The sequence below is a fragment of the Bos mutus genome, chromosome 15 (assembly GCF_027580195.1).
Source record: "Bos mutus isolate GX-2022 chromosome 15, NWIPB_WYAK_1.1, whole genome shotgun sequence".
Taxonomy (NCBI): domain Eukaryota; kingdom Metazoa; phylum Chordata; class Mammalia; order Artiodactyla; family Bovidae; genus Bos; species Bos mutus.
In genome coordinates, this window is record NC_091631.1 from 54,839,452 (window position 1) to 54,983,630 (window position 144,179).

Sequence of the window (144,179 nt, forward strand, 5' to 3'; positions counted from 1 at the left end):
TGCGGTTACCAAAAGGGAGAAGGAAGGTGGGGAGGGACAAATTGAGAGTATAGGACTAACAGATACAAACTACTATATATAAAGCTGATACGCAATAGGGAATTATACGCAGTGTCTTATCTTGTAACAACCTATAGTGGAATATAATATGCAAAAATACTGAATCAATACACTGTACACTTAAAACTAACACAATATTGTAAATCATCTATACCTCAATTAAGACTAAAGCTACAGATCAATCCCACATTAAAAAATATAAAATAAAATTATAGCAAGAATACAAAAAAAAATTAAAAATACAATCAATAAGAAACCTTCTATAAGCCCAGAAGAGGAAGAAACAAGATAAAACAAAGATCCATGATCATCTGTGAAGAAGAGTGAGTGTGTGTATGTGTGTGTGCTCAGTCATGTCCAGCTTTTTGCAACCCCATGGGCTGTAGCTTGGCTCCCCTGTCCAGGGAATTTTGCAGGCAAGAATACTAGAGTGGGTTGCCATTTCCTATTCCACGGGATCTTCCCAACACAGGGATCAAAGCTGCCTGTGTTGCCTCTCTTGCATTGGCAGGCAGATTCTTTACCACTAGCACCCCCTGGGAAGCCTGAAGAAGGGGGTGAGGGTCAAAATTCTGTGTTCACAATGAGAATAATTGTTGACACTTCTTTACACCTGTTTTCTGGGTGAGGGAGGAGGGACATGGAGCTGACATTATAATGTAGAATGTATAAACAAGAAACAATCGAAGGAGGAGGAAGCCTGGGTCTCCAAAACATTACATGCGGCCACTAGCCACCTTGTTTTTGCTTTCCTTCGTTTTTGTTTATGCTCATGACACATACTGAGAACCTCAAAGATCCCCACGGAGAAGATATTAAAGTGATTATAAAGAAGAAGAAGGCTCTGTTCTGAGAGTCATTCATGAAACAACACTTGTTCACTCAACAACTATTATATGGTGACCTCAGGATGGGAACACAATGTTAAACGAGAGAGAATACCAATCAGTATCAAACTACTGCAACACTCTGTGATACCTGCCACAAAAGGATGCCAACCCCCCAGCATTGAGTCCAAAGAAAACTTCTGAAGGAAGTGATATCTGAAACAAGACAGAGAAAAATGAGTAGGATTCAAGGGCACAGCAGAGGATGTACAAAGGGAGCAACCTAGAGGTAAAGCCTTCTGGAAGGCACAGCGTGTACAAAAGGGCTCATTTTCCGCATGAGGAAATGGCACCCCACTCCAGTACTCTTGCCTGGAAAATCCCATGGATGGAGAAGCCTGGTAGGGTACAGTCCATGGGGTCAAGAAAAGTCGGACATGACTGAACAACTTCATTTCACTTCACTTTAGCAAGCAGACCCTCCCTAGTCTGCTCTCTCGTTTTCAAATAAGATGATTCATAAAATACTGCTAGCACCTATGCTAGGGCTAAATGCATGGATTGTTTTTATAACTGCAAGTGTTCCACAATTATTTTTAAATTTCAGTTCTCCACTTATTCAATAAAACCTCTCTCAGAATTCAATCTATCCCAGATCAGACTAAGAACATAGCATTAAATTACCTGGTGATGTATTGAGGGTGGGAAAGTATTCGCCAGTATTCTCACCTGGAAAATCCCATGGGCAATGGAGCCAGATGGGCTACAGTCTATGGGGTCTCAAAGAGTCAGACACACACACACATACTCTGCCTAGTACAAGACAGATACTAAAGTGTGTGTTGAACAAATGGATAAATTGCTCAATATATTTTAAAGAAATATTATAGTTTCTGAAGTGCTCAAAAGGTTTGCTTTTTCTTTTAATTAAGTCTCTTCTCCTTGGGAACCACCTCAGTCTTGGAGGATGAGGGTAACCATGGAAAGGAAAATTCCCCTTCCATTCCATAATGCATTCCATTCCATTCTCTTATAGATTCGAAATAGACTCCAGAGCTCCCCGAGTTGCCCCATAAGACAGGTTCTGAGTCCTGCTCAGCCTCTGTACCATCCCCAAGGGTTGTAGTCACATAAACTAACAACCCAGCCCCAATACACACACACATACACACATAAACCCTCCCCACCCAGACACCTGGAAGTGGGGCTACAGAATGGTCAGATAACAAGCTTGAGAGTCAGACTGGCTGGACTTGAATCTTGACTCTGGCAGTTACTCATTCTATGGCGATAGGAAAATTATTTAATATTGATTAAGTAAAATTAGTAATATTGATATTACTTTATACACTTCATTTCTTAATCTATGGAATAAATAAAAATAGGACCTACCTCATAAAGTTGATTGGTTCCCCGTATTCACAAAATAATTATGCATCTGGTTAAGTCTTCATCTTCCCCAAATCCTTCCATTGCCCAGAAACAACTTAGATCTCACATTCAAACCAATTCAAACTTCAAGCCTTCTGGCAATTTTTTCTAAGTACCAGGAAATTTCATGTCTAATATATTTTGACAACCCACTTTAAAAGTCACACCTCGAACCCTGTTACCACCCAACTGACATCTCACACTTTTTAACCACAGCCACACTTCTTCCACAGTCCACAAATCTTCCACATTTCTTTCCCTGGCACATCTTGTTTTATTGAACTTGGCTTTATCGCATTTTTTTTTAAGATACTGCAAATATTGCATTTTCTAACAAATTGAAGGTTTGCGGCAACCCTGAGTTGAACAAATCTATTGGTGCCATTTCTCCAAAAGCATTTGCTCACTTTGTATCTCTGTGTCATATCCTGGTAATTCTTGCAATATTTCAAACATTTATGTATTATTTTACTGGTTATGGTGATCTGTGACCAGTGATCTTTATATTACTCTTATAATTGTCTGGGGGCACCACAAGCTGCATTCATGTAAGACAATGAACTTAACTAATAAGTGTTGTGTGTGTTCTGACTGCTCCACCGACCGGCTGTTTCCCTCTCTTCCTCTCCTCAGACCTCTCTGTTCTGAGACACAACAATATTGAAATTAGGACAATTAATAAGTCCACCTTGGGGATTCCCTGGTGGCTCAGTGGCAGTCCACCTGCCAATGCAGGAGACACAGTTTCAATCCCCGATCCAGGAGGATCCCATATGCCTCAGAGCAATCAAGCCTGTGTGCCACAACTATTGAGCCTGTCTGTAGAGCCCAGAAGCCACAACCACCGAAGCCCGCGGGCCCTAGAGCCTGTGCTCTGCAACGAGAAGCCACCGCAATCAGAAGCCCTCACACCAAAACTAGAGGGTAGCTCCCGCTCTCTGCAACTAGAGAAAAGTCCATGCTGCAGTGAAGACCCAGTACAGCCAAAAATAAAAAATATATATAAAACAAAATAAGCCCACCTTCATTAGTCCAGAGAGATCAACATCAAGGCAACACTCCACCAGCGAAAAGGTAACTCTCTGAAGGCTCAGATGATGGTTAGCATTTTCCAGCAATAAAGTATTTTTTAATTGAGGTACGGACTTTGGTTTTTTTAAGACATAATGCTACTGCACACTTAATAGACTACACTATAATGTAAAGATAACTTTATATGCACTGGAAAAACAAAAAAAAATTCATGTGACTCACTTTAACTTGATATTTGCTTATTGTGGGGATCTGGAATCAAACCCACAGTATCTCCAAAGTATGCAGTATGCTTGTACCCAGGGCTTCCCTGGTGGCTCAGACGGTAAAGAGTCTGCCTGCAACACAGGAGACGCTGGTTTGATCCCTGGTTTGGGAAGATCATCCGCAGAAGGACCTAGTAATCCGCTCCAATATTCTTGCCTAGGAAATCCCAAGGAGAGAGGAGCCTGGCAGGCTATAGTCCACGGGTCACAAAGCCAGACACGACTTAGCAACTAAACAACAACAATGTTTGTTCCACCTCCCAAAATCCTTGAAATCACACAAATGCGGCAAACAGAAATGTTTTGAATGCCTTTTATGTCCCAGGCACTGCTTCCTTGATTTTTTCATTTTCTTTCAACTCACAAGACCCTATCTGGCCCCAATTTCCTTTTCTCCCCAACACAGGTTCTGTAGCTAATTACTTGAACTGTTTTCTTCCCTAAATCCTCAAAATTATTGAACACATGTTTTGCTGTTTGAAGTCTGAGTTTCCTAGAAGGAAAGCATATTTTAATTTTTCATTTGTCCCTTGGACAGTTTCATCTTTCTGAAGGTTACAGAAGTAATAAGCAAAATGGTTCACTAGATATCATCCTGGAGGTTACAAGTTAATTTGTATTCTCACCTTATACCACATATCAAATGAATCTCAAGTTATTTATAGATTCAAACTTTTTTTTAATCCAACTATTACAACAAACACAGGGGATTTAGTCTCTCTAAACCCTTCTTTTTAAAATGTTGAAGACCAGCTTAAAAAAGAGACACATGATAAAATCACTTACAAAAAGAATGACAATTACTGAATCCACTAAACTATATAGTACCTGCCAAAAAAAGGAAAAAAAACTATAGAAATTATGGTTGGGAAACCATAAATGTTATGTGTGTTCTGACACACAAATATCATAAATAAATTGCAATAACACAGAAATGTTATAAATAGCAAAAGATAGAGGAGGAGAGATTTCCTTATCATTTTTTAGCCTGGTATTTAAAGATACTTTTTAAAGCTAGTGAGTACATACACACATACATACACATATATTATAAATATGTTTTAATAAACAAGTTATACATAATACACTGATATTTATTTATTACATACTATTTATATATATTATACTACATATTACATATGACAATACATGGTATATACTACATTATACTATAGTATAGACTTGGATTACCGTGATATTGAATGGTTTTCCTTGGAAACAAACAGAGATCATTCTGTTGTTTTTAAGATTGCACCCAAGTACTGAATTTAGGACTCTCTTGTTGACTATGATAGCTATTCCATATCTTCTAAAGGATTCTTGCCCACAGTACTAGGTATAATGGTCATCTGAGTTAAATTCACCCATTCCAGTCCATTTTAGTTCACTGATTCCGAAAATGTCGACGTTCACTCTTGCCATCTCCTGTTTGACCACTTAAAATGTGCCTTGATTCATGGACCTAACATTCCAGGATCCTATGCAATATTGCTCTTTACAGCATCAGCTTTACTTCCATCACCAGTCACATCCACGACAGGGTGTTGCTGTGCTTTGGCGCCGTCTCTTCATTCTTTCTGGAGTTATTTCTCCACTGATCTCCAGTAGTATATTGGGCATGTACTGACCTGGGGAGTTCATCTTTCAGTGTCACACCTTTTCGCCTTTTCATACTGTTCATGGAGTTCTCAAGGCAAGAATACTGAAGTGGTTTGCCATTCCCTTCTCCAGTGGACCACGTTTTGTCAGAACTCTCCACCATGACCCGCCCATCTTTGGTGGCCCCACATGGCATGGCTCATAGTTTCATTGAGCTAAGGCTGTGGTCCATGTGATCAGTTTGGTTACTTTTCTGTGATTGTGGTTTTCATTCTGTCTGCCCTCTGATGGATAAGGATAAGATGTCCTCTTCATTATAGGGGACTGGAATGCAAAAGTAGAAAGTCAAGAGATACCTGGAGTAACAGGCAAATTTGCCCTTGGAGTAAGTTACAAAATGAAGGAGGGCAAAGGCTAACAGAGTTTTGCCAAGAGAATGCACTGGTCATAGCAAACACCCTCCTCCAACAACAGAAAAGAAGACTCTACACATGGACATCACCAGATGGTCAATACCAATCAGACTGATTATATTCTTTCCAGTCAAAGATGGAGAAGCTCTATACAGTCAGCAAAAACAAAACCAGGAGCTGACTGTGGCTTAGATCATAACTCCTTATTGCCAAGTTCAGACTTATATTGAAGAAAGTAGTGAAAACCACTAGACCATTCAAGTATGACCTAAATCAAATCTCTTACAATTATACGTTGGAAGTGACAAATAGATTCAAGGGATTAGATATGATATACAGAGTGCCTGAAGAACTATGGACAGAGGTTTGTGACATTGTACTGGAGGCAGGGATAAAGAGCATCCCCATGGAAAAGAAATGCAAAAAGGCAAAATGGTTGTCTAACAAGGCCTTACAAATAGCTGAGAAAAGAAGAGAAGCTAAAGGCAAAGGAGAAAAGGAAAGATATACCCATTTGAATGCAGAGTTCCAAAGAATAACAAGGAGAGATAAGAAAGCCTTCCTCAGTGATCAATGCAAAGAAATAGAGGAAAACAATAGAATGGGAAAGACTAGAGATTTTTTCAAGAAAATTAGAGATACCAAGGGAACATTTCATGCAAAGATAGGCTCAATAAAGGACAGAAATGGCATGGACCTATCAGAAGCAGAAGATATTAAGAAGAGATGGCAAGAATACACAGAAGAACTATACAAAAAACATCTTCATGACCCAGATACCCACGATGGTGTGATTACTCACCCAGAGCCAGACATCCTGGAATGTGAAGTCAAGTAGGCCTTAGGAAGCATCACCATGAACAAAGCTGTGAAGCTGATGGAATTCCAGTTGAGCCATTTCAAATCCTAAAAGGTGATTTTGTTAAAGTGCTGCACTCAGTATCCCAGCAAATTTTTAAAACTCAGCAGTGGCCACGGGACTGGAAAAGGTCAGTTTTCATTACGATCCCAAGGAAAGGCAATGCCAAAGAATGTACAAACTACCCACAATTGCACTCATCTCACAAGCTAGCAAAGTAATGCTCAAAATTCTCCAAGCCAGGCTTCAACAGTATGTGAACCGTGAACATCAGATGTTCAAGTTGGATTTAGGAAAGGCAGAGGAAACAGAGATCAAATTGCCAATATCCATTGGATCATCGATAAAGCAAGACAGTTCCAGAAAAACATCTACTTCTGTTTTATTGACTATGCCAAAGCCTTGACTGTGTGGATCACAACAAACTGGAAAATTCTTCAAGAGGTGGGAATACCAGACCATCTGACCTGCCTCCTGAGAAATCTGCATGCAGGTCAAGAAGCAACAGTTAGAACTAGACATGGAACAACAGACTGGTTCCAAATTGGGAAAGGAGTACATCAAGGTTGTATATTGTCACCCTGCTTATTTGACTTGTATGCAAAGTACATCATGTGAAATGCTGGGCTGGATGAAGCACGAGCTGAAATCAAGATTGGTGGGAGAAATATCAATAACCTCAGATAAGCAGATGACACCACCCTTATGACAGAAAGCAAAGAAAAACTAAAGAGCCTCTTGATGAAAGTGAAAGAGGAGAGTGAAAAAGTTGGCATAAAACTCAACATTCAGAAAACTAAGATCATAGCATCCGGTCCCATCACATCATGGCAAATAGATGGGGAAACAATGGAAACAGTGACAGACTTTATTTTGGGAGGCATCCAAAATCACTGCAGATGGTGACTGCAATCATGAAATTAAAAAATGCTTGCTCCTTGGAAGAAAAGCTCTGACCAACCTAGACAGCATATTAAAAAACAGAGACATTATTTTACTGACAAAGGTCTGTCTAGTCAAAGCTATGGTTTTTCCAGTAGTCATGTATGGATGTGAGAGTTGGACTATAAGGAAAGCTGAGTGCTGAAGAATTGATGCTCCTGAACTATGGTTTTGAGAAGACCCTTGAGAGTTATTTGGACTGCAAGGAGATCCAACCTGTCAATCCTAAAGGAAATCAGTCCTGAATATTCGTTGGAAGGACTGATGCTGAAGCTGAAACTCCAATACTTTGGCCACCTGATGCAAAGAATTGACTCATTGGAAAAAACCCTGCTGCTGGGAAAGACTGAAGGAGGGAGGAGAAGGGGACGACAGAGGATGAGATGGTTAGATGGCATCACTGACACGATGGACATGAGTTTGAGTAAGCTCCAGGAGTTGATGATGTACAAGGAAGCCTGGCGTGCTACAGTCCATGGGGTCTCAAAGAGTCAGACACGACTGAGCGACTGAACTGAATTAAACTATAGTATAATATGCTACACATTATAGATAATATATAGGCTTCCCAGGTGGCACAGTGGTAAAGAATCCACCTGCCAGTGCAGGACATACAAGAGACTCAAATTCAATCCCTGGATTAGGCAGATACCCTGGAGTAGGAAATGGCAACTCACTCCAGTATTCTTGCCTAGAAAATTCCATGGGCAGAGGAGCCTGGGAGGCTACAATCCATGAAGTCACAAATCAAGAGATAATGTTGAAGAAGATTAAATGTCTTACATAAACCTCCTGCACATATTTGTTAAAGATAATACTAGAACAAAAGCATAAATGTTTCCATTTTTTAGTACATATAAAAATGCCCTTAAATTTCAACCCAGTAACTCCATTTCCAGAATATATGTACAAGATTATTAATTTCAACACTGTATCAGCAGAATTTGAGGAAATCTATATGTCCACCAACAAGCAAATGGTTAAAGATTGATACAGCCATTCAATGAAATATTTTGTGTCCATCATCCATTCAATGAAAGATACTGTGTCCACCTTAATGAATGAATGAAAATATTTTGTGTCCATCTTAATGAACATAGCTCAATATGTTCTGAGATGAAGAAAGATTCAGAATACATCCTGACATTAAAGCAAGGCACAGAACAATGCATATAATGCCAGCATTTATTTTAACAGAGAATATATGTAGTGTGCTTGCATGCACACCTGTGAATATATACATAGGCTCTGGAAAGATATTTATAAGAGTGACTAATGCTGGGTGTAAAACTGTGTGACAGGAGACAGGAATGGAAGAGGAAGGCTTCTTTCATACCTCTTTCCACTTTGTATCTTTTTAATTTTGTACCATCTTTGGTGATGGGTTGGTCACTAAGTTGTGTCCAACTCTTGCAACCCCATGGACTGTAGCCTGCCAGGTTCCTTGATCCATAGGATTTTCCAGGCAAGAATACTGGAGTGGGTTGCCATTTCCTTCTTCAGGGGCTCTTCCTGACCCAGGGATTGAACCCAGGTCTCCTGCATTGCAGGCAATTCTTTACCAACTGAACTACATGTTTGCTGCTGCTGCTAAGTCACTTCAGTTGTGTCCGACACTGTGTGACCCCATAGATGGCAGCCCACCAGGCTCCCCCGTCCCTGGGATTCTCCAGGCAAGAACACTGGAGTGGGTTGCCATTTCCTTCTCCAGGGGATCTTCCTGACCCAGGGACTGAACCCAGGTCTCCTGCATTGCAGGCAATTCTTTACCAACTGAACTACATGTTTACATGGTACCTATTTAAAAATTAGTAAATTTTTACAAAAAAACTTGATATTTCACTGTTAAAAATACTTATTGTTTATTATGATTTTTCCTTTCATTTTATTAGGACTTGGACATGGTGAAATATTTCTTAATATTTACTTCTTTCAATGTACAGTTGTAACCACTTAATCAAAATGTCTTAGTCATGTATTTTTTAGGATCATTATTTTTTTAATTTATTTTTAATTGAAGGATAACTAGTTTGCAATACTGTGTTGGTTTCTGCCATACATCAAGATGAATCAGCCAGAGGTATACCTATGTCCCCTCCCTCTTGAACCTACCCCCTATCTCCCACCCCATCCCAGCCCTCTAGGTTGTTACAGAGTCCTGGTTTGAGTTCCCTGAGTCAACAGCAAACTCCCAATTGGCTATCTATTTTATATATGGTATCGTATATGTTTGGAGAAGGCAATGGCACCCCACTCCAGTACTCTTGCCTGGAAAATCCCATGGATGGAGGAGCCTGGTAGGCTGCCGTCCATGGAGTCGCTAAGAGTCGGACACGACTGAAGTGACTTAGCAGCAGCGTATATGTTTCCATGTTACTTTCTCCATTCGTCCCACCCTCTCCTTGCCCCTTGCCCTGCCCCATGTCCGTAAGTCTGTTCTCTATGTCTGCATCTCCACTGCTGTGCTGCAAATAGGTTCATCAGTGCTGTCTTTCTAGATTCAACATATATGTGTTAGTATACGATATTTGTTTTTCTCTTTCTGACTTACTTCACTCTGTATAATAGGCTCTAGGTTCATCCACCTCTTTAGAACTGACTCGAATATGTTCCTTTTTATGGTTGAGTAATATTCCATTGTGTATATGTACCTGCTGCTGCTAAGTCGCTTCAGTCGTGTCCGACTCTGTGCAACCCCATGATGGCAGCCCATCAGGCTCCCCGTCCCTGGGATTCTCCAGGCCAGAACACTGGAGTGGGTTGCCATTTCCTTCTCCAATGCATGAAAGTGAAAAATGAAAGTGAAGTCGCTCTGTCGTGTCTGACTCTTAGTGACCCCATGGACTGCAGCCTACCAGGCTCCTCCGTCCATGGGATTTTCCAAGCAAGAGTACCGGAGTGGGGTGCCACGGATCATTAATTTCTAATGGACATTAATATCCTATGGATAGAAGTGATAGAAGTAAAAAATGGAATAATCGACATATATGTTTTACCAAAAGCTTTCTGCACTTTGATTATGGAAGTTCCTGGATTTGACTCTTTGGTGACAATGTATTAATAAAGATATAAATACATCCTTAAGGTTAACAGAGACAAGTTCAGTTGTGTACTGCCTTTGTCATTTCAATTTTGGTATGAATAAGAGCTGCCTACCTTTGTACATCACAGAAATACCTTCAAAATGGTCTGACACCATGCAGTACCACTCGATCCAGCAGTTTCACCAACAGAGACTAAGCTGAGAATAAAAGGATCATGGAGAAACTAGACCAGCTGGTCCCACCCAGACCCTTCACCGCCGTGAGCTCCACCACCAGCGCCACACACAGCAGAGCCACCGTCCTCAGCCCTCGGGACACGTACTGCAGGGGGGACCGGCTGGACGTCCTGCTGGAGATGAGGGACCACCTGGGACGCAGGAAGGAATATGGCGGGGATTTCCTCAGGGCCAGGATGTCCTCCCCAGCCCTGAAGGCCGGTGCTTCTGGAAAGGTGACAGACTTCAACAATGGCACCTACCTTGTGAGCTTCACCCTGTTCTGGGAGGGCCAGGTGTCCCTGTCTGTCCTGCTCATCCACCCCAGTGAAGGGGTGTCGGCTCTCTGGAGGGCCAGGAACCAAGGCTACGACAGGGTGACCTTCATAGGCCAGCTTGCCAATGGCATCTCCCAAGTCAATACTGATTATGCATGCATGCTCAGTTGCTTCAGTCGTGTCTGACTCTTTGTGACCCTATGGACTGTAGCCCGCCAGGCTCCTCTGTCCATGGGATTCTCCAGGCAAAAATACTGTAGTAGGTTGCCATTTCCTCCTCCAAGGGATCTTCCTGACCCAGGGATCAAACCTGCATCTCCTGCACTGCACGCGAATTCTTTACCCACTAAACCACCTGTGTCTTGCTTTTAAATTCAAAATTGAATTGTGTGAGTACCTGCATACCCGAGACCAAGAAGCCTTCTACTAAAGTCTACAAATAAGAAATGTTGGCGAGACTGTGGAGTAAAGGGAGCCCTCTTATACTATTGGTGGGAACGTAAGCTGGTGTGGCCACTATGGAAAACAACCAAGGAGTTTGCTCAAAACACTAAAAATAGAGTTGCCATATGATTCAGCAACCCCACTCCTGGGCACATACCCAGATAAAGTCATAATTTTAAAAGATACGTGTACCTCAATGTTCATGGCAGCACTATTTACAATAGCCAAGACACATGTGTAAATCTATACACACACCCACACATACATACACACCACAATGGGATATTACTCAGTCATAAAAAAGAACAAAATAATGCCATTTGCAGCAATATGGATGGACCTAGAAATTTTCATACTGAGTGAAGTAAGTCAGAAAGAGAAAGACAAATGCCATATGATATCACTTATATGAGAAATATAAAATATGACACAAATGAATATATCTACAAAGTAGAAACAGACTCCCAGACATAGAAAACAGACTAGTGGTTGCTTGGGAGGGGGACGGGGGGCATAGAAGAAAGGATTGGGAGTTGGAATCAGCAGATGCAAACTATTAAATATAGGATGGAAAAACAACAAAGTCCTACTGTATAGCACAGGGAGCTACACAATACTCCCTGTATGAATATACAGGGTATATATTCAATACCCTGTGATAAACCATAATGAAAAAGAGTATATAACTGAATCACCTTGCTGTACAGCAGAAATTAATACAACATTGTAAATCAACTATACTTCAATAACATTAAAAAAAAAAAGTCTTTTACTATGTGAGGCCTCAACACATGCTCTGCGAGGCCCTGACCACAAGACCAACAGTGACTCTGAAGAGAAGCAGACTTCTGCATAAGGCAAGCAAGCCTTCAGGCTAATGTGCAAAGAGGCATTGCCGTATACTAACCACTCCAGTCATCTTCATGAATAGCGAGCCCTGCACTCTCAGTGTCCACAAACCTACCGGTTATCAGTTTTGACCTCCTAAAAGCCACCATTCTATCAGTAACTGTCTCCACACAGGTCCTGTGGGGCCAGAAATGGATGGCTCCCTGCAGCATGCCTGGTTGGCTCCCTTACATCTCGCCCTTTACTGAACTCTCGTGGGTCACCAAGCTTGCACCTGCCATGTTTTTCCTGGGCTCCTGATGGAACCAGAGGAAATTCCATGAGCAAACATACCAAAAGGGTGTTCACAAAACTGAAAGAAGATAATGTGGCTAGGGGTTAGTCAAGGAGGGAGAGGATGAAAGCGAAAGAGAGAAGGTGGCCAGTGCCAGCCATATCACAAAGAATCTGCTAAAATGAGTTTTTATGTGTTTATTATTTTTGGCTGGACAGCGTATTCATTGCTGCATGCAGGCTTGCTCTAGTTGCAGCGAGCAGGGGCTACTCTTCATTGCAGTGTGAGGCTTCTCACTGCGGTGGCTTCTCTTTTTGTGGGGTACAGGCTTGAGGCACACAGGCTTCAGTAATTGTGGCTTGTGGGTTCTACAACACAGGCTCAGTGGTTGTGGTGCTTGGGCTTAGTTGCTCCATGGTATGTGGAATCTCCCTGGACCAGGGATCAAACCCATGTCCCCTTCATTGACAGGCAGATTCTTAACCACTGGACCACAGGGAAGCCCTAAGATGGATTTTATCTTAAGTAAAATGGGAAGCTATCAAAGTGTTCCATACAAGAAGATATCTGTCTTTTTTATTAATCTGTATTTTATTATTGACTATGCTAAAGCCTTTGAGTGTGTGGATCACAACCAATTGTGGAAAAGTTTTAAAGAGATAGGAATACCAGACCACCTTACCTGCCTCCTGAGAAACCTGTATGCAGGTCAACAAGCAACAGTTAGAACCAGATGAGGAACAATGGACTGGTTCAAAATTGGGAAAGGAGTTCATCAAGGTTGTATGTTGTTACCTTGTTTAACTTATGTGCAAAGTACATCATATGAAATGCTGGACTGGATGAAGCACAAGTTGGAATCAAGATTGCCAGAAGAAATATCAATAACCTTAGATATGCAGATGATACCACCCAAATGGCAGAAAGCGAAGAGGAACTAAAGCCTTTTGATGAAGGTGAAAGAAGAGAGTAAAAATGCTAGCTTAAAACTCAACATTCAGAAAACTAAGATCATAGCACCCAGTCCCATCACTTCATGGCAAATAGATGGGGAAATAGTGGCAGACTTTATTTTCTTGGGCTCCAAAATCACTGTGGACAGTGACTGCAGCCATGAAATTAAAAGACACTTGTTCCTTGGAAGAAAGCTATGACCAACCTAGACAGCATATTAAAAAGCAGAGACATCGCTTTGCCAACAAAGGTTCATATAGTCAAAGCTATGGTTTTTCCAGAAGTCATGTACGCATGTGAGAGCTGGACCATAAGGAAGGCTGAGGGCCAGAGAATTGATGCTTTTAAACTGTGGTGCTGGTAAATACCCTTGCGAGTCCCTTGGACAGAAAGGAGATCAAACCAGTCAATCCTAAAGGAAATCAACCCCGAATATTCATTGAAAGGACTGAGGCTGAAGCTGAAGCTCCAATATTTTGGCCACCTGATGCAAACAGCCAACTCATTGGAAAAGACTCTGATGCTGAAAAAGACTGAGGGCAGGCGGAGAAGGGGATGACAGAAGATGAGATAGCTGGATGGCATCACCAACTCAATGCACATGAGTCTGAGCAAACTCTGGGAGATAATGAAGGACAGGGAAGCCTGGAGTGCTGCAGTCCATGGGTTCACAAAGAGTTGGACACAACTGAGCAACTGAACAATGAAAAATTTTATTAAACTATGTATATGCATTGTCCAAAATATCAGATTGAGCTCACTACAGTATCAAGCATACCAAAATCCAAAAATTTCTATGACACTCTCCCCACCACCCCCAGAAACAACCACTCCAAATTTTTTAACTGTTTTAAACTCTATTTACCACCGTATTTTTAAAATACTATGCTTATGCAACTCGATCAACTCAATTTTCTGAACAAGTAAGGAATCTTATTTTTCTCAGGTAGAAGAAGCCCAGAGGCAAAGCCAGGCTATCACATGACCCAGTATGCCAGCAAAGACCCATCTGAGATCTTTCTGCTCTGCCTCCTCTTATTAGCATGTGACTATCTCTCTCATCCTTGTCACCTCAGTGTCTCAAGACAGATGCATCTCCAGCAACTCAACTGTATTCCAGACAAGAAAAAAGGGGCAAAGAACACATTTCGGCTGCACCTGCCACCCTATGACTTCTGATCATGGATCACTGGCCAGAATGGTATAAAATGGCCACTCTTACTGACAAGAAAGGTCAGGTAATAAAATCTTTTTGCCAAGCATGTTGCTATCCTATGCTTTGTTAGGAAGGAAAGAAGAAAGGGCCCAGCCAGGTCTCTAGCAGTGTTTGTAGCACTGATATGCCTCGCTTTTTCCTTTTTGACATTTTATATTAATTCCTTGAGTTGGCTGTAAAAGATTTTGTTCTCTTACATCACAGCTCATTCTTTACTACCTAGTCTAAATACACACAAGGGCATTTTAAGTTAACTTAGTAGCGTTTAGTATGGCTAATTAAATATCTGCTCAGCCAAGTAGTACACCTTCCTTTCCTCCTCAAAAAAAAAAAAAAAATTCTTTTTGGTTTAGCTGAAATTTCATCTGTTTAGTTTCCTAGGTATTTATCTGTAATTTGGCCACATCCTCCATAATAACTGTCAAAATTCTTCCATTCTTATTTTCCAAAACACTGACAGAATCAAATAAGCTTTCAAGTCTATCTTTAGCCCTGCAGAATTCTTGCACAGAGCCCTTTGTGCATCTATTCTGGTCAGAAATGACTTTTCCACCTGCTGTACAGGGAAGAAAATGACCTAGGAAGCCCGTCACCATTTCCTGCATAGCATCTACTGTCTCCTGAATTTACTGCTCATTTGGCTTTAGCATATCTTTCAAAAACTTTCTTAGAAAAGAAGAAGAAAATTTAAGTTTTACTTCCTGCATATCTAAAATAGCTTTCTTCTACCTTGACGTTAGTTGGATAGTTTGGCTGGATTTAGAATTCTGAGCTAACAATGATTCTCCTTTAGAATTTTAAAGTCCATTATTTTTCAGTTTTCTCTAACTACAGAGTTTGGTGCCATTATGATTCATAATATTTGCTGTGTCATCTGTTTCTCTCTTCTCATCCCTTTTCTTCAAATAATCTCTATACTCCAGTGTTATGATTATTCGATTTTAGGTGGGTAGGAGTAGGGAATTTTTTTTCATTTATTGTGCTGGACACACCCTGGATCTTTTCAAACTGGAGACAAGTGCTCTTTAATTTCAGAAATATTGTATTTCCCTGCAATTTTCTTTATATTCCTTCTAAAATTCTAGTAGTCTAATATTACATCTCAAAGATTTATCTTCCAAACTTCTTAAATTTTCTATTTTATACCACTATATCTGTTGCTATATTTTTGCAAGATTTTCTTGACTTTATCTTTTGGCACACCTATTGTTGATTTTTCTTTCAGTCATATTTTCTTTTTCCTTTTAGAGTTCCTAATTGTTCTCTCTGGATATGCTTTTTCACAGCATCCCATTATTTCCTGGGTGCCATGTTTTCTCTTACATAATGGAAATATTCAGATGATGTGATAATTTTTTTTAAGTTTTAGTTCATTCTTTAAATTGTCTCTGTTTCTTCTGTGTTTTTTTTTTTTTTCTTATCTGTGCAATTATTCAGTCTCTCTTTCAAGTAGGAGGTATTCATCAAATGCCTGAAATTCTTAGATGTCTGATCACATCTTTTCTTCGTGCACTTTAAAAACCGACAGGGATGCTCTAGATGCATGGACGGGGCTGGTCAACAAGGCAATCTCACTGTGCAGCGATAAGGTAGCAAACAGGCCTATTCAATGAAACACACACAGAGACAAATACCAGTATCTGAAAGCTTTTCTCTTGGCCTGTTCAGTTTCTCAAGAGAAAAACATCCTCTAATCTCTGAAGGATCCAGCTCCTGTCCAAAATCCTATGTGTGATCTTTCAGGCCCAACCATAGGTAATTACAAAGGCTTTATCTAACATGTCTCATGGGGAGAGCTGCCCTCCTTCCCACACCAGACTTGATGCACAGCCCGTGTTTTGCAGTTTCTGGAAGTTGTTACAGTCAAGGACTCAGACTTCCAGCCATGCTCTTTGGCATGTCTTCACTTAGAAGGATGCCTGACAAATAGTGGGCACCCAATAATATCAGCTGAATAAATGAAATGTCTGCAAAATGCTAGGCAATGCAGATACAGTAGTGAGCCAGCACCTGGCCTCATGGAGCCTATATTCTAAAGGAGGAATCCAAGGCAGAGGGACCCCAAGCTCATTGGGGTATCTGGGGCCAGGGAGGAAGGGGGAGGATTCATGGAAGCCTTCCTTGAGAAAGCATTATTTGAGCTGAGATAGAAAAGTTTGGTAGATGATAGAGATGGGACTGGGGCAGAGAAAAGCAAAGTGTGTAAAAACTCATGAAAATGGAAGAACATGGTTGTGGTTACAACATAGCGTCATATTACAGGTGTGACATGAAATGAAGATACAGAGATCTTGGGGGAGGGGTGTGGAATCAAAGCCACATCAAAGACTTTGGTAAAGTGTCTGCCTACAATGCGGGAGACCTGGATTTGATCCCTGGGTCAGCAAGATCCCCTGGAGAAGGAAATGGCAACCCACTCCAGTATTCTTGTCTGGAAAATCCTATGGACTGAGAAGCCTGGTAGGCTACAGTCCATGGGGTCACAAAGAGTCGGACACAACTGAGCGACTTCACTTTCACTTTCACTTTTCAAGGAGATAGTAGACCACTGAAGGTGGGGAAGGGAACATAATCAGATAAGCTTTCTTTAAAAAAAGATCAATCGAGCTACAAATTGGATAACAGGTTAGAGGGGGTCAAGAGTATTCGTGATTTGCGGTAGAAGAAAAATGTTCTACAGTTAGATTGTAGTGATGGTTGCATATATTAAAAACCATTCAATTGTACATTTTTTTTTTTTTTTTTTTTGGCCACACCTCTTGGTTCCTCAACCAGGGACTGAACTGAACCTGGGCCCTGCCGGTAAAAGCCCAGAATCTTCACTACTAGGCCCCCAGGGAATTCCTGAACTGTACACCTTAAATGGGTAAGTTTATGATATGTGATTTATATCGCAATATAGCTGCTTGCTTTTTTTTTTTTTAAGTACATGTGAGGATTTAGGCTATTCCTACAACCTGAATGACAATATAAGCCAGGGTGGACAGTGACAGAAATAAAAAGAAGCAGACAGATTCATAAGATAGCAGGCAAAATAGAGCAAATGTAGTTAATGGAGAGTCAATGAGATGGAGGATCAAGAATATACTTCTAACCCTCACATATATAGTCAAATAATTTTTGACATGGGTGCCAAGACAATTTAATGGATAAAGGGCAGTCTTTTCAACAAAAAGTGTTGAAAAAACTGGATATTCATATGCAGAAACAATGAAGTTATCTTACACCATGGAAAAAATTAACTCAAAATCAATCTAAGGCCTAAATATAAGATCTAAAATTATAAAACTCTTAGGAGAAAACAAGGAAAGTTTTATGCCATTGGATTTGGCAATGACGTCTTGGATATAACACCCAAAGCTCAGGCAACAAAAGCAATAACAGGTGAATTTGACTATATCAAAATTTAAAACTTCTATGCATCAAAAGATACAATCAACAGAGATAATGGGTAAGAACTTCCTAGAATAAGTGAAAGGTATGACTCCTCAGATTAAGATGCCCAGTGAATCCCATGCAGCATAAATAAAACTAGGTCTTCCTTGGTGGCTCAGTGGTGAAGAATCTGCCTGCCAATGCAGAAGATGTGAGTTGGATCCCTGATCCAGAAGGATCCACATGTCAAGGAGCAACTAGGTCCACGTGCCTCAACTGTTGAGCCTATGCCCTGGAAACCATGCTCTGCATCAAGGGAGGTCACCTCTATGAGAAGCCTGCATCCTACAGCTAGAGAGTGGTCCCCAGCCCTCACAACAAAGATCCATCAGAGCCAAAGTTAAATAAATAAATAAATAAAACTTTAAAACATATATATAAATAATGCAAATCTTGACTTAAATAAATAAAACTAAATCCACATCTCCATAGCTATGACAGAGCACAAAAGAAACATAAAGTATTAGACCTAGGTTTTTGCTTTGCACAATAGAATGAATTCTGGTAACATTTCCTAAGATAAAAAACACTGAAAGAAGCCCAAAATTTGGTGGAAAAAGACATGACCTGGATTTTGGACATGTTGGTTTGAGAAATCTCTGGACCATCAACATTAGCTGCCAAGTAGTCACTTGTAGGAAAATCTTCTCTCTGTTGTCTAAGACAGGGTTTCTCAATTATAGCACTACTGACATTTTGGACTGGATAATTCTTTGCTGTGGAATGCTGCCCTGTGCATATAGAGTGTTTAGAAGCATCCCTGGGGGACTTCCCTGGTGGTCCTGTAGTTAAGAGTCCTCCTGCCAATGCAGGGGACACAGGTTCAATCCCAGGTCTGGGAAGTAAGATCCTACACGCCATGGAGCAACTAAGCCCATGAACCACAACTTCTGACGCCTACTTGTCCTGGAGCCTGCACGTCACAGCAAGAGAGTTGCCCCATGCTCTACAACCAGAGAAAGCCCACACACAGCACTGAAGAGCCCAGGCACCACAGTGCAAACTGCCAGAAATAAAATCAGTAAATAAACAAACAAATAAAAGAAGCATCCCTGGCCTTTACTCATTAGATGCCAATAGCACCCCCTCCAGTTGTGACAACAAAAAATGTCTCTAGATACTACCAGAAGTCCCCTAGAACAAAAAAACCATGCCCAGTTGAGAAGCACCTATCTAAAGTAAGACTGTGATTTTTAAAATATAGCATCTACTGAGAAACTTTTTTTTTTTTTCATATTCTCACCAATATATTGAGATTGTAAGTCTCTCCAAAAGTGCTCCCTCTGGTCCTGAATGTAGTGCACTTGATCTGACAGTTCTCTCAGCTTTCTTGATCCACTGGCTCTTGAGTAAATAAGGCACTTGTCTCCATGCACCAAAGATTCCTCCCTAAAACTTTAAGTTCCCATACTTGAACAGCAAAACAGTCATCTAGAATCCAATAGTTTTTTAACAGGAAAAATATTTTAAGTATATGACAATGATAATAGATATTATATACTTCCAAATTTTTAAAAAAAAAAAGGTCACTGAAAGATGATCTGAAGTTCATGTTCATTTCAACGCCCGAAGAAATGACAGGCTAACTTTCTATTTCCCTTTTTTTGGAAGGTCGAGTCTATACACTGAAATAATGGAACACATTGAACCCTCTGAGGTCTCAGTGTGTTACCATAAATCTGCTCTTTGCTGAAAGAGGCAAAGCTTAGGGCAACGGTTCTCAAATTGACTGGATGTCTTACCTGGAGGGCTTTTTAAAGACAGAAATTTCCCCAGTTTTTACACTGAAAATTAGGCCTGAGATGGAGTCCCAAAAACTGTTCTTGTTTGTGAACTCCCTGTGTAATGCTGCTAAAATTGAGAGCCACGGTGTTATAAGATAAACAAACATTCTTAGGATTATAACCATTGAGCCTCAGTCCTGACCTGGCCCCAGTGAAATGGTCTTCCAGGTCACAGAGTTGTTGTTAAAGATGGCAGCATATTCCTAAGCAACTCATGGGTCAAAGAGGATATCAAAATTGCAATTACAGAAAGACTAGAAAGACTAGAAGTAGACCTACAAAATGCATTCAACTGATTTTCAGCAAAGGCACCAAAATAATTCAGTAGGAAGTGGAGAGTTTTTCTACAAATGGTGTGGAAACAATCGAATATTGAATAGCTAATGAGAAAAAAATAATGAATCCTAACCTCTATACTTCATCCCAAATGATAACTTGGAATGAATGATAAAGTCATAAAAAGTTAAAACTGTAAAGCTTGTAGATGAAAATATAGCATATATTTGCAATATTTCAGGTATGTAAACAATAAAAAAGCAATAACCATAAAAGAAGAAATTACAAAAATGGTTTTCATTAAAACGAAAACCTCCTACTCTTCAGAAGACACTGCAAAAAAGAAAAAAAAGATAAACCGCAGACTAGAAGAAAATATTTATAATACATAAATCTGGCAAAGACCTTATATCCAGAATATATAAAGAATTCCTATAACTCAGTAACAAAAAGACAACTCAGTTTAAACACAGACAAAAGGCTTGAACAAAGCTTAACAGAAAAAGTTATATAAATGGCCAAGAAGAAGCAAACCTAATAGTCATTGGCCATCAGAGAAATACAGATTAAAATCACATGAGATTCTATTTTATAATCCCCCAAAAATGACAAAAATTAAAGACTGACAATAGGTGGGCTGTAGCCCATGGGGCTGCAAGGAGTTGGGGGACGTGACGGAGAGACTGAGCAGACACGAACACTAGCCCTTGACCCTCCGACTCTATTAAGTACTTACCCAGAGGAAACAAAAACAGCTTTATTCATCATAGCTCAACACTGGAAACATCCCAAAAACCCCTCCAGAGGAGATAGGATAACCAAATTGTGGTACAGTCATATGATACAAGTTCTAAAATTCAGCAATTTTAAAACTCAGCAGTTTAAAAAGAAAAGTGGCCGTTGATACCAGCAACAATATGAATTAATCTAAAAATCATCATGCTGAAGGAAAGAAGTCAGACACAGAGAGCACTACTGTATGATTTCATTCATATGAAATTCAAGAATCAACAAAATGACTCTGGTGACAGGACTCCGAACAGTGGTTGCCTCAGGGAGGACTGACTGGAAGGGGACAGAAGGAACATTCAGGGGACAGGAAAGTTCTGCATCTTACTTGGTGTACTGGTTACACAGACTTATGCAAATTCATCAGTTAAGAAATGCATTCACTGTATGCAAAATTTGGGCTTCCCTAGTAGCTCAACTGGAAAAGAATCCACCTGAAATGCAGGAGACCCTAGTTCAATTCCAGCATTGGGAAGATCCCCTGGAGAAGGCATAGGCTACCCACTCCAGTATTCATGAGCTTGTCTGGTGGCTCAGACAGTAAAGGATCTGCCAGCAATGCGGGAGACCCAGATTCGATCCTTGGGTTGGGAATATCCCCTGGAGGAGGGCAAGGCTACCCACTGCAGTATTCTGGCCTGGAGAATCCCCACGGACAGAGGAGCCTGGAGGGCTACAGTCCATGGGATCACAAAGAGTTGGACATGACTGAATGACTAGGCACAGCACAGCACATGAAAAATTCAATAAAAAAGTTACCAAATTGTACTCTTCAAATACGTGCATTTCTCTCTTTTTCTTTTTGGCCTCCCCATGCCCTGTGCAGTATTTCTCCAACCAGGGATAGATCCTGTGCCACCTGCATTGGAAGCATGGAGTCTTAACCACTGGGCCACCAGGGAAGTCTCAAATATGTGCATTTTAATGTTTGTAAATTATACTCAAACTTTACAAAAACTTAAAAAAAATGAAAAAAACAAAAAAACAGTGTATCTATAGAACATTAAACATAAAAGTAACAAAATCTGCAAATCAAAATTGATATGATGGGGAGAATGGATACATGGTATATGGATGGCTAAGTCCCTTTGCTGTTCATGTGAAACTATCACAACATTGTCAATCAGCTATACTGCAATACAAAATAAAAAGATTTTTTAAACTGATACAATGAGGACAACTTCAGAAGAAATCTCACAGCCTTAAATATTTATTTTTAAAATCAGAAAATGAAAATAAACTTGAAAAAATGTCAAAAAAAAAAAAAAGAAGAGAAACCTAAGAGGTAAGTAGAAATGAACTGATAATAATACAAAAGTAAAAATTATTAGAAAACAAAAACAGATTTGATAAATAATTCCCAGAAATAATTTCTTTAAAAATATCAACAAAATAGGCAAAGCTCTTACAGATTTAGACAACAGAAAATACATTCCAATCGTTAAAACTGAGAATCAGGCTTTATTTACAGATATTACAAGTACTTTGTTATACCATGAGAAATTTAAATGCACCGCTCTAAGCTAAACATCCTGAAAATAAGCATGAAACACATGATTTTCTAAAAAACACATTAACTTCCAGAGATGATTTGAGAAAGTAGTTCATCTGGGTACTAATAACCATGGAAGAAATGGAAATATTGGCCTAGAAATAACTCCAAATGCTGTACCAGGTCTGGACAATTTTACTACTGAGTTCTAGCAGAGCTTCAAGGAAAAATAATTCACATATAATTTAAATGGTTCCAGAGCACAGAAAAAGATGGCATACTTCCCAATTCATTTTCTCAAGCCAGCAGAACTCTAATCCCCAAGTCCAACAAATGGAGCACAAAAAAGGAAATTACAAACTAATCTCCCTATTAATATAAATAACATTCTAACCCAGTAGCATGTTAAATATACCAATCAACTAGTCACTTCAATACCTCAGAAGATTAAAAATAATTCTTTTAATAAATGCAAAGACTAAAAATAATTAAAATAAATGAAATATTAAAATAAATACAAAAGCTTCCTTATAATAGAAGAAAACCTTAATCTATTATAGTTATTGCATAAGGATAGCCAGTATTAGCAATAATGATGAAATACTAGAGCCCACTCCCATTAAATTTACCAAGAAGAACAATGTGTTGCTTATTATTTAGCACTTTTCTGGAAGTTCTAGTCAATGCAATAAAGAACAGAAGAATTTTTTTAGTTGGTAAATTTTGGAAACATGGGTCCAAATTAATCTGCTTCCAAATCATCATGCTTCTCTAAATGGAAAGCCAAAGAAAATCAAAGGAAAACTGATTAGTAGAACTCAGTAAGATAATTAATTTTAAAATAATTATTGTGGGCAAAATAATTTAAAATAATTATTGTGGACTTATTGTAGACAAAAAGTCCACAATATTTTTTTTAATATACCACCAGTAATCAGTTAAGAAATTTAACAGGAAAAAAGTCCCATTTTCAACAACAGTCAGAAACATAAAAGGCCTAGGAAACGTCTTAAGAAATGTGAAACACCTTATATGGTGAAAACTACCAAATTTAATTTACCAAGGTCCAGAAAATAAAACCTGTTTATATGAATGGCTAATATCATAAACATAAAGGGTATCTTAATGAAAATACATGTCCAATGCAATGGACATGAACTTGGGCAAACTTCAGGAGATGATGAGGGTCAGACAGACCTGGCTTGCTGCAGTCCGTGGGGTCGCAAAGAGTCAGACACGACTGGGTCTGACACAACAACAACAACAAATGAAAATACTAAAAGGTGCTTAAGAAGTTAGCATAATAATTCCAATGTTCATTTTAAAAGAAGGAACAAGTTTTAATAGCAAAAATTATTTTAAAAGATAATAGGACAATAGTAAAAGATGTATAATACTTGTTTCAGCAAGTATTAAAATATACTATAAAGATACAGAAATTAGAATAACAGAGCATTACAACAGTAAAATACAGAAAGAATCAGAACCAATTAAATATAGTCATTTTCCTCTATGGTAAAAATGCCATCTTGAATCAAAACAATCCTCCATGGAAGGAAAATAAGGAATTAACCCCATTTAGCAGAGGAGGAAACTGAGGATCAGAAAGTAAAGTTATTTGCTCTAAGTCATCCATTAAGTTTATGGCAGAAAGTGAAGAAGAACTAAAGAGCCTCTTGATGAAAGTGAAAGAGGAGAGTGAAAATTTGGCTTAATGCTCAACATTCAGAAAACGAAGATCATGGCATCCAGTCCTATCACTTCATGGCAAATAGACGGGAAAACAATGGAAACAGTGTCAGACTTTATTTTTCTGGGCTCCAAAATCACTGCAGATGGTGACTGCAGCCATGAAATTAAATGACGCTAACTCCTAGGAAGGAAAGTTATGACCAACCTACACAGCATATTAAAAAGCAGAGACATTACTTTGCCAACAAAGGTCAGTACAGTCAAAGCTATGGTTTTTCCAGTAGTCATGTATGGATGTAAGAGCTGAACTATAAAGAAAGCTGAGCATCGAAGAATTGATGGTTTTGAACTGTGGTGTTGGAGAAGACTCTTGAGAGTCCCTTGGACTGCAAAGAGATCCAACCAGTCCATCCTAAAGGAGATCAGTCCCAGGTGTTCATTGGAAGGACCAATGTTGAAGCTGAAACTCCAATACTTTGGCCACATGATGCGAAGAGCTGATTCATTGTAAAAGATCCTAATGCCGGGAAAGATTGAGGGCAGGAGGAGAAGGGGATGACAGAGGATGAGATGGTTGGATGGCATCACCAACTCGATGGACACGGGTTTGGGTGGACTCCAGGAGTTGGTGATGGACAGGGAGGCCTGATGTGCTGCGGTTCATGGGGTTGCAAAGAGTTGGACACAACTGAGTGACTGAACTGAACTGAACCCATTAAGTACCCAGCTAAAAACATTACTGTTATTGTTTTCTGGAGATGAGATTACAAATGATTATTTTTTTCCTACTTTGTGATGATCCCTTTCTATAATACAATAATAAGGATGATATGTTTGAAATGTTAAACTGATGTAAATTTCACTTCCCATTTGTTGTGTTATCCTGGCTCATCAACAGCATTCATCATTCTGAGGAGGAAAAGAAGTATTGCTCAGTTTTGATCTTCAAACCAGAATTCTAACATACTAACAAGAAGACCTGAAAGCCAGGTTTGGTTCGTTGTTTTTTGAGTGGACCCGCAAAAGGGTATTTAATATCTTTCATATTTCAAGAGACTCAAGTCTAGCCAACTTGATCGAAGTCTTACAAAATCCATAGAATGGGCAAGAAAGAAGATACAGCATTCCTATCACCTAGAGAGGAAAAGTAGAAAGCCCTTTGGCCACTGGGAAAAGCAGCTGGGAGAGAAGAGAGAGAGAAGTTATCAAGGAGAGAAATCAGTTCTGCCCCATACCTCCCACAGTCTAACCCTGGATAAGGTTTGCAATAAAAATACTCCAGATAGTTTGAGGTCACACCAAAAGCAAAGGGAGGACTCGAAATTTCCTTTCCATGTGGAACTCTGATAAAAGGATAGCTTGCAGGTGCACTGTGCCAACATATAGTAGAATGAAAATGATGACATAGGCAAACACCACCAAGAGATGGGGGAGGGAGAGGGGACCAGTGTTGTGGGGTCACATAAGGGCATCAACATCAATAGGAGTCAAGTAGGGGCTCAGGTATCAGTGAGACAAGGTGCAGAACTTTCCCAAGAGCAACCATCTTGCATTTCCCTTGATAGAAAACAAGCTACACTGGCCACAAAGCCATCAACAGCAGCTGCAGAAAGGACAGAAGCAGACACTCAGAGATGACATGGCCTCTAGTTGTTTAACTCAGTTTGTTAAACCATAATTTTGACAAGGCCAGTGTTGTGAGTGTCCAGGTCTGTGAACTACCTTGTTTCAGAGCCAAAGTTTGCTTTCCTAACCTCAGAGTCAGTGGTGAAGAGTTTGGACAGTATTGTCTTTCACATTTGGAGTTACCCTAGGCTGTGGTCTACTTAAAGGCAGGAGATACTTTTTGCAGAGCGATGGGGCAGTCACTTGACAAATGGGTGAGGAAAAAGCAGGCTTGCAACCACCACTTGCCAATAAGCACAAATGGACATGTTATTTAATGTGTCTTTCAGCTGAAATCTATGCATAAATATTCTTAAAACAGTAGCTGTGCTACATTCCTCTACATGCCAAGGTAGGAAAAACACATCATTGATCTTTCTGATACTTGCAATTGTACAGGAAGGTCTGTAACAAAAACAGCAGTACTGAATATTGTTTATGATGGGTGTTTGTTTTACCAAAGAGTGAAAAGATGGAAGCAAGGAGATTGAAGTAAGTTACTGGCTCCCAGTGGTGGCTCTGTGGAAGGGAGGACAGACTTCAGAAATCTGCAAACAGATTGAATTAAATGCCATCAACAACCCTCCGAAAGAAAAATCAATTTATACCTCTTATGAGATTCTACCCCAGGGGGTTGACTACTTCCCAAGAATTTTTGAAAGTACATTTCTTCTATCTTAACTTTAAAATTCAAAGATGTTTTTAAAAATTTCTTTAAATATGATCTTTCGATGCTATTTGTCTTATTTGGGCTCATCCACCTTTTCAACTTGTGAATTATTTTTATCACTTCTCCTGTCACAAGAAACATTAAATATATTCTTCCTCTTCAAGTGTTCTAATAAACATATCTGTCATTGTAGTTTTAATTCTTCAGAGCTAGGGTTCTGCCCTTTTTAGGCAACATGCTCAAAATTTGATTATCTTATCACGTATTTTAAAACCTTACCAAAATCTGAGATGAGTTCCTTTTCAGTGCTGGGCTTACTTTGAAATTTGTTAAGCAATGAGGTGGAAATTTCAGGACACCAATCAAAGGGCAATGTTCATTCATTTCCAAGGCAGGACTAGGCAATAGTAAATATTACTTCACAGTTTTCAGCTGTCTGCCACAGTGACACATTTCCCCCACTCCCACAGTAAGCTGGGAACTCACTTGGTACCAGGGGTCAGATACCCAAGTTCTGTGCACACTATAAGGTAAAGGTTCTGACTTTTTGCTCATCCCCTGGGACAGAAATAAATGGTCTTTGGCTAATCCAATCATAACTCTAGAATTTCATGTGAGGCAAGTTCAGTGGGCAGAGTTCCCTGTCTGATCTCTACTTAAACATTAAAACAGCAAGCAAACATCATTTCTAGAGAGAGATTTCTCAAAATAATTAGCAAATATTGTATATTCTCTTATTGTAATAAATATCATTTATTTTCCTGAAAAGGAGCATACTGTTCTTAAGTGACTTAAAATTAAGTTATAATTTGATAATCCCTTTTTTGTTGTTGTTAAGCATAGGGGAATACAGTAGTGGGCTTCAGGCCCATAAAGGATGTTTAATAAATACCTCTGAAAACATTATAGAGTGAATACTCATCTACCAGGTCACTGAATTAATTAGGACTCTAAGTTGTTAATGACAACAGTCTACCTCCTATCAGTTTAAGGAAGGGTATTATCATGTTAAGTGGGATGCAGAAATTAAAAGTGAGAGCTGGACTCAAGGCTCACACTGTTTTCGAAGTTCCTCTCTCTCCAACTCTCAATTTTGCTTCTGATTGTGGGCCAGTGTCCTTCAGAGAAGCCCCTCACCATGTATGTAGCAGCAAAGGCAGTTACCCACAGACCCAGATGTATCCTTCTAGCTTAGCAACCACAACAGGAGCAAAAGATGTTCTTCCCCTAACATCCACATACCTGTTCTAGGAAGGAATCTGTATGGGCCATGTGTCCATCCCTAAACCAATACTTGGCCTAGCGGACCCTATCCACGTGTCCACAAGCCATGTGGTGGGGAGGCTGAGCACCAGGCCTGATGGACTGACAGTGCGACAGCTCACCTGGTGAAATAACGAGGGACTGGTTCCTTGAGCAAGTCAGACTTGGCAGATATAAGGCTACTACAGTCAAACATTTTAAAGTGATAAATGCTATCCTAAAAAAAAAAAATCTATTGTTTATCTATGATCAGCAACAGTTACTCATATGCGTGTGCTTCTACTGTCATGGAAGTGGATTACTTAAGAAACGTGTACTTCTGATAAGAAGCTGATATCCAAAATACATTTAAAAACTCAGGGGGAAAAAATAGCAAAAAAAAAGAAAAGAAAACAACCTGGTTAAAAAATGGGCAGAGAATCCGAATAGACATTTTCCCAAAGACAACTTACAGATGGCCAACAGGTGCTGAACAGCACTAATCATCAAGAAAATGCAAATCAAAACCACAGTAAGGCATCACTTCACATCTGTTAGAATAGCTATTACCAAGAAGACAAGCAATAACAAGCACTGGCAATAACAAGGATGTGAAGAAAAGGGAACCCTTGTGCACTGTTGGTGGGAATATAAATTGTTGGTTCTTCGAAAACTAAAAACTGAGAATTTCCTGGCAGTGCGGTGGTTAGGATTCTGTTCTTTCATTGCCAATGGCTTGGATTCAATCCCTGGTAGGGGAACTAAGTCCCTGAAAGCCACATGGTATGATCAAATTTAAAAAAAAAAAAAAAAGAACTACCATATCACCCAGCAATATCACTTCTGGGTATTATTTGAGGGGATACATGCATTCCGATGTTCACTGCAGCATTGCTTACAATAGCCAAGAAATGGAAACAACCTAAATGTCCACCAACAGGTGAATGGATTAAAAAAAAACCTGTGGTATATAAACACAATGGAATCTTTTTCAGCCATTAAAATGAATGAAATCTTGCCATTTGGGACAACGTGGATGGACCTTGACTACATTATGCTAAGTGAAGTAAGTGAGACAGAGAAGGACAAATACTATATGATCTCATGTACGTGTATAATCCAAAAACAAAGCAAGCCAGAAACAAACCAACCAACCCTGAGCTCATTTTATAGATACAGAAAACAGGCTGGTAGTTGCCAGAAGTAGGTGGAGGTGGAGGAAGCTGGGAAAAATGGGTGAAGGGGATCAAAAGGTACAAATTTCCAGTTGTAAAATAAGTAAGTCATGGGGATATAACGTGTACTACAGTGACTATAGTTAACAGTGTTACTATTTTGCTAATAGAGTAGATCTTAAAAGTTCTCATAGTAAGAAAAAAAAATTTTTTAACTATGTATGGGTACCAATATTAGCCAGACTTACTGCAGTGATCATTTTGCCATATATATCAAATCATTCCATTGCACACCTGAAACTAATTTAATGTTATATGTCAAATATGCCTCAATTCTAAAATTAATTTAAAAAGAAAGGAAGAAATGCCATTTCTCTGGTCCCACTCCAGATACTGGAGGTGTGGCCCACCAACCTGTATTGGACCAAACCTTCCAGGTGGTTCTGACCTAGACTAAAGTTTGAGAACCACAGACCTAGCTGTCTTTCTTATTTGAGTGAAAAGATTTGTTTTTCAGTCTTATGTAGTTAAGATCAGGGATTAGAAAATGTTTCCATAAAAGGCTAAGTAGTTAACATTTTAGGTTTTGTGGGCCAAGAGGCAAAATCATGGTTAGGTAGGTATTTATGTAATCTCTTAAAACACAGCCATTTAAAAGTGTAAAAACCATTCCTGGCTGGTGGGCCATTCCCACCAGAGCAAGTGGTGGGCCTGGTCAAGAGCTTGGGGTCAGGCAGACTATAAAAATATAAAAAATATTTTTAAAGAAAGAAGAAAAGAAATATGTGCTTCTAGATGCAGGGGGGGAAAAATCCACATGCAGGAGGAAAGATAAGAACTTATCATCCTGAAGAATGTCTCAGGAAAGGATAAACATCACCCAGAAACAGACCCAAGAGCAGCAAATAATGCAGTCATCATCATCCCCCTTGGCCAGCACTTCAGATCCTTTCCTACCAATGTTTTCATCTACAGGGTCAAAAAGCCATTGAATGTCTGCTCTGGAGAAGTCCAGACACCAAAATGAGATGGAAAATATCAATGATGTGCATATGGCTTGAGACTTGGACTGCTGGTGGCTGTGTTAACTCACTTATCCTGAAGGACATGTTTTAAGATCTCAATGTGAATGTGACTAATGCCTGGTGTCGACTTAAAAAATAATCACAACCTAAAAGTTGAGAGTTACGTTTTATCGAGTGAGAATTCTTAGGACTTCAAGCCTGGGAGACAGCATCTCAAGTAACCCTGAAAGAACAACTCCAAGGAGGCCGGGGAGGAGCAGGGTTATATAGAAGTTTTACAACAAAGGGCAGGTAGTCTGCACATCAAAATGTTATGATCAATTAAAAGAAGCCAGATATTTCAAACTAAGGAATGTAGTGCTTCTCTACGTATGGGAAGATGGAAGAGTCTGGGCTCCCTGAAATCATTCCTTTCATATGCACTCCCACCTATCTGGGGACGGAACCCTGTGTTTTTCACATCCTGAGCTCCCTTGGGGCTTACCTTAGAGAGTGGCTGCAATCTGATGGCTGGTAGATTACAGGTATTGTTCTTCTTTCTGAGTGCCCTTAGGGCTCACCATCTCACATCAGAGGGCTGTAATCACTGATGACTATGACATCCTTGTTTACTGATATGGCATGCAATAGTTAATTTCTCACTGGGATAAAACCATTGTATGTGGAACTAAGAATATCCACCCTCTGGATTGTGTGATTGGAAATAAGACTGAAATTTCTTTAACTTGCTTTTGCCAAATTACAAATATAAGAAATCACTAAGGGCTACTAGCCACAGATGTCCACATGGGTACGACAGGCTCCCAGTTCACCTACCATCACCCTGGCCATTCCTTGCAATATCAACTGCTGTATATTGAAACACCCTGACATTGCTCACGCTTTGTTCCAGACCTTCTTCCCTTCTCATCTATAGCCTTTCTTTGGGTGATTTCATCCTTTCCATTCAATTACCATCTATCACCTTGTTGTTGCTGCTGTTCAGTCATCCAGTTGTGTCTGACTGCTTGTGACCCCATGGACTGCATTACGCCAGGCGTAATGCTGTCGTTCACCACCTGGAGTTTGCCCAAGTTCATGTTCACTGCATCAGTGATGCCATCCAACCATCTCATCCTCTGATGTCCTCTTCTCCTTCTACCCTCAATCTTTCCATCAGGCACTTTTCCAATGAGCCATCTGTTAGCATCAGATGACCAAAATACTGGAGCTAAGGGCTTTAGCATCAGTCCTTCCAGTGAACATTTAAGGTTTATCTCTCTTAAGAGTGACTGGATTGATCTCCTTGCTGTCCAAGGGACTTTTAGGAGGCTTCTCCAGCACCACAGTTCAAAGGCATCTGCCTTCTTTACAGTCCAGCTCTCACAACCATAATGACTGCTGGGAAGACCATACCCTTGACCTGACCACACTCAAACCCCCAAAGAATTGCCAAGAGATCCTGAGTTCCAGACTACTGTGTCCAACTGCCTTCTAAACATCTCCCTGCGCCTGTCTCTGGGTCCAAATATAAACTTCTCAACACTACCCCTCAACTCCAATATGCTCTTCCTCCAATGTTCATTACCTCAAGTAATGATATGACCTTCCAGCCCATTGCGGGATATGAAATCTGGGAGTCATCCTTGATACCTCCTTCTTCTCCAGCATCTCCTTTCACATTCAAACATTACAAAATCCTATTCCATCTTGTAAATTTCTCAAAACCATCCACTTCTCTACCCAAGCCACCATCATTCTTTCCTTAACTACCGCAGTAGCCACCTAAATACCCTACAACCTTTCTTGTCCCCTCCCTCCGGTTATATCAAATCCAGTTATATCAATCTCTGCCTTTAAAATTTTTCAAAGGTGATGAAGTCCAGAGAGTCTCAAAGGCATGTGTTGGGATTCACGGCCCCAGACCGCGCAGAGGAAGGGGGCTGGGGGGTGGGGAGGGAGGCCAAGGGACAAACTCACCTCGTGTCAGGCCAAAGGAGTCTCCTCCTTTTTGTAACCCAGGAAACTCCGCTCATGCACGTGAGGATCACGGACGTGCGTCGAAGCAGCCACCGTCCCTTGACATCTTCCCCTTCGTGGGAGGAGGTTTTCATTCCTGCCTGCCTTCAGAGAGACAGAAAAGGAGGGAGGGGCAGAGCGTTCCTCTGGCGCTGGCCGGCTCTTAAGTCACTTGAATCCAAAACACTCCACAGGGCATGGAGGTTCACTGCGGTGGGGTGAGGTGGGGTGGGGTGGGGACGGCGGCCTACTTCGGACCCCAGCAGTTTTCCCTCCTCTGGCACTTGCCTGGAACCCATGAAAAGCTGAGCTGGTGACTGTGCGTGTGAGTGCATGCATGTACGCGTGTACGTGAGAGACGGCGCGTGTGCATGTGCGTGTGCATGGGCGTGAGAGAAAAAGGAAAGAAAGGGATTCACGGCCCCAGAGTCTTATAGAAGAGCTTGTTAAAACACTGGTACTTGAGTTGCATCAAACCCCCCAAAAATCAAAATTTCGAGGGGGGCTTTCCTGGTGGCTCAGTGTTAAAGAATCCGCCTGCCAATGAAGGAGATATGGGCTCGATTCCTGGTCCAGGAAGATCCCACATGCCATGGAGCAACTAAGCCCACATGCATAACTACTGAGCCCATGCTCCTGAGAGCCTGTGCTCTGCAATAAGAGAAGCCATCACGATGAGAAGCCTGCACACCACAACTAGAGTTTTCTCACTGCAACTAGAGAAAAGCCTACAGAGCAACAAAGACCCAGCACAGCCAAAAATAAACAAATAAAATTTTCAAAATCTCTAGGGATAGGTCCAAGACACTGAATTCTTAATCCCAAATCCTCACTAAAGTTTACAGGCCCTCTGTAATCAGACCCCTTGAGGTCTCAGGCTAAGATACATACTTTATTCACCGACTACCCCAATACTTCTAGACCTGTACTCAAGGGCATTGATTCCTACGTGTTAAACTGAGGCCCTGCCAGAGAGTAAGTTCCAGGAGGGAAAATACTGTGGTTGCTGTGTTTACCATTTATCCCTAGTGCCCAGGACAGTGGGGGCACAGCATCTGCCGTTTAATATTCATTGCCACTCAGAATCAAAGAGAATTTAGTGTAAAGGACTTTCTCCTTAAGCATGGTTAGTTAAACATGCCTGAAAACATCTTCATTTGTTGATCTAGTGCACAGACCAAGAAAAGAAAGGGCTCAGATAACAATGACTGGAGTAATTAATTAGTGGCCTAAAGGAGAAAGTTTAATCTTCGAAATCAAAGTAATTATTTGGAGGTTGATAACAAGCTCTCCTCCTGTCTCCAATGAGATCAAATGAAAAGAAAGAAGCTTTGGACTATGTTCAAAGACTTTCTGATCCTAAGTACTGTAACGGCACATAGGGGAAGACACATCCCCCCCTCCAGTTCCCTTTCAGAAAACTTGTAATCATAAATTCTTTCTCTGTCCTTTTGAGATATATGTAAATCCTTTTAAAAGCTAAATAAGCTTCTTGCCGGTTTTACAACTCTGGAATGTCTTTCTCAAGGACCTAGGAGCCACCTTTTTAAAGTGTAAACATCAAGGGAAAGAGGGGCCCCCATCTCCCAGTCTCCATGAGAGTTCAATTTAGCCCTCTGGCTCCAAATTCTACCTACCTACCTGTCAGAGAGAGAAGAGAAACTTCATTATTCTTCCAGATGAAGATAATTAACAAACGCAGGTGGTCACCCCAATTAACAAGTGAATCTAGGAAGAACGGTTGGTGATCAATGGTGCTGGCATGTCCTCTAACCTGAGGACTGCTTACCATTTATCTTGAGAACACGGATGTGGAGGGTTGTATCTGCCTGGCTAGATGAGAGGGGGAGACTTCCTTCTGCCTATACTTTCTCTTTAGCTGACTGCCTGTGATGTGCATTCGATTCTGCTTAAACCCTCATTCGATAATAAACTGGGGGTAGGAATAGAGGGAGAAGGCAATGGCACCCCACTCCAGTACTTTTGCCTGGAAAATCCCATGGACAGAGGAGCCTGGTAGGCTGCAGTCCATGGGGTCGCTAAGAGTCGGACACGACTGAGTGACTTCACTTTCACTTTTCGCTTTCATGCATTGGAGAAGGAAATGGCAACCCATTCCAGTGTTCTTGCCTGGAGAATCCCAGGGACGGGGGAGCCTCATGGGCTGCCGTCTGTGGGGTGGGTCACACAGAGTCAGACACGACTGAAGCGACTTAGCAGCAGCAGCAGCAGAAGGGTGGGATGGGGGTGCAGAGTGGAAGGGAGGCTCACGAGGGAGTGGATATATGTTTATTGATCACTGACTAACATCAGCTACCCTAGTGGCTCAGACGATAAAGAATCTGCCTGCAATGTAGGAGACCTTAGTTCGAGCCCTGGGTAAGGAAGATTCCCTAGGGAAGGAAATGACCACCCACTTCTGTATTCTTGCCTGGAAAATTCCAAGGACAGAGTAGCCTGGTAGGCTACGGTCTATGAGGTTCACAAAGAGCTGAACACAACTGATCCACTAACACTTCCATGGCTGACTCACATTGTCACACAGCAGAAACTAACACGACATTGTAAAGCAATTAGACTTCAATTAAAAAATTAATTAAAAAATAAAATAATAAAACTTTTTCATCTTCAGCCTTTGTGGAACAGTTTTGTGGAACTTTTTCCTGGTGTGGCACGAGATTTTGTTTTCAACTCTTATTTTCCCAACAGTACCAACCACCAGCAAGACTGACCAAATGAAAGATGGGGAATTTGTGTCTGAAAAACTGTATACCAGCAGAGAAAGCAAACTGAAGCTGCTTATGAGTTTCTTCAGATCTTGTGCACCCAGAGGGCCCTACAGAGCTGAGTTCAGGTGAGATAGCCTGCCCTTAGGAACCAGTCTTTTCCACTTGCAGGTTACTTGCTCACTATACTCCTGTTCCACTGACTTCTCCCTCCTGGTCTCAGAAAAAAAAAAATTTTTTTTTAAACTTTGGCATATAATAACAGGCAGGGCGCACTCAGACCCAGATCCACAGAGGAGCAGATAAGCAGCCTGAGGGACTTAGTGAAGGAAGTGGTTATGATGAAAAGGATAAGATGTCCCAGAGGGACTGATAACCACAAAAACTTCACATTAAATGAACCCTCAGAACTATTTCACAACAGAGAAAGAGGAAAGGCTGGAAGGTTGGAAGCTGATTCACAAATGTAGAGAAGAAGGCAAGCACTGTTCAAACTAATCTTGGTACGTTATAGAGAAACTAGCAAACACTTTCATCTTTAATGTTTCTAATTACAGTGTACTATAAATATTAGCTTCACTCATTTATTTCATTTCCCAATACATTAATAACTAAAAGAGCTAGTTAAAATGTTGAATGTTTTGACAAAAACTTTAAAGGTCACAGAACATCATAATCTTTCCCATTGATTTTCAAGATTGCTTTACATGGTTTTAGCGGGTGTGGTATTATATTATCATGCAAACCAAAGACCTGCTATATTTGTTGTTTCTCATTAAACAAGTTGGGCTTCTCCGGTGGTTCATATGGTAAAGAGTCTGCCTACAATGCAGGAAACCCAGGTTCAATCCCTGGGTCAGGAAGATCCCCTGGGGAAGGAAATGGCAACCCACTCCAGTATTCTTGTCTGGAAAAATCCCACAGACCCGTGGGGTTGCAAAGAGTCGACACAACTGAGTGACTTGACTAACACTTTCACTTCCACTTTTCAAACAAGTTAGTACAAGTGCCTAAAATACCGTCTGTCACACAGAAGTACTCAATAAATGCAACCTATTATTTCAAAGACATTACATTCTGTTTATCACTTTTAATATAAAACATTTTAATGTCTGTATTTGTTGATCCTATTTCTCTCCTTATCTCTTGAACCATTCCAACCAAGCTTTTGTCCACACCCCTCCACTAAAATCACTGTCCTCAAAGTCACCAATCACGGCTGAATGGCTAAACCCAACAGCAGTTGTAAATCTTAATATACTAAATGTTAATATACTAAATCTTAATATACTAAACAGCAGCATTTAATTCAATTAATCACAAACTAATTTCTAAAGGCCATACTCTACTGGTTTCCTCCTACCATGCAGACTGATTTCCTTTGCTAGCGTTCTCTCTCTCTCTCACACACACACATACACACACACACACTCACACACTCACACTCCTTCTCAAAGCCATCAGCATATTCTGTCAACCTAGTACCTTCCAACCATTAGAATGAATTATCCTTGTTTTACAGATGAAGAAACTGAGCCACAGAAAAGTTATGTACTTCTCCAAAGCCATGCAATTAATTAGTTGTAGAAATGGGATTATACCCAGGTAGGCTTCCCTAGTGACTCAGTTGGTAAAGAATCAGTCTGCAATGCAGGAGACCCAGGTTCGATCCCTGGGTTGGGAAGATCCCCTGAAGAAGGGAATGGCTACCCGCTTCAGTGTTCTTGCCTGGAAAATCCCATGGACAGAGGAGCCTGGCAGGTGACAGTCCATGGGGTCCCAACAACACTGACACAACCGAGTGACTAAATCACCACCAGCAGGCTAGCTTTAAGAGTTTTAAAATGGGAAGTTTCCTCACCTCTAGACATCAAGATTTCCAAAAAAAAAAAAAAAAACCTGGTGTCTAATTTCAAGAGTGTTTTGATAAAGACAAAAATCATCATTTTCTAGCAGTTTCTTCCAACTAGGCAATTCAGAAAACAAATGTACACCCAACATAAGACATAGTTTTGTAAACCCAAACATAGCTTTATAGGCCAAAAGACAGCTTTAACAGTCTGTAATGGAATTTCCCTTTCGCTTTTATAAACTTTGTGTTGGTATATATAATTTTTAAAAATTAGAATATCTTTTCTCTTTTTTGAATTTGCTTTCTTAATTCAAATGTATTGAAATGTTTTACCCATCATAATAAAGTGCCCTCAGTAAAATCAAACTTCAATTTTTTAGGAAATCCTAAGGACTGGGATTAAGAAAATTTGCCATTTTAAAACTGTGAGAACTTTTTCCATTTCTCCAGAAATAGTGGATTACTTCACTTTTAACACACTGGTTGTTTTGACAAAAACATTCTGGTTTTGCAAAGGTGGGGCAAAGAGCCTATTCTGAAAAAGGAAATGTTGAGAAAATGAAAAGCTAAAATTGCTCAGTAAGGAAGCAAGAAAATGAGATACACCTGATTTAATCTGATTTAGTCACTGACCCATTATTTCTGGGTTTCTTTGGATGAGATTAGCATTTGAATCAGTAGCCTGAGTAAAGCACGTTGCCCTCTTCAATGTGAGTAGGCATCATCCAATCTATTGAGGACCTGAATAAAATGAAAAGGCAGAGGAAGATACAATTGGCTCTCTGCCTGACTAGCTGAACTGGGGCATTGGTCTTCTCTGCACTCAGAACTTACTGGACTTACATCATCACTTGCCCTGGTTCTTGGCCTCCAGACTTCAACTGGGAAATATACCACTGACTCCCTAGTTCTCAAGACTTTGGGCCTGTACTGGAACTACACCACTGACTTTCCTGGGTCTCTAGCTTTCAGATCATAGGATTTTTCAGTCTCCAAAACTGCTTGAACCAGTTCCCTATATCAATCTCAATCTCTCTGAGAATAAGGGGTCATAAGAGTCGGACACAACTGTCTAAATAACAACAAAAATACACCTATATATTTGAAAATAAGTAAAAGATTTGAACAGGCATTGTATGAAACAAGATATATCAATGATAAATTAGCATAGGAAAAGATATTCAACATCACCAGTTACTTACATTAGAGAATACAAGATACCACTCCTGGTATGGTCTGAATGTTTGTGTTCTCTCAGTATTCAGATGTTGAAATCCTAACCCTTAGGTAAAGATTTTAGATAGTAGGGACTTTTTGGGTACTCAGGTCATGAGGGTAGAGTCCTCACGAATGGCAATAGGGCTCTGAGGCCCCAGAGAACTCCCTCACCCCTTTCAGCATGTGAAGTTACAGTGAAAATACAGTCGTCTATGAACCAGGAATCACGTCCTCACCAGAGCCCAGGATGTGATCTTAGACTTGCCAGCCTCCAGAACTGTGACAAGCAAAATTTCTTCTGTTTATAAGCTACCCAGTCTATGGTATTTTGTTACAGCAGCCCAAACACACTGATAACTACACACCTATTAGAATGTCTGAAATTTTTATAAAGATGCACCATAAACAAATACTGGAGAGGGAGTGGAGCAACTGGAACTCTCTAACAAAGCTGGTGGGAATGTAAAATGGAACAATAACTTTGAAAAACTGTTTGGCAGTTTTTTAAAATATTAAACATATTCTTACCATATGATCCAGCCATTTCATTCCTAGATATTTACCCGAAGACAAAAGCAACTGTTCATACAAAGACTTGTTCATGAATGTTTATAGCATCTTTATTTGTAATAGCCCCAAACTGGAAATAACCAAATGTCCAGCAAAAGGTGAATGGGATAAACAAATTGTGTATCTACATAATGGAATACCATCTATCAATAAAAAGAAATAAACAGCTGATATATGCAATGACAAGGATGATTCATGAAATAAACAATGATAGAAAACATATCCCTCCAAAAAAGTAATTACTGTATGAGTTCACTTACAAAAAAAACTCCAGAATATGCAATCTAATCTATAATAATAGAAAGTAGATCAAAAGTTGACAAAGATTGGTAAAAGGACCAGCAAGTGAGCGAAAGGAAAAACTACACATTATAAAGCAAGGAGAAATCTTGGAGTGATAAATGCGTTCATTATCTTGATTGTGGTAAAGATTTCAGAGGTATAGACATATATCAAAACTTATGAAATTATATTTTTTAATTTGTGCAGTCTATTATATGTCAGTCAGTTCAGTTCAGTTTAGTCACTCAGTCGTGTCCGACTCTTTGCGACCCCATGAATCGCAGCACGCCAGGCCTCCCTGTCCATCACCAACTTCCGGAGTTCACCCAGACTCACGTCCATCGAGTCAGTGATGCCATCCAGCCATCTCATCCTCTGTCGTCCCCTTCTCCTCCTGCCCCCAATCCCTCCCAGCATCAGAGTCTTTTCCAGTGAGTCAACTCTTCGCATGAGGTGGCCAAAGTACTGGAGTTTCAGCTTTAGCATTATTCCTTCCAAAGAAATCCCAGGGCTGATCTTCAGAATGGACTGGTTGGATCTCCTTGCAGTTATACTTTAATAAGGCTGTTTACAAAAAAAACTACCACTATATTTCAATTACTTCCTACATGTCCAACAGTTTTACTGTTGCTCTATATGTTTCAGGGTTCTATTATTTGACATCCAAAGTTTCATAACTAAAATATTTTCACTGGGGATTATACTTTTCCTTAAGAAAAAAAAATATATACATCCTCCTTATAAGTCATCTTATCTTAAATTTTATTTAGGTTCGTATTACTATAATAGCTCCTCTCTTTAATGCTTGCATTTATCTCCCTTTGGCCTAGCCTGTCAGGTAGATAACATTGGACAAGTTACTTTTCTGCCTGAAATGTTGCCATAAGGGTTAAATGAGTTCATATTTGTTACATTATTTAAAACAGGGTTTCTCAATCTTGGCACTATCGACATTTGGGGACTGATAATTCTCTACTGTAAGGGCTGTCTGTGTATTTCAGCACATTTGGCAGAATCCTTAGTCTCTACCACTAGATGCTGATAGGAGACTCTTCCTAGTTGTGGTAACCAAAAACATTTCAGACCTCCAAATGTCCCCTCGGGGGACAAAATCACCCCCAGCTGAGAACCACCAGTTTAAAACAATGCCTCGAAATAAAAAGGCTATATAATCTTCCCTGGTGACTCAGCTGGTAAAGAACCCATCTGCCAACGCAGAAGCAAGAGACAGGCATTTGATCCCTGGGTTGGGAAGATCCCCTGGAGAAGCAAATGGCAACCAAATCCAGTATGCTTGCCTGGAAAATTCCATGAACAGAGGAGCCTGTTGGGCTACAATCCATGGGGTCACAAAAAGCCAGACACAACTGAGCACGCACATATGCACTCACACACACACACACACACACACACACACACACACACAAGTACTTCTTCAATAACTGTTCTGAGGCTTTAGCAGTGGCCCCCCTCTTTTCTAAAGACACAGGCCACTACACTATGGAAAAGCTCAGCTGTATCATTGCCCACATACTACTTGACGTGTCATGTTTATCCTGGGGCCCCTTGGTTCAACTGCTTTAGATGCTGCTGATTCATAACACAGCGTTTACTAGTTGTCCCACAGCCCTCACCTCTAGCTCTCACCCCTCTACGTAAGGGCTATCAGTGAGGTCCTTCCACAATCTCCCTTCTTCATTTCATGTGATAGTGATGACTTTTTAAAAAGCAATATTGAAGGGACTTCCCTGGTGGTCCAGTGGCTTAGACCCCTCACTCCAGTGCAGGGGGCCCAGGTTCGATTCCTGATCAGGGAACTAGATCCCACGTGCCACAACTAACTGTTCACGTGCTGCAACTTAAGATCCTGTACGCCACATCTAAGACCAGGTGCAGTCAAATAATTTTTTTTTTTTTAAAGCAATCTCGCTGGCCAGTTCTAATGTTTTCTTTCAACAAAGTGCCTCCTGTACTACAGTAGATGTTCTCTAGTATTGGGGCACATGGATGTCTATCTTCCCTACTTTAAGGGTTCTCTTGGATTTGTCCTATTTTGGGGTTATCTTAAGTCAATTTTGGGGTCATCTTAAGTCAATTTTGGGGATGTGGGAAAACCTGTGCTGAGGCTTATGTATTTCCTAGACCTCTAATCCCACATATATCTCCTTAAACACACACACTCACACACACTCTCTCTTTTTTGTTTTCCGAAGAGAAAAGATTTACCTTATCAAAAATGTGGAACATATTGGATTTTAGTTTAAAAAAAAATGCTTAGAAACTCTTGGTAGGAATTAAACATGTTTTTAAAAAATCCTGCAATATTCTTTACCACCACAATATAAACATACTAGCAGTTCACAGATGTATTAATAAGTTAAATTTATGAAGCTCTGACCTTTGCCAAATGTCAGCATTATCCTTTCACTGTAGACAGAAGAGATGTTTTCCCTGGAGCTGTTTGATAAAGTCAGCACGGTGTATTTATGAAGTCACTTATGATAAAATTTTGTCAAGGAGTGAGGTCATATTTTCTAGACATGCTTAAATCTGAACTCACTATTGTATCATAAGGAAGATTATATTTCAGCTTTCTATCACATAGAAGCTGTCTGAATAGGTATGATATTCGTTGACTTACGGAATTGGAGAGGATCAGTGGTCACATTATTTAACCTTCAATTCAGTTCTGCAATCTGGGCTACATTATCTCTGCCAAATGATCATCTTCTCCCTGTAGTAAAAGAAGACTAAACTGCTCTACATTAAATAAGATGAAAACTCTGGGGAAATTTTTTTCCTAATGAAGAGGAAGAAAGGAAAAAAGAACAAATGGGTACTAAAAAGCAAATACCAAATGGGGTGGGGAGGATTCCAACAAGAGATAATATCATCCTAAATACGTAAACAGGTTTTAAAATTTTTTAAATTGCTTCTACAAAATTACACAAGCAACTCACACAAAAGGACAACTGGACAATGTGTGGATATTCAAAAAAGTTGAAGATTAATTATAAAGACTAAAATATAAGTGAAAGATACAGAATAAAATATGTGAATGTTATATTCAGAATAAAATATGTGAAAGATATATGTTTCAAATTGCCAAAAATTATTTTTGAATGATATAATCCAGTACTACTGACCAAGGGACAAAGAAATGGTCCCTCCCATACATTGCTGCTGCTGCTGCTGCTGCTAAGTCATTTCAGTTGTGTCGACTCTATGCGAGCCCATAGACGGCAGCCCGCCAGCCTCCCCCATCCCTGGGTCTAAATTGACACTAAACAATACATTAAAACACAAAAAATCATAGTCTATTGTGTACATGGCCACAGTACTAAGAAACCTCAGTGTAACAAAACTAGAGATTAAAATCAAGGCTATAATGGGAAAAGGCTGGAATGGAGCAGAGAGTTTAAAAACTGCAATACTAAAATTATTTTCACTGCGTGAAATTTCAAAAGGTATTTTTATTCACCTAAGTACAATTTGTTATTTCAAGCTACAAATAAATGTATTCAACAAATGTCAAAAAGATTACCTTCATAGACTGTTTTCTATAATGTAGCACTATTATAAAACAGAGAGAGAGACTGAACAATCCCATGTGCCCAGAAACTATGGTCTACTAAATAACTTTCATTTTAAAGAGAATATCATTAGGGAATTTTAAAAAGACTTTAAGCTAGATAAAAGCACTACGTGAAAAATTTGTGAGATGTAGCTACAGCTATATTTAGAAGGAAACATTTTGATATTAATAATAAAATAATAATGTTGAAAATTTTTATGTGCCATGCATTTGTTAAAGTTTTTCTATTTAACTTTCTAATTATATTTTTATTATACTATAAAATATATACCAGTGAAAATAAAACATATATTTTTCAGAGAATATTCATTTTTAGGAAGCAAACACCTGGGCATAAAACACACCTTGTGAAAGAATATTTTCCCAAAACCTTAGAAGCTTCCTGTGTGCCCCTCTTCCAATCACATCCCCTCCCCACAAGCCCATGAAAGGGGCCCGCTGTCTTGATTCTGACTTCATAGTTGTTCCACATATGTATACATTACACTGCTTACTTTTGGCTGCTCCTTTAACTTTACCTAAACAGAATCAAATTGCATGTATTCTTTTGTGGCCTGATTATTTTGCTCATCACTCTCTTCCAGTTCATCCATATTGCGGCATGTAGCTATATATGTTTTCACTGCAATATCATTTAAACACACAATTATACATTCTACTGATGAGAAATGCTTGGATCATTTTCATGAACACACTTATACTTGTCTTCTGGGGCACATGTGCAAAATTTTCTCCAGGTTAAATATCCAGAACCAGTGGATTCTAGAATTTGCACATATTTGAGTTTACTAAGTAATGCCGAATTACTCTGCAAAGTAGATGAGCCAATTTACATTCTCACCAGTAGTGCTTGAGAAGTTCCTATCACACCATATTCCCTTTTGCCCCGTTTTATTTATTTAAAATGAATTCTGGGGACCTCCTTGGTGGTCCAGTGGTTAAGATTCCACGCCTCCTTTGCACTGGGCATGGGTTTGATCCCTGATCTGGAAAGTTTCACATGCCCTGCATTGTGGCCAAAAAAAAATACAATGAATTGTTTTTAAAAATACATTTTTATTGGGGTAACATTGGTTTATAACATGTTTCATGTACATATTATATTTCTATTTCTGTATATCCTATAGCTGCATCACTTTTTTTTTTTTTTGGTGGTGCTGGATCTTCAACTGCTGTGCATGGGCTTTCTCTAGTTACAAGGAGCGGGCGCTACTCTTCATTGCGGTGCACAGGCTCTAGGCTCTTGGGCTTCAGGAGCTGGTGGCTCGCGGGCTCTACAGCACTGGCTCAGTAGTTGCAGTGCACAGGCTTCGTTGCTCCGAGGCACGTGGGGTCTTCCAGGATCAGGGACGGAACCCATGTTTCCTGCATTGGCAGGTAGATTCTCAACCCTAGACCACCAGGAAAGCAAGCCCTGCACCACATTCTTAATTCCAGGTATAATCAGACTTTATAATACTGCCAATCTCATAGGAATGTTTTTATTGTGCTTTAAATTTGCTAAATAATAATGAAGTTGAACATATTATCATGTTTACTGACATTCAGATTTCCTCTTTCACCAAGTACCTCTTCTCATGTTTTTCTCCATTTTCTGCTAGGTTCTTTCACTTTTGGTTATTTGGCAGGCATTCTCTCTATATACACTGGATATCAGTTTTTGTCAATTATATGTTTTGCGATTGTCTTTAACCAGTTTATGACTTGTGCCTTTAAGTTTTTATGGTAGCTTTCGAGAAAAGAAACTCATTTTAAGAATCTTTTCTTTTACCCTATCTGTATGCATATTTCTGCATACAAACACATGACTATGCTTTATTTTGCTTTTAGCATGTATGTTTGACGGTGGTCTATTTTAGGAAATTCTTCCCATTGTGGATAATACAAAGATATTTTCTCTGGAATTTATCTGTGTATGGTGTAAAGTAGGAGTCCTAGTCCATTTGTTAAAATATGGGCACCTAATTATCTGGGCTTCCTAATTATCTGGGTGGCGCTAGTGCAGGAGACATAAGAGAAACGGGTTCAATCCCTGGGTCTGGAAAATCCACTGGAGGAGGGCATGGCAACCCACTCCAGTATTCTTGCCTGGAGAATCCCATGGACAGAGGAGCCTGGTGGGCTACAGCCCCTGGGGCCACAAAGAGTCAGACACAACTGAAGTGACTTAGCACTCACGTAGCATGCATCCAATTAATATTTATTGAAGGAAAAAACTATCCTTTCTCCACTGATTTGAAAACCAACTTGTTATATATGGAGAGTCATGTGGTTTTGTTTCTGGATTCTCTATTTTGCTCTGTTGGTCTATTTGTCTATCCCTGCAACAATACCATCACCTAAATTCAACAGCTTTACCAGTCATTATATCTATGAAGACTATTTCCCCAAACTTATCATTCTTCAAGAGTGGACCAAGGACTTCCCTGGTGTCTCAGTCATAAAGAATCCGCCTGCCATTGCAGGAGATACAGGTTTATCACTGATCCAGAAGATCCCACAAGCCGAGGAGCAACTAAGCCTGTGTGCCACAACTATTGAGCCTGTGCTCTAGAGCCAGGGAGTCACGACTCCTGAGCCCATGCAACCTTCAGCCCATGCTCCGCAACAAGAGAAGCCACTGCAATGAGGTGTCCTCACACTGCAACTAGACAGCAGTCCCCACTCAGCGCAACTAGAGAAAAACCTGAACAGCAATGAAGACCCAGCACAGCCAAAAGACACACACAAAGAGTGGACCATAGTTAGGCCTTTGCTCAATCGCTCAGTCATGTCCAGCTCTTTGCAGCCCCATGGACAGTAGCCCACCAGCCTCCTCCATCCATGGAATTCTCCAGGCAAGAACACTGGTGGGGGTTGCCATTTCCTACTTAGGGCCTCTGAATCTCAATATATATTTAAGAATCATTTTATCAAAGGCCTACGAAATAAAAAGGTTGGGATTTTATTTTTATTAGAATTATACCAACTCGATAAATAAAATTGGGGGAAACTGACATTCACATAATCCTTAGTCTCTCTTGTGTATCTCTCTTCACTTAAGGATCCTTTAATTTCTTTCAACATAGTTTTATCATTTTCTCCATTAGGGGCTTACAAAGCTTTTGTTAAATATATTCCTATGTGTTTTGTATTTTTCTATGCTGTTGTAAATGGCATGTTCTTAAATTTTCATTTTCTAACTGATGTTTGCTGGTATATAAAAATGCAACACGGGTTTTATAAATGGTTTTTTATATCTAGCCGACTTGCTAAATTCTTATTTCTAAAAATGATTTGTACTTTCTTTTGAGTCATCCATATAGACAGTCAAGTTATCTATGGATAATCAGTTTTATTACTTGCCTCCGAACCCTAACATGTTTTTATTTTTTTACTGACTTACGATGTTGGCAAGCTCAAGTATGATGATCAATAGAATTGGTGGTAGACATTCTTGACAAGATCCCATTCTCAATGGGAATTTTTGAACTATCAGCTAATATTAAGAATGATATTTTGAAAGCAATCAAGATGTCCTGTAGTATATGAATGGATAAATAAAAATTAGAAAAACTGTGAGAGATGTTCAGTTCATTTTTCAGGGGAGTACAACCTTAAAAAAAAAAGAAAAACTTGAGAAAACCATAATTTAAAAAGACACATGTACAGCAGTGTTCACTGCTGCACTATATTTAATAGCCAGGACATGGAAGCAACCTAGATGGCCATTGACAGACAAATGGATAAAGAAGTTGTGATGCATATATACAATGGAATATTGCTGTTGTTTAGCTGTTAAGTCATGTCTGATTCTTTGTGACCCATGGACTGTAGCCCTCCAGATTCCTCTGTCCATGGAATTTCCCTGGCAATAATACTGGAGTGGACTGCCATTTCCCTCTCCAGGAGCTCTTTCAAACGTGAGGCTCCTCACTGGTAGGCAGATTTTTTACCAAGCCACCAGGGAAGCCCACGATGGAATACTATTCAGCCATAAAAAGGAATAAAATTGGGTCATTTGTAGTGATGTAGATGAACCTAGAGTCTGCCAAACAGAGTGAAGTAAGTCAGAAAGAGAAGAACAAGCATGGTACATTAATGCATATATACAGAACTAGAAAAATGGTACTGAAGGAACCTATTTGCAGGGCAGAAATAGAGACAGAGATATAGAGAACAAACTTGTGGACACAGTTGGGAAAGAAGAAGATGGGATGAACTGAGAGAGCAGCATTGATATATATACATATATACACTACAATGTGTAAAACAGATAGCTAGTGGGAAACTGTGATAACACAGGGAGCTCAGCTGGGTGCTCTGTGATGACCTAGATGCATAGGATGTAGGGGTGGGAGGGAGGTTCAACAGGGAGGGGATATTGTATACTTACAGCTGATTTGGACTTCCCTGGTGGCTCAGACGGTAAAGCGTCTGTCTACAATGCGAGAGACCCGGGTTTGATCCCTGGGTCAGGAAGGTCCCCTGGAAAAGGAAATGGCAATCCATTCCAGTACTATTGCCTGGAAAATCCCATGGACAGAGGAGCCTGGTAGGCCACAGTCCATGGGGTCGCAAAGAGTCAGACACGACTGAGCGACTTCACTTCACTTCACTACAGCTGATTCATGCTCTTGTACAGTAGAAACTTACACACTGTTAAGGCAATCATCCTTCAATTCAAATTTTAAAAACTGACAAGGACAATATTTAAAAGAAAATTACAGGTCAATTTCATGAATGGACAGAGACACCAACTCCCTAAATATCAGCGAATAGACACCAACTGAGAGTTTGAAAAAAATAACCCTAATACTTTTATTAAGTACTTTATCAAGAGATTATTCTAGAAATGCAAAGATAATTTAATACCAGAAGATCTATAAATTTATTTCACCACAGCAATGGAGTAAAGAAGAACCATAAAGAAGGCTCAGCACTGAAGAATTGATGCTTTTGAATTGTGGTGCTGGAGAAGACTCTTGAGAGTCCCTTGAACTGCAAGGAGATCAAACCAGTCAATCCAAAAGGAAATCAACCTTCAATATTCTCTGGAGGGACTGATGCTGAAGCTGAAGCTCCAATACCTTGGCCACCTGATGCGAACTGCCAATTCATTGGAAAAGACCTTGATGCTAGGAAAGATTGAAGGCAAAAGGAGAAGAGGGCAGCAGAGGATGAGATGGCTAGATAGTGTTACCAACTCAGTAGATGTGAATTTGAACAAACTCCAGGAGACAGTGAAGGACAGGGAAGCCTGGCATGCTGCAGTCCATGGGGTTGCAAAAAGTTGGACACAACTTAGTGACTGACAACAAGAAAATACATCTCAAAACACATGGGAAAGACATTTGATAAAGTTCAACATTCAATTATAATTTCTTTGTAAAAACAAAAAATAAAGCGAGGATAAAACAGAACTTACATAACTTTTTGAAGGCTATGGATTAATGCCCTATAGCAAACATCGTAATTAATGAAAAAAATTTGATGCTTCCTTTTCAGGCCAATAACAAGTTAAAAATGTATCACCACAGATACTGTTCAACATAGTATAGGATATTCTAGCCAATGTAATTAGACAGGAAAAAGAAAGAATAAGCAAAACCACAATTTATTTTTAAAAAAGCCAATGATATAGGATAGACAAAGACCAGTGTAATAAAGTTAAAAGCCCAGAAACAAACTCATCTGTTTATGAAACTTGGTGTGTGACAGAGGTGGTATCTTGCATAAGTCAGTGGAAAAGGATAAATTATTTAGCGTACAGTGACGGAAAATTTGTACACTCTATGGAAAAAATAAAGTTGGATCCTTACCTCACATAATCTCCAGATGTGGACTCCAGATGTAATAATACTAAAAACCAAAATGTAAAAAGAAAAACTAAAATACAAAGCTAATAAAAGGTTATATAGGAGAACGTCTTCATCTTCTTGATGTAGAGAACAATTTCTTACACAATATTCTCAAAGAACAAACCAGGAAAAGTGACAGATGTTACAATAATAAAATCAAAGGTCTCCATTTAAAGAAAGTCACCACAAAGTCAGCAGGTGGGTAACAGATTGGGAGTAAATAACTGAAATGAAAATCATTGGGATAAAAAAAAAATCCCACTGGAAAGTAGACAACAGATATAAATAGGCAATTTACAAAAGAAGAAGCCAGACAGCAATACATACACATGAAGACATACTCAAACCCACTCATATTCAAAAGAACACAAATTAAATAAGGAAATACTATTTTATACACATAAAAATGGCAAAATTATAAATCCATGCAATTCAAATTATTGACAAAGGCCTAGGGAAATGGTCACTCTGTATTTCTGGTTACAATTAAAACTGCTGCAGTCATTATGGAGAAAATACCACCAGTGCTTAGAGAAATTAAGTACCAGGATATCCAATAACCCTGAACTCCTACTCCTGGCTCTATACCGCAGAGAAACCCCTGCCCAGACACACATACCAAGATATTCATGGCAGTATTGGTTGTGGTACCAATAAGGAAAATGAAAAATGAGCATATAAAGAAATACTTTAAAAAGTGAGATTATTATAGTCTCATAAAGAGCTTCCCAAATGGCACTAGTGGTAAAGAACCTTCCTGCCAATGCAGGAGATGTAAGCGACAGGGGTTTGATCCCTGGTTTGGGAAGATCTCCTGGAGGAGGGCAACCCACTCCAGTACTCTTGCCTGGAGAATCCCCATGGACAGAGGAGCCTGGCAGGCTACAGTCCACAGGGTCACACAGAGTCAGACACAGGGACTTAGCGCATGCACACACGCACACACACACACACACACACACACACACACACACACACACAGCCTCATAAACAGAGTATGGCTTTAAAAAAAAAAATGAGCGCTGTATCATAATGCCACGAATTAAACACATTCATACAATATCATGTGCATTAAGGGAAAAAAGGTAGAATGGAGAAACACAGAGCCAACAAAATATAGATGAGAGAATATAAATGGAAGTAGAAATAGGGAAATTAATATATAAAACAAGAGGGCTTTTGCATAGACCAATAATAATGTGCGGTGCGAATTAACTGAAAGGTAGAATTCAGTGACTGGAATGGATGGAATTTAATTCAATTCAGTAAATGTGGGACCCAAAAAAGAAAGTAAAAAAATTTTTTATAAATCTGAGGGGAAAAAAACAGATCTGATAAGCCTTTAAATGTATATACTTATAACCTTTTAAAAATTCATTACTATTGGTCTCGAACTAGCAATTTTGGTAACTCTGCCACTTGGTAAGAGTAAACACTGTCACTAGAATAAACAAAAGGATAAAAAGAGGACCGCGGCGCCCGGTGGGAGTCAGTATGGCGGCCGAGCGCAAAACTAAGTTGTCCAAGAACTTGCTGCGCGTGAAGTTCATGCAAAGGGGACTGGACTCGGAAACCAAGAAACAACTAGAAGAGGAAGAAAAGAAAATCATTAGTGAAGAGCACTAGTACTTGGATTTTTCTGAGCTGAAAGAGAAAGAGAGTTTCATTATAGAAGAGCAGAGTTTCTTGTTGTGTGAAGATCTTCTCTATGGAAGAATGTCATTCAGAGGATTTAATCCTGAGGTTGAGAAATTAATGCTTCAGATGAACACCAAGAACAAAGCAGAAGAAGTTGAAGAGCAAACAGTGGAGCTCGATGTGTCAGATGAAGAAATGGCTAGAAGATATGAGACCTTGGTGGGGACAATTGGGAAAAAGTTTGCTAAGAAAAGAGACCTTGCCATTTACAAAGAAGATGAAAATGGAGACATAAAACCAATTAAAGCAAAGAAGATGTTCTTAAAGCCCCAAGATTAAAGTGGAGGCCTTAAGATATGGCTCAGGGATGAGAGCATATTTTGGAACTCAACTCTGTAGGTTCCTCTATAGTTATTAGTGGCGTGATGTTTATTTGTAAAGAAATGTATACTTTTGGAAACATGCTGTTTTTGGAACAGACATGTGATGGATGTTATACATCCTTTGTTTAACGGTGTTCATCAAGAGTGGACTTTAAACCCTTGGTCTTCAAAATATACATAGGTATGTGGTAGCTTCCTAAAGAATATTTCATCTCAGATTTTTTTTTTTAATATAACTCTCCAGTCACTGACCTTAAATTGAATTCGTGAAAACTAATACCAGTGTTTAAATTGCCCTTATGTTTATAAACATGTCAAGTCAGTTCATACATATATTTTGGAATCATGTCATGAGAATTTATTATATGTTAATTCATCAAGAACAAACTTGCCTCTTCGGGCTAAGTATTTTCATGCTACAAAGTCAATGTCAATGTGTGGAATTATGTTTTTTGTTGTTGTTTAAGCCTTAATTTTTAGACATGGTTCTATAATAAATACCTGTTTTCATATAAAAAAAAGGATAAAAAGAACTAAATTTAATTTAAAAAACCTAAGTGGCCAGTCATTCAAATAAAGAGTAATGTGTTCCTATGAATTACTACAGCTATTTTCCTGTTAGGCTCCATGTTATATCCAAAACACCACCACTTTACAACAAATAGAGGTTCATGTAGTAAGACTCTCACACTGTACTCCCCAATCAATTCCTCATGTTATATCCATCTTGCTTTATGAAAACATGGATGTATCACGAGTAACCCCAGAACTCCAGCCTTCTGGGGTCACATTTTCTTTAAGATTTAAAGAAAGGAGGGACTTCCCTGGCCATCCAGTGGTTAAGACTCTGTGCTCCCAATGCAGGGAACATGGGTTTGATCCCTGGTTTGGGAAACTAAGATCCCGCAGGCTGGCCAGCATGGCCAAAAAAAAAAAAAAAACTAAAGAAAGGAATTCGAGCGTCTTCTTCTATGACAGGAAATTGAAGTCCTCCTGAATGTTTGAGGGTTCCCATGAGAGGCTTCTATGCCCTGGCTGCTGTGACTTGTCACATTTCACTGGTGACTACCGCTCTGTAGCTGCTCTTTGAGAACCAATGGCCAGCTTACTGCTACAGCTTAACCTTCTCACTTCTCTCAGCTAACTAATGCTGATGCTACACAGGTAGGGATTTAACAGATTTCACTGCAAGTATAAATTATAACACACAAAAAGAAAACCTAAAGTTATAAACTCGTCATCACAGCTCCTACAGTTCATCAGCCCAGGGAGCTCCCTTTGGCCATATTTTTTTTCCTTCATAGTCTCCTGGAATATCTGTTCAGTTCTGAATCCTTTCTACCATCTTCAACTTCAGGCCCAAGGAGACTACCAGGGTAAAACAAAAAAATGACTTGACTCATAACTCTCTGAATTCCTCCCCCTTTCCCCAGAAGGCAGAGGTTAATCTTCTTCCTCCTGGAATGTGGGCTGCACTTAGCAACTAGCTTCAAAGAATTTTGAACATGGAAAGAAAAAGAGTAAAAAAAAAATCAAACCTAAGTCTCTATACGATACTAAGAAATCACCTAAGTTAAAATTTTAGGTATAGCAATATCATGATTACTGTTTTGATTTTTTAAGAGTCCTTATTGAGCTATGTATCGAAATATTTACAGAAGAAATGACATGCTGTTTGGGGACTGCTACAGAATAATCTGTGAGGGAAGAGACCAGACGGGGTGCAGATGACATAACAGCAGAGTGACCTGTTCAAGCTGCATCAAAGTCTATGGGGGTTCACTATACTGGTCTTTTAACTTGGACATATGTCTTAAATTTTCTATAAACAATTAAAATTCCTGCTGAGATGTACCCTCCCTCAATGAGAACCATTTACATTATTAAATGTTAATCACTTTGTATCTCTAGTTGACTTACTTGCATTCTGACTGCTTTACTCACATTATTAAAAAATACAAGAATATTATAACTATACAACCAAAGAGGCATTTTGATGATCTTACTAAAGCAGAAAGAAAGAGAGTGCTAAATCGTGTCCGACCCTTTCAAGCCCATGAACTGTAGCCCGCCAGGCTCCTCTCCATGGAATTCTCCAGGCAGGAATACTGGGGCGGGTTGCCATTTCCTTCTCCAGGGGAACTTCCTGACCCAGAAATTGAACCCAGGTCTCCTGCATTGCAGGCAGACACTTTACCAACTAAGCTACACAGGAAGCTTCCTAAAGCAGAAGTCTGTTCCAAGAGGATTTGCTATCACCTCTGACACAATCTGCTACCAACTTTAAATATTTATGGCAGGAGACAGACATTTTAAAGTTTGCCTCACTGAGTGGCCTGCTACATATATTAATAAATACAAAGGAAAAGGACAGGCCTCACTATACTAACAGTGGTCTTCTCTTTACAGTGTGGCTACTTTCTACAGTATTCACTTGTTATTGTATAATCAGAAAAAAAAAAACTGTCATATAAAACAAAAAAAAATATAGACGAAACAAAAAAGAAAGACTGTGCAAAAGATGATGAGAAAGGAAGCCTAGAAAAAGCAACCAGTGACTCCCAAATTAAACATAAATTCAGTCTTATTCTAAAAAGTGTTCTTCATTGTGAAGCAAAGATACTGCTTTATCAAGCCTCAGCTGAACCCATGCAGAACATGCCTTGAGACTTTCTTGAGCCTATTCTAAATTTACTCAGTAGGCTTTTGCTTACATACTTATTTTTCCAGTGCCTCGATGCTGGAAAAAGGGCTGCCCGATACAGCACACATTAACATGGTATTTTAGCCACTAGAAAAGGAAACCGCATGTAAATGGATCAGCATCCATCCCGTGTGTGTTTGCTGGGAGTAAGTTCCTCCTTAAGGCCCTGGTTTACTGCTGACTACTGATGACATCAAGTCTCTGGGCCAAGAACATGGACCCTAAAACTTGGGCGCCCAACTGAGATCCTGCTCCAGACCCTGTGAGTTGATCAGCTGACCATCATTTCCAGTGACACCCACCTCTCACTCATGATCACCCTCTTTTAATCTACAGTAAGGATGTGCTGTAAAAATCTTATACTCAAAAAAAAAAAAAAAAATCTTATACTCATTCATTCACTCAGCACTTGCAGAGCCCTGTTAAGAAGAGCCTAGAATGCCCCTTCTCCCTTAGCCCTCTAAGCTCCATTGATCCACCAAGTTCTCTGCTACCTCAAGGCCATAGTCTTGTGTGCCTCCTACAGCCTCCTGCCTCTCTTTCTGGACTAGACGAAAATGCTACCAGAAAAAGGCAAACTGCACTAGCCATTCTACTTAAAGTAGTCCTTTCTCTTCCCCAACCCCACCGCCATTTGTCTTCACCTCAGCACCTTCTCATTTAATAGCACAATAATCTTTTTCTCATGTATTATCTGTCTTGCTCTCTAGAACATAAACTCTATGAGGGCAGGGTTATGTCCAAGTCCTGACTAGACCCTCAATTTTTAAAACAATACACAGCACAAATCAGAACCTCCAATAAGTATGTACTGAAATAATAAGTAAAAAATAAAACCTTATTCATAAAATTGTTATTTTCTCAAGATTAACTAAACAGTACCTAATTTCTCCAGATATCTGGACATATGCCATCCCATTTAAGTACTTTGTTTTCAGAGAAGAAATTCCCAAGGCAATGACCATCCCCCCCATATAATTTTAGAACTGTTTTATCAAGGGGCTGTAATACTCCATTCCCACGGGCCTTTCAGGAACTCAGTGTTTAAAAGTATTTGTCATGTTTTTCTCAAAAACCAGTGTTCACCTACAGAAACGCTTACCTATTATATATTCTTCAAACCTAAACTAGCTTTAGGACTTAATTCAAATGAAGTCACTTGAAAATTTTCCAGAGTTTCTGTATCTGAAACTCATATAACTTTCAAACTCATACCTGATGCCTTCCCACTGCCCACCCATCCTCAGGAAACCGGTGTTCAAACATCAAAGACTTTACAGCTAAGGGTCACACAAAAACAATTTCAAAACGTCAAAACTGGAAAAACAAAAGTTTCAAATAACCAAGGAATTCGCAGCATTCCTAGAATTACTTGGAAAGGCTATCCAAGGCCAACAGCAGTGTAAAACACAGAACGAAGCATCTCCCTTTGATGCTCTGATCATGAACACACCACAGTTTTATCCCAAGTAAACCACCGTGAGCTGCTTGGGTAGCTTCCAAGTCTTTTCATTGAATAACTTGCAAAAAAGAACAATTTGGGTTATACAGAATGTAACTTCTCTCTCTTCTGCTCCTCCAGGTGAGTGAGCTGGCTCAAAAGTCCCAGGCCTACATACACCAGTGATTCCCAAACTCTAGCCTGAACACTGACACAGGCCCAGGATGAAGTATGTTTTCATAGCTTCATTTTTTACACATAGTAAAAACTTTCAGTTATTTGAATATTCTATAGAGACTGTCAGCTTTTATTTTGCCAAATAAGGACATTAAAAATACCATCTCTTTGCACCATCATTTCATAAAAGACATTTAAAAACATATAAAAAACTCAATTTCAGAATAAAGGACAGGCATTTAAATATATTTAGCTTTGTGAAAAATCCAATCATGTACTTACTATTTGTGTGTGTGTGTGTGCTTTCGATTGATTAAGGCTTCCCTGGTGGCTCAGAGGTTAAAGCGTCTGTCTGCAATGCGGGAGACCTGGGTTCGATCCCTGGGTCTGGGAGATCCCCTGGAGAAGGAAATGGCAACCCATTCCAGTCGTGTCCAACTCTTTGCAACCCCGTAGACTGTAGCCCACCAGGCTCCTCTGTCCATGGGATTCTCCAGGCAAGAATACTGGAGTGGGTTGCCATTTCCTTCTCCAGGGGATCTCCCAGACCCAGGGATCGAACCCAGGTCTCCCACATTGCAGGCAGACGCTTTAACCTCTGAGCCACCAGGGAAGCCTTAATCAATCGAAAGCACAATAAAAAAAAATAATAAGTATATGATTGGATTTTTCACAAAACTAAATATATTCAAGTGCCTGTCCTTTATTCTGAAATTGTTTTTTATATGTTTTTAAATGTCTTTTATGAAATGATGGTGCAAAGAGATGGTATTTTTAATGTCCTTATTTGGCAAAATAAAAGCTGACAATCTCTATAGAATATTCAAATAACTGAAAGTTTTCACTATGTGTAAAAACTGAAGCTGTGAAAACAAATACTGGTCATCTGAGGACAAGGTTTGTCCCTGGACATGTAAAGTCAACCCCCACATTTCTGGAAGCTTGTATTTATCGTAACTCATTCCAACAGGAGCAATGTTTACTCCTATCCCACTCGAGGGAGGGCTAGGAATTTTCCTCAGTGCTCCTTACATCTGTCCTATTTTTCAGTTCTAAAATTGCTTTCTGAAAAAAATAATAATAAAATTCCTTTCTGCTAGTTGTCAACTGTGAACAAAAAAATGACTGGGCTCTCATGCCAACCTATCTCACAGAAGACTGTAAGAGAGTAAGAAGGCAGAGGGATGTAACAGGGCACTTTCGAGCCCCTAGGATGGTAAAAGGAGAGTGTGTGTAAGAAAAATGATTTGGACAGAACACAACCACGACAAGTAAAACTATAAAATGAGACACAGTCTCTAGCGATGAATTCCATTGCTCAGTTTGAATTGTGAGCTGGTGAGATGGAATGCAAAGTAGACAAAGTTTTTCCACAAAAACAAAATGGGATTGGGTTCCAGGACATCCTAGATTGGCCATTAACCTAGATTAACCAACAAGTACACTTCACTTGGAATTCAGAAACCTCTCCCCCACCCAACTCATGTGGCTAAATTTGGGGAGAAAGAGGAAGCGGCTAGACGCTCCTCCAGGATATTAATTTGTTAAATTTACTTTGTCTGTAAACAAAGCCAGCAATTCCTCCTACCACTCCAATGCTGACCTAACAGAAAACACCACCCTGAACTGCCCACTTCCTGCTCTTCCAAATCAAGGAAACAAAGGGAAGTTACTCCTCCCAAGGGCACAAGCGAGGGTCCCAGATTCAGTGCCTCCAAGTTGGCTCCCTTTCTGAAAATGAGTCATGGTCAGTTTTGCATCTTTTGGGGGACAAAATATACATTAAATATACATAAAATGTACCATTTTTTGCCATTTTTAAGTGCACAGTTCCATGGCATTAAGTACATTCATGTTGTGTAACCCAAATCTACAATGTATATGGGCTCCCCGCCACCAAGGATTCTGCAAACTGTGTGTTTTCATCTGCACAAGAATATTTTTTTGCTTCACACTCCCCAACCTTCCCATTTTCTAGTGCTTGTCCGTAACGTGAGACTCTTTTTGTACCATCGACTACCAGTGAATACCTTTGTAACTCGGGTGCAAAATTAAACGTATTAAATTATCCTGAAGACCAAGTTAAGTTTCAGGTCCTAAGCATTCAACTTGGCAAGTCAGTTATAAAAGCAACTCTTGCATCTGCCTGTATTCTAGTGGAATGAAAACTTTTAATCCCTTCTTTTCTGCAGACTTTTTAACATATATATTAACAACTTGGATATTGCTGACACATAGAAATGATATTTAAGGTGTATAACTTAATGATTTCATATATATATATACACATATGTATGTGTGTAAATATAGTGTGTGTATAACACACATGTATGTGTAAATATAGTGAAAAAAATCACCACCAGGCTAACGTATCAATCAACTCTATATAGTTGGCCCTGTGTGTATGTATGCTGATTTAAGGTCTCTTCTCCTAGTGTATTCCAAGTATGTCTTTACCCAATAGAAAATACTCAACTAGGGAGGAACTCTTCATTTACATCACCATGGTCACTATGGTTTTATCAGGAACCACATAAGGGAGGGTCAAAAGGTAAAAAGAACCACATAAAATTAAAAAGACTTTGTTAGAACAAAACTCAATTAATTTTCACAGTAGATACACAGCACCTGTCAACAGATACAAAGCATAATAGCTTTTGCTTCATCAATAGATACAAACGATAATAGCTTTTACATCAGTCTGCTCCATAGAGCTTCTCCTTGCAACAAGCAATTTTCCACTCTCCTTGCTACTTATTAATTTTTCAAGACAGGCATTTGAGTGTACCTAGCACTTTCATACACTATCACAAGGCGATCAATACGTCCAAATGTACTTAATGGCAAAATTGCACTTGACCACTGTAAACTGCTACTCATTTTTTTTAAGGCTTACACATGTAAGAACACCAGTTGTGTCACAGGAAACTATCAATTTCCCCCATGAACTTGTCAGCTGGTTTATTAATAAAGGGATACATTGTTTTTTAAATAAGAAAACACAGGGGTCTCAAGTTCCATTCTTGTCTCCTATAGCTAAGCTGTACCAGAAAAGGGGGTCTCTCTTGCCCACACATTCAGTACAACGGCCAGATGACCATGAGCACTCAAGGAATACTGACTGGAGACTATCTTCATCATACTGATTCATTCACCTCCCAAGTTTAATGCAGGGGAAGCATACCTGGATGATCCTAAGAATACAGCTTGTAGGATAATTATAGCACACACAGAAGAAACCCCAAATGAAGAGCCCCAGGAGCTCTGGGGTGGCGAGCTCTGCTAAACACACACACTGGTCATTTTTAAGGCTGGTTATATTTAAGATAATTTGCACTGCAGTTCATTTCACAGAAATTACTTCCTAGCTTCAGGAATCCCTTGTGAAATCAGTTACCAGCACTACAAATTTAAATTTCTTATATTTAAGCAGACTAATAAATAATGAACTAATCACTGAACCATCATGTCTTCATACAGACCTGCATCGAACCAGATTTGCTTATCTCACAGGCTGCCAATTATTTTACTAAAAATTAACACATGCTCCATTAGGAAATAACAGAGAATTCTGTTACAGAATTAAGATACAGAACAGAGGATTAAATTAGGAAGCTGGCCATTCATGTGACAGAAGATTTAAAATGAACAGTAGGAGTTATAGAGTCTCAAGAAAACTAAACGGTAGGGCTATTAACCTGATGAATAAACAGGCCAGCTTGGTGGGAGAAGCCCACGGCATTAAGAGTAGTATCTGCTTCCCCTGAATCTTCTCAAGCCTAGAGTTTTCGTATCTATTCTTGCATTAGAATATATAACATTCCTCACAGCCAAGTAAAGACACAGACCACCTTGTCCAATTTTGGTTAGAAGTGTTAGGCCAGGTCAAGGTCATCCTGTTAGTGAGGTCTATGCACACTCTTCAGTGTCACAGTCCTGGGCATTAAGTGAACACCGACTTAAGATAAAGTCCCAGCCACCATAGCTACGGATCAGAGCAGCCTTCCCAGAGATCCTGGCCTGAGTCAATCCATCACCATCACAATCAGCCATCAGGGCAAGGTGCCGGCTGTGGACCAAGCACTGAGCTCAAAACCATGGGTAGTGTGTAGTTTAATCTCGACAATTCTTTGAGTTAGGTACTGTCGTCCTCACTTTAATGAGGCTTAGAAACGAAAACTCACTCAGGATGTTACAGAGCTTAGATATGAACCCAGAATTTGACTCAAGTGCCCAGTTCGTAACTACCACACAATCGTGTCTTCCCATCCACTGAAGATGATACCTGTGCCACTCTGAGAAATGGAAAAAGCACTGGTCAGGAAAGTCAACAGATTTTAACGTTCCCATCAACTCACACTTGCAATGCTTGTCAACCCGAGCCTTCATTTCCTCATTTAGCAAAAGTTCCACTAAAGCCTCTCTCCACTCATAGGTTGTTGTATAAGGTAAAATAACTTAGTGAAATTATGAGATAATCAATTCCAATCTATAGTCCTGTAACTCTCTATAACTCTCACATGAGGATCATACCTCTATGTTCATATAATGGTCATGTAATCGAGTTAGGATGAAATCTAAGATCACCACAAAAGGCTTCTAGTCCAATGTCCTCTAGGAGAGGGAGGGTAGCTGTGGGCCTTCCCAATTCTGACTCCTTCTTTCATGGGGCATCAGTCTGAAGGAGATTTGATGTACAGACAGATGACTCTAACGTGCCCTCTGACTGAGGACTCACCTTACTACTGAACTCTAAAACACACAAACTTAGGAGTTAAGATATTCAAACTGAAATCCCTCCTCAAATATTTTCTGACCATTATACCTAGGGCAGCCAGTTATTAACATTCTACCAACTTCGCACTGTGGCTTCCTTGCACATATTATCTATTCAGTAACCCTTGAACATAGTAAAGAGTAGCTATTCTAGAGCTCTGTTAGTTCGGTAACTATCACTAATCATGGGCCCAATTTGCTTCTCTGAATCTATCTCCAATTATTCTATTATTAACTTGTAAAGCAAGACAGAGTAAGTTCACTTCCTACTGAAGAGAACTGAAACTTAGTTCACTCCAAATGGCACTATGAGAATGTAAGCATTAGGCACACCACCTGAAAAAGGAAAAAAAAACAAAACACATCATTTTCTAATCCAACTACTAAAGAATTGATAGTACAAAAAGGATTGCATTTCAATAGAACTAGCTTTATTATTTTTTTTTTTTTTTAAACAAAAGAAATGTCTAAAAGCAAATACAGGTATGTACCAAGGGGTGGACGTGACCTGGTACTTAGAAAGGAGTTGCTGTGTCATAAATGAAAACAGCATGTTAGGAGAAAAATAATTTTCAGGTGCTGTCTGCTTGAAAAATCTGGAGATGCAAGTTAACTGAAGGAAGGTGATCGGCCAAGCAAACAGCGTGAGCCCAGGGGAAAAGAAAAAACCACCAGAAGCTGCTTCCAGAGAGCCGCGTGGTGGCGGCACGAGAACCGGCATCAACTCACAGTCTTCTCATTTTCCCCATTTTCTATAATTTTCCTCTTCTTCTCATCTGTTTTTTTCTTGAAGATGTTATTTCGGTAAAACTGAAGTTCTTTGATGCTTTCACTAATGTCATCAAGTGCCCTACAAGCAAACACACCACGCTGAGTTGAAATGTCCGAAAATCAGAGGAGATGATCACCATTCTTCAAAGGTATAACTTTTTATAAATAACTTAAGAACAGTGGGTACTACTGTAAATGCAACTATCTGATATCAACAAGGAGAGGAACGCTTCAGTAAAACAAATTTAAGTGCTTGTTTTTTTAAAAAACTGTTTGACTTCCAAAAAAAGGCATCTACAATTTAACAGATAAAGGTTTCCCAAACTGCTCCATAAAGCAGTGAAGTGTTCTGCCGGGGGCGGGGGGTAGTTCCAGGGTCAAATAATTTAGGGAAAACTAGATTAAACATTCCCTCTTTTGAAGTTTTTTTAAAGTATTTAATGTACTGGTGTGAATTTTTAATTCCCCAGAGGAGGTTGTATGGTAGATACGATATTTCTAAAACTTAAATCGACCACACTTGTGGGATTCCCAGCACATGGCATATAGTTTGGGAGACAGTGAGCGATACTTAATGATGTCCTGCACAAAATACTTTCATGTACTCAAACGTAACTGGTGACTCAGCCATCATAATAAACATCCACAATCAGACAGCATCTAACCACAGAGGACCTCCCTCCTCTGTCGAGGCGATCTATACTATCATTAGGGGCTGCCTGCTTCATCTAACAGCCTTCTTTCTTCTCTAGCATGCTGTTTCTCCTGTGTTGCAGTCTGAGAAATCAGGTACTCAACATTATTACAACAGCGGGCAGGTAAATCAATTTGCTTTGAAGATGGGCTGAGGGCCGCTTCTTGAGATCAAACTGCACGGACTTTAGTGCAAGAGTTTTATGAGTTATTTTCCTGATTAGGGCAACAGTTTTGCTTTCTTTCCAGGTCTTAGGCATATGGAGGAGAGCTGAAGCTGTCAAAAATACAGCCTCTGGTTAAATCAAGGGACACTACATCTTAGCCACCATAATGAAATTTAAAAAGAGCTGAAAACCCCAAGTCCTTCTACAGCCCACTTTGTGGCAAATCCTGACCCACTTGATGTGAGGCTATTTACAGTCACTGGTTATGCCACGTGGTGTGAATATCTGTACATTTTACTGTAGCAACAGCCACGTGTTTGAAGATGAATGCTTCCCCAGACCTCCTTAGGGCTCTTACTCCCTTTCTAAAGCCTGAAAAATTCTGAAATCCAAAACACCTTGAGCCCCAACTGTTCCAGACCTGTATTATTGTGCTGTGGTCCATGAAAGCCCAATAAAAAAACACCATCAGAATGCCAGGCTCTTTAAAGCAAGGACTTGGTCTTCCTGTTTGGCTAGAACCGTGCCTGGCACACAGTAGGGACTCAGTACACGGAGGAAACAAACGCTGCCCTTAGAAGCCAGCTGCTACATCTCCCATCACGTCTTATGTCCTTCCTGAAAGGCCACAACACCAACAAGTAAAAGAGGACTCTAGATACACAAGATCTTTAAATTCCCTATGTACTTGGGCCTAAGGTTGCAGACACAATAAGAAAACAATCTGAAAAACTAAGAAGTGTCAAAATCAGGCTAACTGCCTTGTACAACTGTACACAAAGTGCTCAAATTTTAAATAGTTACAAGCCCATATGCTTGCTGGGAAGAAAATACTGCTCACTACTAGAAAAATTACACCATTTCACATACGTTCTAGACCAAGTTATCCACAAGTTTCAAAACAGAAATAGAGATGGTAAGACCATACATTATCTCACAAGTGAATGTTAGAAACTGACCAGAATTCCTGATAATCTTAGCAAAAGAAAGTTATCTTTATGTAGTTGTCCTTTACTTTTCCCCCAAGGGATAAGTGACATTATTTCAAACAGTCAGGAATTTGGGGGTTATGTACATGTCAGATGACCAAGCACTTAAAAGGACCCAAACTTACCTGTGAGAAGCAGCCTTCTTTGGTGCAAATTCGTATTCTTCAGGATACCAGCGTCTATACACAGCAAAAATGGAACTCTCAAAGGAAACTGTCTCAAATGCACTGAATAATTACGTCCCTCAAGTAACGTAATAACACTGAAAAAGGCTTTTGGGTTCTGACTGTGGAGTTGCCACCTTGTCTGGGACTCCATCTCCCTCCTTCACCTCTCTTCATTCTATAGATTCTTTTCGGGCAAGATCATCACTATGTAAGATTCCCAAATCTGTGAACTCCAGCCTTGTCCTCTCCCTCGCTTCTGTCACGGGTATCCAGGACAACTCCACCTAAAATCCACCAGACATTTCCAACCCCACACACACAGGGTCACTCACCATCCTCAACACCTCCCTTCCCCCAACAGCCAAATCTCCTCCTCCTCTTATGACCCCCTTTGTCTTTGAACAGTTCCATCACCCACCAAGCTGCCCAAACTAGAAACACTTTATACCTCCTCCCTGTCTTCACACCCCCATTCAAGCACTCAAGGCCCTGCTACTGATCTTCTCCAACACGCTACATCCACACAGCTTCTGCCACCCACTGCCATTTCCCTAGCTCCCTCCCTCCAAGATGGTACAAGTCTTTCTCCCTCTTTTCTTGCCACGTTCTAATCAGAATTATCTCATCCTATCACTGCCATTTCCCTAGCTCCTTCTCTCTCCAAGATGGTGAGAGTCTTTCTCCCTCTTTTCTTACCACGTTTTAATCAGAATTATCTCATCATATCACCCTTACCTTCCTGTACCCTGTATCTCCGAACCTCTGCCCATTCTCTGGAATGCTCTCTCCTCACCTTAAATACCTGGAAAACGCCCACTCTTCTTTAAATCTCAACTTGAAAGCCATTTTCTATGTGAAGTTCCCACTAAATCCCCACCTTCCTCACTCTTGCAGTTGGGTGCTCCTTCTCTCATGCCCGCAAAATTCTACACACACTTTTCCCTGACTGATGTCATCACACAGTACACGTCCCAGGGGTTTTTTTTTTTTAACGTTATCTGTCAGTTCACTAGACTCTAAGCATTTAAGGGCTTTATGTCCCTAGCACATTGGCCAACATGCAACACAGGGATGGGTGTTCAATAAATTTTATGGATTAATGAAATTTATATGGAAGATTTTTGATGTTCTTTCCCCAGGACTCACCAGTTCAAGCAAGAATAGGATGAGGAAGTTATACACCCAACTGGCCCCGTTAGTTCTACAGCTCTATTCAATTACTCTGCACAAACTCTAAAGTAAAACATGCTAAATGAGGCAACTGAATGGATCCTAAATATAGCCCTTACCTGCACAGCTCTTTAACAGTGCTCACATCAATTATTCTATAATGAAGATGTTTCATGAACTGGGGCATGTATTTGTCAAGAAACTTCTTATCTGCATGAACTGAATTTCCTAGAAAGACACGAAGCATATGTTATCTGTGTATTTCTAGTGGTACACAAGAGGACATAAAAATTCATAAACTGTATTTAATTGGAGATGATTTTTTTATATAAATTCAAACAACGTGTAAAAGCATCTCAAAACTTCTAAATTAGGTTTGAGTGTATCTGATTAGATTACAAGTGCAGATTTCAGCATATTTAGTCTCAGTTTAGCTCGTAATCAATTTGTAAATGGCACTCTACAGACAAAAGGATGAATCTACCATTCTACATACTTAAAATAATGCTCAAATCTGTTACTTTTAAAGCTAATACCAGATGTGCAAATTTTCTCCCAGTATCATAAAATCCACACCACTAACACTAAAAATTTAACTGAATCATATAAGTAGATAAGCCTTTATTCACATTTCAGTTTTAATCATATCCACATTCATGTTTCCACACAGTAATTTATATTTTAAAAAAACACTAAATTTTTAATAAGAACTTTAAAATAGACTGCATTGGCTAGGGGGAAATTTTATAGAATACATGCTCTAGTTCTTAAGGTCAAAACTTTTTATGAATATTTCAGAAAAGTGTTAGTAACTATACCAGTTTACATTTACAAATACAAATACACCACCACAGGACATTAACCTCCCTTTGACAATGACAGTTGTTTCAAAATACTAGCAGAACTGGCCTATTCCTTTAAAAAGTCAGTGTCACAAGGGGAAAAGACAGGTATACATTTTTGATTAAGAGACTAAAGAGGCAGAATAACCAAACGAAATGCATGAGTCTTGACTAAATCCTGGTTGAAAAACAGACATTTTAGCTATGGACTCAATATCACACTATGTTACTGAATTATTTTTAATCACCTTAAATGTGACAAGGATCTTGTGGTTACTTAAATATAACAACGATCTCTTGGTCCTTATTCTTAGGAAATGCTGGGTGAATTATTTAGGAATTAAGTGTCATGATGCTTGAAATTTACTTTCACATGTCCACAAAAATAAGACAGATAAATATGGCACAAGGTTAACAACTATATCCAACTTTCCTGTATATTTAAAATTTTCCCATAATAAAAATATGTGGGAAAATGTTATTGAGCTAATTTGGGTATCCCAGAGCTCATGTCAGGTTTCAGGGCATTTTCCCTGATATTCATGTATAAATTATACAAGGCAATTTGAGCACAAAAAAGAGGCATAATCCAAATCAGGGTAAGTAGAAGACATGACGATCTGGGTGGATCTTTCTGGAACCACAGTCTCTTGAACCGCTATGATGGAAGACTATCTACAAGGCAGACATAGGACTGGATTTTACCTGCAAGTGGACAGAGCCCTGGAGGAGTCTGCTGTCGTACAAAGGAGAGAAATTCATACTCTGCCTGCTGCAGTGTCATCGTACTCTCCTTCACTGCTTTGGTTAGACCAGACTGCAAGAGAGAATCCCCAGCCCCACCAAGACACACGAAGTCAGTTTTCAAAGGCATCCAGATATGAAACTCCACTTCTAAAGAGGGCATATATAATCAGAGACAGACCATTTACAGAGCTCAAGTTCAAACTGAAACTGCCATCTTTGCAGTGATTTTTTTTTTTTTAAAGAATCCAAGTCAAATAAGTTATGTTCCTGATAGTTAACAGCATTTCCCCATGGTCAGAAAACATGGTGCTCAAGGTCCAAGGATACAACCTCTGGGAAGAAACAACCAGTAACAGGAGAGCAGCGTTCTCCTTTCTCTGAAAGTTGATATCTAACCTTATCCCAAAGACTGACTTGAGCAACACTTGATAATCCGCAATGCACTCAAGACAGACTGAGTGCAGGAGAGGCAAAAAAGAGGACATTCAGGAGAAGATGGTCTCGGGAGATCCCAAAGATGAAGTGAACAAGCAAGCAGTTTCCCAGGCTTGCCAAGCAATCTTTGTCTATCCCTTCTAAAAATACCATCCAACAAGGGTCTAGGACTCAGATGTGGGGGCAACAAGCTTGTTACTGATCCCCAAAGCGGCAATGCTACCATGTGGTAATGTTACCTTCCCATGATGCTCCTTGCACCAGTCTGACATGCTGTCCAGTAACTCATCTGGCTGTTTTATAATCAGGTTAGGACCCTGTGGATAGGAAAAGCTGTTAATCATCCAGAACCACTAGGGATACACTTGGTTTCTGAGTTCAAGCTGCTTTAAGAAGTAAACATATATACCAGAGAAAGGAAGAAAGATGAGGGCACTTTGCTAACTCTAAAAGTGGTCCTCATTCATTCCAGCATTGTTTACGACAGTAAAAAAATGACGAACGCACATGTACACAACTGAAAACCGAAATGCCGATTAATGCCTGTTATGGAGAGTAAAGTAAATCAGAAAGAGAAAACGCAAATATTGTATATTAACACACACATATGGGATCTAGAAAAATGGTAGTGATGAATCTATTTGCAGGGCAGGAATAGAGACACAGACATAGAGAACAGACTTCTGGACACAACAGGAGAAGGAGAGGGTGGGAAGAATTGAGAGTAGCAGCAGTGAAAAATACCTGTTACCATATGTAAAGCAGATAGCTAGTGGGCACTTGCTGCTTGACACAGGGAGCTCAATCTGGTGCTCTGTGACAGCCTACAGGGGTGGGATGGGGCAGGGCGTGGGAAGGAGGTTCAAGAGGGAGGGGACACATCTATACTTAGGGCTGATTAACACTGTCCTATGGCAGAAACCAACACAACATTGTAAAGCAATTATCCTCCAATTAAAAAAATTTTTTTTTTAATAAAGGACATAGATACCTATCAAGGGTTGGCAAACTATAGCCTCAGCTTCTGGCACTTTTAATTGCCAGCAAGCTAACAACAATTTTTACATTTTTAAAGGGGGTTGTAAAACACAAACACGTGACAGAGAGGTATGTGGTATCTAAGCCTAAAATATTTAGTATTTGGTCTTTTTTAGAGAAGGCTTTGCCAACCACTGACTATAAACAGTTCCTATCTTGCCAAGTAAAAAACAAAAAGCAAATTGCAGAACAGTATATATATGCTTAGGAGTTCACTTACACTTGTTTAAAAGAAATGCACACATTTGTATATGCATACAAAATACTAAAATACTACAAAAGTACAAAAACGTTGGGGAGTAAGATCAGGCAAGAGAAGAATAGCTGTTGAAAAAACCAACAGCTCACAATACATATGTTTTGCATAAAGCTACACTGTTTAATTTTAACAGTATTTTCACATTTGACAGTTGAAAAAGTAATTGGTGGCATCTGAAAGATTATAAAAAAGAAAACCTGACCCTGAAATTCTCAGCTCCAGTTAACTGAACAATCACCTGAGAGTCAAGAGTTCCAGAAGACACAGAAGCTCAACTTGTGGCATTAAAGCAAGTCACCTCCTAGTCTCTCCTTCTGGGAGATGGAGATAACAGACCACCCCTCCCCTTTCCCTGACAGGGATGTTACCAGGATAAAAGAAATTACAGATATGAATATTTGAACTGAGGGGGAAAAAAAAGGCTCTAAATCCAACGTATTATCACTACAGAGGTGGTCAAAGTAGTTTGCAGTTACTGAGAGGAATGGCAAGACTTTGACTAAAATAGGCCTGACAGCTACAAGGAGTTTTAGCCAAACAAGAAAACGGGCAATGGCAATCTCCATGAAGAAGCAAAAATATGTGCTCTGATAACTTTTTTTTTTTTGAAGTGTAGTGGATTCCCAGTGTTGGCGTTAATTTCTGCTGTGTAGAAGAGTGATTCAGTTATACATATGTCCTTTTTCCATTCTGGTTTATCTCAGGACATTGAATATAGTTCCCTGTGCTATTCAGTAGGACCTTTTTTATTGGTTGTCTTCTTATTTTTTAATTTTTTTTTGGCTGTGCTACACAACATGTGGGATCTTAGTTCCCTGACCAGGGATCGAACCCACAGCCCCACCACCCCAGCCTGCACTGGAAGCAGGAAGTCCTAACCACTGGACCACCAGTGAAGTCCCCAGGACCTTGTTTTGGCAACACTTTTTTTTTTTTTTAACAAAACCAAAAACCTCATATCACAAAACACAATTCTAAAAAAACTATGATGGAAAAAGCCAATGTCTATCAACTTAAGACTATACAACTTAACTCTAGATCACAGTATGGCACACTAAGCTACCTACAGAAAAATTTCTGGGGTGGGATGTCTGTTCTTCTAACATAAAACATCTTCCCCAGACTTGTATACAAAAATAAAACATTTTCCAAAGAACTGACACTTCAGTGCCAACAGGCCCGTAGCAATTTTTTTTTTCTTTCTTTCTTTTTTTTTTTTTTTAACATCCTTATCCTCATCCGACTGGGTCTATTTACAAATGCCACACTCATCTGCAGCTGTGAGACTACAGACCCAAATTTCCTCCAGGGTACATATCAAGTAACTGGTCCATTAAACTGTCAGTATTTCACATTATATCAACAGTCTGAGGGGAAAACTCTTCTCCAGCCAAGGGTAAGTAAGGTTGGTGAATAAAGACACTTCTCTTCACTATTCACCTCTAGAAAATTCCAAGTGACAGGAAAAAACAACCAAACCGAAAACTCAAGATTTATATAAAGTTGCCATGTTGGGAGGGGTAGGGGTGGCTGTCTATTTAAGAAAAAAAAAAAGAGGTAGTTGCTGCTACGAGAAATACAAAGTAGCATGATTCTCCCTCAGCTGATACACCAGGAGGAACTTCACAATGTCTGCCTGGCAATCCACAGAAGTAACAATTTATCTAAAATGGCTCCTCCTCCCTTACCCCACCAAGAAAATAAGTGGAAGTCTTAAGGTTCGATCTGTGAAATGTATCCAGTGCCAGTAACACATCAATCAGACGCTGCAGAAACTAACAAACCTGTGTTAGTTAAACCTGTGCTCCTACTCTGGAGTTCCTCACTGCCTCTAATACAGCTGATAGTATGACAGGATTATTTAGGGCCTTCACCCTCTACCAATCAGATGCTGTCATATACTTATTAAATGCTTTGTGAGTGGCTGAAAGGCAACCTGCAACAGGTGTGTTTTATTTGTTTTGCTTAATGTTTCAGTTAAAAGCAGCATGTTAAAACCTCAATCATGCCCCTTGTGTCAACAGGAGAGTTCATGGCTCTGTATCAACAGAAATTCTAAAATCTTAATAATGATCTAGATGAATCACATGCCCTGGCTGAAACGGTAGATACTGGATATATGAAGTCTAGCTAAAGCTAAGGTTATGATACAAAGAAGTCAACTTTGGCATGAGTCACCAATCCTGGCGTGACTGTAGTCGGCTGTCTTATTGGTTGGGAGCCCTTTACTCAGACTGCCTGGTTAAACTCTTGGCTTGTCCAATAACTAGCCAGATGGCCTTGGGCAAATTACCCAACAACTCTGTACCAACACTTCTCTCTCCATAAAATGAGTATAACAGTACTTACCTTATAGTTGCTGTAACAATTAAGAGTGAATACATGTAAAGCATTTTTGTGCCTGGCACATACTAAGCTCTTAATAAATGATCGAATTTATAGTTCCGAATTTTTGCCATAACTCTTGAAAAATACTAGGCTCTGAGATGGATTACTTTGGTTCTAGTACCAAGCCCACCATGACCCACAACATTATTTTGGACCTTAATCTATATCAGTTTTATTTTTTAAATAAAGAGATGAGGGGGGTGGGGAGAGACAATTTTTAGATTTCCAAAACACTGTAGACAGTATGGCCATATTACAAGGCATCACCTACTTCAGCCAAAATGTTGAGATCAGAGTCAGTTATCAGACAGGCCATCTCAATAATCTGGTCCTTCTCAATGTCCAATCCTGTCATCTGCAAAAAAAAAAAAAAAAATATATATATATATATACACACACACACACATATAGCAAAATATATATATACACACACAAAACCATCTTTACAGCCTACTGCACCCAAGTTTATTTAATAGGACACCCCTCAAGCATATTTAACTTAAATTCCACAGCCAAGATAGAAGAGACAATACTGCTCCTTAGGCAAGTCCTCAAGGCACTCAATACGGGCTATTTATTCAACAACCATTTACCCAGGGCGGGCTACATGTCAGGCGTCCAGTCCTACTCTGGGGTAGATGCAAAGTTAGCAAAATTGAGTGCTGACAGCATTCAATTTTGGAAGAGTTAGACAACTAACTTCACTGCATCTCTGCAGAGTTTACAAAGTTTTCATATTAATTACAGCACTTGATCTTCATCACAATTCAATGTTATTATCCCCGTTTCAAATACGAGAGAAGTGAGGCTCAAGGGAGAGGAGAATCTTTGGCTGAGTATGGAAAACCTAAAGGGATCAGAACTGGGTTGCAGTCCAGCTTCGACCCTCACTAACTGCACGACCTTGAACGAGCTGAATCCTCTCTCTCTCTCTGGGCCTCAGTTTTCTCCTTTATGGAGTGTGGGGTAAGGCTGAGTCATCTCCGGAATCCCATCTGGCTCTAACCACCTAGGGTCCCGTAAGGCTGGGGAAGTGGCGTCTAGCAGAACTGCTGTGCCCACCCCCTACCCCAGGGACCCGAAGCCCACCACCGCGTTAGGGAGGTCCACATCTGGGTGGAACTGGGGGTTAAGGGAAGCCATATGGATGACACCTCCCTTTGGAAAAGAAACCCCACAGTCCCGCACAGTCTTCAACACCCGCAGGACTCCGGTCCCTCGACCTGCCCCGCGCCGCCCGCAGCCGGGAGGCGCTTACCTGCCACACCTGAGATCCAGACACCGCTGCTCTCCCCGGACACGCTCGGCTACTCGGTCCCACCCAAGAAAACTCACTCGTCTCCCCTGTCCCCCTGAGCGACCTGACTCACCTCCAGGTCCACCCAGACCATCCGCTGAGCCATGCTCTCCCCCGCCGCCATGGCTGCGCCACCTTCGCGGACACCCCGAGCCCTGAACTGCCCGCGAGTCCCACCCACACCTCGCAACAGCCTGGAGCCCAGGGAGCCGCCTAGCATCACCCGGCACGAGCCGCCACGGCCCCAGCCTCTCAGCCGGCGCTGGCGCAGGCGCGATAGTCGCTAAACGTCGCAAACCCGCGGGGAGGCGCAGGAGTGAAAACTACAAGTCCCAGCAGCCAGTGCACCGACTCTACCTGAGCAGTCCGGCTTAGCTGCCGCATGAGCTGTTGGGACTTAGAGTCTTGCCTGCTGTTGCGCCCGATTGCCCCGCCCCGCCACGTGTTTTCGGATATTACTGGACGCGCATGTTTTTCAGAACTAAGTTTATTCTCTTCCAAGAGTTATTTCCTGAATTTGGATGAGTTGCAAATCGCCTAGCTGAGAAAGAGCTCTCTTACTTTAACTCGAAAAATACCTGGTTACCTATTTATTTCAAATGTGTCCTTCTTTTTTTGCTGTTTACCCCCCCCCCTTATTTTTTTACTTACCTGTCACTCCACACACAAGCGACAGCAGAGCGGACAGCATATGCTTTTTAAGCCGGAAGACCATCTCCACCTTTAGAAATCCTTAAATGAGATCTTATCGGAGTGATTACTTAGCCCGCTTTAGGTGCTGAATAAAATCCCTTTCCTTCATTGGCAAAGAGTTACTTCTTATTCCTTACGGAGGGACTTGCCGCCGTGGTCTGTTTCAGTTCACCTGTTAGGTGTCAGTGGTAATGACTTCCTACTCCACCCTTACAAGTTCTCATAGTTAAATAGTCTGCTTGTATAACAAATCTATGCAACAAATTAAATTAAAATGAACTAAAAACAGCTTTGCCCGCTCTGCAGTCTGCTTTGGTTTTGATCAAAGTTTTTAATCTCCACTAACAGCTATAGTTTCCATTATTTCCATGAGTAGAAGTGGCCCCCAAAAGGATCTTTCGACCCTGGAGTGTCAAACTGCATGAATCTCTTAAACCTTTGGCTATTCAGTAGCAAGTTGGAGTGCTGAGTATGACTTTGTCACAAAACATTGGTCTAGGCCTGGAATTATATCTTCTGTATATTTTTCTGAAAGCCATATTGCCTGTAATTACAGCGTTGGTGGTCCATCGCCCAGTAATTCATACCCAGTGAGCTGGTTTTGTGAGAGAGAAGACACGTTGCCTAAGAAGAGCCATCAGTATAACATAGTGTCCTGGATTTCACCTTCAAGTTCTCTGTATACCCAACCCACCGCCTGCTAGGGCACCCCAAAAATCTCTTCAGAAGATCATCAAATCACGTGCAGGTCATGTGTGTGTGTGTGTGTGTGTGTGTGTGTGTGTGTGTGTTCTAATAATGAATCACATTGTTTTCCTATAGCTTTTTACTCACTTACAGCTTTTTACTCACTTTCCTGTAGCTTTTTACTTACTTTCCTGTAGCTTTTTACTTGGAGAAGGCAATGGCACCCCACTCCAGTACTCTTGCCTGGAAAATCCCATGGATGGAGGAGCCTGCTGGGCTCCAGTCCATGGGGTTGCAAAGAGTGGGACACAACTGAGCAACTTCACTTTCACTTTTCACTTTCATGCACTGGAGAAGGAAATGGCAACCCACTCCAGTGTTCTTGCCTGGAGAATCCCAGGGACGGGGGAGCCTGGTGGGCTGCCTTCTATGGGGTCGCACAGAGTCAGACACGACTGAAGCGACTTAGCAGCAGGAGCAGCAGCTTACTTTATAAGAAAGAGTGTACAAAAAGTAAAATTTTTTTTTAAATTTTTTTTAAGAAATAGTCTGCACTTCTTTAGTTTTTTCTTCATTTTAAACTTGATTCATAGAAAGTAGAATCAGGTGAAGTATGTAAACTTTTATCAATTGCAGTTTTTATCCTCCTGAAGTATTATTATATCCTTAACTTTTCAAAGATCACCTTCTGTTTTCAAATTTCCTACTTTAACATTGATCAGTTTTGTTACAAATCACAGTTTAAGAAATGCTATTCACATTTAAGAACTTGTATCCTGAAAACTTATGATCATAATCTTAAAATATTAGGTAGTTAAAATTATGTATGGACATTTTCGAAACTTCAGTTTTCATAGTAATGTACTTTCATCATAACAATAAAGACACACTTTATATGATTGATATTATAATGTAAGGAGATTTATAGTTTATTGGGTTTTGTGTATAATAATATTAGAGTGGTAATTGAAAAGGTTAATATCTCAAAGCAGAGCAATGCATGCACCAAATTCACAAATCCAAACCATGTAAATAAGTAGGAGGGGAGGGAGTTCCCTGGTGGTCTAGAGGTTAGGATTTTGGGCTCTCACTGTTGTGGTCAATCCTTGGTCAGGGAATTGAAATCCCACAAGCTGTGTGGCCAAAAAAAAAAAAAGAGGGAGAGCAGACAGAAGAATATTGGGCCCTTGAATCTGAAATCAGCGTTGTCCCACAGTGGACTCACTCATTTCATTCCATTTTCATTTCATAACAATTTATCTCAAAGCCGCACCACTCTGTTCAGAGATTATGCTTTTTCACTTCTATCATGAACCTGTAAGAACTGCTTTTGTTGTGTTGTTGTTAAGTTGCTACAGTGAAAGTGAAAGTCACACAGTCGTGCCCAACCCTTTGTGACCCCATGGACTATATAGTTTATGGAATTCTCCGGGTCGGAACACTGGAATGGGTAGTTGTTCCTTCTCTAGGGGATCTTCCCGACCCAGGGATCGAACCCAGGTCTCCTGCACTGCAGGTGGATTCTTTACCAGGTGAGCCACCAGGGAAGCCCAAGAATACTGGAGTGGGTAACCTACCCCTTCTCCAGGGGACCTTCCCAACCCCGGAATCAAACCAGGGTCTCCTGCATTGCAGATGGGGTGGATTCTCTACCAGGTACCAGGTAAGCCCTTTGCAACCTCATGTACTATAGCCTGCCAGGCTCCTCTGTCCATGGGATGTCTCAGACAAGAATACTGGAATGGGTCACCTTTTTCTTTTCTAGGGGTTCTTCCTAATCCAGGAATTGAACCCACACCTCCTGTGTCTCCTGCATTGCAGGTAGATTTTTTACAGCTGAGCCACCAGGGAAGCCGCTTTTGTTAATTAACAAGGATAAAATGCCAAGAAATCTCGTTTTCTAAAATCATAGACTATGAGAAACTTTGCTGTTTGAAGTAATTTCAGAGACAATGTAACAGCTCCTCTTAAAGAATCTGGGCCATGTGTGTCACTTTGACACAGAGAAACTGCCTCGATTTTCAGTGCAGGGGCAGAGATTCAGATAAGAGTTTTCCAGATGCAGCATTCCACATTTATCTTAACTTTGTAGTTTCTAAGGAAACAGGACCTGAGTCAGCTTTTCAACAATGCTGGTAGTTAGACTGTGTAATGTTCCTGTCCCTCTGAGCTTAAGGTCACAAGGGCAGGAGTGGGCACGGCGACTGTGCTAGACCCCACTTCCCCAGCCTCAAGAGGCCCCAGGTTGTTTGAGTTAGAGGGGACTCTGGCAGTGACTCACCCTTACCCCACATCCCATAAAGAAGGAAACTGAAGGCCAAAGAGAGAGAGAGGATTCAACTCATTCAAGGTCGTGCTCTGTTCATAAGGGTCTGAGTTGGGACTACAACCTACTTCTGATCTAACAGGACATGGCCAAGACTGCACCAACCCTCTCCTTACTTAAAGATCACTACTTCTGTTTTAAGTGTTTTTTTATCTTCATTTTTTCAGTTGTGGTAAAATATCATAAAACTTCCCATTTTAAGCATTTTTAAGTCTGCAGTTCAGTGGCATTAAATCCATTCATACTGTCATGCAAACCATCACCACCGTTCTCCAGAACTTTCTCATCTTCCCAAACTGAAAATTCCATACCATTAAGTACTAATTCCCTGTTTCCGCCCACACCCTTCTCAGCCCCAGGTCACCACTGTTTTACTTTATGTCTCTATTAATTTGACTATTCTAGGTACCTCATATAAGTGGAATCATACAGCATTTGTCCTTTCATGTCTGTCTTTTATCACTTACTGTCCTCAAAATCCATCCAAGCTGTAGCATGTGCCAGAATGTCTTTCCTTTTTAAGGCCAAATATTATTCTATTGTATGTATTTACATCTTGTTTATCCATTCATCAGCCAATGGACACTTAGGTTGCTTTTGCCCTTTGGATACTGTGAATATTTACACGGATTTTTTTTTTTCCTTTATTGCTGCTTTCTTACCAGGACTTCCGCAGCCCTGCTTTGATCTTCTTACCTGCTGAGCAGAGTTTGCTGTGATCATCAATCCAAAGGTAATCCCTACCTCTCCTGGTTCTTCTTTAGAATTGTCCAGACCCTATTTTTAAAAAGTCCTTCTGTACTCCTTCTGAGAGACCCCTAGTTCCTCATGTTAATTGTTACAGCAAGATCATAAACCTAATATTGTTACAGTTATGTCTCAGTGAGCTTTATCTGATATGCTTTATCACTGTCCTATTTACCTTGAGTTTAACTTCCAGAATACAATAATTTTTATATTTGTGTAGGACTAGCACAGAGCCTTATAGTAATGGTAGTAATACTAGTTAATAGTCAGCAAAATAATGTGACTACCTCACAGCTGTAAATTGTCCTACTGTTCATAAAGCATTTTAAAATAGGCAGTAGATGCCTCATGAATAACTGTTTGGTGATAATATCTCTTATTTTCCTGCCTTGTGATACCTTGTCTTGAGAAATGTCGACGTCAGGTTTACTGCTGATAACAGATAAATTGCTGTTTATTTCCTCCTAGTGATTTTTGGAAGGAATAAAGGATGATAAACCTTTTGCCTTTAAACTCTACCACTGCAAAAAAATTCAAGCCAAATATAATCTTGTATAAAATGGACGCTCTATAGGTTTTCATGAAATTTGATTTGCATCTTATCTTGCTTTAGTCCAAGAAACGTGTATGATACTTGATACTTAATAGTGACTACTTAGAATGTATCAAACAACTGTCCTAGAATGCCAAAGGGAAAATATATTTGTTAAGCTGAAATTATACCAGACACTAGAAGTATTTAAAATATTGATGGTTCATTTTAGGTTTAGAGTTTATTTTTTTGTTTGTTTCTTTGTTCTACAGATAATGAAACAGCTTTAATTTTTCCATCTGTAAAATAGATTATGTGATGACTACATAAAAACATAGAGCTTTCTAATACATTATACAGTAGCTGCTCATTTATTTTTGTACAAGAATCAGGAGATACAATTTAATACAAGGAAGATGAGGCCAATGCTTTAAAGAATTACCGAGCACTATGGGGATGTAGGGAGAAGGCAATGGCAACCCACTCCAGTACTCTTGCCTGGAAAATCCCATGGACAGAGGAGCCTGGAAGGCTGTAGTCCATGGGGTCGCTAAGAGTCGGACATGACTGAGAGATTTCACTTTCACTTTTCACTTTCATGCATTGGAGAAGGAAATGGCAACCCACTCCAGTGTTCTTGCCTGGAGAATCTCAGGGGCAGGGGAGACTGGTGGGCTGCCGTCTATGGGGTCACACAAAGTCAGATACGACTGGAGCAATTTAGCAGAATGGGAATGTAGAGGGAAAGGGTCAACTTTGACCAAAGAGGTGCAGGATAGAAATTGGATTAGATCCTGAGAGAAGAGAACTTTAACAAAACATATTAAGAATAAGAATATCCCAGTTAGACAGAACATCTTAGATGTAAGCAGCTAGAATGATTAGCCTTTAAAATGAGAGAGAGGGACTTCTCGGTGGTTAAAAGTCCACCTTCTGGTGCAAGGGACAGATGCGGGTTTGATCCCTGGTCAGTGAAGATCCCGCATTCCTTGGCGCAAACACTCGCACCACGTCTACTGAGCCCTCGGGCTCCAGAGCCCACACGACACGACAGGACTGCCGAAGCCTGCGGGCTCTAGTGTCTGAAGTAGCCGCACAGCGCAACGGAGACCAAGAGCAGCCAAAAATAAAGTGAGAGAGAAACTAACAGGAAAGCACAAATCACAGAAAGAAAAAGTAAGAATCGGTGAGTTCCATTTTGGAATGGTTGAAGTTTCAATGTCCCTAGTGTGGACAGGATAAGTTGCACTTCAAAGGAAACAACTAAATGGAGATATCTAGCAAGGAGAGAGAGAGAGATCTAGCAAGAGATATCTAGCAAGAGAGAGAAACCAGTAGGAAAATACAAATCACAGAAAGAAAAAGTAAGAACTGGTGAGTTCCATTCCAAAATGGAACTTGAACAAGGGCGGGGATAGAGACGTGAACTTGGAGGTCATGTCCATAGAGAGCATAGCTGAAGCTAGAGGAGAGGGATTGCAAGTTGTCGACAAAATACAACCATAAAGCCCAGGCCAAACTTGAGAATTTCAAGTTTGTGCAAATTCAAAAATCTGATTAGCATATAAAGAGGTTCCTCAGCTTGATTTGTACGCTTTGGGACATACTAAATAAACTGGTGAATCAAACCTACTGGAAGTCTGTTTCTGGGACTGGTAAGGAATATCCTGGGGGAGAAATCAAGTAAAGGAAGAAGCAGTCTGAAGGAAATAGCACAGTGCGGTGCTGCTGCTGCTGCTAAGTCGCTTCAGTCGTGTCCGACTCTGTGCGACCCCATAGGCGGCAGCCCACCAGGCTCCCCTGCCCCTGGGATTCTCCAGGCAAGAACACTGGAGTGGGTTGCCATTTCCTTCTCCAATGCATGAAAGTGAAAAGTGAAAGGGAAGTCGCTCAGTTGTATCCGACTCTTTGCGACCCCACGGACTGCAGCCTACCAGGCTCCTCCGTCCATGGATTTTCCAGGCAAGAGTACTGGAGTGGGGTGCCATTGCCTTCTCCGACAGTGCAGCACAAAAGCTGACAAAGTCAGAGGAGGAAAAAGAGGGACGCTGACAGAACAGCAACAGCCAGTAGCAGATTTTTTTCCCAGTTGAGTCCCTACTGGAGTCATGTCTAAAGAACAGGTATTCTAAATAGATTTTTTTTTTTAACAAAAAGCACATTTAATAATGGTATCACACAACCCTACGTGAGTTCTCTGCTAGCCCACAGACACACAAGAAGACGAACCTGAAGCAAGACAGTAACAGAGATGAGGAACAGAGAGAAAAATTTCTTCTCACTCCTGATATTTCCTTCCGCGTGGAGGAGGTGTCAGTGGCATAACAGTCCTGGCCTCTCTTATTTCTCCATAAAAAAGTTGGGTAAGGGCTTCCCTGGTGGCCCAGGGGTTGAGAATTTGCCTGCTAATGCAAGGGACACAGGTTTGATCCCTGCTCTGGGAAGATCCCACAGGCCTCAGAGCAATTACCGTGAGCCATAATTACTGAGTCCATGCTATAGAGCCCAGGCACTGCAACTACTGAGCCAGAGAGCCTTAGAGCCCATGCTCTGCAATGAGAGGCCACTGTGATGAGAAGCCTGTGCACCTCAACTAGAGAGTAGCCCCCTCTCTCTGCAACTAGAGAAAGCCAGCTTGCAACAATGAAGACCAGGCACAGCCAAAAATAAATGAATCTTTTTTCAAAAGAATAAAGATGACAGGGTAAACCTTCAAGATTTCAGACAGATATTAGATGGACATGGAGAACCCAGCACAAAGGCAATATTTTAGGAGTAGGTGAACCTGTTTAGGAAGCCCAGAAATAACCAGGTAGGAGGCTTTGCAGAGAGCTGAGGTCCCATGTTATTCAAGTAGAGGGCAGCAGAAAGTTAAGTTTTTGTCAGTGGGATCCCCTTTGCACCCATACAGCTGTTGAGATTTAACCATCTCCTATACTCTCAGCTTCCCTGGTGGCTTAGCTGGTTAAGAATCTGCCTGCAATGCAGAAGACCTGGGTTCAGTCCCTGGGTTGGGAACATCCTCTGGAGAAGGGAAAGGCTACCCACTCCAGTATTTTGGCCTGGAGAACTCCATGGACTATATAGTCCTTGGGGTCACAAAGAGTTGGACACGACTGAGTGACTTTCACTCACTCCACTATGCTCCCAGTTTACTGGGTAATCTCTGTCTTGATAAAAAGCTTAAATCAAGTAGTAATTGCATGGCAGCCAAACTTCAAGAATTCTTTAATTTTGAATAGTCCAAAGTCAATGCCAAATTATTGGACAAAAGATTTTGGGTATAAATATTCAGTGTGGGCCATGTATAATGGTGGCTCAGACAGTAAACAACCTGCCTGCAACACAAGAGACCCAGGTTCGATCCCTGGGTCAGGAAGATCCCCTGGAGAGGGGAATGGCTACCCATTTCAGTATTCCTGCCTGGAGAATTCCATGAACAGAGGAGACTGGCGGGCTACAGTCCACGAGGTCACAAAGAGTCAAACACAGCTGAGCAACTAAGCACACAAGTGAATATTCACTGTGGGTCATGACAATGAAAAAGAAAATGGGCTTCAGAACCATTCTAGCTGAATTCAAACCCAACCTCAGTTCATTTCTATTAATAAGTCATTAAACAAGTTGACTTTAATATCTTTAAAATTCATTCCTCCTTAATATAGTCATAACACTTCTTCCTTTGAAGAATTATTACAAGTTTGAGGGAATATACGTAAAGGCAGCATGATTTCTGGCCTATGGTATTTCAGTTCAGTCTCTCAGTCATGTCTGAATCTTTGCAACCCCATGGACTACAACACACCAGGCTTCCCTGTCCATCACCGACTTATGGAGCTTGCTCAAACTCATATCCATCAAGTCGGTGATGCCATCCAACCATCTCATCCTCTGTCATTCCCTTCTCCTCCCTATATCAATCTTCCCCAGCATCAGGGTCTTTTCCAATGAGTCAGTTCTTCCCATCAGGTGGCCAAAGTATTGGAGTTTCAACTTTAGCATCAGTCCTTCCAATGAATATTCAGGACCGATCTCCTTTAGAATGGACTGGTTTGATCTCTTTGCAGTCCAAGGGACTCTCAAGAGTCTTCTCCAACACCACAGTTCAAAAGCATCAATTCTTCAGTGCTTAGCTTTCTGTGTAGTCCAACTCTCACATCCATACATGACCACTGGAAAAACCACAGCTTTGACTAGACAGACTTTTGTCAGCAAAGTAATGTTTCTGCTTTTTAATATGCTGTCTAGGTTGGTCATAGCTTTTCTTCCAAGGAGCAAGTGTCTTTTAATTTCATGGCAGCAGTCACCATCTGCAGTGATTTTGGAGCCCCAGAAAATAAAGTTTCTCACTGTTACCATTGTTTCCCCATCTATTTGCCATGAAATTATGGGACCAGATGCCATGATCTTAGTTTTCTGAATGTTGAGTTTTATGCCAACTTTTTCACTCTCGTTTTTCACTTTCATTGAGGCTTTTTGGTTCTTCTTCACTTTCTACCATAAGGGTGGTGTCATCTGCATGTCTGAGGATATTGATACTTCTCCTGGCAACCTTGATTCCAGCTTGTGCTTCATTCAACCTGGCATTTCACATGATGTACTCTGCATATAAGTTAAATAAGCAGGGTAACAATATACAGCCTTGGTGCACTCCTTTCTCTATTTGGAACCAGTCTGTTGTTCCATGTCTAGTTCTAACTGTTGCTTCTTGACCTGCATACAGATTTCTCACGAGGCAGGTCAGGTGGTCTAGTATTCCCATCTCTTGAAGAATTTTCCAGTTTGTCATGATCCACACAGTCAAAGGCTTTGGTGTAGTCAATAAAGCAGAAGTAGATGTTTTTCTGGAACTCTCTTGCCTTTTCAATGATCCAGCGGATGTTGGCAATTTGATCTCTGGTTCCTCTGCCTTTTCTAAATCCAACTTGAACATTTGGAAGTTTGCAGTTCACATACTGTTGAAGCCTGGCTTAGAGAATTTTGAGCACTACTTTGCTAGCATGTGAGATGAGTGCAATTGTGGGATAATTTGAACATTTTTCGGCATTGCCTTTCTTTGGAATTGGAATGAAAACTGACCTTTTCCAGTCCTGTGGCCACTGCTGAGTTTTCCAGATTTTATGGCGTATTGAGTGCAGCACTTTCACAGCATCATCTTTCAGGATCTGAAATAGCTCAAATTCCATCACCTCCACTAGCTTTGTTTGCAGTGATGCTTCCTAAGGCCCACTTGACTTTGCATTCCAGGATGTCTGGCTCTAGGTGGGTGATCGCACCATTGTGGTTATCTGGGTCGTGAAGATCTTTTTTGTATAGCTCTTCTGTGTATTCTTTCCACCTCTTCTTAATATCTTCTGCTTCTGTTAGATCCACACCATTTCTATCCTTTACTGAGCCCATCTTTGCAAGAAATGCTCCCTTGGTATCTCTAATTTTCTTGAAGAGATCTCTAATCTTTCCCATTCTATTGTTTTGCTCAATTTCTTTGCATTGATCACTGAGTAGCACTACCCATGGTAGGTGCTTAATAAATAGTATAAATAAATCATTTTATTCTTAATAAGCCCTCTCTACTCACTGTTTGTAAACACAGATCATTTCTGATCATGTAGGCAGTGTTTGAGAAAGCAGATTGTGGCAGAAACTGATCATTATCTAGCAAATCTGTGTCTATTTTTAGAAGCATCATCACTACTAACATGTTTTTGAGTTTTAACAGGACACTTTGCCAATCTTGTGGCTGGATGTGGACATGTGACTGAGTTCTAGCCAATGACATTATGGAATTTACAAAAAATTTCTTAAAGGAATTGATATAACTGGGAGGTGTTATTTTACCCTTCCTGCTATCTAGAATTTTGGTGTGGTGGTGAAGCCCCAGTGTCTGTATTGGAACACGATGTGATCTGGAGCCTGGAACTATTGGTGAGGATGGTGAAGCAGAAAGATGGGAACAACCTTGGTCTCTTCATGCATGGTGACTTAAGGGAACTTCCGTACTAACTAGAAACTTGGTTAGGTGAAAAGAAAAATTCCTACTCTGTTACACCATAATTTTTGAGTCTGTTCTGTTTTATGTGCTTTTGTTGTTTGTTTTTTAATAACTGAATGTGATCCTGAACCTTTATAGAATTCACTTTGGAAATTGCCTATAATATTTAATTGGTGGGTGAAGAAAGGAATCCAGAAAGACAAATAACTGTTGGTCAAAGTGATAGGAAGAATTTCAAGAAAATGCAGCATTATGGATAAGGAAATAAAATTATTTTAAGGCGGAATCAAAAAATTAACATAAAATTTTCTCTGCCATTTGAGCCATCCATTACCCTCTCCCCTTTAGTGTGCATTATGCGTCTGTTGGAAAAGGCAATGGCACCCCACTCCAGTCCTCTTGCCTGGAAAATCCCATGGATGGAGGAGCCTGGTAGGCTGCAGTCCACGGGGTCGCTAAGAGTCGGACACGACTGAGCAACTTCACTTTCACTTGCATGCATTGAGAAGGAAATGGCAACCCACTCCATTGTTCTTGCCTGGAGAATCCCAGGGACGGGGGAGCCTGGTGGGCCAACCGTCTGTGGGGTTGCACAGGCTCCGACACGACTGAAGCGACTTAGCATCAGCAGCATGCATCTGTATTATATGTTAACCAGATCTCCTCAGGAGACACAGGAATGCCTACTCATAAAAAGGAAAAAAAAAGCGATTTTCTCCTAGTGCCAGCAAGCTTACTCCTTAGGAGATAACGTTCGTTCCTTGATCCTATAAGGGATCACAGTGACCACTACTCACCTGCTATACTATGTAAACGGTCAGTATATTACTTTCACATATAGCCCTTTATGCATATCCCTTTTCTCAAAAGCTTATGTGACTGTGCATTGACCGCTAATAGATGGAACAGTCCTCAAACTGTCTCCCTGGTTGTAATCCTCAGGTTGGCTCAAATATAAGTCTTTCTTTCTTAGATTGATTATTGACTTTTTTTTTCTTTTTTTCTATCGAGACAGAAAATAAAGGAAGAAAAAGTTTGAACAAAGGTATGACATCATTGCAAACAATCTCTGGATGAAGCCTAAAAGATGTCACTGTATTTGGTCATTAGAGCACAAAATTCTTCTGCAACTTAGAAACAAAAGAGAATCTGCAAGTTGAGAAAGTAGGTGATAAAGGCCCTTTGTTGATATCTTGTAGAGAATGGAAGATAAATGTTAATAGAGAAAAGAAATTTGTTTAGAGTAAAAATCACATTGTATTTGATAGGAAAAAACTGAAGAAGTTAAAGGGAAAGAGGTGAAGAAAGGCATGAAGCTAAGAAAAGGATACAGGCAAAGGATAAAACACAGCTGTTGAGACCAGGCTTAGAATTATCATTTTAACAAATAAAATCCTCTCCTTTGAATGAATACTATTTGGTTAAAATAATTCAATTGTCCTGACAAATTTTTCAAACATAAGTGCTGAGGACAATTTTATTTCTATATGGGAAATTAAGTACCATCTTCAAACACTTACATTAAATTTTAAACACATATAACAACACAGCATTTAATTTTGAAAGGGGAGAAATCTTGCAACAACAACAAAACTTCATGTGGAAACATAATTGTTGGGAAAATTGCATCATTATCTTAAATCAAATGGTCTTTCCATTTTTTAAAATTATCAGTAACAACAAATAAACTAAAAGTAAACTAATAAATCAGAAGTGTGTCTGTAAAATCAGGCCTTCTTCAGAGCTTATCATTTACCTTTGAATTTTAGTCATCTTGTGCCACAACCAAACATTTTAATGATCAATTTCTGTTTCATCTAATTGCACACATTTGATTTTATTTTACAAAAGTTATCAAAGGGATACTGCTAAATTTAAGGGGAACCACTGATCAAAACTGCCTCTTCAGGCCAGGTACCATAGTAACCACTTGCCTGACTTATCTTAATTACAAGAGGTCGCAGTAAGGAGTGAGGAACTAACTAGCTACTATCCACTGGAATAATTCAGGAAAGCTCAAAAACAGAGAGGAGATGCCAGTCCCTGTGTCCACCAACCTCCCAGAATCCTTCATGATGGAATCCATCTTGGTTGAACAAGGCATGGGCAAGGAAGGATTCTGAGCCAGAATGATTGGCCAGAGACAACTCAGAAACTAACCCCATCACCATAAAATCCAAAACTGCAAGCCACAAGGCAGAGTGGTTCTCCTGGATTCCCTTTCCCTGCTGCTCTCAGTTCAAGCACCCTTTTCCAAAAAAGTCTCTTGCTTTATCAGCACATGTGTCTCTTCAGACAATTCATTTCCTAGTGTTAGACAAAAGCCCACTCTCAGGCCCTGGAAGGGGTCTCCCTTCTTGCAACACTCATTAACTGTAAACTCTAAAAATTCCTCGGTACTATCATGTTCTTGGAATTTATTGTACCTATTTTGCTTCCTATAAGAACCATAAGAAATAAGTACTGTAGGTATGTATTTCACATCAGAGAATACTTTGATTACTAATTCCAAATATTCTAAACAGAAACACATCTTTCATTTTCTGGCATCTAATTTTGCACTGATCTTAAAGTTGTCTTTGGATTCCATTCTAAAGGGAAAAGGAAAGGACTAAAATAATTATTTTCACTTGTTTTGGCCCCATGTAAACAGTTGTTTCCAAAGTAAAACACTTCATCTTGCGGGGGGTCCGGGTGGGGGGGGCATAAAAAGAATACATGTGTTTACCCAAAAAAAAATAAAACAAAAAAAGCACAACTTAAAAATAGAGAATTATGTTTTATTTGGCCTACTAAGGACTTAAGTCTAGAAGACAGTCTCTCAGATCGCTCTGAGAACTGTTCCAGAGAGACAGGGGAGGAGCCAGGATATGTGGACATTTTTGTAACAAAAACCAGGAGTCAGAACATTGAAAAATTACTATTAAAAACCAGGTATCTCAAGTTAATGAATTTAGCACTTTACTGTGTATGGGAAGATGCAAGAGTCTGGGCTCTTTGAAATCATTCCTTTGATATGCTCCATTACAATCTATGACCATTATCTTGTTTTCTCCATCCTGAATCCCCTTAGGGTGCTCAATTAGGGGTGGGGTGGGGGAAATGGGGTATACATGTAGTAGCTGATGGCTTGACACCCTGACATCCTTTGTTTACTGATACAGCCGGCAATATTCTTCGTCCACATGTGGTACCACAGTTTTTAAAGCTATGGGTAGGAAAGCCCTGAATTCAAGTTTTGGCTGTACCAATCATTAACTAGCAATGAAACTTGTCTAAATCAGATTTTCTTCACTCATAAAAGTAACAACTATGCCCTACTTTTTAGAATTGCTGTAAAGATTAAATTAGCTCATGTGTCCACATCACAAACCCTAGATAAATGACTATTTATCATTAGTAACTATGATATTAATTATAAATATTTGTTAATATTTGCTTTAACCTAAGAAAAGATATTTTGGCAGATATTTGAGAATTTCTGCTTAATAGAAACTATTTTTTTCTTCTTCTTAGACTTTTCTTAAGATTCCCTAAAAGCATAGCAAACAGAACACAGGACTTCTTTCTGTTCAAAAACTACCATCTTCCCCATTCACTTTTGTATGGTTTCCAGAAAAGTCTCAGTTCAGTGAGACCAGAAACAGAACTATACATTATTCAAGGGACCTCTTCTTGGCACTGGGCTTCTTTCATTAACCTGTTTAAGGTGACTCTGTTTTTCAGGTTACTTGGTTTTAAGAGCTGCTCAAAAACTGATTATCTATTTCTTCCTTTAGGAAAAAAAAAATGTGGGAGCTTTGGGAACAAATAGATTAAATATAGATTAAATGTACATATATGTAGACAGATTAAATATGCTTAAAATAGAATTATCTATATGCAAATAGCAATGGAAACAATCTAAGTGTCCATAAATAAGATGAGTGGATAAATAAAATGTGGTTTTGTGCATACACACACACACACACACACACACACACAAGGGACTATTATTCAGCCAAAAAAGTCACAAGTCTCTGCTACATATTATGATATGAATGACCCTTGAAAATATTATGCTAAGTGAAATAAACCAGACATAAAAGGATGAATACCTCACGATTTCACTTATATGAAATATCTGCGCTAAGTCACTTCAGTCATGCCCTACTCTTTGTGACCCTATGGACTGTAGCTTGCCAGGCTCCTCTGTCCATAGGATTCTCCAGGCAAGAATACTGGAGTTGCCATGCCCTCCTGCAGGGGCTCTTCCCAATCCAGGGATCAAGCTTGTGTCTCCTGCATTGGCAGGAGTTCTTTACCACTAGCAGTTCTTTACCACTAGCGCCACCTGGGAAGCATGTACATTTTAAGCATGTACATTGCTGCTGCTGCTGCTGCTGCTAAGTCGCTTCAGTCGTGTCCAACTCTGTGCGACCCCATAGACGGCAGCCCACCAGGCTCCCCTGTCCCTGGGATTCTCCAGGCAAGAACACTGGAGTGGGTTGCCATTTCCTTCTCCAATGCATGAAAGGGAAAAGTGAAAATGAAATCACTCAGTCGTGTCCAACCCTCAGTGACTCCATAGACTGCAGCCCACCAGGCTCATCCATCCATGGGATTTTCCAGGCAAGAGTACTGGAGTGGGGTGCCATTGCCTTATCCGATGAAATATCTAGAACAGGCAAAGTCATAGAGACAGAGAGTAGATTAGAAGTTACCAGGGGTGGAGGGGGAGGGAGGAGCAAAATGAGATGTTATTATTGCTTATTGGGTGCCGGGGACCAGCCCCAGCTGATCCAGGGTATTCGAAGCAGGGACGGTGTCGGCGACCTATTTATTTAAATATTTTATCAAAGATATAAAGAGTAATAGGATGAGGATAGCTCAGTAGGAAAATTCAGTGGAGAAAAGAGTCTGAGTAGCTTGGTTTACGCGGGAGACCAATAAAACTTCAAGACAAGAAGTTTGCACCACTTGCGTAGGCCGCAGGCGTCCTTCCGTTCTCCCGAAGGAGAGGAGACACTGAGGCCTCCCCGGTCGGATCTTAGAAGCCCAGGCATAATTAGCAAGCATGGCGGGTTCCGCGCTCCAGATGGAGACTCAGCCAGAATTTGGGAGAGAGAGCGACATGGGGAGACCAAGTTTCGGTGAACAAGGCCCGCACTTTATTTTCCAAAGTAGTTTTTATACCTTAAATTGTGCATAGAGGATAATGGGGGAAGGGGTGGAGTCATGCAAGGACAGCAGCTCCTGGTCCTAATCGAAGCCAGGCTTTCAAACTTATCATATGCAAAAGTTCAGGTGAATTACATCATCATCTGGCCAGGAGGCCTGTTAACATTTTAAGAAACTTATCTTTCTCTAAAGGTGATTATTCCAAAGTCAGGCACCAGCCTCCAAAAGAGCATTGGACAAAGCTGCATTCCTGTAGGGCAAAGGTGAGGTGGGCTCAATCAAGAAAAGAATTAACTCAAGGGTCCAAGGTTACAAACATTGAGGCTACTACTTAACATTTCTATACACCCATTATATCAATCAATACACTGCCAAGGACACAGTAGGTAAGGAGTATGGAGACTTAGCAGCAAACATTGGCCCAATAAGTGAAAAACCCTTCACCAATACAATTTCTAATCAATCTTTTAACTACTCAAAGGAATCTGTGTTTAGACAGTTTAGAACATCTCCTGCCTCTCACAGTTGGGAGGCTCTGAACAATCACATGTGGCCGGAAAAACCTATTCAGGCAGGCTAGAGGATTTCCAAAGGAGTTTGTAGGTTAAACACTGTCACACCCAGGAATTATTAACGGGAGCTGTAAGCTAACTCTTTTTTCAGAGAGAGGTAGTGGGGGACAGCCCCCCCGTAAAGTCAGAGGTGTAGGTGAAAGCACAAAGCAGAAAGTTGGCAGACTCTGGTTTTGGGGGTAGATGCTCGAGAATTTCCAGGGAGACTCCTGAGGCTTGATCCAGCCTTTGCGTATGCCAAGCCTCCTTCCTCATGACCTTTGCCACAGGCGGAGCTCGCTCCCCGCAATTGGGTAGAGTTTATTTTGAGTGATGAGAAAGTTTTGGAAATGCATAGGGTGATTGGTTGTACAACACTGTGAATGTACTAAACACCACTGAACTGCATATAAAATGCCAAATTTTATGGTAAATATATTTTACCACAATAAAAATTCAATGGAATTTTTCCTTATGAATAGGAACTATAAATTTTAATTTCAAACCAGCAGATCATCAAATTTGGGGGAAGGCCCACTCACCTTCTTAAAATATATACCAAGAGGACCTTAAATCTGAGACTTGATGTGCTTTCACTCTAGAACAGATTATTTTACATTCAGGCAACATAAGGCAAGTTCTTCCTATACTAGTTTACAAGCTTCACACAATCACAGTCAAACCATACCTGAATTTTTCTTCAAACCTGAAAAACAATGTTTTCTTGATCATATTTTTAATTCTGAAAAAATATTTAAGGCATTTGTAATAGTGCTGGTGAAACTGTCTAGGAAAAACAAAGTTGAATCAGAACTTCATACATACAATATACTAAAATTTTAAATGGATTAAACAGTTAAACATAAAAACAAAGTAATTAAAAATTCCTGGAAACAATATGACTGCTTCATTTACTTTGGTTTGGGAAAGACTGTATGGCTCTCAAAATAACAGAAGAAGTCATACAACAAAAGATGGTTAGCTTTTACTCCCCTAGTCCACATACGTGCATGCATGGACACAGAAAAATGCGCAGAGAGACACACAGACACACACAGAGACATACACACACATCTACTCTTTATTTCAAGACTTCTAAAAAACATCAGAAGCATAATCGGCTAACTGGAGAAAACATTTACAAAAAGCATTTCAACAAAGCTCTAGTATTCAATACAAAGAGCTTTCACAGATAAGAGGAATCAAAACTCTAATAGGAAAAGGTACAAAGGATATGAACAGATGTATGAAGAAATATAATTGGTTGATACAAAGAAGCAAAAACACCCAATCTTCTTAATAATAAAATTAATTTAAAAATCAATAATTACCATTTTGAAAGAAATACGAACAGACTGGCTTAAAACTGGACAAGCTGATAATAGTGTTCACATAGAAAAATAAACACAGAAGAATCAGCCAGCAAAATTCTGAAAAAGAAGAACAGTGGGGTGGGTATGGAAGAAACCAGTCCTGCAAAAATTTAGGTTCTAGGACATAAATAGACATTTAACTATAAACTATAGAAATAGATTTAATACAATAGGGGAAATTTTAGAATATGGTAATGACATCTTTTATAAAAGTGGGGATTAATAATTTGTTAGCAACTGGGCAGCTATCTGAAAAGAAAAATTAAATTGGCTTTTGACTTTCCAATTTAGAGCAAAATAAAATTTAAATGAACTAAACATTTAAATGGGAAAAAATAAAATAAAATTGCCAGTGGTTGTGTTTAGTGGTATCGTTTGCAGAATTCAGGTCCTGGAAGAATGATGTGACAGGATGAATGTTTAAAAGATGGTCACAATACCTTTTGTCCTACATTTTCTTATAATATAACCCTTCTCTGAGAATAATCACCCTCTCATTGATCAGTGAACTCTGTGCCCCTCTGCTTGGAATGTGGGTAGACCATTGTGACTGCTTTGACAACAAATGTGATTTCTAAAGCAAGATCATAAAACACCATGTACTTTCACTTTGCTCTCTTGGGATGCTAACTCTTAGAACCCAGCCACCATGCTGAAAGGAAGCCCAAGCAGGCCCACGTGCAAAGAAACCAAAGTACCCAGCTCACAACCCTGGCTGAGTTTCCAGCCAAGAACCAGCACTCACTAGACAGTTATATGAGAAAGCCATCTTCAAAGTGGATCTTCCAGCTCTCATGTGAGTCACTTCACACGGAACTAAATGAAACACAGAACAGCCATCCCTGTGGAGTCTTAGGCAAATAATTGAGTTTTTAGCCATTGGATTTTGAGTCGGTTTGTTAAATAACAATAGATAACTGGAACAAAATGGTACATTCATTTTTACCTTCACCAACAGGAACTCTTATTTCTTAGCAAAGAAATGTCATTGCATCTGAGGAACATTACACTTACTATTGTTTCAACAAAGAAATTATAAGATAGACTGCTACTGAAATAAAGCAAGGTAATAAGGCACATGAAAGTGATAACTCTGAAAATTTGCTGAAGGATGATATTCTTTACCAGATACATAAATATGGTATTCAAATAATCGCAAATCAGTATCTCCAGATTACACTCTTGTTGTTTAGTCACTCAGTCATGTCCAACTCTTTCTTGACCCCAGCCCACCAGGCTCCTCTGTCCATAGGATTTCCCAGGCGAAAATACTGGAGTGGGTTGCCATTTCCTTTTCCAGAGGATCTTCCTAACCAAGGGATCAAACCTGTGTCTCCTGCATTGGCAGATGATCTCTTTACCACTGAGCCACCTGGCAAGTCCAGCACAATCCTTAGACACAGTAAATCCTCAATAAGTGAAAAAAAGTTATTCCCATCTCCATCTTAATATACCAAAGCCCAAACCAATATGATATATATTCATTTTAAACTTCTCAGTCTTGCTTTCTCCTTAGAAGTGTGAAACGAAAAATATTTTTCTCTCTCTAGGGGTGAGAGAGAAACACTAAAGAAAGTGGCAATGCATTAAAGGTGTTTTCTTGGTGGGGTGCATGGGAGTCAGAGATAACACTGTCAGGGTGGCTTTGTACTGTATCATCTAAGCTGGCAGTAAAGAACCTGCCTGCCAATACAGGAGACGTAAGAGACTCAAGTTCTATCCCTGGGTCGGGAAGATCCCCTGGAGTAGGAAATGGCAACCCACTCCAGTATTCTTGCCTGGGAAACCCCATGGACAGAGGAGTCTGGTGGGCTAGACTCCACAGGGTCACAAAGAGTCGGACATGACTGAAGCGACTTAGCATGCACACATCTAAGCAGGAACTCTGGTCCTCAGAATCCCCTTCCATATCTAGTTCCCATTTGGCTTTGGTGTTGTATAGTCAAAGAATCTGACTGGCCTTGGTTCCTGGTTCCTGGGAAGGAATCTAAATTCTTGGAATTTCCCATGTGATAGTAGTGTCCTTGTTATCTATGGCTGGTGAGCCCTTAGTTGGTTTCCCGAATGGGCCTGGCCATACTGGAAAGATCAACCATGTGGTTAGAGGGTTGGGATTTGAGCCAAGTGATATCAATCCAACCTCCTCGGGGTGGAGGGGGGGGCGGGAGGGGGTGAAGGAGGAGGGAGGGAAATTGGGGTGGTGGAGATTGAATTCAATCACATGGCCAAGAATTCAAACAATCAGAAACCCAAAGAAACTCTGAATGCAAAGCTCGGATAAGCCTCCCAGCTGGTAACACTCATGAACATGCCAGGAGTGTGATACTGCCCGACTCCACGGGGAGAGGACACAGAAGCTTCCCATTTGAGACTTCCCGAACCCCATCTATGTGCCTCTCCTCTTTCATCCTGTTTTGATTTTTATCCTTTTGCTACAGTGAAACTGTGACCATAAGTGCAGCTCTTTAGAGTTCTGTGAGTCATTCTAGTGAATTATCAAACCTGAGGAGGTTGTGGGAACCCCCAAATGTGGAGCCAGTTGTTCAGAAGTACAGCTGCTAAATCACTTCAGTCGTGTCCGACTCTGTGCGACCCCATAGACTGCAGCCCACCAGGCTCCTCCGTCCCTGGGATTCTCCAGGCAAGAACACTGGAGTGGGTTGCCATTTCCTTCTCCAATGCATGAAAGTGAAAAGTGAAAGTGAAGTCGCTCAGTCGTGTCTGACTCTTAGCAACCCCGTGGACTGCAGCCTACCAGGCTCCTCCATCTATGGGATTTTCCAGGCAAGAGTACTGGAGAGGGGTGCCATTGCCTTCTCAGAAGTGCAGGCAGCCTGGCAATCCAGGAGCTGCAGCTGGTATCCGAGGTGAGGACACAGAGGACTAAGCCCTGAACCTGTGAAGTTTAGCCTGACCTCAAGTAGTTAGTGTCAGCATTACAATGTAATTCACCACAAGAAAAATTTACTTGAGATCCAGAAGGGAAGCAGCAGGCATGTTTTCTACACTGTGGTAGCCTGGTAGAGGCTGCCAGGCACTGTGGTTCCTTAAACACATTGCTGCTAATCTCCTGGCTCACCTTGTTGGTGTGGGGCAGCACCCAGCCTGCAAGCTTCAGGTCATATGAGTCACCTAAGGTAGAGAATGGGAGACATGCAGGCTCCAGTTCTTCCCCCCAGCAGTTTCCAGCTTGTCCCTGATCCTGTTCTTATTCAGCTTTCCTTCCCAATTGCTGGTGTGGCTAGCTTATAATGATTTCAGGCCAACACCAGACGCGTGTAACAAATTCCTTCACCAGCAACTGCATCAAGTTGGATCCCTATAATAAGTTCTTTTTTCACTGATACTTTTACTTCTGCCTCTCTGATTTTACCTTGACTGCCACAACTGGTTCAGTCTATCCACTGATAGAAAATCACAAATTTAAAAGTAATTGTTCAGAACTTAAGGAGAAGCTCTACAGGAATAGAAACATAGGGTTGTCAATCCCAACTTCATGCTAGAATCTTTAAAAAAAAAAATCTGATACCACACTTCTCCCTGAGATTCTACAGTAGAGTTTAGACATTGAATTGTTCTGTGAAAGTTCCTGGGTGATCCTAGCATGCATCTAGTTTATGAAATGCTGCCCTGGAAGGAAGAAAAAGAACAAAGAAAAGTTAATCAATCTTATATACACACAAGGAAGTATAACAAAACATATCTTAATACCAGTCACTTCTAAAATCAAAAAGTTTTAAAACTTAACTAATAGACATAGCAAGCAAATATTAGTAAAACTAAAGACATGAAATAGTCATATAAAAATAGAATTCATAGTTGATAGCATGAAAGTGGATCAAGAATATTTACATTGATAAAAGTTATAGTACATGTAAAGAAATGTCCCACAAAATCTGGGAGATATACTTGGAAAAAACAACAAAATAAAATCACCTCTTTTAGAATGAAAAGATCAAGAAGAAGAAAAAATACAAGGTTCAAAAAACATAATTAACAGGATTTACCTATCATACTAGAAACATGTTTAACTCCATTCTAAATTTAACCCAATAAAATATGAATGTGAAAATTATGGTAGTTTCCAGTAAACTAATTGAATACTTTGTAAAGATCCAGAAAGGATAAATCATTATAAAAATTTGCTATCAGTTTAAGTGTGGCTCAGATGGTAAAGAATCTGCCTGCAATGCAGGAGACCTGGGTTTGATCCCTGGGTTGGGAAGATCCCCTGGAGAAGGAAATGGCTACCCACTCCAGTATTCTTGCCTAGAGAATTCCATGGACAGAGAAGATTGGCGGGCTACAGTCCATGCGGTCGCAAAGAGTCAGACATGACTGAGTGACTAACACATAATGTTTGAAAGTAAGTGTACGGTGTTGGTGTTAGTCACTCAGTTGTGTCCAACTCTTAGTGACCCTGTGGACCGTAGCCCACCAGGCTCCTCTGTCCATGGAATTTCCTAAGCAAGAATACTGGAGAGAATTGTCATTCCCTTCTCCAAGGAATATTCCTAACCCAGGGATTGAACCCGGGTCTCCTGCATTGCAGGCAGTCTTTACTGTCTGAGCCACTAGTCCACTTGTACATTAAAAAAAAAAGGATGTGAATCCTAGAAAACCCAGATACTTCACAAGTGTTTTTCAAATGTCTGTGGAGTGGTTATGAGAGTTGGGAAAAGAAACACCAAGTGGGCATCACACCGTGCAGGATGAAACGCACAGGCAGGAGGGTCAGCTAAGAATGATGCGTGTGGTTTCAGCTTCTCTCAGCAGCCTCTGGAGAGCTGTACTAGAGCTGTAGTTTCAGCCCTGCTTGCTCAGGCAGGCAACCTAGAAAGATCCTGTGATCATTCAGTTCGTGAACTGGTTTGTCTCTCTACAAGTTTTTATCACATTTCCTGTTCACAAGCCTATAAAATCAGACATCACAATAGAAGTATGTAGTGGAAAAGCCATTTAGAAGTAACTAAATATAATCTTCTCATACTGTTCATGGGGTTCTCAAGGCAAGACTACTGAAGTGGTTTGCCATTCCCTTTTCCAGTGGACCATGTTTTGTCAGAACTCTCCACCATGACCCATCTGTCCTGGGTGGCCCTACAAGGCATGGTTCATAGTTTCATTGAGTTAGACAAGGCTGTGGTTCATGTGATCAGTTTGATTAGTTTTCTGTGATTGTGGCTGTCATTCTATATGCCCTCTGACAAATAAGGATAAAAGGCTTATGGAAGCTTCCTGCTGGGAAAGACTGATTGTGGGGGGAACTGGGTCTTATTCTAATGAGCTGGGCCATGCTCAGTAAATCTTTAATCCACTTTTCTGTTGATGGACAGGTCTGAGTACCCTCCCTGTTGTTTGACCTGACCCAAACTATGGTGGAGGTAATGAAGATAATGGCAACCTCCTTCAAAAGGTCCCAAGCACACACTGCGGTGCTCAGAGCCCTGGCCCCTGCAGCAGGCCACCGCTGACCCACACCTCCGCCAGAGACTCCTGGACGCTCACGGGCAAGTCTGGGTCAGTCTCTTGTGGGGTCACTGCTCCTTCCTCCTGGGTCCTGGTGCACACAAGTTTTTTGTGTGTGTGCCCTCCAAGAGTCTGTTTCTCCAGTCCTGTGTAAGCTCTGGCAGTTCTGTGATGGGGTTAATGGTGACCTCCTCCAAGAGGGCTTATGCCACACCCAGGTCTGCTGCACCAAGAGTCCCTGCCCCTGCCGCAGGCCACTACCAACCCATACCTCCGCAGGAGACACTCAAATACTCAAAAGCAGGTCTGGCTCAGTCTCTGTGGGGTTTCCTGGTGAGCACAAAGTTTTGTTTGAGTCCTCCGAGTGTGTTCTGGCAGGTATGGGGTTTAATTCTAAATGCAATTTCACCCCTCTGACCGTCTTGCTGGGGCTTCTCCTTTGCCCTTGGACATAGGGTATCCTTTTTTGGTGGGATCCAACATTCTCCTGTCAATGGTTGGTCAGCAGTGAGTTGTAATTTTGGAGTTCTCACAGGAGAAGATGAGTGCACGTCCTTCTACTCTGACATCTTGTAGTTTTTAAGTCTAAATTCAGACTTAAGTTGAAGAAAGTAGGGAAAAATCACTGGACCATTCAGGTATGACCTAAATCAAATCCCTTAAAATTATACAGTAGAACTGACCAATAGATTCAAGGGATTAGATCTGATAGACAGAGTGCCTGAAGAACTGTGGACAAAGGTTCGTGACATTGTACAGGGGGCAGTGATCAAGACCATCCCCAAGAAAAAGAAATGCAAAAAGACAAAATGGTTGTCTGAGGAGGCCTTACAAATAGTTAATAATAGAAGAGAAGTGAAAGGCAAAGGATAAAAGGAAAGGTACACCCATTTGAATGCAGAGGTCCGAAGAATAGCAAGGAGAGATAAGAAAGCCTTCCTCAGTGATCAATGCAAAGAAATCGAGGAAAGCAACAGAATGGGAAAGACTACAGATCTCTTCAAGAAATTTAGAGATACTGAGGGAATATTTCATGCAAAGATGGGCACAATAAAGGACAGAAATGGCATGGACCTAACAGAAGCAGAAGACATTAAGAAGAAGTGGCAAGAATACACAGAAGAGCTATACAAAAAAGATCTTCATGACCCAGATAACCATGATGGTGTGATCACCCACCTAGAGCCAGACATCCTGGAATGCAAAGTCAAGTGGGCCTTAGGAAGCATCACTATGAACAAAGCTAGTAGAGGTGATGGAATCAATTGAGCTATTTCAAATCCTGAAAGATGATGCTGTGAAAGTGCTGTACTCAATACGCCAGCAAATTTGGAAAAATCAGCAGTGGCCAGTGGACTGGAAAAGGTCAGTTTTCATTCCAATTCCAAAGAAAGGCAATGCCAAAGAATGTTCAAATTATCCCACAACTGCACTCATCTCATACGCTAGCAAAGTAATGCTCAAAATTCTCCAAGCCAAGCTTCAACAGTATGTGAACCGCGAAATTCCAGATGTTCAAGCTGGATTTAGAAAAGCCAGAAGAACCAGAGATCAAATTGCCAACATCTGCTGGATCATCAAGAAAGCAAGAGAGTTCCAGAAAAACATCTACTTCTGCTTTACTGACTACACTAAAGCCTTTGACTGTGTGGATCACAACAAATTGTGGAAAATTCTTCAAGAGATGGGAATACCAGACCACCTGACCTGTTTCCTGAGAAATCTGTATGCAGGTCAAGAAGCAACAGGTAGAAATGGACATGGAACAACAGACCGGTTCCAAATCGGGAAAGGAGTACATTAAGGCTGTATTTTGTCACCCTGCTTACTTAACTTACATGCAGAGTATAACATGTGAAATGCTGGGCTGGATGAAGCACAAGCTAGAATCAAGGTTTCCCAGAGAAATATCAATAACCTCAGATATGCAGATGACACCACTCTTATGGCAGAAAGCAAAGAACTAAAGAACCTCCTGATGAAAGTGAAAAAGGAGAGTGAAAAAGTTGGCTTAAAACTCAACATTCAGAAAACTACGATCATGGCATCTGGTTCCATCACCTCAGGGCAAATAGGTGAGGAAACAATGGAAACAGTGAGAGACTGTTCTGGGGGGCTCCAAAATCACTGCAGATGGTGACTGCAGCCATGAAATCAAAAGACGCTTGCTCCTTGGAAGAAAAGCTATGATCAGCTGAGACAGCATATTAAAAAGCAGAGACATAACTTTATCAACAAAGGTCCGTCTAGTCAAAGCTATGGTTTTTCCAGTGGTCATGTATGGATGTGAGAGTTGGACTATAAAGAAAGTTTAGTGCTGCAGAATTATGCTTTTGAACTGTGGTGTTGGAGAAGACTCTTGAGAGTTCCATGGACTGCAAGGAAATCCAACAGTCCATTCTAAAGGAGATCAGTCCCGGGTGTTCTTTGGAAGGAATGATGCTAAAGCTGAAACTCCAGTACTTTGGCCACCTCATGCAAAGAGTTGACTCATTGGAAAAGACTCTGATGCTGGGAGGGATTGTGGACAGGAGAAGGGGATGACAGAGGATGAGATGGCTGGATGGCATCACGGACTTGATGGACATGAGTTTGAGTGAACTCCGGGAGTTGGTGATGGACAGGGAGGCCTGGCGTGCTGCAATTAATGGGGTTGCAAAGAGTCGGACACGACTGACTGACTGAACTGAACTGAACTGAACTTGAGCATTCTTTGGCATTGCCTTTCTTTGGGATTGGAATGAAAACTGACCTTTTCCAGTTCTGTGGCCACTGCTGAGTTTCCAAATTTGCTGGCATATTGAGTGCAGCACTTTCATAGCATCATCTTTCAGGATTTGAAATAGCTCAACTGGAATTCCATCACCTCCACTGGCTTTGTTCGTAGTGATGCTTAGGCCCACTTGACTTCACATTCCAGGATGTCTGGCTCTAGGTGAGTGATCACACCATCATGATTATCTGGGTCATGAAGATCTTTTTTGTACAGTTCTGTGTATTCTTGCCACCTCTTCTTAATATCTTCTGCTTCTGTTAGGTCCATACCATTTCTGTCCTTTATTGAGCCCATCTTCACATGAAATGTTCCCTTGGTATCTCTAATTTTCTTAAAGAGATCTGTAGTCTTTCCCATTCTGTTGTTTTCCTCTATTTCTTTGCATTGATTGCTGAGGAAGGCTTTCTTCTCTCTCCTTGCTATTCTTTAGAACTAAATCTTCTTAAAAGAAAATCTATTTAAAATAATGACAGCAATGACAGCAAAGAACCCAAAACAACAAATAAAAGCAATTAAGTGTGGGGTATATACATATATGTGTGTGTGTGTGCGCGCGCACACGCGTGTGTGTTAGCTGCTCAGTCGTGTTCAACTCTTCGACTCTTTGCAACCCCATGGACTGCCAGCCACCAGGCTGCTCTGTTCATGGGATTCTCCTGGCAAGAATACTGGAATAGGTTGCCATTTCCTTCTCTAGGAGATCTTCCTAACCAAGGAATCAAACCCAGATTTACCACATTGCAGGCAGATTCTTCACCGTCTGAGCCATCAGGGAAGCCCCATAGGTATATACACATGCACAAATGTGAAATGAATAGCAGCAAAAGTCTCTAGCAAGCCTGAACAGAGTGTGGGAAGGAAGTAAAATATTACTATAATAGGAGCTAAAACTGGACTATAAGTTGAGAACAAAGTTTATAAAAATTCTAATACTCTATATCCATTAATCTGGAAAGACAGAGAAAATTTTATTTTTAATGAAAATATAAATTATCCAAACTGACATTTGAGAAAGTAGAAAATCTAAATAGATCAATAACCTCAAAAGACAATGAGAAGTAAACTGATTACTTTCAAGACTCAGATAATTTTAATAAAGGAGTTTAACTAGTTCTAAAGAAACAGGTAATTCTCATATTATTCAATTTTTTTCCAGGACAAAGAAAAAATAAGCTTACTAATTCATTCTACAAAACCAGCAGGATCATAATTCTAAAACCAAACTAAACAATTATTTTAAGAAATCTCATGAATATAGATCCAATAACTTAAAATTTTGAAAAACAACATTCTAGAGTGTATTAAAGGCACAGTATATTGTGATACCATTTTTATAATAGGATACAATGATGGTTCAGGGTTAGGAAATTTATACCAGATAAGTTTTTGATGTTGAAGTCTCCCTTTTCTATTCAATTATTTGAGCAATGTTCTTTATTCATTCATCAGAAATGTACCATGCATTGCATATATGCCAGGCACTGGGTACTGGGAATTCAGTGGTGAAAATATGAGGTGCTGGCCTTCATGGAGATGTCTGCTGCTGCTGCTGCTGCTGCTGCTGCTAAGTCGCTTCAGTCGTGTCCAACTCTGTGCAACCCCATAGATGGCAGCCCACCAGGCTCCCCCGCCCCTGGGATTCTCCAGGCAAGAGCACTGGAGTGGGTTGCCATTTCCTTCTCCGATGCATGAATATGAAAAGTGAAGTCGCTCAGTCATGTCTGACTCTTAGCGACCCCATGGACTGCAGCCTACCAGGCTCCTCTGTACATGGGAGTTTCCAGGCAAGAGTCCTGGAGTGGGGTGCCATCGCCTTCTCCGTCATGGAGATGTCTAGTGATAAATAAATACAAATAGATATATAAATACAAATAGATACAAATAAAAAGAAAATTTTAATACAATGTAAAGTCTATGATAAAAGAAATGCAGGGTACTATGGGAACACATAAATTGGCGTGTAAACTTTAGGATGTTAGACCATCCCTGTTGAGATGATTGTCTATTCTAGGATGGTGGCAGTGGATAGAGACGAAGGCCCTACACAACACAGTGGTATAAAATTTTCTGATGACTGATTGCATGGAGGAGGGTGGAGTCAGAAAGATTCTTTGGGGGGAATCTTAAGGTATTCAGATTAATGTATTATACATTTGTTATGCATAAAAGGGTAAAATAAGGGTCAAGTTTGAAAAATACTGTTAGGTATAAACATTACTGCAGCGTTTTATGGCACTGTTCTGTCACTATGAAAAAGTCAGTGTTGGTATATAATGGTTACGAAACACTGGACTACAGAACCCTGTTGTTTTGCAGAACAACTTATGAGAGTAGTTTCATGGAACACACACGGGGAGAAATTGCTCTCCATAAAAAAAATGTCTTCCTTTCTGCTTCTGCAACTCTCAGTACCTCACTGCACAGTCTCACCAACTCTATTCAATTCTTTTTGGCTGTCTTCTATCCCTTTGCACCAGGGTTCCCAACCTCCTGGATATAATGCCTGATGATCTGAGGTGGAGCTGATGTATTAATAATGTATACAGTAAATATGATGAACTTGAATGATCCTAAAACCATCCCCCCTATGCTCTCCAGTCTATGGAGAAATTGTATTTCATGATACTAGCCCCTGGGGTCAAAAGCCTTACACAGCACATGTATTCAGTTAGGTTACTTTCAACCGGGTGAAGCTGAAGAGAAAAAAGATCCCCTGGGACCTCATAAGGGGTGTCCCAAAAAACATTAAAAGAAAAATTTTATTCTGAACCAGTGACCGGTAAATCAACATGAGGGGATCCAGGGGTTGGTGATGGACAGGGAGGCCTGGCGTGCTGCAATTCATGGGGTTGTGAAGAGTCGGACACAACTGAGCGACTGATGAACTGAACTGACCCACAGGTAAGTCACAACATAGTATTAATCTGTCACTATCTACAAATGCTAATAAATAAATTTCCATTTCAGTAAGACAACTGAAAATAACAGGCTCATTAGAGATAATGACGCGGAGAATTCAATGGACTGTACAGTCCATGGAGGGTCACAGTCAAACATGACTGAGCAACTTTCACTTTCATTAAAGACTTTTCAATTTTTCAATTGAAGGATAATTGCTTTACAGAATTTTGTTGTTTTCTGTCAAACCTCAACATGAATCAGCCATGAACTGAAGTTGCTCAGTTGTGTCCAACTCTTCGCAACCCCCACCAAGCTCCTCCATCCATGGCATTTTCCAGGCAGGAGTACTGGAGTGGGGTGCCATTTCCTTCTCCAGAGGATCTTCCTCACCCAGGGATCAAACCTGGGTCTCCTGCGTTGTAGGCAGACGCTTTATGGGAACTGCTTTGTTGCTGTTTAGCTGCTAGGTTGTCTGACTCCTCTGCTACCCCATAGACCGCAGCATGCCAGACTCCCCTGTCCATGGGATTTCCCAGGCAAGAATACTGGAGTGGGTTGCCTTTTCTTCTCAAGAACTGCTTAAAAGGACAGAAACTTCTGATCTTAATGTTCTCTGTGCTAGTAACTGCATGGCTTCACAAACCTAGGCACAGAAAAGCTGTGCATATTTAAAAACAGAGAAAACCAAATGTACAAATTCCTAGACACCAGGGAGAGTAACCAAATTAATTTACAGTGCTCAGAAACATAAACCATGTGTTACTGAAAATCTGATTCTAAAATATTAAGTTTGGTATGTTCAAAAGGTATATTTCAGGATACTCTAAAAACTGACACTTTTAACACCAGGCAATCACTGAATAAAAGTGTGTTGCTAGTTTTTTGTGTGCAATGTCCCTAGTGATGTCAAAAAAAAAAGACATACTCTTTCATTTTGTTTTCCATATATTAAAAAGCAACATAGTACAAATGCTGTAGTTATTAAAAAGGACTCAAATTTTACAAGGAATTAATTTTTATAAACAAGTTCTACAATGAAAGGGAAACAGCATCTTGATACATAAAAGTGTTGTTAAACAAGATTTAAAAATTTTTAAATCAGAAAATGTTTTAGACTAAATTCTTTCAAACAAAAACAAAAAGCAACCTGTACAATCTCCATAATAAAATGTGTCCCTGTACACTTGTCCTGGATACAATGTTAAAATTTTCAAAGTTTGAGTCAGAGAGGCAGTACTTTAAAAAGTACATTTTCAGTAAAACATTTTACCATTTATCCAACTATGCATTTATATTTTTGTTCTTCCAGAAATAGGGGATTTATATTAACACTGTATTTTTACTGTAAAAAAATACATTTAGTGATATTTAACTTCCTGAGTGGCTTCAGTCCTACATCGATTTAATTAGCGAATTCTAAAATTTTACAACGAAATAGCATGTCTTAGATGTACACTTCTATGCTCAAGATCATGTCACAGAACTTAAACTTAAGTTCTTTGAGAAGTTAAATATGGTTTATCCCCAAACTTTATCAAAAAGCTTTCTCATGTTAGTAAAATGAATCACTGAAGTTAAACATTTTCTTATTAACAAAATACTGAGTCAATTCTGACTATCAACTTGAATATTTTTCATTATATACACCAAAAATCTGATTCACCAACAAGAAGCTTCTTGCAATACAAAAAAATAATTAAAATATTTTCTTCATAATACAACTAATCCATATAATACATCCTTTAGTCAATTGTCTAAAATGATTAGGAATTGTGGTACTTTATTTTGCATAAAACCCTTTCCTCTTTTTAAAACCCTGAGGTGAAAGGCTATGAATGTAATGAAACTAGAACCACAATTCTTCTCATGTCTGTATTGAATTGCTATTGAGTTTTAAAATTTTTACAAAGAAATGTGGCAACTTGTAAAGCTGCTCTATAGTTTAAGAAAACATTCTCAGAAACAAATTAACAAAAAGGACCTAAAATGACCCTATGAAAAATCCTTATAACATTTGTTAGTGTCGGGATGAGCGCCATTTTCCATTTCTACCACTGTCTCTTCTGTTATCATAGTCATGGCTCCAGCCATCGTGATTCCTGTCTTCATAGAAAAAATCATCTCTGTTTCCTCTGTAATGATGGTCAGACAGATCACTGTAACGCTGTTCACGGCTATAATGTCTATCCATCACGTAGGGATGAGAATTTAGTCTGACTTTTCTCTGTGATGATGGTGTATCTTGGCGCCACTGGGAGCTTGAAGACTGGTTAAAAGTATGATTATGTGACTGAGCTGATGGGGAAAATCCTGACTGATCCAGATGTGGAGAACCAAATTTCCCTCCATATGACATCTGTCTCAAAACATTGTTCATCTGAGCGAAGAGAAAAAGAAGAAAATGTTAAGCACAAATATTTCTAGGTATCAAAGGCAACAGATATCTAGCATATGGTTAAACACAATAATGGAAAAGCAAAATCATTCTTGGCTATCTGAATTTTAAGTTAAACACAACTAAAAATAGTAGAAATGGTGAGTGAAATGGACTAGTAAGGAGAAAAACAGAGGTAAGTACTAAGTGACTAGATCACTGGTTCTCAAATTCTGCCTGTGGGAAGATATTAGGCAATGATGGGTTTTTTTTAATGGTTTATAGCAAAATGAAAAAAACACATTTATAAAAGTTCATATCCCTTTATACTAATTTCTCAATTTAATTTTATTTCACTCTTGTATTTTATTCTGCAGACTGTGAAATACACAAGTCTAGGTACCATGAGCCAAGATTGTGATTTGGGCAAAGAAAATAAAAAGAAAGAAATGTAAGAAAAAGAATACAATGAAAGATTTGGAGACCGATCAAAGACAAAAAGGAAACAGCAAAGATATCTAAGATTTTATTACTGGTGGTATTATTACAGAAAAAAATGGAAAGTTCGCAAGGAAGGGGATCTAGAAGATGCCAATATATTAAGGTATTAAGTATTAAAGACAGTATATGATAGAAATTACTCAGCATAGGTTATAAGAACATCAGAGAATGCGTTTCCAATACTTGCAACACACACACCAACAATGGTTAAAGAAAAATAATACAAATGTGAGAAGCAGCTCTTCTATATAGCTTTGATCTTATAAATATATATTTCAGCCCAGTGAAAACTGAAATCTACAAAGGCCATGCTAGTCTAACTAAAATTTAAGAAGTTAAAAAAGAATTTTAACTAAGTATAATTTTTCTTTTTTAGCAACTCAAGTTGAATAATCAGCTTACCACTGCTTGTCTCTGAAAATTTTCTGAAGACGAGAAAGATCTTTGAATTGTCTGTGCTGATGGAGTCATGTTATCCACCGTCCTTTCATGAAAAGTGAAAAATAAGAAAACCAACATATAATCATTCATTCAACAAATAAACATGTCAATCATGAGTAAGACACAGTCTTCAAAGATAAGACCAACAAGGTATCTGCTCTCTCAAGGAGCCAGGGGTAAGGATTCAGACAATAAGAGAATTTCACATGGTTATAAAGACACAGTAATATACAACTATATAAGTTGAGGTGACAGAGAGGGGATTCTATTTTAGCCTGACTGGTCAGGAACGGCCCTTCTAAAAAGGAAGTATTGAAGAGAGAACTGAACAAGATTACCTGAAGACAACACATTCCAGCTGAGGGAAGGGCTGGAGCAAACTATAGTCTGTGGGCCAAACCCAGTTTGTGCAAAGCTTTATTGGAACATGGCCAACCTCTTTTGTTTTTGTGTGGTGCTACAATGGCAGAGAAGGCAATGGCACCCCACGCCAGTACTCTTGCCTGGAAAATCCCATGGATGGAGGAGCCTGGTGGGCTGCAGTCCATGGGGTCACTAAGAGTCGGACACGACTGAGTGACTTCACTTCACTTACAATGGCAGAAGAAACTAGTTCTTTATAGGAAAAAAAAGAAAAAAAAAAACCAACCCTGTCAATTTACAGAAAAGAAAAAAAAATTTGTCAATCCCTGGGCCAATAGTGCCAAGACCTAGATGAGCACTAAAATGAAAAGAATTTGATCAATTAGACATAATAGGTGAAGAAAATAGAAGAAATAAAGGATAAAATCTAGGGCTATACCCTGGTGGTCCAGTGGTTAGGACTCCACGCTCTCACTGCCAAGGGCCTGGGGAACAACACTCACTCCAGTATTCTTGCCTGGAGACTTTCATGGACAGAGAAGCCTGGTAGGCTATAGTCCATGGGTTACAGAGTCAGACATGACTGAGTGACTTTCAAAGAAAAGAATTACTGAGACAGGAAAGAATAATAGGCTTTGGGGAATAAGGAATTCTATAACATAAACAGAATACTAATCTTAAGGACTTAAACCTTATTCCTCACTTCCTAAAGAGGTAACTTGCTCTACAGAAAAGCTCAGAAAAGGTTTTAATTTTATTTTAAAATACACCATTGGAATCAAACCACCAATTGATTTATCTTACAGTTTAGATCTTTTTATTTAGGGTTCTTTTTTCTTACTTTTCTAAAGCAGAACTAATTTTACTTATACTCTACAAAGAAAGCTATTTACACATTCGTTCATTCATTCCACCGAGCACGTGGGATCTCAGGTCCCTGATCAGGAATCAAACCCATGTCCGCTGCAGTGTAAGGGCAAAGTCTTAACCACTGGACCACCAGGGAAGTCTCATATTTTGTTTTCTTAAATCATATTATGTGTCTGCATGCCAAGGGGATAAAAAGTATAATTTTACTTGTAGAGAGTATAAAAATCAGGTACACACTAACACTTGATTATAACTATTTACTTGTGTATTTTTCCCCCCAAGAGTTTCTAAGATGGGTTAAAAACTTATAGTGGTTAGAGATGCTTCAAATTCCAACTGTACTGAAAAGCATTTAAACACAATTTCAGCTGGCAAGAAGAGCATACCCTTTCAGATGACTGCTTTCTTAGAATTTCACCTTCCAGACTCTTCATATTCATTCACCCACTTCTCTTCAGCTCCTGGCACCACCTTAATCCAAACTATCAACTCAACCGCAACAGCTTCCTTGCTTCTAATACCAATACTTTGCTACCAACAGACTCCTAATTGGTCTATTTTCACCCTTGTCTCCTTCAATCCATCCTCTCCCAGGGCAACCAAGTAACTCACTAAAATACAAACCTGTTCCTTTTACTATCCTACCAAAACTGTTTCAGTGTCTTCCTACTGTTCTTAAGGTGAAATTCCAAAATCCTAATTATGACATATAAGAAAGACCCTATGCCATCTGGCCTCTGTTTACTCTGACAAGATCACCTACTACTCTCCATTTTTCATTCATTATGATCTAGGTACACTGGCCTCTCTCAGGTCCTCATTCACTTATCTCTCCTTATTAAAACTTTCTAAACACTTTCTACTCATATCATGGTGGGTGTGCTCAATCACACTGCCTCAGTTTGAAAACAAGCTCAATGCTTATGAGCAGTTCATACTTGAGCAAGTTAACCTCCAACCCTTATTTTCTTCATACATAAGGTAGAGATAATTCTTACCTCATAAGACTGCTGTGAGGGATAAATGAGATCATAAATACAAAGGACTTGGTGACAAATCAGACAGGTGACAGGATTTTTTAACTCTTTCTTGAATGAAGCCCATTATGATTGATAAATTGCTCTAAGGACATACCAGGAAAAAATTATCCCTAGTAAAAAATCAGCCTCCCCAAAGAAAACTATTTAAGTAGATACAAATATGGTAACTTTTCTAATCCTTAGTAACTAAAAGGGATTTTAGAGATCATCTGAATCAACTTTTTTTCCTTACAAATGGAAAGATAGGGCCAGAGACTAGCTCAAGATTACACAATTATTAAGAGACATATTTAGAATCCAGCTTTATGAACTCTTAGTCTGTTTACTAATAGGTATTTTTAATCTGCAAGTAACAACCAATTAGTGGTCATAGAACTAAAGTGCATTTAAAAAAATAAAACAGAAAACAGAGGGTACAAATAGCAAGAGTTAAGTAATGTTTTGAGAAATTCTGTGTCAGTATATACATGTATGTGGGTTTGGGTACATGTCTTTACAATGAACATAGTTATACATGTATTTATTTTAAGGGAACTATATACAATGGGCCTATAGTCCCCTTAGAATAGATACTATGTGTAACTATAATCCAAAATAGCAAATACAGCAGCAGAAAAAAGAGGTAGGAGCATAATGAAGGAAGCCAATCACTCATGTATTTTTTGAGATCACAACCTAAAAAAAAATTTCTGATAAACGATTTTTAAAATAGGTGCAAAACATTACCTGCTAGGAGATGTGGAAGTAGGGCTTGAATTTCCAACATGATGCTGGGGATATGACAAACTGACCTCCTGTGAGGCATGGCTACTTCCTAAATGAAACAATTTGATAAATCCTTACTGTTAGAAAGTTTAAAATTGAAATTTTGTATTCCTCAGCCCAATCATTCCAAAACAGGTGGACATAACTTAAGGTGAAAACCTCAAATTTCAGTAAATCACTTTATAGTTCATCAGAGTGAAAACTAAGTGTTTAATACCAGATATATTTAAAACAAAGGGTTACAAATAAGGTACTACCCAATGTACAACAGACAATGTATAAACACCCAATTTGGCCATAGTACTCTGATCCCCACACTAAATTGTAAAACTGAATACAAGGAAAGTTTCATCCTCACATAATCTCACATCAAAATTTGTACAAGTATATTACAAACCAGTCAGGAAGACTTTCAGGAAATAATCTTTGTGCTTTTAGAGCATGAAACCAAAATCAGTCATTCTAACAATAAAGGTTTATGTTCTTTTCACCAACCCAAATTGAAATTTTAACTCTCTTGAAAATTACCACTTTCAAAATCCATACTGTCAATGTTACCCATTTTTAGCGATATATAGTTTACTGTTTATAAAGCTTAAAGCATTTTCACCCAAAAAGAGGTTCTCAAAAAAAGAGGTTCTCTAAAACTGAATAACAAAATTAAAAACAAAAAACAAAGCAGTGAACAATTTCTCTCCCCAAATCATCAGTAAATAGTTACCTGCTCTAAACTGAATCTTGATAGGCCTTCCAAAAAGTTTGATTCCATTAAGCAGATTCATGGCGTAAGGAACAGATACTTCATGTTTGAAATTCACAAAGGCAAACTGCTTCGGTTTACCATCCTTGTCTTTTGGAATTTTCACTTTAATTACTGGACCAGCCTACAGACACAAAAAGTATTCAGAATTTCAGTAAGGCAGTTTCAGAAAATACTCAAATGTTACAAAGACTCTTAAAAACCGGATACACAGGGATTTCCCTCACGGTTAAAGATCCTATAGATTATAACTGAAAATTAGGTTAACTTACTTCGGGGGAGGGAGCCCATAAGGAACTGGAAACCCAATCACTGAATTTACATTTCACTGCCCTTTATGACTTTAACGTCGCGGCCAACACCCATCGTTCTCCCACTTTGTGCAAATTAACGTTTATCAAGAGCAAGAGAAAGTTTTCTTGGGCTAAAAGCTGACTTTTGCATCGATCAATCAAACCATTACCAGCTGTTGGAGGGTGCAACTGGAGGGAACAAGTTTAACACGTTTTAATACAGATCTTAATACAGAAACACTACAATGCCGCTTTCCTACGGAGTCTAAGCTTTTTCTATGGAGTCTTTCCTTATGAATCTGTCTTTGCTGCAACTTCGTAAGAAACTTAAGTGGAAAATGTATACGACAAACAAATTGAAATAAATTTACAAGCAGAAGATGAGAAAAGAAGGCAAAGTACAGCTCAACGAAGGACCCATACGTTTGAGGCCCCTTAAAGAGCCTGAATCTTTACCACAGGAATGCCCGATTGAGAACCTACCACCACCTTTAGTCTTCACTTTGGCCTGAACTAATTAGGGTTCTTCTCAGAAAGCCATACGCAGCGAGCGCCTCCCTTTCTAAGCGTGACCCCCGCCTCCAGCCCGCCCACCTGTCAGGGTGCCGGGACGCACCAGGATCCCGCTTCCGCCAAGGAAGCGCGGATCGCCGTTGGGCCGGACCCTAGGCGGGCCGGGAAACGAAAGGAAGAGGCTTATCCCAGCCGCTTACCTGGTGGAAAAGCTCGAAGAGGAGCTCCTCTGTCACTTTCGTTTCAAGGTTGCCCACAAAGAGAGTGCGATCCGCTTCGGCTGCCGCCGCCCCCATCTCAGCGTCGCCCCCGCCCGAAAAAGGCCGAAGGGTCGCCGCCGACGCACGCACTGCGCACTCTCAGAAACCCCACGTCCTCGCGCACTCAGACGTCACCGACGTAAACGTCAATCACGCCGGCTCTCCGCGGCAATTACGTGCGCTGACGGACTGCGCATGCTCCGAGGAGAGGGCTCGGGGAAGGCTCCTGGTCGCAACTGCTGTAGTGATGGCTTCCTGTGAAGTCGGTCTGCGCTGTCGAGATCCGCTGAACTGATCTGCGGAGTCGCGAAGGGCCTACCTTGACCGAGAGACGTAACATTAGATACTACGGGCAGTGTTTGAAGATGGCGCAGAACTCTGTGTCCCTGTCCGCCGGCGATCGAAGGAGCCGGGTGGCTTACCTTAGCTCTTCCCACGGTGACCTCAGCTCGTCGGCCTTAGCGTTGGCGATGGTCTCCGGAGACAGCTTCCTCGTTACCAGGCCCGAGGCGATTCTTCCAGAGCCTGTTCCTCGATCCTCCGTGCGGCTGAACTTCCGGACCGAGAGCCGTCGGGCGCCTGGTGGCGGCCGAAGCCCGACCCGCTTTAACGAGGGAAGGGAAATGGAGGCGCGGAGCCGAAGCCGCCAGGCCAGATTCTCACCTTACCCGGGCCCTGCGGTGAAACTCGACCTTCTAAGAAGTGTCCTGCAACAGCGTCTGGTGGCACTTGGAGGAGTTATCGTAGCCCGTCTTTCAGCTTAAAACCAATACCTTCCTCGGCCCTTCAATTAGCGTGTAAACAAGGCCTCTCTCTAAAATACTTTCTTGGTGCAACCGAAGTCTTCTTTTTAGAGGGGCGTCTTTATTCTAGCCTAGCGCAAAAGAAAATGTTTGCAGTTACTTGAGTCACACGGTTTTAAATAGCCATGATTAGGTTGGAAGGGAGGAGGAGTGGAGATTTTATTGAGGTGGTCACAAAGCTGAGCTGATTGAATCATCCTTCCCAGAGGTCAATAGTCCCTTTATCCTCCCAACAAAGAACCACATTTTTCTCGCTTTCCACAAGTCTTACGGACCTCCCTGGCAGATTCTCCTACTTTGAGACTTGTAATTCCGAGCTTCGTTAACTGCCTACCTTTCCACCTCAGGCTAATATTACCTTTACTTCTGTTGGTTTATTACTGGCATATCCTCCCATCTATGGTCCTACACTTAATCCTATCATTTTGTCCCTTACACTTCTTCCATCCCCTTCCTTCATCTTTTCTTAAGGAATGTCTATAAACTTCACTCTCTACTACACTAAAGCAACAAAAGCAAAACCTAAACCTTACTGCTCCTTCAAATTTTTTAACGGATTTACGTTTCTTGATTTGCCAAAGGTTCCAAATTAATTTTTACACTATGTCTTTTTATTACTTACAGTCAATCCCAGCTTCCTTAATCTGAATCTTGTTCCCAAATAGGCAAAAATTGGAACAGTCTGCAACTGTTAGGAAGCCGATCATGTATTCACTCTAGCATCTTCCTTAAACTTTCCTGTTTGTCTTTCCCATTCAAACATTAAATTATATTTGAAGATCTTCCCAGTGCTAAGCACTTTGGATGATGAACTTTTCCTAGCCACAAGGAGATTTTCCTAGTAACAAGGAGATCAAGCATACTTTGGATTTAGTGGCTAACAAATCACCAGGCTGGGTCGTTCATTAGGTCAAGTGATGAAAATAACCCTAGTTGCCATGGCTTTCCGTAATACTGCACTATCCTGGTTCTTCTCTTAACCTGGCTGACTACTCTTTGAAAGTGAAAGTGTTGCTCAGCCACCCCGACTTTCTGCGACCCCTTGGACTTTGTAACCCACTGGGCTCCTCTGTCCATGGAATTCTCCAGTCAGGAATATTGGAGTGGGTAGCCATTCCCTTCTTCAGGGGATCTTCCTGACCCAGGAATTGACCTGGGTCTCCCACGTTGTAGGCAGATTCTTTACCATCTGAGCCACCAGGAAAAGCTACTCTTTAATCTGCTAATAATTTTATCTTAATCATATATTCCCCAAGGTTTAAAGGGTGATATTGGCAGAAAATAAGTGGGTTTTGTAAGTGGCAAATTTTAAGCAGGTAAGAGTCTAGCTTTTTCCCAGTGGACTCTGGTCTATAATTGTGTTAGATAAAGCAAAATTACCACACACAAAACAGAATTGAATCGTGAAAACTACATTCTAAGAAGAATTCTGACAAACCAAAGAGTGTCCATATGAGTGATTAATGTAGTGAGAGGTCTAGAAACCACCTCTTAAGAAAAATGTTTGACAGAGTAATAATAGCTACATTTTATTGAGTACTGTGTGCAAGACAGTGTGCTAGGGGCTTTTATTGTTTATTCAGATATTTATTGAGAACTTACTCTGTGCCTGCTACTACCTGTGTTAGGTATAGACTAAAGTGGTGAACAGGATAGATAAGGTCTCTGCTCTTATGGAGCTTTATATATGTCATTTAATTTTCATAACAGCCCATAACAAAAGTATTATACTTCATTGCTGAGTAACCAGGTACGAAGAATTGAAGTAAACTTTCCAAGGTCATGCAGCTAGGTAGAACCTTGAAGCCATTCAACCCAGGTTCTTCATTAGAATTATGTAACACCAAAAAGGACTTGAGTGACTATTTTCTCAATTCTCCCAAAGATAGTATCTAACTAATGCTATTCTAGATAGCTGAAAAGAAGTTAGTTCATAATATATGGATTCCTTAGGCTGGATGTGGTTGAGAAAGAATCCCAAACCTGTATGTGAAGAGTTTGGGGAAGAATAGTAAAATTAAGACTGAAGGTAAGAAGGATTTTCATAAAACTTAGAGATGCCTAATGGTGGAAAATACCACTTTACAAGATAATGAATTAACTGCCCAAAGTTCTCATAGAGGCTAAATTGTGTCAGTTTTGAAATCAGACTAGACTTCTTCAGTTCTTTCCCATTTGACCTCTAATTCCACACTTTAAATTAAAAAATTGATTAAAATTGAAAAGAGAACCGGGGGTTGAGAAGAGAAAAATACGTATGATGCATAGGATGACCACATTTACTGTGCAAACCAGGGCACTTTGGAAGGAAAGGGTGGTGGGTATCAATTATGTTTACTTTAGCAAAGGCAAAAAAAAGGGCTGTCCTAGGCAGCCAGGTTGGATCATATCACACTAGGAGATGCTACAACATTAAATACACCTTTGAGGCATATTCCTTAGCTTCAGGGGAAGAAGGCTGAGATTTATGAAGGAAGGGACAAAAATTTGGCATAAATGTGCACAGAAGCATGCAAGAGGAAGAGAGCCCAGTGGGCGTGACTTGGTCTCTGTTCTCACATAGGGTCATCAGAAGTAGGGCTTTGATTAAATAATAAATAGTGTACATGTGCCAGAAATAAAATGATACAAAAATTTGTTTGATAAGAGTAGAACCTTGTTCACATACATTCTGCATCATTTTATTTATTTTTTTGGCCACACCACCAGACTTACGGGATCTGAGTTCCACGACCAGAGAGCAGCCCTACAGGCCCTGCAGTGGGAGTGCAGAGTCTTACTTAACCCCTGGACCACCGAGGAAGTCCCAGTGCTTCATAATTTTAAATCTGAGCTGATGAATGTCTAATTTCTCCTTGTTCTTAACATTTGCAAGTGTTCCAAGTTACAACATCTTCCTAGAGTCACAAAGACTGTGTTGTGGAAGCGAGGATGGATAGAAACCTCTTGAAATGATCTAAAGCAGGAACAACTAAGTTTCCCAAAAGCGGTCCATGTTATTAAAAATCCATATGTTGGTATACAGAATGACTTTTAGTATCACTGCCTGTGTAGCATGTTACCATTCTAAAATAGATGGATTTTCTAAGACAAAAAATAGTCCCTCAATACTCCATTGTAAGTTTTTAAAAGCCATGGTAACTTCCTTTTTGTTTTTATAGACCTTTGTTTATTGTATCATACTAGGCAACTGACTAGTATGTGTTGAAGGTAACTTCTATTAGTATATTTACTTCCTTTATTCATCAGCTCTAAAAGTCTTGAAGAGAATGACCATTTGGGGTACAGGAAAAGGAGGCTCTCAATAGCTGGATTTGGTACTAAGCCTAATTCTGAGAGGAGTAACTCAGCAGAAAGAAAAGAAAGTCCAATGGGAGGGAAGAGTAGGTAGACTTAATTTTGAGGCTTAGCTGTATTTCAAACAAAATTATGTCTTTTATTCCTTTGATGAATCTATGCAGATCACACTCAAATGCAACTTTTTCTTTCCCATTTCCATGAGTGTGCCTGCTAAGTCCCTTCAGTTGTGTCCAACTCTTTGTGACCCTGTAGACTGTAACTCACCAGGCTCCTCTTGTCCGTGGGATTCTCCAAGCAAGAACACTGGATTGCGTTGCCATTTCCTCCTCCAGAGGATTTTCTCAGGGGTTGAACCTGTGTCTCTGAAGTTTCCTGTGTTGGCAAGTGGCTTCTTTACCGCTAATGCCATCTGGGGATCCCATTTTCCATGAAAAGTACTCTTATTTCCCTAACCAACCAGTGTGTAAGTTTGAATGCCTATGACTCCATACTACCTATTTTCCTACCTTTATTGCCTGTGTCCATTCAATTGCAAAGTCCTGCTGCTCTTATTTTCACAATGTACTTATGTTAACATTTCTCTCTATATATCTCATCACCTGTACTATATTTACCTGAACATCTATCCTGTTTTGTTTGCCCTGTTTCTCTGCATCCTAAATGTGTATAGCTGCAGACCAGTAAACTCAAAGCATATCTCTCTGATCCCACAGTTAAACTATAACTTTACAGTACTGACTGTAAATTACTCCAGTGCTTCCCATAGTATATCCCACAGAATTTGTATGAGAAATACAAGATGCTGTTTTGAAAAAAAGACACAGAGTCAGTAAAATTGACAAGTGCATGTTTTATCACCTTCTTAGGGAGACATAATGTGTAATAACTTGTTAAAATTTTTGGTAATTCATTTGCAGGATCTTAGTTATCTGATTAGGGATCAAACCCATGCACCCTGAATTGGAGGCTCAGAGGTTTAACCATTGGACCACAAGAGAAGTCCCTCAAGCCAGCATCTTTATTCCACATGATTTCTGGTGCCTGTCTATGTCTTTGGCAAGTGGGTGGGAGAATGGAGGCAAGCATGCAGCTGCAGATTCCCAGCCACTGAGGATCAAGACTGGCTTTGTTACTAAGGAAGGGCATTTAGGAACATCCCTTAATGTATATGCTGCTGCTGCTAAGTCACGTCAGTCGTATCTGACTCTGCAATCCCATAGACAGTAGCCCTCCAGGCTCCCCAGTCCCTGGGATTCTCCAGGCAAGAACACTAGAGTGGGTTGCCATTTCCCTCTCCAGTGCATGAAAGTGAAAAGTGAAAGTGAAGTCACTCAGTCGTGTCCAACTCTTTGCGACCCCATGGACTGCAGCCCACCAGGCTCCTCCGTCCATGGGATTTTCCAGGCAAGAGTACTGGAGTGGGTCGCCAGTGCCTTCTCCCCTAATGTATATGGGTAGGTCCAATTATTAAGTATGCTAATAATGTAATGTTAAAAAAAGTTATGGTTTGCCTGGCTTTTATTTCACTAGAATATCTGAAGGTAGCCCTACTTCACAATACACTTCTTCTGAATCAGAGGAGAAAAATAATTGTCTTCACCTTCTTGCCAATGAATACAGTAAGCTGCTGTCGGGTCTTTGTCTCCCCAAAGACCTGAGAGTAGCCGAAGCAATGAAGCTAAAAACTGTACGTTCTTTAAACTGACTTTTAAGACTTCCCATAATCTGACCAAACTATATTGCCAGTCTTCTTTCTTATTCTTAATTCCTCCAGGTGATTGCTGCTCTTATTTTGCCTCTATAGCTATGCCTATCCTAATCCCTTTAACGAAATTGCTTGTCCTTCACATTTTCTGCCTGTTAAGTGTTTATCCATCCAGATTGGTTCAAGTTCTTTACTGTTGCAAAGGAACACACCCTTTTTAAGCAGGTTAAGCAAAACATGGACTGTACTGACTCACAGAACAGAAAAAGTGTAGTAACTTCTGATAGTCTACCTAACTAGCTATACATTGTCTATAGCGACACCTTGGTTCTTCCTTTCTTTGGAACCACCTTTCTCATCCTCTGTTCACATGTTTGCAGTAAGGCGTCACACCTAGCTTCAAGAATAGGGGTGTAATCTAGGTCTTATCTCCCTTACTACATTGTCTCAGGGCAGACCACTTGTCTAAGTTAATCTTTATATATATTCAAACCTATGAAGTGCCCCCAAAGTAGAAATGTAATAAATGCCTGTTAAATGAATGAATGAACCTCACAGATCGGCTATTTCTCCATGGACTCAAAATCCGAAAATGGAACACTCCAGGAAGCGAAGTGCAGGGACTGTAATGTAAACTTACACACACACACATCATGAAAGTTGGGAGTTAAGTTTTATTTGGGGTGAAATGAGGACTGCAGCCTGGGAAACAGCACCTCAGGTAGCTCTGAGAAACTGCTCCAAAGAAGCAGGGGGAAGGTCAGTGTATATGAGATTTTGGTGTGGGGGAGTACATGCAATCACGCACATATTTTTCCTGAAGGTTTCTTCTGCTCTCATGAAGCCTTTGCTAGTTGTGAGGAGCAGTCATCACCATGAAGGATTTTAGTACTTTTCTAGATATGAGAAGATATAAGAATCGGGCTTATAAAATTGCTGCTGAAAATATCTATCTGAAGACCTGTCCTGCCAGTCCACCTCCTCCCCGGTATGGAGGGTGTCATTTCTGCTGTCCACCCTGAACGCCTTTCAGCAGCTGCAACAGCACATGATTTCGTCTTTCTAGGGGTCAATGGCAAGTGCCTATGGCAAGTGAGAATTTGTAGTTGACAATAGTCTCTTTGGTCTAGGTATCCAGTTGCTTGAGCAAATTAGAGTAAAATGATAAGACAAAGTAAGTTTCCTTCAATTAAAAAAAAAAAGCCATGCCATTGTCACTTACTTGGTCTGTTGTTACGAGTGAGAACTATGCTCTTCACTTTCTATATCTTCATTGGAGGCCAAATGTGACTATTATTCTGATTATGTAGCATTTATTTTATCATCCTCCAAGAGCTGAGTATTTAGAATTGTTTGAATTTTTCATTCTATTAAATAACTTAAATAAACATATCAGTTTATAAGTAAAAATATTAGTTTTGTTTGAAGGTTTGCTTCAATTTAAAATCAGTTTGTCACTAGGAACATGACCTAATCCAGTGAATGTGAAAGTGTTAGTTTCTGTCTTGTCCAACTCTTTGCAACCCCATGGACTATAGCCTGCCAGACTCCTCTGTCTATGGAATTCTTCAGGCAAGAATACTGGAGTGGGTTGCCATTTCCTTCTCCTGGGGATCTTCCTGACAAAGGGATCAAACTTGAGTTTCCTATACTGCAGGAGGATTCTTTACCAATAACCTACAAAATCCTACACCTCATCCAAGATATGGACAAATATTTATGCAGATTGGGCTTCCCAGGTGGATAGTTGGGTAAAGAATCTGCCTGCAATGCAGGAGATACAGGAGACTCAAGTTTGATCCCTAGGTCTGGAAGATCCCCTGAAGGAGGGCATGGCAACCTACTCCAGTATTCTTGCCTGGAGAATTCCATGGACAGAGGAGCCTGGCAGGCTATACAGTCCATGGGGTTGCAAAGAGTTGGACATGAATGAAGTGACTGAGCACATGCATGCACATTTATGCACATAAATATTTAATTTAATTAAAAATTCCCTACTTATAATTTTAAACTATGAAAAAAGTTCCATCTAGTCAAAGCTACAATTTTTCCAGTAGTCATGTATGTATGTGAGAGTTGGACTATAAAGAAAGCTGAGCTTTTGAACTTTGGTGCTGGAGACTCTTGAGAGTCCCTTGGACTAAAAGGAGATCCAATCAGTCAATCCTAAACTGGATCCTAAAGAAATCAGTCCTGAATATTCATTAGAAGGACTGATGCTGAAGCTGAAACTCCAATACTTTGGCCACCTGATGTGAAAACTCATTGGAAAAGAACCTGATGCTGGGAAAGATTGAAGATAGGAGGAAGAAAGGAATGACAGAGGATGAGATGGTTGGATGGCATCACCGACTCGATGGACATGAGTTTGAGCAAGCTCCAGGAGTTGGTGATGGACAGGGAGGCCTGCAGGGGCACTGCAGTCCAGGGGGTCACAAAGAGTTGGACACGACTGAGTGACTGAACTTAACTGAAGTGTCTAAAATAGACGACAAGTAAAGAAAAACAAACAAACAAACCAGAGTACTTGCTATACGCCAGGTCACTACTGTAACTCAGCAGGGCCCTATGGTCAGTCCCTCCTCCATATCTTCTACTTTAGTTCCCTTCTGAAGTGCTTGGATAACAGTATTTGATGCACATTTACCACCCCCAGCACCCCACCGCCACCACATCAAATGGAAGATGTTAACTTCTTGACAACCATGAGCACAGAACCCCAAGCCTACTGGAGCCTAAGGACTGATAATGTTAACTCCTGTGACACCACCCTTGTTACCTCATGATCAGCCAGTCAGAGAATTGTGCATGAGCTGATCACATAACCTGTGACCCCTCCTCCCTCACCTGGCCTTTATTTTATTTCAGCCACATGACATTGTGCTGATTTCTGGATCTTAGTTTCCCCACCAGGGATTTAACCTGGACACGGGCATTGAAAGTATCAAGTCCTGATCACTGGACTGCCTGGTAATTCCCTCACCTGGCCTTTAAAAATGCTTTGTTAAAAGCGTTTGAGGAGTTTGGGCTTTTAGAGCACCAGCCACTGTCCTCCTTGTATTAGTACATTTACAATAAACATTGCACTTTTTATCACCACAACCAAGTGTCAGTAGATTGGCTTTACCGCTCACAGGCAAGCAGATCCAAGTTTAATTCAGTAACACTAATAATATTGAGAAGATGGAATTCTTTTTGCTCAGCTAGAATTCAAAGTTGGTCTTCCCTATCATCAGAATCAAAAGCAAATGCTCTTCTGAAAATGATGGGTTTTAATGAATTGTATATATTTTATCTTTGAAAATATCTTTGAGATTTTCTTTTCATCTGTACCACCAAATACTGATATTAGCCTATGAGCATATGGTTTTAACTGAACATATTCATTGGAAAGCATTTATATAATTCTATTAAATTCTTCTTTTGATATTTGCCTTTTAGCATGTCATTGCATTGTAGATTAATTGAAGTTTAGGCAGAAGCTCCTCAATTATATGAAAATTATCTTTGCACTTAGATCTAGATCCAAAAGACTGATGGAACTGTAGTTTGAACTCAGAAAATGTGTCTTCTACTAATTTGTTTGAATATGGAGAACTCACTTCTTAACTTATTGATAGCATAGTAAAGTACATAAAGCAGCTTGAAATTGCTTGTGATTCAAACAAGGTTAGTTGTGGAAATAACTCTACCACAGTATAGGTTTGGTGTATAAGTTCTATTTTGCTTTATAACTTTAGGCTTAATTCACAGAGAAACATTATTAAGCCTGCAGCAAAAGCTAATTTCCAAAGTCATTCACAATTCTATAACAGTGGTCTAGGGCAGTTCTTCTAACCACTTAAAAATATACAAACCCAGACTTACCTGGCAGTCCAGTGGTTAGGACTCCACGCTTCCACTGCACGGGGCTTGGATTTGATCCCAGGTCAGGGAACTAAGATCCCACATGCTGCATGGCCAAAAAAAAAAAGCAAGTATGAACCATTCTTGCTGAAAGTGTCTGTAAAAATTGGCAAAGGGCTGGCCTTTTGCATCTTTCCATGCATGGGAAGATGCCAGATGCCTTTGAGCCTTAGTTTGCAGAGAATTTTAGCCATCACCTGCAACCTAAAAGTTGAGTTGTTCAGTCGCTCAGTTGTGTCTGACTCTTTGCCACCCCATGGACTGCAGCACCCCAGGCTTCCTTGTCCTTCACTATTTGCTGGAGCTTGCTCAAACTCATGTCCATTGAGTTGGTGATGCCATCCAACCATCTCATCCTCTGTCGTCCCCTTCTCCTCCTGCCTTCAATCTTTCCCAGCATCAGGGATCAAAGATCAAAGATCCCAGCATCCATCTTTTCCAGTGAGTTGGCTCTTTATATCAGGTGGACAAAGTATTGGAGTTTCAGCTTCAGCATCAGTCCTTCCAATGAATACTCAGGGTTGATTTCTTTTAGGATTAACTGGTTTGATCTCCTTGCTATTCAAGAGACTCTCAAGAGTCTTTTCCAACACCGCAGTTCACAGCCATCAATTCTATGGTGCTCAGCCTTTGTCATTGTCCAGCTCTCACATCCATACGTGACAAGTGGAAAAACCATCCCTTTGGCTATATGGACATTTGTCAGCAAAGTAATGTCTCTGCTTTTTAATATGCCGTCTAAGTTGGTCATAACTTTTCTTCCAAGGAGCAAGCGTCTTTTAATTTCATGGCTGCAGTCACCATCTGCAGTGATTTTGGATCCCAAGAAAATAAAGTCTGTCACTGTTACAACTGTTTCCCCATCTATTTACCATGAAGTGATGGGGCCAGATACCAGTAAAAATGTAGGATTGTTAAAGTGCTTTTGAACTTAAGATATTAGCTATATATACATATACATGATCTTCATTTTTTGAATGTTGAGTTGTAAGCCAACTTTTTCACTCTCCTCTTTCACCTTCATCAAGAGACTCTTTTGTTCCTCTTCACTTTCTGCCATAAGGGTGGTGTCATCTGTGTATTTGAAGTTATTGATATTTCGCCTGGCAATCTTGATTCCAGCTTGTGCTTCATCCAGCCTGGCATTTCGCATGGTCTACTCTGCATGTAAGTTAAATATATAAATGAATCCCTGCATTAAAGTTGAGAGTTATGTTTATTTGGTGGGAATTGTTAGGACTTCAAGTCTGGGAGACAGCTTCTCGAGATACCCTGAGAAAATTGCTCCTAAGGGATTGCAGAGGAATCAGGGGATACAAAAGTTTGCAGCAAGGATCAAATAGTCTGAACAACAATATATTATTGTTAATTAAGGAAAAGCAGATATCTCAAGTTAAGGACTTTAGCACTTTTCTGTGAATGGGAAGATGCAAGATTCTGGGCTCTTTGAAATCATTCTTTTCAAATACATCTCAGCTATCTGGGGCTAGTATCCTGTCTTCTCATATTTTCCCCTCCCCCCTCCCACTCTTCTGTGCTCACTGTAGGGAGTGGTGGCAGTTCAGTGGCCTTTAGCAGGTATTCTCCTTTCTGTATTCCCTTAGAGTTCACCAAGTCACACCAGAGAGCTGCAATCGCTATTGACTGTTACATCCTTGTTTACTGACATGGTAGGAAATGCTGCATTTCCTATACCCAAGGGCGCAAAACTATTTAGTGGTGGAGTGGAGATTGAAGTCTGGCCAGGCAGCCTGGCCTCAGAGTCTATACTCTCGGTGACTACGCTATACAACTAGTGCTGGGGTAGCCAGCTAGTGATTGGTGGCCAAATCCAGGCAGAAGTTTTCTTTAGCTAGCAGTCTGGGGGAGGTGGTGGTTTTCCCCTTTAAAATACACAATAATATGTACAAGACAGTGTTAAGTGAAATGCAACCACTACCCACGTGAATGAAAAATGAATCCTGCCATATCAGTAAACAAAGGATGCTGCAGTCATCAAGCATGACAGCCATCCCAATAACGAGCTCTTGGGGAACTCAGAATGTGGACCACCGGCCTGCCCACTGCCGAGCCTTCAGCCATTGCAGCCTCCCAGTGGCCACCCAGAGGGCCCCCAGGATGGGAAAGCACAGGATACTGGCCCTCGATAGCCCAAGGTGTCTATCAAAGGAATGATTTCAGTGAGCCCAGGCTCTTGAATCTTGCCATACTTAGAAAAGTGCTAAATCCCTTAACTTGACATATCTGGTTTCTTTAAGAGTAATCTTTTGATCCCTCCTGTGTGCCCTTTGTTGCAAAACTCGTATATCCTATCTCCTCCTCCCGTTGCCGGCTAGAAGCAGTTTCTCAGAGCTATCTGAAATGCTCTCTCCTGGGCTGCGGTTCTCATTTTGCCCCACATAAAACTTAACTCACAACCTCAGGTTGTGCAAATTTTTCTCAACAGTATTATACTGTACATATTCTTCTGTGGCTTGCTTATTTTCTCCTCTAGATTTTGCCAGCACATATTTATTTTTAAATGCTAAATTTGAATGCCTTTAGTGGGGCATATGTTTTCAGTTACCCCTGTGTTTTATACCCTTATATTTTTCATATTTTAGTTACCTATCTGGTCCCCGAAGCCATCTGAGCTTGCAGTCTCTGATATAAGATGGAATTCCATTGAGCCATTCAAATATGAAGTTTTAGCAACATAAGAATTTCTTTGTATTACAGTGTGTTATAATGTCAGTTATGTTACATATGATTTTAAAAATGGATATAAAATTGTATATATGATATGCTCTAACCTATATAAAAAATATATATAGAAAAGACTAGGAATAATTTTGGCAAAAATGTTATTTTTGAGTGGTGACATTTGGTAAAAGTTGTAATATCTGATGAATACATTTTTTTAATTTACAAAATAATTTTTAATTTTTATTAGAAAATATTTGCTTACATTTAAAGCGTATGTAAAGTATGTTTTTAAACTTCTTATTTCTTTTTAGCTGCACTGGGTCTTGGTTTCTGCACTCTGGCTTTCCTTAGTTGCGGCAAGCAGGGGGCTGCTCCCTAGTTGGGGCACGCAGGGCGTCTTCCTTCATCGTAAGGCATGGGCTCTAGAGCTCACGGACTCACTAGTTGCAGCTTGCAGGCTCTAGAGCACAGTTCAGTAGTTCTGGCACACAGGCTTAGTTGCCCCAAGGCATGTGGGATCTTTCTGGAGCAGGGATCAAACTCATGTCCCCTGCATTGGCAGGTGGATTCTCAACCACTGGATGACTAGGGAAATCCCATCTGTAAAGTGTTTTAATAAAGACATTAGTGTTCTCTTTATTCTTTAATCATGTTAACTTCAATTAGGTGATGTTCATATTTTAAAAGACATAACATAAATCCATCAATGTCTGGTTGTTCTCCTGATAGATCCTTTCAAAATAATCATGGATGATAACCAGGTACAAGGTACAGTCTAGGCTAATGAACAACAGTATCAGCTCTATTGAATCACTTGTCTTAAACTGTTTCAGAAATTGCATTAATAGAAAGGACAGCCTATGTGGTACTTCTAAAAAAGCAGTAGAAGAGGAAAGAATTTAACAGGCTTTCTCCGGTTGAGGTGCATGCACCAATATAGGAACATGAACATCTAATCTGTAGAGATGAATACAAAGTCAGATAAAACTGACAAGTGAGATCCATCAGCTCTTCTTGCTCTGGCTCCAAGCTGACCAAGCAAACATCTGCGGAGCATCCTTAGGAAGAGAATGTACTCATCGACTTACTTGAGTTTTATAAGTCCCATGATTGTTGGTATTCTGCTTTATGCATTTACTTTTTATGAGTTTGGTTAGCATGAAACAGGCCAGAGAATCTGATGACACTTGAAGTCCCTTGCACAGAGTTCCTTGACTCTGAACCTGAAGATTAGCTCCTGGAATGTGGGGTCCATATCAATGTACTGCTGGATCTAGGAAGTCTTATTCTCAGTCAGCATCTCTTAGATCACATTCACTTCAGATCTTCTGTGCTTCACAGGTGTGATGACAATACCCAATTCTATTTCCATTTTTCAAATTATTAACAAGCCTATATGGCCAAAGTGAAGACTTGGCACTCACAGGCGCACTTTAAGTATATTCCAATAAAATCCTACCATTTACCTCATGTTAACTAGGTAAATGAACACACTGAGGTATTTTTTTGCCTGGGATATCTGGTTATATCTGGCCTCTGACAGTATTTCACATATAAATTATTATTCATGGCCTACTTCATTTCAGGCAAAGCAAAACATGTTGCCATAGCACAGAGAATTTTAAGACTGTTGTGGGGCAGTTCTGTAAAACTTGCCAAGTTAGGACATACCAGAAATTTTGAAAGTAATCCAGTACGTTGATGTGGGAAGACTGTGCATATAAATTCTTTAATTATCTCTTCTTTGGGCTGATTTTAAGCTGTGTGATGTGACAGTGGTTCTGCATCTTACACTGCTGCCATAATATTGGATGGCAGTTCCACTTGGCTCCTCTCTCGGCCTGAGTTCAGAGCAATACAGCAGCTCTGTGGTGTGGACACAGTTTCTATGCTAAAGCCATCCATTTTAATAAAGTAAAGGTCTAGCCCATTGAGCCTAGTTGAATACAGCTGTTGCATTGATCTCTTCGGATGCTACAGCCGTTGAGTTCATTTCCTTAATCACATTTTCCATACGGGTAAAAGCATGAAGCTGCTTGGTATCTTCCAGAGTGCATGCATTCTAATTTCAGAATTTAATCAAATGGAACTGGCTTCCTGACAGAGTAAACAGAGCAAAATACTGTATCCAGACCAGCTGCCAAGCTAGCAGCCTGAATTTATTTTTCCTTGCTTTGCTAAATGCATCTTGAATTTTAGAAAACATAGTCCAGGTTCAGGAAATTTAGCATTTTTGAACCAAGACCAGTCGCCTTTAATATTCTTCCATAAATACATCCATTAAATTTCAAAAGTCAGGTAGCTGAGTTAATCCTTTCTCACATGTCTATGGTCAGAGAAGAAAACATATTCCTCTTTTCTATTGAACACAGGGATTGTGTATATAGACCTTTGCTGTTTGGGCCAATCTAATAGTATAGAGTACTTGTAAATATCTATACATTTTTTCTGATTGCTACTTCTGTACTAACTTGAGTCTTATAATCTAACACATTTATAAAATCTTTCCAGGTATTTTCTATACCATTTTTAATATAGCATTCCATATATAAACATGAAAACTTCATGTTAGTACAGACTGAATGTAGCAACCAGGACACATAGAAATGAATAAGTTAGCTGGGTGGACTACATATTTCCCAAACCACGTGGCTTGTGAAAAGGGGCTTGAGGAAGTACAGAATATATTACCAATTCCTTTGTTATTGCTAATTCTAATTTTTCCATCTGCAAAACAGACTCCTCTGTCGCATGTGTGTCTTTTATTAACCACAAATATTTTATTTATATTTATGTTTCAATTTCATTTTTCCTTTAATACTAAACCAGGAATGGCCTTTGGAGGGGGTGCCTGTATGGACTGAGAACTTTATTATCCACTCAGGAGATACTCAGAAATAGACATGGCCTCAATTCAAACAGATTCCACTTTCCACGAGTAGTTTATTTACACCCTAAATTCCTGAAGGCCCTGGAATTCCTCCCCTCTCCCCCCGCCCAGTTCAGTTCATGTCCCCAGCTACTTGTTCAGACTCGCTCCTACTCCTCCTGCAGAAACATTTATTTCAGCTATCACTTCTCCCAGAAGCCTTGTTCTCTTCTCTTCTGTTTCTTCACACTTTTTTCTTGGTTTCAAGTATCATCCATATGCTAAGGACTCCCAAATCTAAATCTCCAGCCTGGCTGTCTTCTGAGCTTCAGGCACTGATGTGTTAATATAATTGTTTACTCAATATCTCCACTTAGATGGCATCTTAAAACATGCCCAAACCAAACATCACTCTTCCTTCAAAAAACCCCAATGGGACATTAATGTTTAATTGGTTATCGATTGATGTGAAAAAAAATCACTGCAAAATCTAATTGCTTAAAACAACAATAAACATTGATGATCTCACAGTTGTTGTGGGTCAAGGGTTTGGGCTTAGCTTAGCTAAGTTGTGTCCGACTCTTTGCAACCTCATAGATGTAGCCCACCTGGCTCCTCTGCCCATGGAATTTTCCAGGCAAGAATATGGAGCAGGTTGCCATGCCCTCCTCCAGGGAATCTTCTGGACCCAGGGATTGAACCCAGGTCTCTTGCATCTCCTGCATTGGCAGGCGAATTCTTTACCACTGTACCACTGAGTCTGGCTTAACTTCTCTCGTGAATTTTCAGTCAATATGTTGGCCAGGGTTACAATCATCTGAGGGCTTGAATGGAGATGGAAGATCACCTTCCAAGATGTTGTTACTGTTCAGTCACTCAGTCATGTCTGACTCTTTGCAACTCCATAGACCGCAACATGCCAGTCTTCCCTGTCCTTCACTAATTTGCTCAACTCATGTTCCCAGAATTTGCTCAAGTTCATTTCATTGAGTCAGTGAACCAACCACCTCATCCTCTCACCTGTCTCCTGCCCTCAGTCTTTCCCAGCATCAGTGTGTTTTCCAATGACTCTCCTCTTCACATCAGGTGGCCAAAGTATTGGAGCTTCAGCTTCAGCATCAGCCTTCCAATGAATACTCAGGGTTGATTTCCTTTAAGATTGGCTGATTTGATCTCCTTGCTGTTCAAAGGACTCTCAAGAGTCTTCTCCAGTACCACAGTTTGAAAGCATTAGTTCTTTGGCACTCAGCCTTCTTTATGGTCCACCTCTCACATCCATACATGACTACTGGAAATACCATAGCTTTGACTGTACAGACCTTTCCAAGATGCTCACTCATATGACAGGCAAGTTGATGGTGTCTGTCTGTAGGAGACCTCAGTTCCTCCCCATTGTAGGCTTTTCTATTGGGCTCCATAGAGAGGCTGGCTTCCTCCAGAGCAAGTTGATCCAAAGGAGAACAAGGAGAAAGCTGTTATATCCATCGTGACTCAGACTCACAAAGCAAACAGCATCAGGTTCTCAGTATTCTGTTGGTTACCCTGACTAGCCACAATTCAGTGTGGAAGGGTACTACACAAGGGTGTGAATGCCAGGAGACAGGGATCACAAGGGCTGTCTTCAACGCTGGTTACCGCCACTGTCTATCCCATTGCTCCTATCAGAAACCTGAGAGTCATGGTTGTTGTTTTTTTTGTTTGTTTGTTTTTAAATTTAGGCTGTGCTTGATCTTCCTAGCTCACAGGATTCTCCAGTTCGGCATATAGGCTCAGTAGTTGTGGTATGTGAGATCTCAGTTCCCCAACCAGGGATCAAACCCGTGCCCTCTACAGTGGAAGTGCAGAATCTCAACCACTGGACCACCAAGGGAAGTCCCCTGGAAGTCATCTTCCATACCTTCTGTCCGTACTGCCTTCAGTCAAAACCAAGTCTAGTTCACTCTGCCTTGCTCTATTCTCCTCTCATCACGAAGTTGTTTTCCTGTGACCGGATCCACCTGAGACTACAGCATCCACTGTGTGAAGCCAAGTGCTGAAGCGGAGTGTGTGAAAGCCACCCTTTCCCCTCCTATCTCCCCCTGTGCCACAAGGCTAGGGATCTTAGTTCCTCAACCAGGGATTGAACCAGGCCCTTGGCAGTTGAAACTGTGGAGTCCTAACCACTGGACCACCAGGGAATTCCCTGTAATGTCACTTTGTATTTTATAATGGAAACAGTCCTGGATGATACTTCAAGAAACCACAGTCTGAATGCTACTAACCTCTCCAATTTTTTAATCTACGGGATGTTGGGAAATGAGGGAATTAATAATTATTTAGTGTCAAGCACTTGGGCTTCCCTGGCGGCTTGGTGGTAAAGAACCCACCTGCCAATGCAGGAGACTCAGGTTTGATCCCTGGGTCAGGAAGATCCCTGGAGAAGGAAATGGCTACGCACTCCAGTATTCTTGCCTGGGAAATTCCACGGACAGAGGAGCCTGGCGGGCTACAGTCCATGGGGTCACAGGGTCAGGCACAACTTAGTGACTAAACAACAGCCTAGCACTTAATGTGTTATTTCTCTTAATTATGACACCAAACCCCTGAGAAAGCGGTTTTTATCTCCACTTTACAGAGCAGAAAACTGAGTCATGAAGTAATTAGCTTGTATTGTTACAGCTAGTGAGTATCCAACCTGGGCTTCATCTCCAGGTCCACCTACTACTGAATTTGTTTCAGGTTCTGCTTTCCCAGAATTTCTCCTCCAAGGCATCTACCTCAAGTCAAAAGGAGCCTGTCTGACTAATGGGGTCCTTTGATAAGGAAGTTTCTATCTTGATATGGAATACGGTGAAAGTACAAGTTAGAAATAGGCTTTTAGATCTTCCTTTTCTCTCTGAAGAAGTAAATGACACTTTCCTCCAAGAAAGGTCAAATGATCATAGGCTGGGAGGAGAAACTGGTCTTTAGGAGAATCAAGGCCTACAGCAGGGAACGAATTTAAAGAAAGATCAGAAACCAACTTAAGTGTGTCACATTGAAAATTGGAGGGTAAGAAATAGGTTTCTGCTTCCAAAACTGGTCCAAAGCATTCAGACTGTGCCTTGTTTGGTATAAATTCATCAGTAGGTGGATGGCCTGTGACTCAAAGGTGAAGTTTGTGTACAACTTTTTTTGGACAGAGCCTCCGTGGTGCTGTGCCCGGGTGAGACACACACTGGTCTTTTACTGCATGCTGAGGTCTGAGCTCTGAGCTCTTTTCTCTCTCTGGCGTTTTCATGTTGCCGGGGCTACTGGAAAATTTCTGTCATTTGTACTGCTCGATGACAAGAACACCTGATGAGAAGACAGTGAAACAGGGGCAATCAGACAGGCAGAGAAGGCCCTGAAGCAAAACTCAGTTTCTCAGGAGGTTAAATTGCAGTAAACAAAGAGGGTTTCAGAAACTGGACCCAATTAATGTTCTTGACTTCTGTCCTTTTCAGCTCTGGGGACCAAGTGCAGTAAGATGGAAAGGGCCTGCCTGGGCTGGAGGGTGGGAGAGAAAGTTCTGTCCCCCAGTTCTGTCAAGGGGCTTCCCAGGTGGCTCAGTGGTCAAGAACCCGCCTGCCGCTGCAGGAGCCCTCGCAGGAGGTGCGGGTTGGATCCCTGGGTAGGGAAGATCCCCTGGAGGAGGGCATGGCAACCCGCTGCAGTAGGTTGCCTGGAGAATCCCATGGACGGAGAAGCCGCGTGGGCTACAAATGGTTGAGGTCACAAAGAGTCAGATGCGACTGAGCACGCACGCCAGAGAAGCCGCGTGGGCTACAAATGGTTGAGGTCACAAAGAGTCAGATGCGACTGAGCACGACGCCAGAGAAGCCGCGTTCCGTCATTTACAGCTGGTTGGGTCACAAAGAGTCCTCCCGTGAGGGCTCAAAGCCTCCATTGTGACTCAGCAGTCATTAATAATGGGGGCTCTGTGTGCGCCTCCCCGTGAGGGCTTGTTGCCTCCATTGTGACTCAGCAGCGCAAGTAATAATGAAACACGCAGGGCCCCTCCCCCAGGACTTGTTGCATCTTCTGAAAAGATAGTTCCTAGGAAATCCAAAGAAATGAGTCTTTCATCTCTGACAGTCGAAACGCCAAGTGCCTTGGCCCAGGATGGGGCGGCCGTGACACTCTTTCTGGGTGGACAGTGGGCCTGGCAGCCCCGGTCAGATGCCGTTGGCAGGGCAGCTGTGCTGAGTTCTGTTTTGATCCTGTAGGTCCCCCGTGGGCTGGCTCATTCCGTCCTCAAACATCTGTTTGCTGTCAGGTTAAGAGCGCTACACCTGCTTTCCGCTTTCTCACGGATGTTGAGGGAGTTGGTGAAGGGCTGTAATGAAGGGAACAGGGAGATTCTAGTGGTCGATCTTGTTTAATTGCATAAGTTGTGTCTGTGAGTGAGCTTGGAAGTGGAGAGCAGACAATCGCACGGGGCCTCAGCCAAGAGCAGGCCCCAGGCACAATCTGGAGTCCTAAGACCACTTCTCAGAGTGATGGACATGAACTCGGGCCATCCTCATATGAGCCTAAGCATGAGCGGAAGCAGAGAGCAGGGATGTGGCTACTCAGGCTCTGTGGCCACTACTTCCTAGACAGGATGGATACCAAACACTCAGGCAGCAACACTGTGCCTGTTACCCTTGTTTAATTTGCTCCATTAGGAAGATTAGGCTGGATAATGCCATTTGGCAGTTTTTCCAAGTTTGGAGTATTCTTAGTTTTTCAAAATTCTTGTTTCCATTGATGGCTCACTCAATTATGTGGCTGCAGTAATCTCTCTGTAAAACACGTGAGTTTACAAGGGGATGTCACATCCTTTATTTCCTTTGGCTTCTGACAGTTCTGTGAGATCCACCCAACTTGGATAAGGTTAAACTGTAAGGATCCCCAAAATGTAGTAGCTCAAGCAAGACACCTTGTTTCTTCCTCACATAAACAGACCAGCTCAGTAGGCTGCTCTCCTCCCTGTAATTATTCTGGGCCCTGGGTCCTCTCCATCTTGTTTCTTTGTCCAGTTGTTGTTGTTTTAAATATCTGTTTATTTCGGCTGCACCAGGTCTCAGTTGTAGCACATGGGATCTTCAGTCTTTGTTGTGATGGCATGTGGAATCTTTAATTGCAGCATGTGGGATCTAGTTCCCCGACCTGGGATCAAACCAGGACCCCCTGCTTTGGGAACGTGGAGTCTTAGTCACTGGACTGCCAGGGAAGTCTTCTTTGTCCAGTTTTGAGTGGGTACCTTGTCAGGAGTGCAGCCAATGGAAAAGGGAAACACGACCTTGCCTGGTCTGGTCCCAAGGCACCAGGGCGGGAAGGGGACTCGTCACTTCCGTCACACATCACTGGGGAGAATGCTGTCACATCTTCTGCACGGAAGGTGGTGAAAGGTCCACTAGCCAGTCAGTCCTGTGCCTTAGCACACTTTGATTACTCTGGGGAAAAGCGAGACACGAAAGCCAGAAATCTGTGTCATCGTTCCATACGGTTCATATTAGTTCCTTTTTCTACAGCAGGTTGAGAGAGAGAAATGGACTTCCTCAAAGACACAGCTGGTTAGGAGTAGCACTGGAGCTATAGTACTGATAGTTTGGGGCTCCTCAGTTCTTTTCTTTATCCCCACTGCTCTCCGGGGACAAGAGGGCAGATCACTTGAAATCAGTACTGCCCTGAAAAAAACTAGGGTGTGTAATTAACATCAATATGTGCAGCCAATGGGGAAAATACAAGGTGGTGACAGACTGTGTCCAACTCCTCTGCCTTCCTTCCTGACTCTCAAGCACAAAAACGCTGAGGTGATGAATGCTCTGCCTGCTGCGGTCCCAGCCCCCCCAAGTGCGATGTGATCAGACACAGAGACTCAGACAGCGGGAGTGATGACTGTCTCTTTACCTTCTCAGCTTAGCTTAGGATGTCTTATACGTGTTCAGGTCTTAGGGCCAGCCTCTCTTATCTCTCTTTCTCTGACAAGCACCTTCTCTGGGAGCCTCTGAGATGCCCAGCCCTCATTGCTCCTAACCCTCTGAGCCCCCTGACCTGCCAAGAGTTGGGCTGTTTCACCACAGCAGAGTTGTTTGGGCCCCAGTAAGGTCTTGCTGAGTCCGGTAAGATGGTTTGCAGTTGTAAGCACTGCCGAGAGTATACATGCACTCCTAGAATGATGGGGCCTGGGTAAGACCGAGAACCAAGGGCTGTGTATCCCTGCACGTGCCTTAACAATGAGTTTTGTTCCTCTCTCTGGAAGTTGGCCCCTTGGAGAGTCCTTCTGTACCTAGTTTGTCAGATAACTGAATGTACATCTGATTCCCAGGCACTGACATGACTTAAGCTTTTGCTTTTTCTCCAGGAGGAACCTTGGCTACTAGAGATTAAGGAATAAGGTAAGGTTATAAAACCTCAGCCATAAATTTTAAAATATAAATAAGTAAATAAAACCTCACCCACAGCTGTCATTTAAATCTCAGTTCCAGTTCATCAGCGCCCCCAGGAAACATAAGTGCCACCCCCCCCCCAGTCTGGGTACCGCTAAGATGAATGCTTTACCACAGTCCAGGGATTTATTAGTGTTTTAGCCGTGTGACCTTTTGGTCACTATTATTGTTTTATTTCTGGCTTCCCAGGTAGCTCAGTTGAAAAGAATTTGCCTGCAGTGCAAGAGACGTGGGTTCAATCCCTCAATCAGGAAGATCCCCTGGAGAAGGAAATGGCAACCTCCTCTAGTATTCTTGCCTTGGAAATTCCACGGACAGAGGAGCCTGGTGGGCTACAGTCCATGAGGTCACAAATGAGTCAGGCACTACTTAGTGACTAAACAAGAGCATGCTAATCTCTAGGCTCCATCCTCAGACACCCCGAGATAAAGGAAGTATTTATATACAAACTGCATGGCTACAGAAATTACGAGATAACCTGGACACCTGTCTTTATGGAAAATTATTAAATTCTGTCAATTCTCAAAAAGGCTGCTAGAAAGAACTTCCAATTAAGCAAAACTAAGTTTACTGAACTCACTTGAGTGTCTTAATTGTATCTCAGAGCAGGGAGTCAGGGAAGGATATTTTGAGTGTTTCAGGGCCAAGGATGGATGATTTAAGGCAGGTCGTGCAAGACAGAGAACTAGATAGGACTGAAGAGAGTTAATGACACAAGAGCTTTTGATTGATGACCCCACAAATCAAGAGTCTTAGAGTATCGACAAGCAAGCTGTAAATCTTGACAAGTGAGCTATTTTAGTTATTCAGTGCTAACTTCCAGAAGCAAGTCTCTTCCAGAACAAATAGCTAAGTTGCTTTTGCCTAGTCTTAATTTTTTTTTTTTTTTTTTTTTAATGTCTTATGTAGCACAGAGATAGGAAAATAAATTTCGGTTCCAAAAATTTCAATGCATTTGTATCACACATGTAACCATAGGTTGTTCTGTTCTTTATTTCATGCATGTTTATCTCCTTGGCTGGATTCAGAATGTTTTCAGGACAGGAGCCATAGCTTGACTGTATACAGCCCAGCTGTGAGCACAAGTATCCCACTCAACAAACATCACTTCTTCCATGAAGTCTTCCATGATGCCACCTCCAGATTCTCAGTCATTTCCCAGGACTATATTCACACCACTATTCTGGTGCCTGTTATCTGTGGCAAGATGGGGCTTCTCTCATCTCTTCCTCCTCCACACTTCCTGGGGGAGAGGGCCTTCTGTAAAACTGAGTAAAGAGACAAGGATGTGGCTTGTAACAGTTCATTGAAATTATTTTTTTAATTTATTTATTTTAATTGGAGGCTAATTACTTTACAGTATTGTAGTGGTTTTGCCATACATTGACATGAATCAGCCATGGGTGTACATGTGTTCCCCATCCTGAGCCCCGTACCACCTGCCTCCCCATCCCATCCCTCTGGGTCATCCCAGTGCACCAGCCCTGAGCACCCTGTCTCATGCATCGAATTATACAGAGTGAAGTAAGCCAGAAAGAAAAACATCAATACAGCATACTAACGCATATACATGGAATTTAGAAAGATGGTAACGATAATCCTATATGTGAGACAGCAAAAGAGACACAGATGTATAGAACAGTCTTTTGGACTCTGTGGGAGACGGTGAGGGTGGTATGATTTGAGAGAATAGCATTGAAACATGTATATTATCAAATGTGAAACAATTCATTGAAATTAACCCATAGAAGTGATCATATTAGCAAGAGAAAGAAAGGTGCATTTATTTAAGAAGGTGAAGGAAGGAATAAATAAACGCCTCTTCAGCAATTCCAGGACATGAAAGACTTGATGCTGCCTCTCCAGGAGGAGCCAGATACTGGGGGAAATTGGAGAAATTGAACAAAATCAAGGATGCTGTAGCGAAGAAGGTGACGGAGGCCAGAGGAAGAACAGTCACCCTGATACTAGCAGGTGACTCAGTGGGAAAAGCAGTCACTTTCATGCTTCATCCTTCATCCAATTAACCTGTGTGCCTGCCTACTCCTTTGCTAGATTATGAGATCCAAGAAGGTGGGCCAGAGCCATGTGGCCCTTCACTTTCATGTCTCTACTGACTGATACCCACACACACACTGTCTACCAAGGTGACATCCCGTCCCAGGGGTTTTGAACAGAATTGATCATAAGGCTGACTTCTTCCAGTTATGGCGGGAGAATCAGTCTACCTGTCAACTGCATCACAGTTGGACGTATTTGTTGTTTCCTTGTCCAGATTTTTGTAAAAATGACTGTACCCCATTGTATCCATCCTCATGGTCTACATTTGGCAGTCATACACATTAGCCAGCCTATAATGCATCTCTCTTACGTCCTTCATTAAGTGTCTCTTTAAAACATCTTCTGAAGTGTGGCATCATTATATCATTTTTACGGACACCAGATCAGTTTTCCCTCTGGCAGTTTCCTTAATTGGTGATTTGGCAACATTGGGGTTTCTTCTTCCAACCTGCCAGTTTCCTTCGTTTAAAGCAAATTCTGTCAAATGAATAAGCGCCCGTAGCACAATTACCGAGCACAAAACGAAACTGCAAATATGCATTAGCTGACCAGGGTAGTGTCGAGTATATTAAAAAGAAAGAGACAAGCGTGTGAGATTGACAAGAGAATAGAGCATTTCGTTTTTTCATTCTGTTTTATTGCTGCAATATTCCATTTGATGGCCTCCAGCTTTCCCAGCATCAGCTTCCTGCAATGACACTAATGAAGAAATGCTGCTTTTTGTTCATTCTTTAAACAACTATGTCGCTCTTTAATGGGACTATAGCACTTTCCCCCTGTTCATGCAGAGTTATGAACAGCTAAGTCTCTAGGGTACCTCTGATGTGTACAGCACTCTTTTCCCTTTAGAATTTCTCTGATTAGTTGATAAGTACACTTTCCATCAATAAATTCAATGTTCTAGATATTTCAAAGTATGGGCAGAAGCAGGAATATTTTTCCAGCCTGGAAAAAAATTTAAAAGCCCAAGGGGGAAGAGTGAGCACTTAATTTTTCATCACATTTTTCTGCTTTGTAGAATATACTGTTTTCCTTTTAATTATTTCCTAATCATTTTCTTCCATCCTCATTAAGTGTTAAGTCCTTATTAAATTTTCTTCTGTTCTTTATTAAAGCAGTCACATTTAGAACCATTTTGGTTCATCATCCACATGTGACTGACTGACTTCTAAATAGTTTTTCCTCTAAGCAGAAAGTTATTTCTGCCACTTGGACTGAATGTCCACTCTGGCTTGATTTCCCACGGGGCTCATTTAGTTTCTTCTCTGTTTTCTTCTTTGGGTTCCTTCTGCTTGCCCAGAAGTATGGAGTTTGATTTTATGTCAGTTCTCAAAGGCTCCAAAATAAATAAGGGCTGGATTCAAGCTGTCCAAATGGTGAGGGCAGAGAGATGCACTTACTGATTCCCTATCATGAAATATAACTGAGTCCTAGTTAGCTGAAATTGGCCAGGACATCACCTAACATCTCTAACAAAGCAGACCTGCTTCAAGATCCAGGAACGAAGGGAATACCTTCTGAAGAGTAGAAAAACAACATGAGTGCCCTCCAACCCTACCCCTGGCCTCCTTTGGAAGCATTTTATTTCTAAGGTATAATGGCAGATTTTGATGTTACCACAAAATAAATGAGTCTATCACACAGAGCATCAAGTTGAATAGAAACATATTTCAAATGAAGTTCTCATGTTATATCAGAATAAGTCAACAGATGAAGAAATACAAGGTTATTAAATTGTATTAAATACAATCTTTAAAAAACAGATTAAGCTAATACACTGTTTTTATTTCTTGATACAATATTTTTAAATAAGAGACTTTAGTTTTCAAGTATTGCTGAAGCTGTTGTGTAACCATAGCAAAGTTTTGTTAACATTCCTACCATAATTTTTTTAATTTATTATTTTATATTTTTAATTTTACTTACTTTTGGCTGCGCTGGGTCTCTGTTGTTGCCTGAGGGCTTTCTGTATTTTCAGAGTGGGGCTACTCTTCACTGTGGTGTGCTGGCTTCTGACCGCAGAGCACAGGTTCTAGAACTTGCGGCTCAGTAGTTGTGGCACATGGGCTTAGTTGCCCTGTAGCATATGGGATCTTCCAGGAACAGGGAACAAACTGTGTCCCCTGCATTGGCCGGCAGATTCTTAACCACTGAACCACCAGGGAAGCCCCATTGCTTACTTACCACGATTACTATTGCAGCTGTTAGCAATTCAAATTAACATCACTGTTACAAAAGATGAGAGGAAAATAAAGGGAAAATTAAATGAGATGGCCCTTGAATTAAGAGATGACTATGTGGAAATAAACATATAAATGTCTAGTTATAAAGGAGAGAAGGCAATGGCACCCCACTCCAGTACTCTTGCTTGGAAAATCCCATGGACGGAGGAGCCTGTTAGGCTGCAATCCATGAGGTCGCTAAGAGTCGGACACGACTGAGCGACTTCCCTTTCACTTTTCACTTTCATGCATTGGAGAAGGAAATGGCAACCCACTCCAGTGTTCTTGCCTGGAGAATCCCAGGGACGGGGGAGCCTGGTGGGCTGCCGTCTATGGGGTCGCACAGAGTCGGACACGACTGAAGCGACTTAGCATAGCATAGTTACAAAGCATGGTAGAATAGTCCTACTTCTAAGTAAGCTACACAGAGGGTCATCCTAACTTGGGGTATGGGTGAAAGAGGTCATTCTTAAGCTTGGCACTTATGTATGGGAAGGGTTTTCGGCAGTGAAAATCTGTCAGATTTTTAGACTGAGGCAACTGCAGGACCAAAGCCATCAGGGCAGGAAAGTAAAGCCAGAGAATGATGAGTACCTGGAGCTGAGGGTTTTAGAGGAATGTGTAGGGAAACAAGCCTGGAGGAATAGCTTTGGGGCCTGAGTGCCACTCCAGTACTTCGCATTTTAAGGAAGTGCCATGATGGGCTACAAGGAGAATAGAAAACTGGTAAGACTTCATACCCCTGATATTGACAGCTGATATTTGATAGCTTCGTGCTCTTGCGCTCCTGTTTTTTGATCCACAAAATGAAAATAATAGAGGTCAGAGCTAAGACATATGGTTGAAAAATCATCATCTTTAAGGTGATAGTTGAAACGTGGGAGCAATCATATGAAATTGGTCAGAAAAAAAAAAAAAAAGCAAAAGGATTCAACTTTGTTGAACTCTTCTCACAATTAATGTTCCAGGACAGGCCAAGAATTATCGAGGGTAGGTTTGGTGGTAGTCGTTGAATATGGTAGTTGTTGAGTAAGGATTGAAGTGGAACTGGCATGGGTTAAAAGCTCACAGCAAGGATAAGCCCTAAGTGGTCTAGCTAGGGATATGGGATTGGATATGGGATCAAGATTTTTGAGTAAGAGCAAAGTCACATGTCATAGAAAATCATGTGTAGAACAGAAAGCCGATTTCTGCTTCCTGGAATGAGCAGGACTGATAGTTATCCAGAGCAGTGTTTCCCTGGACCAGAGGCAGCAGCCCTATCTGGGTGGTCCCAGATATTAGAAATGCAAATTCTAAGGCCCCACCCCAGACCAACTGAATGGGAAGTTTGAGGCCAGAGCCCAGGAATCTGTGTTATAATAAGCCCTTCAGGTGATCCTGATTTGCATGAAAATTTGGGAACCATTAATGGAGACAGTGGTAAGCACTAGTTCACAGGCTGAGAAAATAAAGGAAAGAGGAATATTGCTGAATGGGATATTACACAATAAACTTTTGCCCTGCAGTGAAGTTCAGAGCTTTGAAGATTATTTTCTCTTTGAATCCAGAGAAGCAGAGTTTTAAGCTTACAGAATGATTAAGAACAGCTAAAGATTAGTGCAATGACATCTATTTGTAACCTTGTATATCAAATAATTATGGAGAAGGCAATGGAACCCCACTCCAGTACTTTTGCCTGGAAAATCCCATGGACGGAGAAGCCTGGTAGGCTGTAGTCTATGGAGTTGCTAGAGTCGGACACAACTGAGCAACTTCACTTTCACTTTTCACTTTCATGCATTGGAGAAGGAAATGGCAACCCACTCCAGTGTTCTTGCTTGGAGAATCCCAGGGACGGGGAAGCCTGGTGGGCTGCCATCTATGGGGTCACACAGAGTCAGACACGACTGACGCGACTTAGCATATCAAATAATTAAAATATAATGGCTATCATAGCTATTATAGATTAGTCTTCATTGTGTTTATTAGCATAAACAAGATCAACATTTTATTAGGGACACAATATAATATAATTAAAACATAAGGTCAGTCTTTTAGACAAGCCCAGATAGCATATTCCAGGAGGTGTGGAAGATCTTCCATTAAGGAACGGAAAGAATATGTTAGAACTTATATATCTAAAAAAAAAATAATAATTCTTTATATGCAAATGGAGCAGAGACATCATTTTGCCAACAAAGATCCGTATAGTCAAAGCTATGGTTTTTCCAGTAGTCATATACGGATGTGAGAGTTGGACCATAAGGAAGTCTGAGCGCTGAAGAAATGATGCTTTCAAATTGTGGGGCTAGAGAAGACTCTTAAGAGTCACTTGGACTGCAAGGAGATCAAACCAGTAAATACTAAAAGAAATCAACCCTGAATATTCATTGGAGGGACTGATGTTGAAGCTGAAGCTCCAATACTTTGGCCACCTGATTCAAAAGGCTGATTCATTGGAAAAGACACTGGGAGAGATCGAAGGGAAAAGGAAAAGGGGGTGGCAGAGGACAAGATGGTTAGATGGCATCACTGGCTTAATGGACATGGATCTGAGCAAATTCTGGGAGATAGTGAAGGGAGCAAATTCTGGGAGATAGTGAAGGGAGCAAATTCTGGGAGATGGTGAAGGACAGGGATGTCTGGCCTATTGCAGTTCATGGGTCACAAAGAGTCGGACAGAGCTCAGTGACTGAACACCACCACTAATGCAAATTGAACCTCCCTTGATTAGTCCATCTGTCAATGAACATATTTCCCTGGTTTTCCAAGAGGGAAAGTAGGAATTCCTTAAACCAAGGGATTCAACAGTGGAGCCGTTATTCATCCTGTCCCATTTATTAGGTTACAATATACTCTAGTATATTGCCTGTGTCTGATTAAGTGGATTTTTGGGCTACATTGTCTAGTTTTAGCTAACGTCACCATACCTTAAATAGACAAATAGCTTTCAAGTATTCCTGAAACAAAATGTGGACTGAAGTTTAATTGTAAAAGTGAAAGTTTAAGGGAACAGTAAAAAAGTGGGAGAGGCAGCTTAGTTCAGTAAATAAGAACAGGGATTCTGGAGCCAGCCACCTAGCAAAAGTGTGACTTTGGGCAATTTACCTAAACTCTCTGTGCTATAGGTTTTAAAAGTGTAAATAGGGGATAAGAATAGTACTCACCCCCACAGGACTTTTATGACAAATAATAGTTTTAGAACACAGTGCAAACAATATGAGCTTGTTCAAATGAACAGTAATTCTAATTCTTTGCCTGTAACATTACAAGATATAAATAAAGATCTGTTTGAATCTAGTAAGTTACCCAAACAATTTTGAAATGACCAGGAAGACCATTTAAATTATGGATTTAAGTCCACTGTCTGTCATTAACTATGAACCTAGCCCTCCATATATATTGTACTTTAACTCTTGGATAATAATATGCAGTCATGACAATCAAGCACTGTTGTATCTATATCTCATTTTTTAAAGTTCCATTTTTGTGTATGTTTTATAATATTCAAAATATGTTAGCACATTTGTCCTTACATATAATTTATACATAAATAAACATTTCCTGTGGGTATATAGTCTGAAGTGTTTCAGGTTTGAATGGGTGTTTTGCTTTGTTTAAACTGATGGCAAACATAATCAAGAACATTAGACACAACTTCTGTAGAGCTGGGGCTGGTGAACCATCTCCCCTGGGCCCAGTCCAGCTCACTGCCTATTTCTGCAAATAAAACTAATCGCTATACAGCCACACTCATTCCTTGTCTGTAGCCACTTACACACTACAACAGGCGAACTGAGTAGCAGTGACAGAAGCAGTATGTCCCACAGAGCTGAAAATATTTACTCTTAGGTCCTGAATAGAAAAAGGTTGCTGACTTCTAGTCTAGACCACTCTTTGCCAATAGCTTGGTTGAATTGTGGACATCAAATCTAAGATGAGTCAGATAACCTTGGAAAATCAAGCCTTGCGAGGAAAAACATCACAAACTTGAGGTGAACACCACACCCAGCACAGGATAAGGCTGTGACACTGTGACCAGGAACACAAACTTCACCTGTCCCCAAGCACTGGCTTCTCCTTGGGGAGGATAGTTACTCCAGCAACCGGTAAATTGCAAAGAGGGTTCTGCACCGACCCAGAATTTTCCCTGGGGCTGGGAAGGTTCTCCCCTAAGGACCTCTTTCATATTCTGCCTGCAGCCTGTGAGTCACAGGGCAGTGTTCTTCTGCTTGGACCACAAGTAAGGAAGAGTCGGAGCAGGTATGGACTGCTGACAGAAGGCGGGTTTGCTCCTGTCATCGTTACGGTACTTGAGGTATCAGACTGGAAAAGAAACATGCCGCATCCTTTGGGTCATTGTTTAATAGGGCAGTTCAGATCACAGATTAAACTGTTCCACCACCACTTGCGCTGTGCTTAGTCACTCAGTCGTGTCCGACTCTTTGCCACCCCGTGAACTGTAGCCCACCAAGGTTCTCTGACCATGGGATTTTCCAGGCAAGAAAACTGGAGTGGGTTGCCATGCCCTCCTCCAGAGGATCTTCCCAACCACCATTTACAGATGATCAAAGTTAAACTGAAAAGATAGGAAGTGACATTTTTGGCCACATCGGTGTGTGTTTCAGGGAATCCACTATTTTAGAAATTTTTTGTTTTAACACTGGCCTTGCCCTAAGAAATCAAAGACAAAGGAAACATGAGTTCATTACCAAAAAGAATTGCAGTTCAGTAATTGATGGATTGCCAGGCAATGTGACTTTTGGGCAGTTGGGAAAGCAAACCAGCTGAAGAATATCATTCACTGGTGTTATACCCATAGTCTGGGACTTCTCAGAAGTTCAGCATTCAGGTAAATAGAACCACAGGAAATTCACTCAAAAAGTAACTGCTTTTGGAATTGCTTTCAACCACATCTCTCAAATGTTAGCAATAGAGTGGTTTGATTTTTATCATCAAAATCCATCATTTATTAGACTACAGATCTGCAACAGGAGATCAATTTTTTAATGTATATGTCCTTTTTAAAAATATATATGTATATAGCTGTATAAATGGAAATATTGAGAACCAAGGCTTTACTTAGTTTCAAGATGCCACAGGCAAGATTGTCCATGACATGATGACAACCCTATTCAGCTAAAAAACATGAAAAGTAAAAACTCTGGGACATCCAGGATACTGGTTGTGACAAGGATACTGTTGGTAATTCTTATAAAAATCAGCAATTCTTTCTCCACTGGTCTAGGTATTCATTGTGTAAACTCAGGAGAATACACAGAGCTAGAGTAAAAGCAAACTTATGTACCAGGCATACACGGTATTCTAGAAGGGCTCTGTTTCTAGGCTCTAACGGTCAGGGCAGGAATGGGCTTTGCTCCTGAGAGAAGCTGTTTGCTGTTTGTTCCTAATGATGGTTAATGTATGAACAAACCCAACTCCCAGAGCTGTAACCGATAGCATCAACGACGCTGGGACACAAAGGCTCTAATGAAGCGGAGCCATGTGGCTGGTGCTTTGAAAATGCCCATGGTGGAGGGAGGAGGGGGAGAGTTTGGTTAAATGAAGTCGTTTCTAAGAGCAGTAGATGAAAGGGTAGGGCTAGAACAAAGCAGCCAAGAATGATTACATATTCAAATTTCCTTCGCCCTGTGCGGCAGGAAAATTTTATTTCATCACTCTCTCCTCTGACATGTCAAAACACAGAAGCTTCTGCACCCTTAGGGCCTCTGTTCTCTGGTGGAAAAAATAAGAGGCTGGGTAGCTGAGAGGGCATGTTGGCATTCAGTGATGGGCAGGTAAGACATCCAGCAAACATCTCCGTCGCTCATCCTTCCTCCTTCCGAGGAGCTGACTGCGTCTGTCATCAGTGCCTGTCTCTCTGCTGGGCTCCCCGTGTTTCCACGCTAATGCTCCTGCCTCAGTGACTAATTCTGTCCAAAGACCATTAACGTTGTGAGGGCTACAGATATGGAGCTCTTCTTTGGGGCAGAGGCTGTGGGGTGGGGAGAAAGAACAGGAAAACCTGAGTCTCTGCATGTTTCGCCACCCTCAAGAAAATGGCTGTCCCTAATTATACAAAATGATAGAGAGAGCAGTTGGCTGTAACCATTGAAAATGACAGTTATTTATCTGAATAGCCTAAAAGAACAGGTCACCCTAGTTAATACCCTAAGAGCACACTTTTCTGTATATGCAATTTCCATCACAGTCTCTGAGTGTTACAGTGCTGGCTGACATCTGCCCTGAGCAGGAAAACAGCTTTTTCTGTCTTTCTGTGGAAACCTCTAGCAAGGCATTTGTATACCGGTACAATGATTTGTGCTAGCAAGTAAGTCATGTATCTGTGGTAGGAAGGAGAAAGATAGATTTGAGTTAAAAAATGAGGGGAACTTCCCTGGTCGTCCAGTGGTTAAGTGTCCACACTCCCAATAAAGTAGGACAGAGTTCGATCTCTGGCCAGGGAACTAGATTCCACATGCCGCAACTAAGACCCAGCATAGCCAAATAAATTAAAAAAAATTTTTAATCATTAGAAAAAAAGAAAATGGGAGATACACAGGCATAAACAGAGCTGTATCCATGTAACAAAATTTAAAGAGTTAAGAAGCATGCATATCCTCTCTGTTTGCACTCATGTAGAAGACAGTCTAGAACTTTCAGTAAACATTGGTGTTTCAGACCTTTTCATTTGAATCCACTGGACAAGTAAGTAAAGATTGTCCTGAAAACTGGATAATTGATTGATTTCATGATCATCGTCATTAGATGCCTTCAGTTCAGTTCAGTCGCTCAGTCGTGTCTGACTCTTTGTGACCCCATGGACTGCAGCACACCAGGCTTCCCGGTCCATCACCAACTCCCGAAGCTTGCTCAAACTCATGTCCATGGAGTCAGTGATGCCATCCAACCATCACATCCTCTGTCGTCCCCTTCTCCTCCTGCCTTCAATCTTTCCCAGCATCAGGGTCTTTTCTGTCTTCCCCTTCCCCTCCAAGATTTGCCTGGGTCAAATTTCTGAATGTACCACTGGTTCAGACCCTGGCTAGAATCAAACAAAAATCCAGTCCTGACTGTTACAGAAAATGCAGTTGTGGTGAAGGGCTTAGACCCCTTACTCTTGTCCCCTTTGGATCAGTGGCTCCATCTCCAGGAGTAGCGGTGGTCGTCAGTGTGGGCTGGCTGCCATGGACACAGGGCCATGGTGAGGGAGCAACTTCCTCTGTCCCTAGAAAGGTGCTGCAGAAACCACCCTAGGGGTGCTGCTACTGCCCTTCAGGGTGGCATAGGGGGATCTCTGGGGTGGTATTTGTTACCAGCCAGCTCTGTTCAACATGTATTGGACACCTGTCATGGGCTAGGAATGGTGAGAGATTAGAACAATAAACATGTCCTTAAGACAGTGTTTGTCAAGTGTCACTCAACATTCTCTACTGTTAAGCAAGTGACACCTGTTACTGCCTCCAGGGGAAAGTGAAACTCACTCAGCCATGTCTGACTCTTTGCGACCCCATGGACTATACAGTCCATGGAATTCTCCAGACCAGAATACTGGAGTGGGTAGCCTTTCCCTTCTCCAAGGGGTCTTCCCAACCCAGGGATCGAACCCAGGTCTCCCACAGTGCAGGCGGATTCTTTTCCAGTTGTGCCATGTCCCACTAAGTGGAGGATAGCAAGGAGCATAATGATCCCTGCCACTAGGGGCAGCAGTCCTGGATGTCAACCCACTGCAAGGTTCACAGTTGGTGTTGCCAAGAAAGACTACTCACACAGGCACTGGATGGAATGATGCTTATTCACCTAGAGAACAGACAGAGCAAGACCAGGTTCAGTAGTGTGGGTCAGTCTCCCGTGGTTGGCATGTCTCATCCCATGGCAGGGAGATGGTCTGTGTGCACCCTTCTTGTACTGCAGGCAAAGGACCCTGTTTTCTCCCAATATAACACACATGCATGAGCAGAAAAAAGGGTACACATCCAGCCCAGGACAGGGAAAGATTCTCCCAAATGAGCCCATGAGGGCTCCTTATCTCCACTGAAAGAAATGTTGTAAGCCCAAGCCACACTCTTTTTTCAACATTTTGTATTGGAGTATAGCCAATTAACAATGTCATGACAGTTTCAGGTGAACGGTGAAGGGACTCAGCCATACATATACATGTATCCATTTTCCCCAAACTCCCCTCCCATCCTGCTGCCACGTAATATTAAGCAGAGCTCCCTGTGTTATATATAGAGGACCATGTTGGTTATCCATTTTAAATGTAGCAGTATGGGAATTCCCTGGTGGTCCAGTGGTTAGGAATCAGAGCTTTCACTGCCAGAGCCTGGATTCAATTCCCTAGTTGGGGAACTAAGATCTAAAAAACCAAGAGATGAATATAGCAATATATATATGTCCGTCCCAAACTCCCTAACCATCCCTCTCACCCACCCTTCCTCACTGGTAACCATGAGTTTGTTCTTTAAGCCAAGGCATACTCTTATGCAGCCATGCAAGAGTGTAGCAAATTACATGACTGCCTTTCCCATCATTCCCCCACAGCAATATGTGTTGGGTTGTTGGGCAGGATATATGAAAAAAAAAAAAAAAAAAACTATTGTTTTTATAAGTTTAAACAACAGAAAATGAAGGTCAATGTACGTTTCCTCACTGATGAGGACAGATGCAGTGATGCTTGAGGACAGTGGTTTATCCAAAGCTGGAAGAGATACTCTCTACTGGAGGAATCTAATAAGTAAATCAGTGGAAGACAGATGAAAATCAAGGCAATAACTTGCCCTAGTAAAAATGTACAATTAAGTATCAAGAATGCTTTTACAATGATTTATTTTTACATATTAATGTATCAGTTCTTTTTCCAAATTCGTCCTCATTTAGGTTGTTACATAATATACAATGATTTTTAAAAAGTAAATTTTCTAAGGATAATACTCATCAGGAAAGAAAAGAGAAAGAAATCTGTGTACCACAATATAAATATATGGAATTCTGACTAGCTTAAAATAATAATCATGAACCCTCTCTCGTTAGTTTTAAAACATATCTGTAATCTCCAGGACTTTATCATTGGTGTCAAATTTCTGGGGAACTCTCATAGACAGAAAAGAACACAAATGAGTGGAGAGACCCAGCCTGTCAATGGTAAGTGAGTCCACAACTCTGGTTCCTGTGGTCTCGAGTGCATCCTTGAATCCAGAAATTGTGCCTTGATTCTGTGAACTACCTCAATATCCTTTCAATATATTCCATTTGGGACTTAAGCTAGTTTGCATTGGGTTTCTTTTCTTTCAAACAACAAAAGTTCCTGAATGATAGCACATCTTTAAGGATAAGACTTTTAATTCCGAGATGGTGGTTAAGACATCCTAATTCCAGTTTTCCTTCCAGTTATAGATCGTTACAAGTCACCCAACCTCTCTACCAAAGTCTATTGGCTGAGAAGTCCACTTTGTTTCTTAGGGTCCTATAATCCTATCATCTGGGAAGCCTTACCTATGTATTCAGTTAAGAAATTCTGACATTCTAGGACGGACTGTTTGGAGGCCTGTTTGCATAAGGACCCAATGTAGGCACTTAAGCCTACTGGGAGAAATTATCAAGAGGACTTTGAGACAGATCGTTAGGCCTTAGGGCACCTGGATTAAGACTTTAAACCCAAAGGGAGATCACTGGGTTTGTTTTGGTGTTCTAGATTCCTTGCATTCCCATACAAGTTTTAGAGTGATCTTGTGAATGCCTACTGTTTATAAAACAGACTGCTGGAATGGTCTTTGTGGTTGCATTGGCTCTATAAATCAACACGTGAAGAACTGACTTGGTAACACTACTGTGTTTCTGCTCCATGAACATGCTATATCTCTTTGTTTAGCTCTTCTTTAATTTCTCAGTCGTGTTTTATAGTTTTCAACATAGATATTTCACATGCCCTTTATTACATGGGCTTCCCTGGTGGTTCAGATGTTAAAGCGTCTGCCTGCAATGCAGGAGACCTGGGTTCGATCCCTGGGTCGGCAATTTCCCCTGGAGAAGGAAATGGCAACCCGCTCCAGTATTCTTGCCTGGAGAATCCCACAGACAGAGGAGCCTGGTAGGTTACAGGCCATGGGGTGGCAAAGAGTCGGACACAACTGAGTGACTTCACTTCACTTTTATTACATTTATCCCTGAGTATTTTATTTTCTGACACTATTGTAAATGAATTAAAAATTTTCTCAATTATTCACTGCTAGTGCGTAGAAATAGAATTGATCTTAGGTGTTAACCTTGTTATCTTGAGACCTTGCTTAAATAATGTTTTAGGTCTGAAAGTGAAAGTCACTCAGTTGTGTCCGACTCTTTGTCACCCAATGGACTATATAGTCCTTGGAATTCTCCAGGCTAGAATACTGGAGTGGGTAGCCTTTCCCCTCTCCAGGGGATGTTCCCAACCCAGGGATCGAACCCAGGTCTTCTGCATTGCAGACAGATTTTTGACCAATGGAGCTATCAGAGAAGCCCATTTTAGGTCTAGCAGTTTTGAATCCTTAGGACTTTCTACATAAGCAACCATGTTGTCTGTAAACAGCAGATGTTTCACTTCTTTTCCAATGTTTGTGTCTCTACTTTCTTCTTGATTTTTGGCACTGGTGAGAACCTCTATTACAATGTTGAATGGAAGTGGTGAGAGCAGCCATCCTTGCCTTTCTTGGTCTTAGTAGGAATGTATTCAGAG

At 40.7% G+C, this 144,179-nt stretch overlaps 3 protein-coding genes and 1 pseudogene across 4 annotated transcripts; 2 read left to right on the forward strand and 2 right to left on the reverse strand.

Annotated features, from left to right (window-relative positions):
* Positions 1 to 49,486: 49,486 nt before the first annotated feature.
* Positions 49,487 to 50,031, forward strand: LOC102279057 (M-phase phosphoprotein 6 pseudogene; annotated as a pseudogene).
* A 9,526-nt stretch (positions 50,032 to 59,557) lies between these two features.
* On the reverse strand, positions 59,558 to 70,377 carry REXO2 (RNA exonuclease 2). Its single transcript, XM_005891910.2, has 7 exons — positions 70,185 to 70,377; positions 69,086 to 69,169; positions 65,369 to 65,446; positions 64,653 to 64,764; positions 63,225 to 63,333; positions 61,894 to 61,947; positions 59,558 to 59,998 (listed from the first exon to the last, which is right to left on the reverse strand). Exons 1-7 carry the CDS (start codon positions 70,329 to 70,331, stop codon positions 59,869 to 59,871), a joined length of 714 nt encoding a protein of 237 aa, XP_005891972.1. The 5' UTR covers positions 70,332 to 70,377; the 3' UTR covers positions 59,558 to 59,868.
* Positions 70,378 to 100,236: 29,859 nt separating this feature from the next.
* On the reverse strand, positions 100,237 to 107,571 carry RBM7 (RNA binding motif protein 7). 2 transcript variants are annotated; one of them, XM_014477042.2, is made up of 5 exons: positions 107,209 to 107,277; positions 106,394 to 106,556; positions 105,634 to 105,721; positions 102,596 to 102,677; positions 100,237 to 101,695 (listed from the first exon to the last, which is right to left on the reverse strand). In XM_014477042.2, the coding sequence occupies exons 2-5, from the start codon at positions 106,452 to 106,454 to the stop codon at positions 101,336 to 101,338; spliced, it is 591 nt and encodes a 196-aa protein (XP_014332528.1). In that variant the 5' UTR covers positions 106,455 to 106,556; positions 107,209 to 107,277; the 3' UTR covers positions 100,237 to 101,335. The 2 variants fall into 2 exon arrangements, with proteins under 2 accessions (XP_014332528.1, XP_005891970.1); XM_005891908.3 differs by lacking the exon at positions 107,209 to 107,277 and adding an exon at positions 107,439 to 107,571 and having other exon boundaries at positions 100,238 to 101,695.
* On the forward strand, positions 107,553 to 108,320 carry C15H11orf71 (chromosome 15 C11orf71 homolog). The gene has a single exon (XM_005891909.3). The coding sequence runs from the start codon at positions 107,864 to 107,866 to the stop codon at positions 108,260 to 108,262; it is 399 nt and encodes a 132-aa protein (XP_005891971.1). The 5' UTR covers positions 107,553 to 107,863; the 3' UTR covers positions 108,263 to 108,320.
* Positions 108,321 to 144,179: the final 35,859 nt, after the last annotated feature.

What these genes read in the sequence shown, in the direction of transcription:
- RBM7 (XM_005891908.3), bottom strand. Translation starts at nt 107,534, where the DNA reads ATGGGGGCGGCGGCAGCCGAAGCGGATCGCACTCTCTTTGTGGGCAAC. An exon ending in TCTTCGAGCTTTTCCACCAG is followed by an intron (nt 106,557 to 107,438) that starts GTAAGCGGCTGG and finishes TTGTGTCTGTAG; the next exon opens with GCTGGTCCAGTAATTAAAGT. An exon ending in ACTTCCACATCTCCTAGCAG is followed by an intron (nt 102,678 to 105,633) that starts GTAATGTTTTGC and finishes TTTTCATGAAAG; the next exon opens with GACGGTGGATAACATGACTC.
- REXO2 (XM_005891910.2), bottom strand. Translation starts at nt 70,331, where the DNA reads ATGCTAGGCGGCTCCCTGGGCTCCAGGCTGTTGCGAGGTGTGGGTGGG. An exon ending in GCAAGGAGCATCATGGGAAG is followed by an intron (nt 64,765 to 65,368) that starts GTAACATTACCA and finishes TCTCTCTTGCAG; the next exon opens with TCTGGTCTAACCAAAGCAGT. An exon ending in AAGAAGGCTGCTTCTCACAG is followed by an intron (nt 59,999 to 61,893) that starts GTAAGTTTGGGT and finishes GTTTGCTTGTAG; the next exon opens with GGCACTTGATGACATTAGTG.
- C15H11orf71 (XM_005891909.3), top strand. Translation starts at nt 107,864, where the DNA reads ATGGCGCAGAACTCTGTGTCCCTGTCCGCCGGCGATCGAAGGAGCCGG.